This window comes from Sphaerodactylus townsendi, linkage group LG10, assembly GCF_021028975.2.
Source record: "Sphaerodactylus townsendi isolate TG3544 linkage group LG10, MPM_Stown_v2.3, whole genome shotgun sequence".
Lineage (NCBI taxonomy): Eukaryota > Metazoa > Chordata > Lepidosauria > Squamata > Sphaerodactylidae > Sphaerodactylus > Sphaerodactylus townsendi.
Window position 1 is genome coordinate 6,816,167 of NC_059434.1, and position 116,909 is coordinate 6,933,075.

The 116,909-nt window shown below is 55.6% G+C and overlaps 2 protein-coding genes across 2 annotated transcripts; one reads left to right on the top strand and one right to left on the bottom strand.

Moving 5' to 3' along the window:
- The first annotated feature begins 343 nt into the window (after window positions 1-343).
- On the top strand, window positions 344-2,456 carry LAP3 (leucine aminopeptidase 3). The gene is made up of 2 exons (XM_048509694.1): window positions 344-469; window positions 1,920-2,456. Exons 1-2 carry the CDS (start codon window positions 345-347, stop codon window positions 2,113-2,115), a joined length of 321 nt encoding a protein of 106 aa, XP_048365651.1. The 5' UTR covers window position 344; the 3' UTR covers window positions 2,116-2,456.
- A 29,299-nt stretch (window positions 2,457-31,755) lies between these two features.
- Window positions 31,756-115,953, bottom strand: FAM184B (family with sequence similarity 184 member B). Its single transcript, XM_048508706.1, has 12 exons — window positions 115,741-115,953; window positions 90,098-90,847; window positions 83,040-83,175; window positions 82,113-82,240; window positions 78,763-78,969; window positions 70,906-71,016; window positions 67,774-67,875; window positions 50,307-50,419; window positions 50,021-50,150; window positions 44,458-44,670; window positions 32,355-32,441; window positions 31,756-31,830 (listed from the first exon to the last, which is right to left on the bottom strand). The coding sequence occupies exons 1-12, from the start codon at window positions 115,861-115,863 to the stop codon at window positions 31,756-31,758; spliced, it is 2,175 nt and encodes a 724-aa protein (XP_048364663.1). The 5' UTR covers window positions 115,864-115,953.
- Between the last annotated feature and the right edge of the window lie 956 nt (window positions 115,954-116,909).

Here is a 116,909-nt window from a genome sequence, read left to right on the forward strand (position 1 = left end):
AGAATTAGGACTAATAAAAGGAAACACTTCTTCACGCAACGTGTGATTGGTGTTTGGAATATGCTGCCACAGGAGGTGGTGATGGCCACTAACCTGGATAGCTTTAAAAGGGGCTTGGACAGATTTATGGAGGAGAAGTCGATCTATGGCTACCAATCTTGATCCTCCTTGATCTGAGATTGCAAAGGCCTTAGCAGACCAGGTGCTCAGGAGCAGCAGCAGCAGAAGGCCATTGCTTTCACATCCTGCACGTGATCTCCCAAAGGCTCCCAAAGTGTCATTCAGTAGAGTGGTAGGCATCGGATCCTCCCTGTTGACTTCCCTTAGCTGACAATTCAATACCCATGGTTCCTCTGCAGGCTAGCATCGTGACTGGAGACCGCGTTTGGAGAATGCCTCTTTACGAGCATTACACAAAGCAGGTCACGGACACTCAGCTGGCCGACGTCAACAACATTGGAAAATACAGGTATGTTCCTCAACTGAAACACAGAGCCCGTAGTTTGGCTGCTGCTGCACGAAACTGCCGAGTCAAGTCCTTGTGTCAAGCAGGAATAAGGAGAATGGGAGGACACCGTACGTGAGGAAAGAACTCGGCGAGGCTCTTGTGCCGTGGGGGCAGGCGTAGCCTCAGGGGCCTGTTGCTTGGATTGGCATGTGAGCGGGACAGTGGCTGGAGGCCAGGCAGTTTAGTTCAAGGAATATTCTCCTGCAAATTGGGAGAAAACTATGGGTTGGTGCAAAGTCTGAATTGCCAGGCAGTGTTTGGGAGCACCCCTCTGCCCCCACAGGAGCAGCAGTGGCGTAGGAGGTTAAGAGCTCGTGTATCTAATCTGGAGGAACCGGGTTGGATTCCCCGCTCTGCCGCCTGAGCTGTGGAGGCTTATCTGGGGGATTCAGATTAGCCTGTGCACTCCCACACATGCCAGCTGGGTGACCTTGGGCTAGTCACAGCTTCTCGGAGCTCTCTCAGCCCCATCTACCTCACAGGGTGTTTGTTGTGAGGGGGGAAGGGCAAGGAGATTGTAAGCCCCTTTGAGTCTCCTGCAGGAGAGAAAGGGGGGATATAAATCCAAACTCCTCCTCCTCCTCCCACAGGCCGCTGATCCAAAGATGGGATTGAAGCTGAGAGCAGGGAAATCCAAAACAACCGTTATCCACATAACGCCGAAACCCTGATTTGGGTTCCAAAGACCTTCCTCCCAAGCCCTGCTGTTTTGTTTCCCTGTTATCAAAGGCGAGGTGATTAGAGACCAGAGACAGGGCTTTTTCAGCTGTGGCCCCTCACCTTCCCCCAAGAGCCTTACCTGGCATTTTCTCTGCCATCCGATTGGCCATGCTGGCAGGGGCTGATGGAATTTGTAGTCCGTGAACATCTGGAGAGCTGCAGGTTGCAGACCCCTGTGCTAGGCCTGTGGTGGCGAACCTTTGGCACTCCAGATGTTATTCATTTCATTATTTGATTTGGACTACAGTTCCCATCAGCCCCTGCCAGCATGCCCAATTGGCCATGCTGGCAGGGGCTGATGGGAATTGTAGTCCATAACATCTGGAGTGCCAAAGGTTCGCCACCACTGTGCTAGGCCAAAACATTTTGTTTTATCCATGATCTTGTAATCATGTTTATAGCCACCTTCTAGCTCCGGAACACTCACACACAACGCTTCAGTGCGTTCTATGTTTAATGTTTTTATGTCTTGGCTGGGTGTTTACTGCTGAGTTTAAATCAATAACTTAACAGTGCTCTGTATTTACTAAGTTTTATTGTGCAAGCCACAGTACTCCTGTTCCCTGGATAGGGGGCACAGAAATTTTTTATAAATTTGTCGACGTTTGATTTGAGCTTGCCTACTGTAAGATTCTTTGCTCCAAAGTAAATGAAGATGAACGATCACAATAATACTTCTCTTTCCTGTCAGATCTGGCGGCGCATGCACAGCCGCTGCCTTCTTGAAAGAATTCGTAACCAGCCCTAATTGGGCTCACTTGGATATAGCTGGTGTGATGGAGAATAAAGACGAGGTTCCGTACCTCCGCAAAGGCATGGCAGGACGGCCCACGCGGACCCTGGTGGAGTTTATTACTCGACTGAGCCAAGACAAGAAAAGCATCTAGAAGGTGACCAGACCTGCTCTTGTGTAGCCTCCAGCCTTAAAATCAGCTCTCCGGTTAATTTTGAAACTGGTACCAAAAAAACCGAGCTGATGTCCCAGGGAGTGTCTTTGATTATCGACTGAAATACTCAAAGGACCGCATAGTTTTCTGCACATTAAAAAAATACCAGAATGATGGACTACAAATTCATTTGTAAAAATCTGCCACTTTTTCTCTTGTGCCAATGAGACATCTCAGAGCTGTTTTTTATACAGTTAATATGGCGGGGGGAAGAGCAATCGCAGTCAGACTTTGTAACCAAAACTCTATCTCTGTCACAAGCAATAAACTGAACTTTGAAACCTCCTGAGTATTTATTCAGAACCCCAGCTTTGAGAGAGGTTGTGTGCAGCTACCCTAGCAAAATATTGAAAGGGACAGGAGCCAAGTTGGAATGGCAGCGTGCCCACATCTCTCTTCAGTCAGAGATGACTGACACGACGGCTGTTGTGGCTGGAGCACCATCCAAGTGCACGGTCCTTATGGGATATGACAGTGATGGCGAACCTTTTCGAGACCGAGTGCCCAAATTGCAACCCCAAACCCACTTATTTATTGCAAAGTGCCAACATGGCAATTTAACCTGAATACTAAGGTTTTCGTTTAGAAAAAATGGTTGGCTCAGAGGCGTGCATTACTCAGGAGTAAGCTTGGTGGTAGTTGGTGGCTTTGCTTTGAAGTAACCATGCATCGTTTCCAATGGGTGAATCACGACCCTAGGAGGGTTTACTCAGAAGCAAGCCCCATTGCCAGCAACTGAGCTTAGTGCCAGGTAAAGGATCGCACTTTAGTTCTTCACATGAAAATCAGTGGGGTTTAACAGCGCTTAACAGGGTTACCTACACTGCTTCCCCAAAATTAGGTCTTAGGTTTAATGCTAATAATCGAGCCCAGCGGCCCAGGCCAGCCTAGATGTGTGTGTGTGGGGGGGGGTGTGACTCTGTGCGTGCCTACAGAGAGGGCTCTGAGTGCCACCTCTGGCACCTGTGCCATAGGTTCGCCACCACTGGGATATGACATGAGATAGGGCCCTGCTCTTACAAGGTAAAATTTAACGGGGGGGGGGGGGGAACTGAGTGATGGCGAAAAATACGTAGTTCCCGATTCATTTCAATGGGGAAGCTGTGCCAAAGGCTTCATGGGAAAGATGGAGGTGGAAAGGGAGGTACCCCGTAGCATTTCTCAATGTCAGTTCAAGGCACAAGGGGCAATAAGGGGAAAAGGACAAAGTTATTTGATAAGGCAGCTGAAGGTGGTACAGCAGGGCTGGTGTCAGTGGACCATGACATGGGGCTTCTGGGGGCCCCCGTTGCTGCCCCCCCATCCCCATATCCCCTCCTGCCACTCACCCCACTCCAGTACTTGCTTGTAGGTGGTGCATAGCAGCAGCGCTTCTGGCAGCCATGGCAGCAGAACCGTTCTGCCCAGCACTATGAGGCAAAGAGCATCCAAGAATACACAAGCAGCAGTGAAGTTTAGGGGGGGGGGGGGGGGGGGGGGGCGAAAAGGGGAAGGGGGGGGGGGGGGGGGGGGGAGGAATGCCCCATGGCCACAGCCAGTGAGAGAGGCAAATGGTTTGGGCAGAAGAATGATGGGGCAGGGTTGAAGTATAAGAACCAGAATTAGATAGCAGCGACAACCAGGGCATGACACAGTTTTTGACGAGCAGGCAAAAAAGGTAAAATGACTTTTTTGGGATGCAATGACTTAAGTTGCCACAGATTTGAGTGCAGAACGCCAAAGTCTCTGACAAGATCCATGGTGAGGCTGTTCGTAAGGCTGTCCTTTCTCCGAAAGAGTCTCTTGGAGCTAAACGTGGAAAACAGACCAGATCAAACGAATGAATGACCAAAGGAACAAAGAGCTTTATGTTCAGAAAGAACAAATGAGCAGGGAGCGGAGAAGATGAAATATTGGGATAACTCTCGGGGTTTCAGACTGGGAGTGCAGCCCTGTTCCCTGGGTTGAGTTCCACCTGGTTCTCATCCTGCTACTACATGTGGTGCAACATCCTTCAGTGACAATCTTTCTGGGCTTGCGTTCCTCATTCAGTCCCAAGGTTGGCTGGGGATGCGCTGACCAGTCCTTGCTCTGCGCCCTCTATACCAGGGGTGTACAACTCTGATGCCCCAGATGTTCATGGACTACAATTCCCATCAGTTCCAGGGACACGTCAGGCTTGATTTGATCTAGAACCCAGTGATTGGTCTTTTGGGGGATCCACAGTAGCTGTAAAGCAGTTCTCCAACACCACGTCTTAAAGGAATCTACAGAGTCGATGTGGTGCAGTGGTTAAGAGTGGTGGACTGAACAAGAACCGGGTTAGCCAAACCCACAATTACTTGCCACAACACAAGGAAGCGTCACAACAAATATACTTGCATTAACTATTACTCATCTACTAGTAAGCAATCAATGAACAGAATTAATATCAAATGTCCGTGAAATACTTCTAACAGACAGTCTGTTTCTACTCATTCATAGTCCATTGAGAGAACAAGTCAAAGCACGATGGAACCACAGTCCACTCACCGCGCTACCAAATGTATGAATAGCCGGACGAACCAGCTGGGCAGGTTGAAGACGCGGAGCGGTGAAGATGGTCTCTTAATGCGATGTGCAAAGCAGCAAGCAGCAAAACGCCTACGTGCTAAAGTGCGTTTTTGCATGTCTTCTTCAGTGCAAATCTGCTGTAATAATACTAGTTTCCAACCAGTCATACATAATTGCTACTAGTTACCAGTCAGTGCTACAAATCCTTCACTGGATGTTACCTCTTGAATTCGTAGAGAACTTCATTGATTGCTTACTAGTAGATGAGTAATAGTTAATACATGTATATTTGTTGTGACGCTTCCTTGTGTTGTGGCAAGTAATTGTGGGTTTGGCTAACCCGGTTCTTGTTCAGTCCACCACTCTTAACCACTGCACCACATCGACTCTGTAGATTCCTTGTTCATTTCATTTCTTGCATCTTGCCTTTCTGCATTTATTAAGAGTGGTGGACTCCAGTCTGGAGAACTGGGTTTGATTCCCTACTCCGCCACGTGATCAGTGGACTTTTATTGGCGAACTGGATTTATTGACCTGCTCTTTCTGCTTGAAGCCTGCTGTGTGACCTTGGGCTAGTCCCAGTTCTCTCTCCAAACCTTTTCAGCCCCACCTGCCTCACAGGGTGTCTGTTGTGGGCAGGGGAAGGGAAGGTGATTGCATGCCATTCTGAGACTCCTGAAAGGTGGAGAAAAGCAGCTTATAAAAAAAAACAGCTCTTTTTTCTAATCTGGAGATCTGGGTTCAATTCCCCACTCCTCCACATGAAGCCTTGGGCCAGTCACAGTTCTCTCAGAACTCTCTCAGTCCCACCTACCTCACCGAGTGTCTGTTGAGGGGAGACAAAGGAAAGGCAGTTGGTAAGCCACTTTGAGAATCCTTACAAGAGAGAAAAGGTGGGGTATAAATACAAACGCTTTTCTTCTTCCTGTCAGTTTTCTCCATTGTCCCGGCTTTCACACCTATACATAGTAAAAGGGAATACTACGGCCCCAATTATCTCCAATTTGGTCATTTATGCTACATCCTTAACAGTGGCGTAGGAGGTTAAGAGCTCGTGTATCTAATCTGGAGGAACCGGGTTTGATTCCCCACTCTGCCGCCTGAGCTGTGGAGGCTTCTCTGGGGGATTCAGATTAGCCTGGGCACTCCCACACACGCCAGCTGGGTGACCTTGGGCTAGTCACAGCTTCTCGGAGCTCTCTCAGCCCCACCTACCTCACAGGGTGTTTGTTGTGAGGGGGAAAGGGCAAGGAGATTGTAAGCCCCTTTGAGTCTCCTGCAGGAGAGAAAGGGGGGATATAAATCCAAAACTCTTCTTCTTCTTCTAGAAATTTTTGCTGTTAGAAACAAATCCCAGCAGCTGAACAACATATTTTTTAATCATACTTGTAATCTATTCTAGGTTAGGTTTCAGTAACAAAAGCGAACCAACTGGAAATATTAACTAATATTAAACGGCAGCCATCAGCGCCAGCCTGCCTGTACGATACCGAAGTAGTGAGGCATTTACAGCGTTGCTTTTTAAACAGTTGAAACTACCTCGCAGGGTTGTTGTGAGGACAAAAGGGTGCAGAAAGCAATATAAACCTGCCCCCAGATCAGTGCCATTTCCCTGAAACTGAAAAGAGTTTCGAATTTCGTTTAATTCAAATTGTTTCTATCTTGGGGGTAGAGAAGGAGTTGCTGTCATCCAATCAGAAGGTGGGTGAAGTCTGACCAATCAGAAGCCTGGGCCAGCCCCTTGTCTCCCAGCAACGCCCTCCCACAAAATGGCGTCCCAACAAGCCCGCCCTCGACGACTCAAGAGACGCGCTGGGCCTCCCGTATTTGTCTCATGACGCACCACGCCTCCGTGGCGTCATCGCCTCGGCGTCGTGGGTTCGTAGGCCGCGCGCCTGCGCGGTAGTGCTGCCCAGTTGCCATGGCGGCCGGCTTGAGCGCGATGTTCGGGAACCAGGGCCCGGTCCCCCCTCCGCCGCCCCCGCTGCCTCCTCCTCCGCCTCCTCCCGTCGCCCCCGGCGGCCCAGGCCCTGCCGGCCTTCTGCCCCTGAACCCCGCCGGGCTGCGCAACCCCAACGGCACTCTGGTGGATGAGCTGGAGGCCTCTTTCGAGGTAGGCGGCGGGAGAGGGAAGGGGTCTGAAAAGAGACCCGCTCTGAGCCGCGGTGACGTCACGCAGTCGTCACTTCCGGTTTGTGCTGACCACAATATTTCGTAGAACTGAGTGGCCGTGCCCAACAGAGCTCTACAGCAGGTGTTCCAGCTGTGGCCACAGCTGGATGCCCTTGTTTTGGAGTCTTCTAGGGATGCCAGACTTGATGCTGCACCATATCCAGGTACCCTTGGTTGGACCGTGGAGGGACCCATTAAATGCCCCATCAGCCGCTGTTTATGCTGGCTCCGGCCGTTCACACGCCATTTGGTTATCCAGCCTGTTTCACGAGTCCACCTGACACCTGGATAGGAAGCAGGGTCAAATCTGGCATCACTAGAAAGCGTTAAACCAGGGGTGTCCAACTGTGGCCTTCCAGATGTTCATGGACTACAATTCCCATCAGACCTGCCAGCATAGCCAGTGGCTGGTGGTAGATTTGATGCTGCATCCTATCCAGGTCTCGGGCATCCTTGCCTGGACCATTGAGGGCCCCCTTAAGTGCCCTATGAGCAGCTGTTTGCTGCTTGTTCCTCAGTTCACAAGCCATCTGGAAGACTCTAAACTGGGTGTCCAACTCCAGATGTTCATCAACTACAACTCTCATCAGTTCCTGCCCAGCATGCCCAATTGGCAGGGGCTGATGGGAATCATAGTCCATGGACATCTGGAGGACCACAGTTGGACACCCCTGCTCTACAGGTTGTCCTCTTTGGCTTGTCTTAGGTCCGTGGTGGCGAACCTTTGGCACTCCAGATGTTATGGACTACAACTCCCATCAGCCCCTTCCAGCATGGCCAATTGGTCATGCTGACAGGGGCTGATGGGAATTGTAGTCCATAACATCTGGAGTGCCAAAAGTTCGCCACCACTGTCTTAGGTTGTTCAATCCGGAACTGGAAGTTGCGCCATGAAGTTGCATTCTGGGGCACTTGTCTGTACTGCTCTTATCTATCTAGACTCTGTATGGTCTTTCCTGAACGCCTTGCCTGCCTGTCCTCTCCTTTCCTCCTCTTTTCAAAGGAGGGTACCACATTGCAAACCAGTGTAACTGCCTGAAATTCATCGTTAAGTACAATCGGTCACCCCTGTCATTGCCATTGTGAAGGCAAGAAAAATGTATCCATGTCATGCTTGAGGCTTGGTCATCATTGGGATCACCTTGGAGTCCACAGTGGCTGGAGGAAGGTGGGCGAAAAAATGCTGCAGCCCTATACACCAATTCTAGGTGGGTGCAGTCTGGCCAAAACACTACAAAGATTTTGGGCTCAAGAATGACCAATTGCTTTATTTTGGCCCAAGTTCTGTTTATAGGGCTTGTGAAGTGTTCTTATTTGGAAGACATGTGCACCAGAAAAAGGGGAGGGAATACAAACCAAATCCCAAAACTGTACCAAGATGGTTGAGCAGAAGCAACGTTAAAATGAATGGACATAAGTCAGTTTCTTGCATAAGTCAATTTCTTGCTAGAAATGCAAATTAAAAACATAGGGCTTGAATTTAATCTCTAGACAGAAACCACCAAGCACAAGCAGTGCTTTGAGTAATACAAATAAATATCCACAGGTTGATGACGTACAAATAAGACCGCAATCACAGTAAACAGGACGAGGCTTATTTTGCCCCAATAGGCCTTCTTCAGTGATCACTAATTTTTAGATATTTGTTCATATTAAGAATTTCTTACTTTTGTGCTGTCGAGTATAAATCAGCCTGATTTCAGGCTTCATCTACATGTACAGCACATGATTTAGTAAGGGACCATGCAGAGTAGTTGTTTTGTGAGATTAACTTCCTGATCATAGATCAATCAAGTGGTTTCTATCTAAGAACATAAGAACAAGCGAGCTGGATCAGACCAGAGTCCATCTAGTCCAGCTCTCTGCTACTCACAGTGGCCCACCTGGTGCCTTTGGGAGCTCACATGCAGGATGTGAAAGCATGGCCTTCTGCGGCTGTTGCTCCCGAGAACCTGGACTGTTAAGGCATTTGCAATCTCAGATCAAAGAGGATCAAGATTGGTAGCCATAAATCTGTCCAAGCCCCTTTTAAAGCTATCCAGGTTAGTGGCCATCACCACCTCCTGTGGCAGCACATTCCAAACACCAATCACACGTTGTGTGAAGAAGTGTTTCCTTTTATTAGTCCTAATTCTTCCCCCCAGCATTTTCAATGTATGCCCCCTGGTTCTAGCATTAATATCATCCTTTGGTGATATTCTCAATGGATAAGAATAGTTTGGTAGAGTGGTACCCAATTCACTTTGTTGATTATTGCTGCAAAAAACTAATAAGTCTTTTCCTTGTGGTCATATCCATGTTGTATAAAAGTGGGTCGTGTGAGGTGATTCGATGACTTGTTGCTGGAGCTGTCACCCTGTTTGAGGAATCCCTGTTCATTAGTCATATGAATTTTGAGTTGATGAATTAATTGATGTATTGTCCACAGGAACAAAGCAATAATTCTGAAGAACGGAGCCCAACATTTTTATACGTGTTGCTGTGACCACTGTCAGAGAAGATATATTCTCTGCAGGAAAGGGTATCTGCTTACAGATACCAGTCCTGAAATAACATCCAATGCTGCCAGGTTTTGTGTCGCAGCCATTGCTGTTTCCTGTTGTAAGGATAGATTGCGTAATTTGTTAAAACTAAAGCAGAATTGTGTGCTACTAATGTAGAGTGCATGCCCTTTTATTTGTAGCGATTGCTATCATCTATTTTTCTGATTTGTGCAGGCTTGCTTTGCATCCCTTGTGAGTCAAGATTATGTGAATGGAACAGACCAGGAAGAAATTAGAACTGGTAAGCATGGATATCCATCTTTATGCGGCTGTGGAGATTGCAAGAACAGGAATGTTTTTAACTTTGGCTGCTTCATAGTATCCACAGGTTTTGAAATGATTTTGGAGCACTTTTTTCCTGGATGAAAATATACAGACTTATTTCGAGATCTCTACTTAGTCCATACGCACAGTGTTCTCAGTTTCTGGGCTATCCCCTGTAGCCACAAGTTCCGCTTCAGTTCCCTCATGTGCTTTCAGGCAGTGCCTTCAGGCAGAAGTGGACTTTATTGACTAGTCACCAGGTTGGATTCTCTCTTACGCACAGGATTCCTCCCAGACCTGCCTGCCCATTTCCCAGAGTCAGACTAGATGGTACCAGGTCTATTCCTTCCCACAGACAGGCCTAACAATGGAGCACTCTCTTCTTTCCCAGAGATGGAGCTCAACCACTCTGCCACACCACCAGGCTGAGCCACCCTTCCCTCGGTTCGCTCTTTTTTCCGAGCAAGCTGCCCTTGCTCTGTCCCTGAGGCAGAACTCAACTCACTCTTCTCTGTTCATCATCTCAAGCCCCGTCTTAAAGGTGGCTGGATGCTGGAGCAGCATTCTTAAAAGCTCTCCTGAGTGACTGATTTTCCTTTAGGGGCAGGACATCCTCTTGGCCATCACAATCATTTCATCTTCTCAACTGCATTTTTTGAGTGCTGTGACTTTTTTGTTGCCTCTGTCAAGGTCCTTCCTTCCTTCCTTCCTTCCTTCCTTCCTTCCTTCCTTCCTTCCTTCCTTCCTTCCTTCCTTCCTTCCTTCCTTCCTTCCTTCCTTCCTTCCTTCCTTCCTTCCTTCCTTCCTTCCTCCCCCCCCCCCCCCCCCCCCCCCCCCCCCCCCCCCCCCCCCCCCCCCCCCCCCCCCCCCCCCCCCCCCCCCCCCCCCCCCCCCCCCCCCCCCTCCCCCCCCCCCCCCCTCCCCCCCCCCCCCCCCCTTCCCCCTCCGCCCACCCCCCCCCTCCCCCTTCCACCCCCCCCCCCCCCCCCCCCCCCCTCCACCCCCCCCCCCCCCCACCCCCACCCGCACACCCCTTCCCCCCCCCCCCCCCCCCCCCCCCCCCCCCACCCCCCCCCCCCCCCACCCCCCCCCCCCCCCACCCCCCCCCCCCCCCACCCCCCCCCCCCCCCACCCCCCCCCCCCCCCACCCCCCCCCCCCCCCACCCCCCCCCCCCCCCACCCCCCCCCCCCCCCACCCCCCCCCCCCCCCACCCCCCCCCCCCCCCACCCCCCCCCCCCCCCACCCCCCCCCCCCCCCACCCCCCCCCCCCCCCACCCCCCCCCCCCCCCACCCCCCCCCCCCCCCACCCCCCCCCCCCCCCACCCCCCCCCCCCCCCACCCCCCCCCCCCCCCACCCCCCCCCCCCCCCACCCCCCCCCCCCCCCACCCCCCCCCCCCCCCACCCCCCCCCCCCCCCACCCCCCCCCCCCCCCACCCCCCCCCCCCCCCACCCCCCCCCCCCCCCACCCCCCCCCCCCCCCACCCCCCCCCCCCCCCACCCCCCCCCCCCCCCACCCCCCCCCCCCCCCACCCCCCCCCCCCCCCACCCCCCCCCCCCCCCACCCCCCCCCCCCCCCACCCCCCCCCCCCCCCACCCCCCCCCCCCCCCACCCCCCCCCCCCCCCACCCCCCCCCCCCCCCACCCCCCCCCCCCCCCACCCCCCCCCCCCCCCACCCCCCCCCCCCCCCACCCCCCCCCCCCCCCACCCCCCCCCCCCCCCACCCCCCCCCCCCCCCACCCCCCCCCCCCCCCACCCCCCCCCCCCCCCACCCCCCCCCCCCCCCACCCCCCCCCCCCCCCACCCCCCCCCCCCCCCACCCCCCCCCCCCCCCACCCCCCCCCCCCCCCACCCCCCCCCCCCCCCACCCCCCCCCCCCCCCACCCCCCCCCCCCCCCACCCCCCCCCCCCCCCACCCCCCCCCCCCCCCACCCCCCCCCCCCCCCACCCCCCCCCCCCCCCACCCCCCCCCCCCCCCACCCCCCCCCCCCCCCACCCCCCCCCCCCCCCACCCCCCCCCCCCCCCACCCCCCCCCCCCCCCACCCCCCCCCCCCCCCACCCCCCCCCCCCCCCACCCCCCCCCCCCCCCACCCCCCCCCCCCCCCACCCCCCCCCCCCCCCACCCCCCCCCCCCCCCACCCCCCCCCCCCCCCACCCCCCCCCCCCCCCACCCCCCCCCCCCCCCACCCCCCCCCCCCCCCACCCCCCCCCCCCCCCACCCCCCCCCCCCCCCACCCCCCCCCCCCCCCACCCCCCCCCCCCCCCACCCCCCCCCCCCCCCACCCCCCCCCCCCCCCACCCCCCCCCCCCCCCACCCCCCCCCCCCCCCACCCCCCCCCCCCCCCACCCCCCCCCCCCCCCACCCCCCCCCCCCCCCACCCCCCCCCCCCCCCACCCCCCCCCCCCCCCACCCCCCCCCCCCCCCACCCCCCCCCCCCCCCACCCCCCCCCCCCCCCACCCCCCCCCCCCCCCACCCCCCCCCCCCCCCACCCCCCCCCCCCCCCACCCCCCCCCCCCCCCACCCCCCCCCCCCCCCACCCCCCCCCCCCCCCACCCCCCCCCCCCCCCACCCCCCCCCCCCCCCACCCCCCCCCCCCCCCACCCCCCCCCCCCCCCACCCCCCCCCCCCCCCACCCCCCCCCCCCCCCACCCCCCCCCCCCCCCACCCCCCCCCCCCCCCACCCCCCCCCCCCCCCACCCCCCCCCCCCCCCACCCCCCCCCCCCCCCACCCCCCCCCCCCCCCACCCCCCCCCCCCCCCACCCCCCCCCCCCCCCACCCCCCCCCCCCCCCACCCCCCCCCCCCCCCACCCCCCCCCCCCCCCACCCCCCCCCCCCCCCACCCCCCCCCCCCCCCACCCCCCCCCCCCCCCACCCCCCCCCCCCCCCACCCCCCCCCCCCCCCACCCCCCCCCCCCCCCACCCCCCCCCCCCCCCACCCCCCCCCCCCCCCACCCCCCCCCCCCCCCACCCCCCCCCCCCCCCACCCCCCCCCCCCCCCACCCCCCCCCCCCCCCACCCCCCCCCCCCCCCACCCCCCCCCCCCCCCACCCCCCCCCCCCCCCACCCCCCCCCCCCCCCACCCCCCCCCCCCCCCACCCCCCCCCCCCCCCACCCCCCCCCCCCCCCACCCCCCCCCCCCCCCACCCCCCCCCCCCCCCACCCCCCCCCCCCCCCACCCCCCCCCCCCCCCACCCCCCCCCCCCCCCACCCCCCCCCCCCCCCACCCCCCCCCCCCCCCACCCCCCCCCCCCCCCACCCCCCCCCCCCCCCACCCCCCCCCCCCCCCACCCCCCCCCCCCCCCACCCCCCCCCCCCCCCACCCCCCCCCCCCCCCACCCCCCCCCCCCCCCACCCCCCCCCCCCCCCACCCCCCCCCCCCCCCACCCCCCCCCCCCCCCACCCCCCCCCCCCCCCACCCCCCCCCCCCCCCACCCCCCCCCCCCCCCACCCCCCCCCCCCCCCACCCCCCCCCCCCCCCACCCCCCCCCCCCCCCACCCCCCCCCCCCCCCACCCCCCCCCCCCCCCACCCCCCCCCCCCCCCACCCCCCCCCCCCCCCACCCCCCCCCCCCCCCACCCCCCCCCCCCCCCACCCCCCCCCCCCCCCACCCCCCCCCCCCCCCACCCCCCCCCCCCCCCACCCCCCCCCCCCCCCACCCCCCCCCCCCCCCACCCCCCCCCCCCCCCACCCCCCCCCCCCCCCACCCCCCCCCCCCCCCACCCCCCCCCCCCCCCACCCCCCCCCCCCCCCACCCCCCCCCCCCCCCACCCCCCCCCCCCCCCACCCCCCCCCCCCCCCACCCCCCCCCCCCCCCACCCCCCCCCCCCCCCACCCCCCCCCCCCCCCACCCCCCCCCCCCCCCACCCCCCCCCCCCCCCACCCCCCCCCCCCCCCACCCCCCCCCCCCCCCACCCCCCCCCCCCCCCACCCCCCCCCCCCCCCACCCCCCCCCCCCCCCACCCCCCCCCCCCCCCACCCCCCCCCCCCCCCACCCCCCCCCCCCCCCACCCCCCCCCCCCCCCACCCCCCCCCCCCCCCACCCCCCCCCCCCCCCACCCCCCCCCCCCCCCACCCCCCCCCCCCCCCACCCCCCCCCCCCCCCACCCCCCCCCCCCCCCACCCCCCCCCCCCCCCACCCCCCCCCCCCCCCACCCCCCCCCCCCCCCACCCCCCCCCCCCCCCACCCCCCCCCCCCCCCACCCCCCCCCCCCCCCACCCCCCCCCCCCCCCACCCCCCCCCCCCCCCACCCCCCCCCCCCCCCACCCCCCCCCCCCCCCACCCCCCCCCCCCCCCACCCCCCCCCCCCCCCACCCCCCCCCCCCCCCACCCCCCCCCCCCCCCACCCCCCCCCCCCCCCACCCCCCCCCCCCCCCACCCCCCCCCCCCCCCACCCCCCCCCCCCCCCACCCCCCCCCCCCCCCACCCCCCCCCCCCCCCACCCCCCCCCCCCCCCACCCCCCCCCCCCCCCACCCCCCCCCCCCCCCACCCCCCCCCCCCCCCACCCCCCCCCCCCCCCACCCCCCCCCCCCCCCACCCCCCCCCCCCCCCACCCCCCCCCCCCCCCACCCCCCCCCCCCCCCACCCCCCCCCCCCCCCACCCCCCCCCCCCCCCACCCCCCCCCCCCCCCACCCCCCCCCCCCCCCACCCCCCCCCCCCCCCACCCCCCCCCCCCCCCACCCCCCCCCCCCCCCACCCCCCCCCCCCCCCACCCCCCCCCCCCCCCACCCCCCCCCCCCCCCACCCCCCCCCCCCCCCACCCCCCCCCCCCCCCACCCCCCCCCCCCCCCACCCCCCCCCCCCCCCACCCCCCCCCCCCCCCACCCCCCCCCCCCCCCACCCCCCCCCCCCCCCACCCCCCCCCCCCCCCACCCCCCCCCCCCCCCACCCCCCCCCCCCCCCACCCCCCCCCCCCCCCACCCCCCCCCCCCCCCACCCCCCCCCCCCCCCACCCCCCCCCCCCCCCACCCCCCCCCCCCCCCACCCCCCCCCCCCCCCACCCCCCCCCCCCCCCACCCCCCCCCCCCCCCACCCCCCCCCCCCCCCACCCCCCCCCCCCCCCACCCCCCCCCCCCCCCACCCCCCCCCCCCCCCACCCCCCCCCCCCCCCACCCCCCCCCCCCCCCACCCCCCCCCCCCCCCACCCCCCCCCCCCCCCACCCCCCCCCCCCCCCACCCCCCCCCCCCCCCACCCCCCCCCCCCCCCACCCCCCCCCCCCCCCACCCCCCCCCCCCCCCACCCCCCCCCCCCCCCACCCCCCCCCCCCCCCACCCCCCCCCCCCCCCACCCCCCCCCCCCCCCACCCCCCCCCCCCCCCACCCCCCCCCCCCCCCACCCCCCCCCCCCCCCACCCCCCCCCCCCCCCACCCCCCCCCCCCCCCACCCCCCCCCCCCCCCACCCCCCCCCCCCCCCACCCCCCCCCCCCCCCACCCCCCCCCCCCCCCACCCCCCCCCCCCCCCACCCCCCCCCCCCCCCACCCCCCCCCCCCCCCACCCCCCCCCCCCCCCACCCCCCCCCCCCCCCACCCCCCCCCCCCCCCACCCCCCCCCCCCCCCACCCCCCCCCCCCCCCACCCCCCCCCCCCCCCACCCCCCCCCCCCCCCACCCCCCCCCCCCCCCACCCCCCCCCCCCCCCACCCCCCCCCCCCCCCACCCCCCCCCCCCCCCACCCCCCCCCCCCCCCACCCCCCCCCCCCCCCACCCCCCCCCCCCCCCACCCCCCCCCCCCCCCACCCCCCCCCCCCCCCACCCCCCCCCCCCCCCACCCCCCCCCCCCCCCACCCCCCCCCCCCCCCACCCCCCCCCCCCCCCACCCCCCCCCCCCCCCACCCCCCCCCCCCCCCACCCCCCCCCCCCCCCACCCCCCCCCCCCCCCACCCCCCCCCCCCCCCACCCCCCCCCCCCCCCACCCCCCCCCCCCCCCACCCCCCCCCCCCCCCACCCCCCCCCCCCCCCACCCCCCCCCCCCCCCACCCCCCCCCCCCCCCACCCCCCCCCCCCCCCACCCCCCCCCCCCCCCACCCCCCCCCCCCCCCACCCCCCCCCCCCCCCACCCCCCCCCCCCCCCACCCCCCCCCCCCCCCACCCCCCCCCCCCCCCACCCCCCCCCCCCCCCACCCCCCCCCCCCCCCACCCCCCCCCCCCCCCACCCCCCCCCCCCCCCACCCCCCCCCCCCCCCACCCCCCCCCCCCCCCACCCCCCCCCCCCCCCACCCCCCCCCCCCCCCACCCCCCCCCCCCCCCACCCCCCCCCCCCCCCACCCCCCCCCCCCCCCACCCCCCCCCCCCCCCACCCCCCCCCCCCCCCACCCCCCCCCCCCCCCACCCCCCCCCCCCCCCACCCCCCCCCCCCCCCACCCCCCCCCCCCCCCACCCCCCCCCCCCCCCACCCCCCCCCCCCCCCACCCCCCCCCCCCCCCACCCCCCCCCCCCCCCACCCCCCCCCCCCCCCACCCCCCCCCCCCCCCACCCCCCCCCCCCCCCACCCCCCCCCCCCCCCACCCCCCCCCCCCCCCACCCCCCCCCCCCCCCACCCCCCCCCCCCCCCACCCCCCCCCCCCCCCACCCCCCCCCCCCCCCACCCCCCCCCCCCCCCACCCCCCCCCCCCCCCACCCCCCCCCCCCCCCACCCCCCCCCCCCCCCACCCCCCCCCCCCCCCACCCCCCCCCCCCCCCACCCCCCCCCCCCCCCACCCCCCCCCCCCCCCACCCCCCCCCCCCCCCACCCCCCCCCCCCCCCACCCCCCCCCCCCCCCACCCCCCCCCCCCCCCACCCCCCCCCCCCCCCACCCCCCCCCCCCCCCACCCCCCCCCCCCCCCACCCCCCCCCCCCCCCACCCCCCCCCCCCCCCACCCCCCCCCCCCCCCACCCCCCCCCCCCCCCACCCCCCCCCCCCCCCACCCCCCCCCCCCCCCACCCCCCCCCCCCCCCACCCCCCCCCCCCCCCACCCCCCCCCCCCCCCACCCCCCCCCCCCCCCACCCCCCCCCCCCCCCACCCCCCCCCCCCCCCACCCCCCCCCCCCCCCACCCCCCCCCCCCCCCACCCCCCCCCCCCCCCACCCCCCCCCCCCCCCACCCCCCCCCCCCCCCACCCCCCCCCCCCCCCACCCCCCCCCCCCCCCACCCCCCCCCCCCCCCACCCCCCCCCCCCCCCACCCCCCCCCCCCCCCACCCCCCCCCCCCCCCACCCCCCCCCCCCCCCACCCCCCCCCCCCCCCACCCCCCCCCCCCCCCACCCCCCCCCCCCCCCACCCCCCCCCCCCCCCACCCCCCCCCCCCCCCACCCCCCCCCCCCCCCACCCCCCCCCCCCCCCACCCCCCCCCCCCCCCACCCCCCCCCCCCCCCACCCCCCCCCCCCCCCACCCCCCCCCCCCCCCACCCCCCCCCCCCCCCACCCCCCCCCCCCCCCACCCCCCCCCCCCCCCACCCCCCCCCCCCCCCACCCCCCCCCCCCCCCACCCCCCCCCCCCCCCACCCCCCCCCCCCCCCACCCCCCCCCCCCCCCACCCCCCCCCCCCCCCACCCCCCCCCCCCCCCACCCCCCCCCCCCCCCACCCCCCCCCCCCCCCACCCCCCCCCCCCCCCACCCCCCCCCCCCCCCACCCCCCCCCCCCCCCACCCCCCCCCCCCCCCACCCCCCCCCCCCCCCACCCCCCCCCCCCCCCACCCCCCCCCCCCCCCACCCCCCCCCCCCCCCACCCCCCCCCCCCCCCACCCCCCCCCCCCCCCACCCCCCCCCCCCCCCACCCCCCCCCCCCCCCACCCCCCCCCCCCCCCACCCCCCCCCCCCCCCACCCCCCCCCCCCCCCACCCCCCCCCCCCCCCACCCCCCCCCCCCCCCACCCCCCCCCCCCCCCACCCCCCCCCCCCCCCACCCCCCCCCCCCCCCACCCCCCCCCCCCCCCACCCCCCCCCCCCCCCACCCCCCCCCCCCCCCACCCCCCCCCCCCCCCACCCCCCCCCCCCCCCACCCCCCCCCCCCCCCACCCCCCCCCCCCCCCACCCCCCCCCCCCCCCACCCCCCCCCCCCCCCACCCCCCCCCCCCCCCACCCCCCCCCCCCCCCACCCCCCCCCCCCCCCACCCCCCCCCCCCCCCACCCCCCCCCCCCCCCACCCCCCCCCCCCCCCACCCCCCCCCCCCCCCACCCCCCCCCCCCCCCACCCCCCCCCCCCCCCACCCCCCCCCCCCCCCACCCCCCCCCCCCCCCACCCCCCCCCCCCCCCACCCCCCCCCCCCCCCACCCCCCCCCCCCCCCACCCCCCCCCCCCCCCACCCCCCCCCCCCCCCACCCCCCCCCCCCCCCACCCCCCCCCCCCCCCACCCCCCCCCCCCCCCACCCCCCCCCCCCCCCACCCCCCCCCCCCCCCACCCCCCCCCCCCCCCACCCCCCCCCCCCCCCACCCCCCCCCCCCCCCACCCCCCCCCCCCCCCACCCCCCCCCCCCCCCACCCCCCCCCCCCCCCACCCCCCCCCCCCCCCACCCCCCCCCCCCCCCACCCCCCCCCCCCCCCACCCCCCCCCCCCCCCACCCCCCCCCCCCCCCACCCCCCCCCCCCCCCACCCCCCCCCCCCCCCACCCCCCCCCCCCCCCACCCCCCCCCCCCCCCACCCCCCCCCCCCCCCACCCCCCCCCCCCCCCACCCCCCCCCCCCCCCACCCCCCCCCCCCCCCACCCCCCCCCCCCCCCACCCCCCCCCCCCCCCACCCCCCCCCCCCCCCACCCCCCCCCCCCCCCACCCCCCCCCCCCCCCACCCCCCCCCCCCCCCACCCCCCCCCCCCCCCACCCCCCCCCCCCCCCACCCCCCCCCCCCCCCACCCCCCCCCCCCCCCACCCCCCCCCCCCCCCACCCCCCCCCCCCCCCACCCCCCCCCCCCCCCACCCCCCCCCCCCCCCACCCCCCCCCCCCCCCACCCCCCCCCCCCCCCACCCCCCCCCCCCCCCACCCCCCCCCCCCCCCACCCCCCCCCCCCCCCACCCCCCCCCCCCCCCACCCCCCCCCCCCCCCACCCCCCCCCCCCCCCACCCCCCCCCCCCCCCACCCCCCCCCCCCCCCACCCCCCCCCCCCCCCACCCCCCCCCCCCCCCACCCCCCCCCCCCCCCACCCCCCCCCCCCCCCACCCCCCCCCCCCCCCACCCCCCCCCCCCCCCACCCCCCCCCCCCCCCACCCCCCCCCCCCCCCACCCCCCCCCCCCCCCACCCCCCCCCCCCCCCACCCCCCCCCCCCCCCACCCCCCCCCCCCCCCACCCCCCCCCCCCCCCACCCCCCCCCCCCCCCACCCCCCCCCCCCCCCACCCCCCCCCCCCCCCACCCCCCCCCCCCCCCACCCCCCCCCCCCCCCACCCCCCCCCCCCCCCACCCCCCCCCCCCCCCACCCCCCCCCCCCCCCACCCCCCCCCCCCCCCACCCCCCCCCCCCCCCACCCCCCCCCCCCCCCACCCCCCCCCCCCCCCACCCCCCCCCCCCCCCACCCCCCCCCCCCCCCACCCCCCCCCCCCCCCACCCCCCCCCCCCCCCACCCCCCCCCCCCCCCACCCCCCCCCCCCCCCACCCCCCCCCCCCCCCACCCCCCCCCCCCCCCACCCCCCCCCCCCCCCACCCCCCCCCCCCCCCACCCCCCCCCCCCCCCACCCCCCCCCCCCCCCACCCCCCCCCCCCCCCACCCCCCCCCCCCCCCACCCCCCCCCCCCCCCACCCCCCCCCCCCCCCACCCCCCCCCCCCCCCACCCCCCCCCCCCCCCACCCCCCCCCCCCCCCACCCCCCCCCCCCCCCACCCCCCCCCCCCCCCACCCCCCCCCCCCCCCACCCCCCCCCCCCCCCACCCCCCCCCCCCCCCACCCCCCCCCCCCCCCACCCCCCCCCCCCCCCACCCCCCCCCCCCCCCACCCCCCCCCCCCCCCACCCCCCCCCCCCCCCACCCCCCCCCCCCCCCACCCCCCCCCCCCCCCACCCCCCCCCCCCCCCACCCCCCCCCCCCCCCACCCCCCCCCCCCCCCACCCCCCCCCCCCCCCACCCCCCCCCCCCCCCACCCCCCCCCCCCCCCACCCCCCCCCCCCCCCACCCCCCCCCCCCCCCACCCCCCCCCCCCCCCACCCCCCCCCCCCCCCACCCCCCCCCCCCCCCACCCCCCCCCCCCCCCACCCCCCCCCCCCCCCACCCCCCCCCCCCCCCACCCCCCCCCCCCCCCACCCCCCCCCCCCCCCACCCCCCCCCCCCCCCACCCCCCCCCCCCCCCACCCCCCCCCCCCCCCACCCCCCCCCCCCCCCACCCCCCCCCCCCCCCACCCCCCCCCCCCCCCACCCCCCCCCCCCCCCACCCCCCCCCCCCCCCACCCCCCCCCCCCCCCACCCCCCCCCCCCCCCACCCCCCCCCCCCCCCACCCCCCCCCCCCCCCACCCCCCCCCCCCCCCACCCCCCCCCCCCCCCACCCCCCCCCCCCCCCACCCCCCCCCCCCCCCACCCCCCCCCCCCCCCACCCCCCCCCCCCCCCACCCCCCCCCCCCCCCACCCCCCCCCCCCCCCACCCCCCCCCCCCCCCACCCCCCCCCCCCCCCACCCCCCCCCCCCCCCACCCCCCCCCCCCCCCACCCCCCCCCCCCCCCACCCCCCCCCCCCCCCACCCCCCCCCCCCCCCACCCCCCCCCCCCCCCACCCCCCCCCCCCCCCACCCCCCCCCCCCCCCACCCCCCCCCCCCCCCACCCCCCCCCCCCCCCACCCCCCCCCCCCCCCACCCCCCCCCCCCCCCACCCCCCCCCCCCCCCACCCCCCCCCCCCCCCACCCCCCCCCCCCCCCACCCCCCCCCCCCCCCACCCCCCCCCCCCCCCACCCCCCCCCCCCCCCACCCCCCCCCCCCCCCACCCCCCCCCCCCCCCACCCCCCCCCCCCCCCACCCCCCCCCCCCCCCACCCCCCCCCCCCCCCACCCCCCCCCCCCCCCACCCCCCCCCCCCCCCACCCCCCCCCCCCCCCACCCCCCCCCCCCCCCACCCCCCCCCCCCCCCACCCCCCCCCCCCCCCACCCCCCCCCCCCCCCACCCCCCCCCCCCCCCACCCCCCCCCCCCCCCACCCCCCCCCCCCCCCACCCCCCCCCCCCCCCACCCCCCCCCCCCCCCACCCCCCCCCCCCCCCACCCCCCCCCCCCCCCACCCCCCCCCCCCCCCACCCCCCCCCCCCCCCACCCCCCCCCCCCCCCACCCCCCCCCCCCCCCACCCCCCCCCCCCCCCACCCCCCCCCCCCCCCACCCCCCCCCCCCCCCACCCCCCCCCCCCCCCACCCCCCCCCCCCCCCACCCCCCCCCCCCCCCACCCCCCCCCCCCCCCACCCCCCCCCCCCCCCACCCCCCCCCCCCCCCACCCCCCCCCCCCCCCACCCCCCCCCCCCCCCACCCCCCCCCCCCCCCACCCCCCCCCCCCCCCACCCCCCCCCCCCCCCACCCCCCCCCCCCCCCACCCCCCCCCCCCCCCACCCCCCCCCCCCCCCACCCCCCCCCCCCCCCACCCCCCCCCCCCCCCACCCCCCCCCCCCCCCACCCCCCCCCCCCCCCACCCCCCCCCCCCCCCACCCCCCCCCCCCCCCACCCCCCCCCCCCCCCACCCCCCCCCCCCCCCACCCCCCCCCCCCCCCACCCCCCCCCCCCCCCACCCCCCCCCCCCCCCACCCCCCCCCCCCCCCACCCCCCCCCCCCCCCACCCCCCCCCCCCCCCACCCCCCCCCCCCCCCACCCCCCCCCCCCCCCACCCCCCCCCCCCCCCACCCCCCCCCCCCCCCACCCCCCCCCCCCCCCACCCCCCCCCCCCCCCACCCCCCCCCCCCCCCACCCCCCCCCCCCCCCACCCCCCCCCCCCCCCACCCCCCCCCCCCCCCACCCCCCCCCCCCCCCACCCCCCCCCCCCCCCACCCCCCCCCCCCCCCACCCCCCCCCCCCCCCACCCCCCCCCCCCCCCACCCCCCCCCCCCCCCACCCCCCCCCCCCCCCACCCCCCCCCCCCCCCACCCCCCCCCCCCCCCACCCCCCCCCCCCCCCACCCCCCCCCCCCCCCACCCCCCCCCCCCCCCACCCCCCCCCCCCCCCACCCCCCCCCCCCCCCACCCCCCCCCCCCCCCACCCCCCCCCCCCCCCACCCCCCCCCCCCCCCACCCCCCCCCCCCCCCACCCCCCCCCCCCCCCACCCCCCCCCCCCCCCACCCCCCCCCCCCCCCACCCCCCCCCCCCCCCACCCCCCCCCCCCCCCACCCCCCCCCCCCCCCACCCCCCCCCCCCCCCACCCCCCCCCCCCCCCACCCCCCCCCCCCCCCACCCCCCCCCCCCCCCACCCCCCCCCCCCCCCACCCCCCCCCCCCCCCACCCCCCCCCCCCCCCACCCCCCCCCCCCCCCACCCCCCCCCCCCCCCACCCCCCCCCCCCCCCACCCCCCCCCCCCCCCACCCCCCCCCCCCCCCACCCCCCCCCCCCCCCACCCCCCCCCCCCCCCACCCCCCCCCCCCCCCACCCCCCCCCCCCCCCACCCCCCCCCCCCCCCACCCCCCCCCCCCCCCACCCCCCCCCCCCCCCACCCCCCCCCCCCCCCACCCCCCCCCCCCCCCACCCCCCCCCCCCCCCACCCCCCCCCCCCCCCACCCCCCCCCCCCCCCACCCCCCCCCCCCCCCACCCCCCCCCCCCCCCACCCCCCCCCCCCCCCACCCCCCCCCCCCCCCACCCCCCCCCCCCCCCACCCCCCCCCCCCCCCACCCCCCCCCCCCCCCACCCCCCCCCCCCCCCACCCCCCCCCCCCCCCACCCCCCCCCCCCCCCACCCCCCCCCCCCCCCACCCCCCCCCCCCCCCACCCCCCCCCCCCCCCACCCCCCCCCCCCCCCACCCCCCCCCCCCCCCACCCCCCCCCCCCCCCACCCCCCCCCCCCCCCACCCCCCCCCCCCCCCACCCCCCCCCCCCCCCACCCCCCCCCCCCCCCACCCCCCCCCCCCCCCACCCCCCCCCCCCCCCACCCCCCCCCCCCCCCACCCCCCCCCCCCCCCACCCCCCCCCCCCCCCACCCCCCCCCCCCCCCACCCCCCCCCCCCCCCACCCCCCCCCCCCCCCACCCCCCCCCCCCCCCACCCCCCCCCCCCCCCACCCCCCCCCCCCCCCACCCCCCCCCCCCCCCACCCCCCCCCCCCCCCACCCCCCCCCCCCCCCACCCCCCCCCCCCCCCACCCCCCCCCCCCCCCACCCCCCCCCCCCCCCACCCCCCCCCCCCCCCACCCCCCCCCCCCCCCACCCCCCCCCCCCCCCACCCCCCCCCCCCCCCACCCCCCCCCCCCCCCACCCCCCCCCCCCCCCACCCCCCCCCCCCCCCACCCCCCCCCCCCCCCACCCCCCCCCCCCCCCACCCCCCCCCCCCCCCACCCCCCCCCCCCCCCACCCCCCCCCCCCCCCACCCCCCCCCCCCCCCACCCCCCCCCCCCCCCACCCCCCCCCCCCCCCACCCCCCCCCCCCCCCACCCCCCCCCCCCCCCACCCCCCCCCCCCCCCACCCCCCCCCCCCCCCACCCCCCCCCCCCCCCACCCCCCCCCCCCCCCACCCCCCCCCCCCCCCACCCCCCCCCCCCCCCACCCCCCCCCCCCCCCACCCCCCCCCCCCCCCACCCCCCCCCCCCCCCACCCCCCCCCCCCCCCACCCCCCCCCCCCCCCACCCCCCCCCCCCCCCACCCCCCCCCCCCCCCACCCCCCCCCCCCCCCACCCCCCCCCCCCCCCACCCCCCCCCCCCCCCACCCCCCCCCCCCCCCACCCCCCCCCCCCCCCACCCCCCCCCCCCCCCACCCCCCCCCCCCCCCACCCCCCCCCCCCCCCACCCCCCCCCCCCCCCACCCCCCCCCCCCCCCACCCCCCCCCCCCCCCACCCCCCCCCCCCCCCACCCCCCCCCCCCCCCACCCCCCCCCCCCCCCACCCCCCCCCCCCCCCACCCCCCCCCCCCCCCACCCCCCCCCCCCCCCACCCCCCCCCCCCCCCACCCCCCCCCCCCCCCACCCCCCCCCCCCCCCACCCCCCCCCCCCCCCACCCCCCCCCCCCCCCACCCCCCCCCCCCCCCACCCCCCCCCCCCCCCACCCCCCCCCCCCCCCACCCCCCCCCCCCCCCACCCCCCCCCCCCCCCACCCCCCCCCCCCCCCACCCCCCCCCCCCCCCACCCCCCCCCCCCCCCACCCCCCCCCCCCCCCACCCCCCCCCCCCCCCACCCCCCCCCCCCCCCACCCCCCCCCCCCCCCACCCCCCCCCCCCCCCACCCCCCCCCCCCCCCACCCCCCCCCCCCCCCACCCCCCCCCCCCCCCACCCCCCCCCCCCCCCACCCCCCCCCCCCCCCACCCCCCCCCCCCCCCACCCCCCCCCCCCCCCACCCCCCCCCCCCCCCACCCCCCCCCCCCCCCACCCCCCCCCCCCCCCACCCCCCCCCCCCCCCACCCCCCCCCCCCCCCACCCCCCCCCCCCCCCACCCCCCCCCCCCCCCACCCCCCCCCCCCCCCACCCCCCCCCCCCCCCACCCCCCCCCCCCCCCACCCCCCCCCCCCCCCACCCCCCCCCCCCCCCACCCCCCCCCCCCCCCACCCCCCCCCCCCCCCACCCCCCCCCCCCCCCACCCCCCCCCCCCCCCACCCCCCCCCCCCCCCACCCCCCCCCCCCCCCACCCCCCCCCCCCCCCACCCCCCCCCCCCCCCACCCCCCCCCCCCCCCACCCCCCCCCCCCCCCACCCCCCCCCCCCCCCACCCCCCCCCCCCCCCACCCCCCCCCCCCCCCACCCCCCCCCCCCCCCACCCCCCCCCCCCCCCACCCCCCCCCCCCCCCACCCCCCCCCCCCCCCACCCCCCCCCCCCCCCACCCCCCCCCCCCCCCACCCCCCCCCCCCCCCACCCCCCCCCCCCCCCACCCCCCCCCCCCCCCACCCCCCCCCCCCCCCACCCCCCCCCCCCCCCACCCCCCCCCCCCCCCACCCCCCCCCCCCCCCACCCCCCCCCCCCCCCACCCCCCCCCCCCCCCACCCCCCCCCCCCCCCACCCCCCCCCCCCCCCACCCCCCCCCCCCCCCACCCCCCCCCCCCCCCACCCCCCCCCCCCCCCACCCCCCCCCCCCCCCACCCCCCCCCCCCCCCACCCCCCCCCCCCCCCACCCCCCCCCCCCCCCACCCCCCCCCCCCCCCACCCCCCCCCCCCCCCACCCCCCCCCCCCCCCACCCCCCCCCCCCCCCACCCCCCCCCCCCCCCACCCCCCCCCCCCCCCACCCCCCCCCCCCCCCACCCCCCCCCCCCCCCACCCCCCCCCCCCCCCACCCCCCCCCCCCCCCACCCCCCCCCCCCCCCACCCCCCCCCCCCCCCACCCCCCCCCCCCCCCACCCCCCCCCCCCCCCACCCCCCCCCCCCCCCACCCCCCCCCCCCCCCACCCCCCCCCCCCCCCACCCCCCCCCCCCCCCACCCCCCCCCCCCCCCACCCCCCCCCCCCCCCACCCCCCCCCCCCCCCACCCCCCCCCCCCCCCACCCCCCCCCCCCCCCACCCCCCCCCCCCCCCACCCCCCCCCCCCCCCACCCCCCCCCCCCCCCACCCCCCCCCCCCCCCACCCCCCCCCCCCCCCACCCCCCCCCCCCCCCACCCCCCCCCCCCCCCACCCCCCCCCCCCCCCACCCCCCCCCCCCCCCACCCCCCCCCCCCCCCACCCCCCCCCCCCCCCACCCCCCCCCCCCCCCACCCCCCCCCCCCCCCACCCCCCCCCCCCCCCACCCCCCCCCCCCCCCACCCCCCCCCCCCCCCACCCCCCCCCCAAATTGTTGTCTTAGTTGAAAGCGCTTTCTGGGTTTCTCCCGCAACTCAATTTTCAACTGAAACTCAGCTTGGTGGTCGTGTGATGCACGTGGCTTTCAGAATGATAACCTCAATTTCAATTTCAATAAGCCTTTATTGGCATACAGAACATACAATATAAATACAATTAAAATTACTAGATAAAACTTCACACTGGATCATAAGTTCAGTTCGCAAACCTCAGCCAGAAACTTTGCCACTGCGAGACAACAGTCAAGGTCATTACAGTTTAAGAGCATATTTACTTTATCAAGCTCTGTCAGGGTTTTCATAGAGTCAATGATTTGTAATAATAAGCTGGATCTTGGATTCTGGTAAAGTGGGCAGTGGAGGAGGATGTGCGCAATGGAATCCAGCTGCCCTGGGCTGCAGGGGCAAAGCCTCTTATCGTTTGGTAGACCCTCGAGTCTTCCTCTATGGAGCGGGGATGGCATGATGTTAAATCTAGCCAGCATGTAGGCTCTCCTATATATAGGGTTGGTAAGCGCTGCAATATAGTAGGCTGGGTTTCCCTGCACCAATGGAATTGCCACGTTCGCTTCTGGTGATCCTGTAGGGTTTTCCAGGCAAGAGACATCCCGAAGCCGTTGCCTGCCCGGGTGTTCTGCCTCTGGTGTTCCTTGGAGGTCTCCCATCCAAGCACTTACCAGAGCTGACCTTGCTTAGATTTGAGACCGGACGAGAGCCAGCTCGCCCAGGGCTGGTGGCTTGTTGTTGTTGTTGTAAATCTCATGTAAACTTTGGGAGTTGGTGAACAGCCTTTGATTAATTCTCGCATTGAAAATACAAGGAAGTCCTACACATGTTTTTCTTTGATTCAGGAGGCCGAAGAGCACTGGAAGAAGGAAATGCACGAAAGCTTCAAGATCCAGCAGGAGTCTTACTGGCAGGAAGTGCAGACATTGGAAGAGAAAGCAAAAGAAGGCCTGCAGGGCGAACGGGAGAAGATGCGGCAGCGACAGTCTGTGTTGATAGGTACGGTCAGCTCAACTGGGACATAGTTTTGTTGTTTGGCAGTGAAGAGGGAATTTGACACTTGAACGCTGAGCCCTGTGTTGCCTCCCATTCTCTGTCCTCTGGGATGGCAGCTGCTTTCCTGCTATCTGTTACGTTGCTGAGTCATGGGACTGTTGCATTAGTTGCTGAGGCGCTTCATTGACAGCCTGTCCAGCAAAAGGGTCTGCTGGAACATAAGAATGTTTGCTGGGATTCTGGTTGTTCTCTGTTGCTGTGAGTTAAGCACGGCAGCAGTGGCATGCCTCACCTCGCAAACAGCTGGAGAAACAGGTGCTGTGTGGTTTCCGGGCTGTATGGCCGTGTTCTAGCAGCATTCTCTCCTGACGTTTCGCCTGCATCTGTGGCTGAAATCTTGGGGGGTCAGTAAAGTAGGAATGGAAGCCAGAGTGGAATATATATACCAGCGAGGTCAAAAGGTGAAGCCCTCTGAATAGAGTAGCCTGGCATGTGAGTCACAAAGAAGTCTGTAGCATGGGAGTAACAATGAAGATAGCAAGGTCAATAGGTGGGAATGGATCTGAATCGAAGTATCGCAGTGTTTTGTTCCGCTGAGTGCGCTATAGTCTGTAGTTATCCCCGCATGTTTATTAATGGAGCTGGTTTGTCACTGTCTTGATTCTAGAGTTTTTCAACACTGTAATAGAGTCATTCATTTTCATAGTTTCTTAGCTGAGTTAAAGGATTTATCCCGTATGTTTGCTGAATTTCAATGTGTAGTCTGGCCCGTAATTGGATTTATCAAATTAGTCCAGAATTTCTGTGTTTTCAAATAATATTCTGTGTCCAGGTTAGTTTATCAAATGTTCTGCTATTGCTTATTTTTTCACAGGCACAGAACAGTCTGCACATGCCTTTGCATTCTGATTCTTTGGAGTTTCATATCTGGTAGCTGGAGAAACATTTGTCCTCTATGGAAGATTTGGCTGCATAGCGTTCTGGAAACTTTTCGCGGAGTGCAGATACCTTCTTTCAAGAGGTTGTGTGGGATCAACCGCCCGCTCCGGAATGGATTCTGCGCCGAGCTATGCGACAAAGCGTCTTTAGGGCATTTCTACAAAAGGTCTGTTTATCAGATTTTGGCGAACCACAGCTGGGGAAAACCCACAAATTGCTCTATCAGCCAAAACTGATCTTTTTTCTTGCCTGCTGCAAGGAGCTCTTCAGTAGTTTTCACTGTGGCGCCCGCCATTTTGGCGCTACAGCAGTTTCTCCGTGGAGATTCCCCATGTATGTTTCCTCTGCTTGCAGCTCATCCCGTCGCTATTTTGCTGTAAAAAGTGGATGAATAAAGGCTGTTTAGCCTAGCAATCCCATGGACATGTTGTTTTTCCTTTTTTTGTTGTTTTGAGGGGATTGTCTGCGAAGATGTGCACATGTATGCAAGAGACTTTTAGCCTCTTTGGAAATCACCACACTCTCAGATCAGGGAAGCTCTGTGGTTTCCAAAATCAGGCAAAGCACAACTTTCCCTTCCCTTCAAAGGGAAGACAAAGGGAATTAGGATGCATTGCACTTCCTTTGGGTTTTCCGGGTCCTCACTACCTTCCCCCTGTCCACACAACAATTCTTCCAACCAGGAATGAAATAGAAGAAGAAGAAGAAGAAGAAGAGTTTGGATTTATATCCCCCCCTTTCTCTCCTGCAGGAGACTCAAAGGGGCTTACAATCTCCTTGTCCTTCCCCACTCACAACAAACACCCTGTGAGGTAGGTGGGGCTGAGAGAGCTCCAAGAAACTGTGACTAGCCCAAGGTCACCCAGCTGGCGTGTGTGGGAGTACACAGGCTAATCTGAATTCCCCAGATAAGCCTCCACAGCTCAGGCGGCAGAGCTGGGAATCAAACCCGGTTCCTCCAGATTAGATACACGAGCTCTTAACCTCCTACGCCACTGCTGTTTTTTTTTTTTTAATCCCTCCTGGTCTATCACTAATTTAACAGACCCATGATGTTTTGTGGCCTATTGAACTATTGATAGATTCAAGCTGGCACCACAAAAAATAAAAACAAAAGGGCGGCAGGCAACCTCTCCTTGTCATTGTTTCTAGAATCTCTGAGAACGGAGCTGGCTGAGCAACAGGCGTCCTGCCTCATTCACCAGAAAGAAAGAGATGAATTCCAGGAGGAACTGAGGAAGATGATGGTGCTGAAGAGGCAACAGGCAAGCGTCTGACTCTTTCTTCACTGGAATGGGCCACTGAGGAGCAGGTGGTCCAAATTCTGCTTTCGATATTAGATGACCTTTTGTTTCTTTTTTAGGTACAGCCAGGCCTTTTTGCTTGGATTTTTGTGAAAAAGACAACCAGTGCACTCATTTGTAGTTGCATATGCAATTGCAAGTATTTCACTACTATTCATGTGTGCGTCAAGTGCCACAAAGTCTCTTCTGACTTGCGCAACCCTATGAATGAATGACCTCCAAAACGTCCAGACATTAACTCCTATTCATATACAGGCCTATATATATTTATATCCCCCCTTTCTCTCCTGCAGGAGACTCAAAGGGGCTTACAATCTCCTTGCCCTTCCCCCCTCACAGCAGAAGCACCCTGTGAAGTGGAGTGGGGCTGACAGAGCCTCCGAGAAGCTGTGATTAGCCCAAAGGTCACCCCAGCTGGTGTGTGTAGAATTAATGCAGAGTACAATCTAGATTCCCACAGATAAGCCTCCACAGCTCAGAGGCAGCCAAGCTAGGGAATCAAACCTCCCCTCCTTTTCTCCTCCATTGCTTACAAGATCAGTTACTTACTTGGCCTACTAAAGATTTACTCCCGAAAAAAATTGGAAATAATTGTACTACGTTCTTTCAAATTATGCTATCAATGGAATTCTGTTACTTATATGAATCATGCAAATGAAAACAGATTTGCACCACCTTGGGCTGATTATACACATTTGGTCTCCTTCGCGTAGAGTGCACATTCGCTTTGAGTTGGATTCTCAGTTACGTTCATTTATTTATTTATTTATTTATTTATTTATTTATTTATTTATTTATTTATTGTTTCGTCTTATATACCGCCTGATCCCCGAAGGGCTCCGGGCGGTGAACAACAAAAGTTCAGAGACAAGCAGGAGCAAATCCCTTTTCTAATGTGTGTCTCTCAAATACACCAGGGCTCCATCTCATTATCAATGCCTGCTTCCTAAGCTGCTACCTGTGCTGTCAGGTCAGCCCCTCCCTGTGTTTTTTGGGATTAGGTAAAATTATCTTTTCGAGGACAAACCAGGGAGAGTAGAGGGGCTCAAGCATGTATCATTTCCAAAAGCTGCTTTTCCGGGTTTCCTTGCTCCTCAAGACACCCCAACTGCACAGCCTTGATTCTCCTATCTCCATCGGACTGGAAGAAGGAATTAGAATCAACCAAATAGTGGATCAGAATTCACAGTGGGGGAATCCTGTTGAAACAAAAAACCATGGGACAAACCCACTGTGAAGCACACAGCCGCAAGATAAGCCCAGCGTGCATAGAAGCCCCCTTTTTTGTCTCAATGGCTCATTCCGCACATGCAGAATAATGCACTTTCAAACTGCTTTCAGTGCTCTTTGAAGCTGTGTGGAATGGCAAAATCCACTTGCAAACAGTTGTGAAAGTGGTTTGAAAATGCATTATTTTGTGTGTGCGGAAGGGGCCAATGTTTCTGCTGTTTTTACCTTTTTTATTGCAGTTTTATTCTACTTTCACTGATTTGCAGAAGCAAATTGAACAGAGCATCAAAGCTCTGCCCTCGGACCTTTAGCAGTCTCATTCAGCAGTCCCTTTAGCTTCCAAGATTTCACTAGATGTTCCCCACAAACTTTCATGCATACCTTTGCACCCGTGAGGATAGAAATGTGCTTTTTTCCCCTCTGAAATGAAAGCTGAGAGTCTCGGAAAGAGGACTCACTGTGCTTGTTGTGACATTCCTTTGAGGAGTGCCACCATGGCATAGCTGCAGCCCTGCTGCTACTTAATAATTTAAATACAGCAGAGCACTTGAGACATCTGGAGATTGATTCACAGGGAAAAGGATTCTTTCCCGGTCAATCCCATCGTCTAGCAAACGGCCCAGAAACTGGGAGGCGTAATTTAACTGTCTATTTTGCGGAGTGACAGAGTGATTACCACAGCTCTATCCTGTGAAAGCATGGCCCTGACTCCGCTGGCTTTTATTACCAGCACGTCCTCAATGGCAGCCAAATTAACAGCAGGAAATTACTGGATTCTTCTTCTTTCTCCTTCTTGGGCTATATTCTTCTTCCTTGAAGGGTTCCGCCCCAACATTTTCTTACCGCTTCAAATAGGCTCAATTTTAGGCATTTTCAAGGTAAGATTGACCATACCTTCAGCAATGCACAATCCACCATTCCGTTGGTCTTCCAGTAGTGGCCTCTAGAGATCAAAGGTTAGGAGCCGTTTACCCAGCAGAAGTCTCCTCCCGAGTGGCGCAGCATGCCCGTACCGCGGTTAAAGCCATGCTTCCCTCCGTTTCTTTGTCATCGCCAGGCCAATTCCCAGTTACACCCTCTCTTTTTTTTACACTGATTTTTCAAAACTGAATAACTGAATTCTTCCTCCTAGGAAGAAGATCACCAGGAGCAGACACGGTCTCTTAGAGGTGAACTGGTGAAATGTCAGAATGAAATTGGTGGGCTCAAGAAGGAGAATTCCCTATTGAAGGACACGGGTGATCTACTGAGGACAGATGCAGCACCAGAGATACAAGCGTCTGCACAGTTTCAAGAACCAGAGGGCCAACACAGAAGGTAGACCTCTGGGGGTGGGGGGGGTAGGGTTTGCCTCTCATGTATCAAGCCTGCTCAGTGGTGGAGCGACAAGGGGGAAGGGGTGTGTGCCATGCACCCGGCGCATGGCTGGGGGGCGCAGAAAATTGCCCCAGACCCCTCCCCTTCTCCCTGACCTGGCCCCACCCCCATCCCACACTTTTGTAGTTCCTTTCCTTTTCTTAGAACTTTTTCAGGCTGTTCACAGTAAAGGCTAAAAATGGCCTGAGGAACTACAGTTCCCAGGAGACCTTGGGGCTCACAAGGTCTTCTGGGAAGTATAGTTCCCATCAGGCTGTTTTTCAGCCTATATAAGAAAAAAGTTAATAGGAAAAGGAAAGAAGCTAAAATGAGTGTAGGAAGGAAGAATGAAAGCTTGTGAAGGACAGGGGAGGCGGAAAAATATAGACTGCACATCAGGTGCACTTTGGCCCAGCTACACCTCTGCGCCTGCTGATTCTGGGGATAATTCCAGCCCCCTGAAGTGTACCACCTGGCTCCCACTTGCCATCTGAAAGGCGAGAGGAGAGACGTCATGGGTTCAGCTGAGGACGGCCCCACCAGCCTCCGCCTTCTTCTCATAGTGGTCCTCTTTGAATAACATCAATACAAAATTCTTACTTTTGCACATCTTCAGATGTAGTGACCGTGCAGAAGGGAGTGTGAGAGAACACGAACGACTGCCTGCCCCACAATGGCTGAATTTTCACATCTTCCTTGTCTCGTAGATCCACAGGTTCTTGATGCAGGGAAAGGCTGACTATTTCTTGGATGGGTTAAATGACTGAATTCTTTAATTTAAAAAGCTGAGAGGCGGCGGCGGCGGGGGGGGGGGGAGGAAACGGCATTTTGCATTGATTGATTGATTCCTGCTTTCCCCCTCAGTTGGGACTCAAGACAACTCACAGTGCAATCCAAAGGCAGGGAGGTGGGGAGGGGATAGAAGCCACATTGGAAGCGGCAGGAACCCTATACCGATATGCTTGCCTACTGTGCTGAGCAAAGTGGCATGAATGCCCGTGCTGGGCAACTTACCTCGACGGCCGGCAAACCCAAAAGCTGACCCCTGCAGCGGCAGGTGTGCGCTGCAAATGCCTGCACCACTGTTAATGAGGAGCATTTCTGGTGGCGTACCGGAAAACTCCCAAGTGCATCTTCGGGCTTACAGAAACACCCCCTCGTTGCAACGAAGTACGGGAATATGCCGGTAAAGAAAGGAATAGCAATTATAGAATCATTCTATGCTTGCGCGAACCTTTGGTACGCAGCATCGTTATGGACTACAATTTCCATCAGCCCCTGCCAGCATGGTCAATTGGCCACGCTGGCAGGGGCTGATGGGAACTGTAGTCCATAACTTCTAGAGTGCCACCACTGCTCTATGCTGTGGGCTTTCCCAAGTGAGTCAAGGTTTTCCTTTGCTTCCTTGGCCTCCTCCTCTTTGGATTGGGCTGTTAGAGCATCATTCTCCCCTCCCCCATTTTTAGTGCAATTGCCCTGAGAGGTAGGCGACACTAAGTAGATACGACTGGGCTCGGGTCACCCAGCTAGCTTCTGTGGTAGGGTAGGCATTTGGAACAGGGTCTCCAGGAACCTTGTTGGACACAATTAGGAAAGGAATCGAGAATAAAACTGCAAATATTGTCATGCCCTTGCTAAAGCGTAGGTAGTGCGACCGCGCCAGGAGTCCTGCGCATTTGGATTCTAGTTGCCGCTACTCAAAAAGAATATTGAAGAGATAGAAAAAGTGCAGAGAAGGGCAACAAGGATGATTGAAGGATTGGAGCACCTTCCCTATGAGGAGAGGCTGCAGCGTTTGGGACTCTTTAGTTTGGAGAGGAGGCGGCTGAGGGGGGATATGATTGAAGTCTATAAAATTATGCACGGGGTAGGAAATGTTGACAGAGAGAAATTTTTCTCTCTTTCTCACAATACTAGAACCAGGGGGCATTCATTGAAAATGCTGGGGGGAAGAATTAGGACTAATAAAAGGAAACACTTCTTCACACAGCATTATGATTTGGGTGTTTTGGAATATGCTACCACAGGAATTGTGTGGCCACTAACCTGGATGAAAAGCACAAAAGGGGGCAAGACAGAATTGGGAGGAGAAGTCGATTTATGGCTACCAATCTTGATCCCCTTTGATCTGAGATTGCAAATGCCTTAACAGTCCAGGAGCAACAGCCGCAGAAGGCCCTTGCTTTCACATCCTGTACGTGAGCTCCCAAAGGCACCTGGTGGGCCACTGCGAGTAGCAGAGAACTGGACTAGATGGACTCTGGTCTGATCCAGCTGGCTTGTTCTTATGTTCTTATGACACTTAATGCTCTACACCACACTGGTTCTCAAGTGTGGAGCAAATGTGTGTGTTTTTTCCCCCTGGATGACAGAATTGCTAGGAAAAGCAGGTTCTATCTGGACAGCCGACTTCATTTTGATTGTCGGCATGACTGCAGCAATAACAGGGATGTGCCTCTATCCATGAACCGAGGCAACTGCAGAGCCCCCGCTCAGTCTCCATCTGCCTCCTTAAAATGCAGAAATGTTTGCTTCTCACAATAGGTGTCGACGCTCTTTTTCAGTTACATGAAAACTGTGATATCAGCGGAGCCACATTTTATGCGTGAATGTTGGGGGTGTGCAAAAAATAATAATTGGCTAATTTAGATTCTGGTATATTGGGCCTTAAAATTGGATTCCTGAATTTTCTTAAATAACCATATCAGTAGGAGGGTTTTTGGGGGGTCAGGAGGTTGGGGTCTGGAAAAAACATTAACTCCATTATAGCCTCTTGGGAATCTTTCCGGGGCTTGGGTGATGACAACTGTTTATTATTATTATTTTTATTATTGTTGTTTGATGTATGTATGTACGTACGTACGTACTTATTTATTTATTTATTTATTATTTATTTATTTATTTAATAAATATAATATACCGCCCCATCCCCGAAGGGCTCTGGGCAGTGTACAACATAAGACCAAAATTGCAGCATTGCTGTTCATGACTATCCTTACAAGAACTCCCAAGTTTGGTAAAGATTGGATCAGGGGATCTAAGTATATGGACCCCCCAAATGGAGGAAAAATGGGGGCTCGTAAAATTTGACCCCCTGACCCAATTTTTACCAAACGTGGAAATAGGTGATTTGGTCCAAAGAAAAGATTTTTCATGTCTCTGTGGATTCTATTCTAATTGAACAGCAAGTTCCTTTGACCAGAGTTCTGGTTTGCACAGTTGAAAGGGACGCTGATCAACGAGATCAAAGAGATCAAGGTGTGTGTGTGTGGGGGGGGGGTCGTGTAGTTCTCTCCCAGGGTCTGCAGTGCTGTACTTGACCATCCAGCTGAGATCCTCCTCTGTTACTCAGCTCCTGATAAAACAATTCAAGATGACTTTACAGGTGTTCACCTTTTGCACTATGCTGTCAAGCTGGATCTTGGCAACCTGCAAAAAAGCATCAGGTGGGAGGGGAGCTCCACGGAGTTAACCAAGTAACTTTCGTTTTCCCCAAGAAGAGACTCACAGCTAAATGGCGTAGGAGGTTAAGAGCAGGTGCACTCTGATCTGGAGGAACCAGGTTTGATTCCCCGCTCTGCCGCCTGAGCTGTGGAGGCTTATCTGGGGAACCAGATTTGCTTGTGCACTCCAACACATGCCAGCTGGGTGACCTGGGGCTAGTCACAGCTTCTCGGAGCTCTCTCAGCCCCACCTACCTCACAGGGTGTTTGTTGTGAGGGGGGAAGGGCAAGGAGATTGTCAGCCCCTTTGAGTCTCCTACAGGAGAGAAAGGGGTGGGGGATATAAATCCAAACTCCTCCTCCTCCTCCTCCTCCTCCTCCTCTTCTTCTTCTTCTTCTTCATTATTCTGCTGACCTTGGGTTCATCTTACATTCCTGCTCTTTGAGCCTTCTGTCGCGTTCTGGCAGAACCATCTTTTCCCCTCTTCCTCATGTATCTTCCAATAAAGGCTTCTTAACCATCAAGTCACAGAGTCTGGTTTGGATCGTAGATTTAGGGTTTGACGTTAAGCTGGTTTGAGTACAGAGTTTATAAAAGTACAGAATTATAAAATATAAACCTGTTCCATCACTTTGTTTTTACCAACTTTTTTGTTTAAGGGCCCCATCCAGGCCAACTGAAGCATGTCTGAGTCCCATTAATATAAGGGGAGAATTTTTAAGTAGGTGGAACTTTAAAGTGCTGAACTTCAGTGGGATCACGCCCTTAGCCACTCATTTGACAGACTTTAAAAGGACAGTTGTAGATTTCCTTAATCAGACTGACATTTGAAAAATGCCCTTTGATCAGTTGTCTTTTAAATTCTGGGCACTTGACAAGTAGCTAATGTTACTGCAACCTCTCCAAGACTATAAAAATGTTTTTTATCCTGTAACCGACACAGATTTAAAGAACTAGAAGAGACACCAAGGAAGAGGGAGTCTCGGCCCGAAGATCTACACCTTATAAGCTGTTTGCAAGAGAAGCTAAATGAAAAAGAGGGGATGATCAAGGAATTAATGGTGAGGTTATGGAATGCCAAAGTTAATGCAGAAATGAGAAAAAGAATGTAGCTGGGGATCAATGCTACCTTTGGGGTGCTGGGTGGTTTCCGGGCTGCATGGCCGTGTTCTAGCAGCACTCTCTCCTGACGTTTCGCCTGCATCTGTGGCTGGCATCTTCAGAGGATCTGATGGTAGGAATGGAAAGCAAGTGGAGTATATATACTGTGAGGTCAAACGGTGAGGCCATCTGAATAGTATGTGAGTCACAAAGAAGTCTGTAGCATGGGAGTAACAATGAAGATAGCAAGGTCAATAGGTGAATGGATCTGAATAGAAGTATCCTGGAGCTGATCAGTCACTGTCTTGATTCAACACTGGCAACAAAAACTCTAGAATCAAGACAGTGACTGATCAGCTCCACACAAACACAGGACAACTATTGACTATAGCACTCAAAGGGAACAAAAACCAGGATACTGCTAGTCAGATCCATTCACCTATTGACCTTGCTATCTTCATTGTTACTCCCAAGCTACAGACTTCTCTGTGACTCACATGCCAGGCCACTCTATTCAGATGGCCTCACCTTTTGACCTCACAGTATATATACTCCATTTGCTTTCCATTCCTACCATCAGATCCCCTGAAGATGCCAGCCACAGATGCAGGCGAAACGTCAGGAGAGAATGCTGCTAGAACACGGCCATACAGCTCGGAAACCACATAGCACCCCAGTGATTCCGGCCATGAAAGCCTTCGACAATACAATGCTACCTTTCTTTTTATGTGACGTTTTCAGAGCTATTGATTTTCATTATTTACAATCTGCCTTTCACATTGAGGCTCAAGGTGGATTACATGGTTTACATCAGCATAATCAACAGGATGGGACATCTAGAAAGCGACATAAAAGGATTGGGGTGGCAAAAATCTGAGACAGCATAAACATTAACATGACATATTAAACAATGCAAGAATTAAGGCAACCGTGTTATTTTTAGTGCCACTCCATGGTGCAACAATAGCATTTGCTTGGATTTTAGGATTAGAGCATGTAAAACAAAGACTCTTCCCTGACTGTCTTTGAAAATGAAAAATGAACCAGCTGCATCACTTCTTCATAATTCAATTTGGATAAAGGCCCTCGGAAATGCATAATAGGTCCGGTCCAGCCAAGGGAAGCTAATCTTTCAGTCCCTCTAATTTCATTGGGAGGACTGAACATGTGCTTAAAACGGTATCACTGAAATCGAACAGACTTGGGCTGGGTTGCGTCTCCCATCATTTCAAAACCGAGCTTGTTGATGTGTCCATAGTGAATAAAAGCAACATCTCAGTGGTATTCTGAGAAGATTTTTCAGTGTAGTGCATGTGTCTCTCTCCCCGCCCCCCCCCCCATTCCCGCCCCCCTCCCCTAATGTTCTATTCTTTCAGGCTTGATCCATCCCCAGTGGCGTAGCACCAAGGGGACAGGGGTGGGGTGTGCAATGCACTGGGGGTGTGCCCCTGTGGGGCGTGGCAGGGGCCTTCTGGGGACATTCCAGGGTGAGGGCATGGCAGGGGCACGGGCCCCAGGCATAGTTCCTCCTCCCCCCCCCCCCCCCCCGTCCATCTCTTTGTGGGAGGAATCAACATGTCGCCCTCTCTTCCCATGAAGTGCCACAATGGGCTGATGCATACCTCCTGCAAACATGTCAGCCATCTGTCCCCAGCCCAGGGCTCCTATCTGCTACTCCTGCCTCAAACAACTGTTGAGAGATAGTGGAGGAAGATTTCTCCAGAAAAAATCAACCGGGCATAAATATAATAAACTGGAAAGCTGCCGGTTTAGCAACAACCCAATTCTAAGTCACAACTAGATGTCCAGTTGTTGTTGTTGTTGTTGCTGTTGTTGTTGTCAATTAATTAATTAATTAATTAATTACATTTATTATACCGCCCTATCCCCGAAGGGCTATATCCGGCTGATATAGATGAATGTCCTTACCTGTATATTTATATGTTGTAAAGTTATAAGGATATTTACAGTTGTGACTTAGAATATAGCTATCACGAATTGATTTGCACTATTCCTTGCATTGGGCTATTATTTTTGGGGTTGTTGCCAAACCTGCAGCTTTCCAGTTTATTGGAAGATTTCTCCAGCCATGCCACAAGTGTAGCGGCACATCTAGTGGGGATGTTTTTATTAACCATGCAGGGCCCAGCTCTAGATATCTTCTCTGTAATATGTCCCGTTCTCGTTCATGATATCAGACTGCACCTTCTTTTCCGTTCTCAAAGCGTCTTCAAGGTTCTGCCTTTGACATCTGTAAAATAAAGCTCAGGGCAACCTGGGACAATCTCTGCATGTTTTTCCTTGACAGGACAGAAAACTTCCACCTTCCTTTATCCCCAGTGCCGAACCGCATCGCAACCGATCCTTCTCATTTAACACAAATCCTGCAACGTGTTTGGCTCCCATTGCAAAGGTAACACAAATCAATTAATAGAGTAGTAGAAACCTGTGGATAGCTAAGTCATGATACAGGTGGGGAACATATTCCCACTGATCGAGTATAAGATTTTAAGAAGCTCAGGGAGACTCACATGACATGACAGGAATGTCTCCCTTCTCCATTTTTATCCATATCAAACATTATGAGACAAAGTCGGCTTAAAGGAAGTAACTGACACGGGGGCGTCCAGTGATAAGAACAAACCAGCCCTGCTGGATCAGACCAGCGATCCACTTCGTCCAGCATCCTGTTTGGTGCAGTCTGATCTTCTTGGCTGAGAGCCAGGGTCTGCCCAGTCCAGCAGTTCACCACTACGCCACATCCCATTTCCTGTGAGACCTTTTCAGTGTCAGACAATAAGAACGACACGCAGGCGTTCTCAACATTGCTGTCTCCAAGGAACATTTTCCAGGCTGCTTCAGAACCCCTTGGCAGACTGCACAAGATTCTGATGCGGATTCTGGGGAGTGCAGAGGGCTGCTAGACTTTTGGGTTGTTTTGGGGTTTTTGTCTTATGAGTCTCCGCTGGGGAACCAAGAACCCTCTCCTGAAATATGGCTGGCACTCCTTTGTGACTTGCAAAGCAAGATGGGGGGGGGGGGGGGGGGGAGCAACTCATCTGTCCAAAAAGCTTGTCTGCCTTTACTGATTGTCTACTTTAGGGGTTAGGTTACTATAGATTTTAGCAAGACTGCACAGGCACTTTACAAGTTTAGCTATATTAACTTTTAAATCTTTTGTCATAATCAAATGTATTTTACCTACTACTTGCTTTTTCGCGAGTTGACCTTTTAGTAAACAGTCACCGACTGTGTATAAGTACAATAATAATTATGTTAGTGTCGCAAAAATTCCTTCTTGTAAATACCATAGACTATGTAATATTTCATATAGTGCTTTTAGTACTCTTATTATAGATTATGTAACATTTGAATAGTGCTTCTAGTACTCTTTTGTCTATATACATATACTATGGTCGTGGTGGCGAACCTTTGGCACTCCAGATGTTATGGACTCCCCCCCACCCCCCCCTCCCCCCTACCCCCTGCAGCCCCCACCCCCCCCCCCCCACACCCCCCCCCCCCCACCCGCCCCCCCCCCCCCCCGCCCCCCCCCCCCCCCACCCCCCCCCCCCCCCACCCCCCCCCCCCCCCACCCCCCCCCCCCCCCACCCCCCCCCCCCCCCACCCCCCCCCCCCCCCACCCCCCCCCCCCCCCACCCCCCCCCCCCCCCACCCCCCCCCCCCCCCACCCCCCCCCCCCCCCACCCCCCCCCCCCCCCACCCCCCCCCCCCCCCACCCCCCCCCCCCCCCACCCCCCCCCCCCCCCACCCCCCCCCCCCCCCACCCCCCCCCCCCCCCACCCCCCCCCCCCCCCACCCCCCCCCCCCCCCACCCCCCCCCCCCCCCACCCCCCCCCCCCCCCACCCCCCCCCCCCCCCACCCCCCCCCCCCCCCACCCCCCCCCCCCCCCACCCCCCCCCCCCCCCACCCCCCCCCCCCCCCACCCCCCCCCCCCCCCACCCCCCCCCCCCCCCACCCCCCCCCCCCCCCACCCCCCCCCCCCCCCACCCCCCCCCCCCCCCACCCCCCCCCCCCCCCACCCCCCCCCCCCCCCACCCCCCCCCCCCCCCACCCCCCCCCCCCCCCACCCCCCCCCCCCCCCACCCCCCCCCCCCCCCACCCCCCCCCCCCCCCACCCCCCCCCCCCCCCACCCCCCCCCCCCCCCACCCCCCCCCCCCCCCACCCCCCCCCCCCCCCACCCCCCCCCCCCCCCACCCCCCCCCCCCCCCACCCCCCCCCCCCCCCACCCCCCCCCCCCCCCACCCCCCCCCCCCCCCACCCCCCCCCCCCCCCACCCCCCCCCCCCCCCACCCCCCCCCCCCCCCACCCCCCCCCCCCCCCACCCCCCCCCCCCCCCACCCCCCCCCCCCCCCACCCCCCCCCCCCCCCACCCCCCCCCCCCCCCACCCCCCCCCCCCCCCACCCCCCCCCCCCCCCACCCCCCCCCCCCCCCACCCCCCCCCCCCCCCACCCCCCCCCCCCCCCACCCCCCCCCCCCCCCACCCCCCCCCCCCCCCACCCCCCCCCCCCCCCACCCCCCCCCCCCCCCACCCCCCCCCCCCCCCACCCCCCCCCCCCCCCACCCCCCCCCCCCCCCACCCCCCCCCCCCCCCACCCCCCCCCCCCCCCACCCCCCCCCCCCCCCACCCCCCCCCCCCCCCACCCCCCCCCCCCCCCACCCCCCCCCCCCCCCACCCCCCCCCCCCCCCACCCCCCCCCCCCCCCACCCCCCCCCCCCCCCACCCCCCCCCCCCCCCACCCCCCCCCCCCCCCACCCCCCCCCCCCCCCACCCCCCCCCCCCCCCACCCCCCCCCCCCCCCACCCCCCCCCCCCCCCACCCCCCCCCCCCCCCACCCCCCCCCCCCCCCACCCCCCCCCCCCCCCACCCCCCCCCCCCCCCACCCCCCCCCCCCCCCACCCCCCCCCCCCCCCACCCCCCCCCCCCCCCACCCCCCCCCCCCCCCACCCCCCCCCCCCCCCACCCCCCCCCCCCCCCACCCCCCCCCCCCCCCACCCCCCCCCCCCCCCACCCCCCCCCCCCCCCACCCCCCCCCCCCCCCACCCCCCCCCCCCCCCACCCCCCCCCCCCCCCACCCCCCCCCCCCCCCACCCCCCCCCCCCCCCACCCCCCCCCCCCCCCACCCCCCCCCCCCCCCACCCCCCCCCCCCCCCACCCCCCCCCCCCCCCACCCCCCCCCCCCCCCACCCCCCCCCCCCCCCACCCCCCCCCCCCCCCACCCCCCCCCCCCCCCACCCCCCCCCCCCCCCACCCCCCCCCCCCCCCACCCCCCCCCCCCCCCACCCCCCCCCCCCCCCACCCCCCCCCCCCCCCACCCCCCCCCCCCCCCACCCCCCCCCCCCCCCACCCCCCCCCCCCCCCACCCCCCCCCCCCCCCACCCCCCCCCCCCCCCACCCCCCCCCCCCCCCACCCCCCCCCCCCCCCACCCCCCCCCCCCCCCACCCCCCCCCCCCCCCACCCCCCCCCCCCCCCACCCCCCCCCCCCCCCACCCCCCCCCCCCCCCACCCCCCCCCCCCCCCACCCCCCCCCCCCCCCACCCCCCCCCCCCCCCACCCCCCCCCCCCCCCACCCCCCCCCCCCCCCACCCCCCCCCCCCCCCACCCCCCCCCCCCCCCACCCCCCCCCCCCCCCACCCCCCCCCCCCCCCACCCCCCCCCCCCCCCACCCCCCCCCCCCCCCACCCCCCCCCCCCCCCACCCCCCCCCCCCCCCACCCCCCCCCCCCCCCACCCCCCCCCCCCCCCACCCCCCCCCCCCCCCACCCCCCCCCCCCCCCACCCCCCCCCCCCCCCACCCCCCCCCCCCCCCACCCCCCCCCCCCCCCACCCCCCCCCCCCCCCACCCCCCCCCCCCCCCACCCCCCCCCCCCCCCACCCCCCCCCCCCCCCACCCCCCCCCCCCCCCACCCCCCCCCCCCCCCACCCCCCCCCCCCCCCACCCCCCCCCCCCCCCACCCCCCCCCCCCCCCACCCCCCCCCCCCCCCACCCCCCCCCCCCCCCACCCCCCCCCCCCCCCACCCCCCCCCCCCCCCACCCCCCCCCCCCCCCACCCCCCCCCCCCCCCACCCCCCCCCCCCCCCACCCCCCCCCCCCCCCACCCCCCCCCCCCCCCACCCCCCCCCCCCCCCACCCCCCCCCCCCCCCACCCCCCCCCCCCCCCACCCCCCCCCCCCCCCACCCCCCCCCCCCCCCACCCCCCCCCCCCCCCACCCCCCCCCCCCCCCACCCCCCCCCCCCCCCACCCCCCCCCCCCCCCACCCCCCCCCCCCCCCACCCCCCCCCCCCCCCACCCCCCCCCCCCCCCACCCCCCCCCCCCCCCACCCCCCCCCCCCCCCACCCCCCCCCCCCCCCACCCCCCCCCCCCCCCACCCCCCCCCCCCCCCACCCCCCCCCCCCCCCACCCCCCCCCCCCCCCACCCCCCCCCCCCCCCACCCCCCCCCCCCCCCACCCCCCCCCCCCCCCACCCCCCCCCCCCCCCACCCCCCCCCCCCCCCACCCCCCCCCCCCCCCACCCCCCCCCCCCCCCACCCCCCCCCCCCCCCACCCCCCCCCCCCCCCACCCCCCCCCCCCCCCACCCCCCCCCCCCCCCACCCCCCCCCCCCCCCACCCCCCCCCCCCCCCACCCCCCCCCCCCCCCACCCCCCCCCCCCCCCACCCCCCCCCCCCCCCACCCCCCCCCCCCCCCACCCCCCCCCCCCCCCACCCCCCCCCCCCCCCACCCCCCCCCCCCCCCACCCCCCCCCCCCCCCACCCCCCCCCCCCCCCACCCCCCCCCCCCCCCACCCCCCCCCCCCCCCACCCCCCCCCCCCCCCACCCCCCCCCCCCCCCACCCCCCCCCCCCCCCACCCCCCCCCCCCCCCACCCCCCCCCCCCCCCACCCCCCCCCCCCCCCACCCCCCCCCCCCCCCACCCCCCCCCCCCCCCACCCCCCCCCCCCCCCACCCCCCCCCCCCCCCACCCCCCCCCCCCCCCACCCCCCCCCCCCCCCACCCCCCCCCCCCCCCACCCCCCCCCCCCCCCACCCCCCCCCCCCCCCACCCCCCCCCCCCCCCACCCCCCCCCCCCCCCACCCCCCCCCCCCCCCACCCCCCCCCCCCCCCACCCCCCCCCCCCCCCACCCCCCCCCCCCCCCACCCCCCCCCCCCCCCACCCCCCCCCCCCCCCACCCCCCCCCCCCCCCACCCCCCCCCCCCCCCACCCCCCCCCCCCCCCACCCCCCCCCCCCCCCACCCCCCCCCCCCCCCACCCCCCCCCCCCCCCACCCCCCCCCCCCCCCACCCCCCCCCCCCCCCACCCCCCCCCCCCCCCACCCCCCCCCCCCCCCACCCCCCCCCCCCCCCACCCCCCCCCCCCCCCACCCCCCCCCCCCCCCACCCCCCCCCCCCCCCACCCCCCCCCCCCCCCACCCCCCCCCCCCCCCACCCCCCCCCCCCCCCACCCCCCCCCCCCCCCACCCCCCCCCCCCCCCACCCCCCCCCCCCCCCACCCCCCCCCCCCCCCACCCCCCCCCCCCCCCACCCCCCCCCCCCCCCACCCCCCCCCCCCCCCACCCCCCCCCCCCCCCACCCCCCCCCCCCCCCACCCCCCCCCCCCCCCACCCCCCCCCCCCCCCACCCCCCCCCCCCCCCACCCCCCCCCCCCCCCACCCCCCCCCCCCCCCACCCCCCCCCCCCCCCACCCCCCCCCCCCCCCACCCCCCCCCCCCCCCACCCCCCCCCCCCCCCACCCCCCCCCCCCCCCACCCCCCCCCCCCCCCACCCCCCCCCCCCCCCACCCCCCCCCCCCCCCACCCCCCCCCCCCCCCACCCCCCCCCCCCCCCACCCCCCCCCCCCCCCACCCCCCCCCCCCCCCACCCCCCCCCCCCCCCACCCCCCCCCCCCCCCACCCCCCCCCCCCCCCACCCCCCCCCCCCCCCACCCCCCCCCCCCCCCACCCCCCCCCCCCCCCACCCCCCCCCCCCCCCACCCCCCCCCCCCCCCACCCCCCCCCCCCCCCACCCCCCCCCCCCCCCACCCCCCCCCCCCCCCACCCCCCCCCCCCCCCACCCCCCCCCCCCCCCACCCCCCCCCCCCCCCACCCCCCCCCCCCCCCACCCCCCCCCCCCCCCACCCCCCCCCCCCCCCACCCCCCCCCCCCCCCACCCCCCCCCCCCCCCACCCCCCCCCCCCCCCACCCCCCCCCCCCCCCACCCCCCCCCCCCCCCACCCCCCCCCCCCCCCACCCCCCCCCCCCCCCACCCCCCCCCCCCCCCACCCCCCCCCCCCCCCACCCCCCCCCCCCCCCACCCCCCCCCCCCCCCACCCCCCCCCCCCCCCACCCCCCCCCCCCCCCACCCCCCCCCCCCCCCACCCCCCCCCCCCCCCACCCCCCCCCCCCCCCACCCCCCCCCCCCCCCACCCCCCCCCCCCCCCACCCCCCCCCCCCCCCAAGGAGTGCCAAAGGTTCGCCACCACTGCTCTAGGCATAGAATTTATGGGAGCTTTACACTGAAATCATTAAGCCCAGATTTAAAAAAAATCAGCACTGTCCCACAAATCTAACCTTGAGCTCCTGGTTTTTGCTTTTCTCCAGGAGATTTATGGCTGTCTGGTGAGACGCTTCCAGCTGCGCTTTCATTCCTTGACTTTGCTTGACCGTGTCCTGAAGATTTTGCAAGAGCGTTTCTTTCTCTTGGCCAGACTGTAGGTTCTGCTCTTGGAGGGCTTCTTGGAAAGTCTTCGCTTGCTGTTCTAGAGCCTGCTTCAACTGTGCAACCTTCACAGGCCAAATTTCAACGGGACAGTTATTAAGAGCTTCATTTAATCGAAACAGCCGTAACATTAAAAGGGCAGCTTATCAAAAGGACACTACAGTTTATCACTGGGAGTGTTGAAAGTGTATTTGCCGAGAAGCTAGGCTCGGATCTTAACCAGATGTGGTAAGCCACATGGAAAGGCGTATCAGGGGAAATGGCGCCCAGAGACAACCCCTACTCCCGCTGAAGATCTCCTGGGATTATAAATGATTTCTAGGCAACAGAGATCAGTTTCTATGGAAAAGGTGGACTCCTCGGCATTCTACCCATTGAAATTCCTACTATCCCCAAGCCCCACCCTCTTCAGGCCACACCCCCAAAATCTCCAGGGATTTCTGAGCTGGAAGCTGGCACCCTAACAATGACCGTAGCTCCTTTTTCCATGTCTTCAAAACAGCCATGGGGTACAGCTCGCTATTTATTTTAAGTGGGTCACCCATGTCCCCGGGCACATGCCTTTTGCATGCCACAGAGCCCCCCCTTTGAAACAAAGTTTTTTTGTTTCAAAAATCTCTCAACTAGTGATCTTTTTGCAAAATTCCACCTTGAAGAGACTCCCACACAAACACAACAGGCAAGAGACTTTGTAGGTTGATTCTCTCAGTGCTCCATATTGCACAAGTCCCTCAATCACGTTTTCTCCCCGTGGCAAGCACGACCGCCATTTCATTTATCGATCTACTGTAACACGGTCATTATTGCCTGGCCACTGCAAGAAAGTCCCTTTTTCTTTCTTTTTAACATTGTCTGTTGAACATGTGAAGCTACGCAGGTGCAGCTAATCAGATTGTGGGAAAACTGGCATGGCTGCGAGGGTGCTTTTCTGTATGCCTGTGCAGCTACGCATGTGCTGTAAAAACAAATACTGTATATACTGGTGTATAAGTCGACCCGCATATAAGTCGAGGCACCTAATTTTACCACAAAAAACTGGGGAAACGTATTGACTCGCGTATAAGTCGAGGGTGGGAAATGCAGCAGCTACTGGTAAATTTCAAAAATAAAAACAGATACCAATAAAATTACATTAATTGAGGCATCAGTAGGTTATATGTTTTTGAATATTTATTTCAAAGAAAAACAGTAAACTAGCTCTGCAAGTGGAAAAGGGAGTCAACAAAAACAATATGGTCTCAACAATAACTTTAAAAGTACAAAAACCTTAGCTCAACCAGCAACCAAGCTAAAACACAAGAGTTAAAAATCCTTCAAAACTGGATTTTTGGTCAGGGGAGGAATGTTTATGTTAGCAGTACCAACATTTCAGAGTATCTTTAGGAGACCCTCCTGATGATACCACCCAGGTTTGGTGAAGTTTGGTTCAGGGGGTCCAAAGTTATGGACCCTCAAAATGTAGCCCCATCTACTATTAGCTCCTATTAGAAACAATGAAGGATGGGGACACTCCCTTTGGGGGTACATACCTTTGGACCCGCTAAACCAAACATCACCGAACCTGGCTGGTATCAGAAAGAGATTATCCTGATGATACCACCCAGGTTTGGTGAAGTTAGGTTGAAGGGGTCCAAAGTTATGGACCCTAAAAATGTAGCCCCATCTACTATTAGCTCCCATTGAAAACAATGGGGGAGGGGGCACCCTCTTTGGGGGTCCATAACTTTGGACCCCTTGAACCAAACTTTACCAAACTTGAGTGGTATCATCAGGAGTGTCACCTGATGATATCCTGAAATTTTGGTGCCGCTATCCTAAAAACTGCGCCTCCTGGCGACCGGCAAAGTAAAAACCCTAAAATATGTTTTAAAATACAGTTGACTCATGTATAAGTCGAGGGGGGCTTTTTCAGCACAAAAAATGTGCTGAAAAACTCAACTTATACACGAGTATATACGGTAATAAAAAAAGAAGCATTTTCACATGGAGGCACGAAAACAACCTGAATTATTTCCATGGCCTCCAATTATTTCCTGACACATAAATGCCACACATGTGAACAGAAGAAAGGAAAACAGATTCAATCGTGGCAATTGCCACTTGTTATAGATATGCTGCGTGGAATCCATCCGTGAGGGGCACCTTCTTTACCCACGGCAGACAGAGTTCTCTTCCTCAAGTTATGACAGAACCCTGTGCGGGCGGAAAAACTGCAGAGCAGGGGTTTCCAACTGGTAGCTCACAACCAGAGGTGGGATCCAGCAGGTTCTCACAGGTTCCCGAGAGTAGGTTACTAATTATTTGTGTATGCCGAGAGGGGGTTACTAATGGGTGATTTTGCAATGTGATTTTTGCCTTAGTTACGCCCCTCCTCTCAGCAGTAGCGCGCAGAACTTGAAGCAGTCTAGCAGGAGGTGCACCAGCATGCGTAGGTGCCTGGGCGCCAGTGTGCATCTGCTTCACTTCAAGGACCGGTGCAGCGGCTGCATCCCTTTGCCACAGCCTCGCCACCTAGGAATGCCCTTCCGCCACTGAATGCCCGGAATGTTCGCCACGCCCGCCACGCCCTCGGCTGCAGCCTCACCAGCCCCATTGGCGCTACGCCACAGTTTGAATCCCACCACCATGGGAACCTGTTACTAAAATTTTTGGATCCCACCCCTGCTCACGACCCAACGTAGGACTGGCTGCTGTAAGTTAGCTTGTACTTTCCCGAGAAAATCCAGGGGATTTGTTTCGAGTCCTAGGCTTTAAACAAAGTTTTTATTCATAGAAACTTCCTCTCAGCTGCTGAGCTGATAACTTCATCCCTGGTGCTCTTTTTAGTCCTGGCTGTTGCCGGGACAGGAGAAAACTTGGTGACATTCTTGGATTTGGGGTGGGCAGGAGTTGGGGAAACAGAAGTGGACGTATTCCATTATTCACAAGTCGCTCTCATGACAGAAATGGCTGGTGACCCCTGCCCTATCGAGACACGTCTTTAATAGCTCTGTTTAATTGAAGCGTGTTTTTGTACCATATCAAGTTGACCTACTGCCTGGCCTGGTTTCAGTTCAACATAAGCTGCAGCCTATTTTAGGTGAGTGAAACCCAGCTGCTTGAAAGGAATCCAGAATGCACGAAGAGGAATCACTCCCTCGGCACAAAGCATTTGTAGCGTTGCCGGGTGTAAACAGGTGGAGTTGTACGAACAGCCCACAGATCACCACAGAGCGGCTGCTTCGCGGTTGAAGGCCCATGAAGCCAACTGCTGTGCGACTGGAAAAGCTGATTTTTGTTGTAGCGTAAGAAGAAGAAGAGTTTGGATTTATATCCCCCCATTCTCTCCTGCAGGAGACTCAAAGGGGCTTACAATCTCCTTGCCCTTCCCCCCTCACAACAAACACCCTGTGAGGTGGGTGGGGCTGGGAGAGCTCCGAGAAGCTGTGACTAGCCCAAGGTCACCCAGCTGGCGTGTGTGGGAGTGCACAGGCTAATCTGAATTCCCCAGATAAGCCTCCACAGCTCAGGCGGCAGAGCTGGGAATCAAACCCGGTTCCTCCAGATTAGATACACAAGCTCTGCAATTCCGAGAGGTCTCCCAGGTCCCACCTAGAAGCTAGCATCCCTATCCTCCTCTAAGGACTAAAAGAATGTGCTGGAACAGCAGTGGCGTAGGAGGTTAAGAGCTCGTGTATCTAACCTGGAGGAACCTGTTGTGAGGGGGGAAGGGCAAGGAGATTGTAAGCCCCTTTGAGTCTCCTGCAGGAGAGAAAGGGGGGATATAAATCCAAACTCCTCCTCCTCCTCCTCCTCCTCCTCCTCCTCCTCCTTCTTCTTCTTCTTCTCCTCCTCCTCCCAGCAAGCCCTGCCTTTAAATTCCCCCCTCCCCCAAGCCATGTAGGGGAGTTCCCAGAGAGCGCTCCTCTCCATCCGCCAACGGAGTCTTCCGCCTGGAGCAACTTCTCACATCCTAACAGAAGGGTCTTCACCAAATTCTCCTTGACCACATTGCCCTTCCCAAGCCCAAACAGATCCGGGTCATGTACAGGGAGGGGCTTATCCTATTTTATCCCCACAACAATACTGTAGAGTAAATTCCTCCAAAACCTCAGAACAGGCCCAAGGTCTTTGCTGCTCAGGGCCAACTACACGAGAGAAGAAGAAGAAGAGTTTTGGATTTATATCCCCCCTTTCTCTCCTGCAGGAGACTCAAAGGGGCTTACAATCTCCTTGCCCTTCCCCCCTCACAACAAACACCCTGTGAGGTAGGTGGGGCTGAGAGAGCTCCGAGAAGCTGTGACTAGCCCAAGGTCACCCAGCTGGTATGTGTGGGAGTGCACAGGCTAATCTGAATTCCCCAGATAAGCCTCCACAGCTCAGGCGGCAGAGCTGGGAATCCAACCCGGTTCCTCCAGATTAGATACACGACCTCTTCACCTCCTACGCCACTGCTGCTCCCAGTTGGGTCTGGGCTCTCTTGCTGTCATGACAGCAGCTGCAGGGAACATGTTTCTTTTAAGTCAGTGGGGGCCCAATTTGGGAGGAGTGTGAAGGGAGGTGAAACTCCTGCCCCCCCTCCCTATTTTCTTGAGCCAAAATGGAGCTGGTAAGGAGTTATTTGATCCACTTTAGAGATGCCCATGAAATATTCCAGGGAATGGGAACCCGACTCATTTTTAAAAATACCTCACGTAATTTGGCCCTGAGTTGGTATTGGAATAAAACCCAAACCTACGTTTCTGTTCCAAAGAACACAATTGTCACAAAGCGGGGGTCCCCAATATGAAGCCCGCCAACACCTTTTCTGATGCCCGCCAAGTGTTTTTAGGATGTGGGTGGGAATGGAGGGTGAGGGGTTTTTTTACCCAGAAAGGCTTTTGACTGAGCAAGGGAGATACGGTTGGCTCCGCACATTTTTAAAAGCATAGCTTTGGCAGCAGCTGCCACCCAACCCACGAGTCTGCACCAGTGTTTCCCAACCTTTTCGAGGTCAGGGTACCCTTGACCTCCCTCTTCATATCTCACGGTATCCCTGCCGCCACCCTCTACCTTCCCCTCCCATTGCCCCTGCTTGCCACACCCCCCACCTTCCCCTCCCAGGGTGAAGGGAAGCACTGGGGGTGGGGGTGGCTGCTGACCTTGTGGCAGGCCCTGCCCCATGGGTCAGCTCCATGTCCTTGCTGGCGCCGGTGGGAGACACCACAAAAATGAGGGGGGGCGGTAGTGTTGCCACGGTGCCCCTGGGACATGCTCACGGCACCCCAGGGTACCACGGAACCCTGGTTGAGAATGGCTGGTCTGCACTGTGCGAATGGAAGTAAGCCACGGCACCACACTTTGTGGCTAGCCCCACCTCCAGCGTCATTTTATGCCAGCTCAAAAGAATTCAGGGACCCCTGTCGTAAAGTATCAACACAGAACTTGCCACTATACCTGAGCTTGCAAATCTGCTTTTTGGTAAGACCATTCCTCTCGCGACGCCTGAATTTCTTTAGCTTTCTCCTTCTGGAAACTTGCAAGAGACCGCTCGCCTTCCCTTTTCGATGGACCGCCGGAGTCTGACCTAGAAGGAGCAGCATTCATTTCACTGGGAAAAAAAGAATACTAATCTATTTTGATAGAATATTTTTTTCTGAAGTATTAGGCATGTTTACGAAGGCCTCGGGGACAGATTAAAATAGCACACACACACACACACACACACACACACACACGGTACCTTCTTTTCTCTTCACTTCCGGTACTCGACGGCGCTGCTAAGTGGTCTCTGCCTTTTGTTCTGCCTTTAGACTGTTTGGAAACGTTTTTCGGCTGCACAGATGCGTCTTGCGACTAAAGACAAAAAGAAAGCTGAGAACCTACCACAGTTCAGGCAAACCTGACTTGCAGCAAACCGGATTGGGTTCAGTTATGACAGTGGTGGCGAACCTATGGCATGGGTGCCAGAGGTGGCACTCAGAGCCCTCTCTGTGGGCACGTGCGCACAGAGTTTGTCGTGGGGGGGGGGGGAATCGGCCCCCACACATACATCTAGGCTGGCCTGGGTCGCTGGACTTGATGTGAGTGCACCTCAGCAAGCAGGGAGGGTGGCAGGCCTGGTGCCTGTGCTCCAGGTGGCTGCTGCCCGGGGGTGGGGGGGGTGGGGCAGAGGCAGCAGAGATGCTAGAGAGGCACAGAGCGGCGCATGTGGGACTTGCTGGAGGCTACAGCAGGCTGGCCCTTGCTTGAGGAGGTTATTCAGGTTAAATTGCCGCGTTGGCACTTTGCGACAAATAAGTGGGTTTGGGGTTGCAATCTGGGCACTCGGCCTCGAAAAGGTTCGCCATCACTGAGTTATGAGGATTAGATGTGGTCTACGTTCCTTGTCTGATGGGCTTGTCGGTTTCTCATTTCTCACAACTGACAAACAAAACAACAACCTGCTTTCAATGAAATACCTGCACACCAATTCATCCATTCGTATTATAAATGTGTGCACAGCTTATTCAAACTAATTATATCTATTTACCTCACACACACATCTGCGTGTTTAATTTGTACAAAACAATAATAGTATAATTTAAGAGCCCGAAGCCCCATCCCTTAGATCAGTTAAGAAATAGGAAGCAAGGTTACCAACTTTCAAAGGGTAGCTGGAGTTCTCCTGGAATGACAACTGACCGCCAAACCAGAGACGTATAGCAACATGGGGTCACCCATGTTCCCGGGTGCGTGCCTTTTGGTCACGTGGAGAGAGCAGGGCGTTGGAGCCCCCACACTAAAGGGTGTGCACCCCAGCTGCACGCCCCCCAGCCCCACCTCCCTGCAGGCCAGCTCAGGAGCCGGCCCGCAGAAAGGCAAGGGGGCGGAGCTGAGCAACGGGCGGCTGCGGTGCCCAATCCGCCGAGCCCTGACCCCTGGCCTCCGTGCAAGCCCGCTTTTGGGACAAAAGCCAGCCTGCACGGAGGCTGGGGGTGGGACTCTGGCGCAGGGTCCCACCCCCCCAGCCCCCCCCCCGTGTCTGCACAGAGGCTGGGCATGGGCTCTAGAAAAGGATAGGCAAGCAAGCATCTTCCACCACAATGGACTTTACTGGTGCCTTACCTGTCCCCTTCACGGATCCACCCTGGCCACTTCCTGCCTACCTGGTGATGATTGTGCGTTCCAAAGAGGTTGGTAAGTGTGGAAGTCTGGGGGGGGGGGAGGGACTGTTTGGGCTCGTGGGAGGGCAGGTGAAAATGGGGTTCTTTGGGGTGGGGGAGGGTGGAATGGGAAGGCTTGGGCCTGGTGGGGGAGCAGTGAGCTCTGTTTGGGGATTGGGAGAGGGTGCGGAGGAATGTGGGGAGGCTCAGGCAGGGGGGCAGCGGATGGGAAGGCCCCCTCACTGTTTGGGGGTGGGGAAATAGAGGGTTCTGCCAGGCCATGTGGTGCATCAGCAGCTCACGGTTGGTGATCCGCAGGGCCCAGCGTGGTGGCGGCAGGGGATAGGAGTGGGCAGGTGGGGAACAGGGGGCTTTGGCTGGGCTCTGCAGAGTATTGGTGGCCCACCTTGATGGTTGGGGGATGGGGGCAGGGCTAGTGGGGCAGTGGGCACCAGGGCACCATTGGCCCAGCAGGTCACCTTGGCTTTCTGGGGGGGGGAAGGCATGGGTGAGGGTAACTGTGAGGCTGGTGGCAGGCCCGGTGGAGTAGAATCCAAGGTGCCACTGTCCTGGTGGTGCAACTTGGTGTTTGGGGGGTGGGGGATGGCCGTGGGCCACACACAGTGGTGGGATTCAGCCCATTCACACCTATTCGATAGAACCCGTAGCTAATTTTTTGTCTCGTTCAGAGAATGGCTGTAATCCCACCACTGAGTCCTTTCGGAACCTGTAGTCTTACAGCAAGGAGACAGCATGTCGTTTCGACCAGTGAGAGATGCAGGGGCCAACTCTGCCGTCCCGTTTCTCCCCAAGCCCTTTTATTGACAGTTTACAAGAGGAAAAACAAACAAGGCAGGCAGGGGTTGGCAGCACCTGGATATAAGACAATGAACAGAGCAAAGGGCGCAGGGGGATTTGGGCCGGGGATTTGGAAGTTGCACGTACACATTGGAGCCAGGAGGTCTTCCAACCTCAGCGGTTTCTCCGAATCCACATTTTGGAAGGAGAGGTCAGTTGGGGGAGTGTGGAATACCCTTTTCCGGGGATGTGCCCCCGTACTCTAGCGTCTCCCAGGCACTCATGCCCTCCAACAGGAACCGGTTGTTAAATTATTTGAATCCTACCACTGGCCACACGGGCAGCTTTGGAAAACATCAGGCAGCGAGGGGAAGCATTAACGTGGCCCACAAGAGTTGGCCAATCACTGAGCAGGACTCAAAGGGCTTGGCTGCAACTGAGTCCTGAGCGGCGATTTGCTAAGGGCTCGTCATCGAACATTCCAAATCCTTAGACAATTATATGTTAGGACTTCTCTACCTCTATCTTATTTAGTTTTAGCCAAGACCCCTTAAAACCTTGGTCTTGTCATGTCTCCAGGGGAGCATGGGAGGAAGTGGCACTCTGGCTGTTGCTGCTCGTGGTCTGGGATAGAGCGTTGCTGTGTAGGAATGTGTAGGCTTAACTGGAATGACTTCTCAAGGCAGGGGTGCACCTGGTTCTTATCTGAACCGTGGCCTTGGAGAAGTGCTAGGTTTGAGAACAGCCTGAGGGAGATGAAAAGGGGGAGTTGCCTAGCATTGGAGCAGAGGGAGGAATTAAGCGATGTGGGAATTAAGGGGATGGGCAGCTGGGAAAGGTTTAATTCTGGCAAAGACCTTTGAAATGTAACCTGTTTGAGCTCCAATCAATAAATTGATTTTGTATCCACCGAGTCTGCTTATTGGGGAGGTCCACGGAACCCGACACCTTTATACCTCTAAGGGCGCACTCCAAGACATCGAAGGTAAAATAGGGTTCTGACTCCAGTTCCCTGAGAGAAGGGTACCAACTCTAGGGTCGGGCTTCATTGTTGTTCCCCACTGCAACCAGCTTGATCCCAGCTCGGAGGGCGGAATCATCCTGTGCCTCTTCTCACGCTTCCATCTCCGATTGGCTGTACATTGTTCCCACGGCCATGTTCTGTCTATCCCCATACACATTATAAAAAAAACTGCCACAGGAATGGAGGGACGAAGGTGGCGTTTTTTGAATGGCCAGCTGTACGCATGCCCGAAACAACTCAGCTGTGATTGGCTGAATGGGGGACTCCTGGCACCAGAGATTCCGCGACTTCTACTTGAATCGTGAGCTTGGAGTTCCTCCGGAAAGCGTAGTTTTTTCCCTTGAAAAGTAGTGAAGTTCCCAAACCCTGTGGAGCTCGGAAATTTTGACCAAGTTACATGGGGCGAAGCTGGTACAAAACCACGTCGATCCCAGTGGTTGTGCGGAGCACTTAGGTCGAACGCAGCTCGAACTTAGGTTGATAATGCAAGTGCGGAATCGACCCAAGTTAGTTGCAGCCAATTCTCTTTTTAAAGATTCAGGCAATACTTTTTTTCTTGGTTCTCTCAGCTTTGATGCACAAGTTGGCAATGGAAGGATTGTTCTGAGGCGATACCAATTAGAGGTTGCTCACAATATAAAATCTGTCTCATTGCTCTGGGCAGATATTCCTCAATCCTCCGAGACAAAATTCTTCAGGTAAATCACACCCCCCCACACACACTGAAAATCTGTGACTTGAACATTCAACATTCTCGCTTTCTTTCCCTTCTGGAGAAAACTTAATCCAGCTGCTTTCAATGCCTGTGCAAAGCAAAGCCTTTGCTCAAGAGAATTGTCCAGAACAAACGTTAATGTACCATCAATACTCTAAGAGTGGGAGTGGAATTCTACTACTTTGCATCCACTTGTATCTTCTCTGCTACCATACATGCACTTTGCGACGGAGTCTATGCGGAGATAGCGCCAAATTTGCATATGTTTTGCATGGGTGTGCATTTTTTCCTCAAGTTATGCTGAGCATGGAGAAGTGGAGAAGGGACCAGTGCGTGTAGACCATATGACAAGCGTAACATGTGTACAGCCTTTAAATTAGTCTGACACAGAGAAAAAAAGTCACTTCCCTCCCTCTCGCGCCATCCCCCACGCCAAATCCTCATAATATTCTTTGTTACCATTTTCTTTCCAGGAACAAATTTGGAGGAAATTATTCACCAGTTGGCCTTCCAAGGCCTGACCTGTTCTTCCCTGGCCTGTCCTGCTGGGATGCTGTGAGTGATCTTTGGGCGTTTCCCCACTCACAGGGATCCCCCCTATGCCGCGCGCTGCTCTCAGCGTGCAGCATCCCTGACGCGCGCCTGGGCGTCCCCACACTGTGCACGGGGTCATCAAAAGGTGCCATTTTCTCCAGCGCCAGGGATGCCACGCACTGAGGGGGCGTGACAGCGGCAGCGTTGGGGCGGCTTCGCTGTTGCCGCCCCTGTCGTGGGGAGTGCAGGGGGACCCCGCGCTACTTGAGGAGAGTAGCGCGGGGCTTAAGGTAAGTGGGGAAAGGCCCTATGTTTGCTCTGTGACAAATACAGACAAATTTTGCAGATTTGATCCTGGACCCACAAGGACTGGGGGTCTTCCACTTCTCCTCATAATTCCTTTGGACGCTTGAGTGTTCGGGGAAACAGATCTGCATAGTCAGCAAAAAAAAAAATCCTCTATGGGTAATAAACGAAGCCACAACCAAATCCTATCATTACACCACAAAGAAAAACAACGAAGCGTTTGCTTCTTTTGCTTCTTCAAGCTGGTCTGGAAGGCTGCTAATGGCTTCTAATCTCTTCTCAGAGTACAGGTCTGAAGCACATAAATGTTAATGCACCACCTGGGGGCTACTCTTTCATCTAAAGCCCTAATAACAAAGTGAGTGGAAGTTACGCAGAATAACTTATAAACCAAAACATTAGCAGGGATTCATATTTCCCCAGTTAACGGGGAAAGACACACTTTTCCTGTTCTTTGTGAACCAAACATTAATGAAGAAATTGAGTTGAGTATCAGAGCCCCAGTTGTGCTTATTAGGTTATAAAACTACCCGGGGGAAGAATGACTGACTCAGCATCCTGTGAACATCAAAAGTAGACTCAAATTCAACAGGAACGGAGTGAGTGAGTCATACAGAAGATGGAAGCTGCCAACGTTTTTTTGTTCTGTGTGTCATCCCCTCCCCTGCCCCCAAGAACGGCTGTCAGATGTACATTCAGCCTACTTTTTCCTGAGGTATAATACTTTCTTCGGCTTTAGTGTTCGTGTCAAAACTCCGCAAAAATCTGTTTGCCCAGAACAGGGGTCTCCAAACTACGGCCCTCCAGATGTTCAGAGACTACAATTCCCATGAGCCCTACCACTTGGCCATGCTGGCAGGGGTTGATGGGCATTGTACTCCATGAACATCTGGAGGGCCATAGTTTGAAGATCCCTGGTCCAGAAGAAGCAGTGGGAGAAAAGAAATGTGGTGTACGCCAGATGTGGGTGAAGATGGGCCGGCAGAGGACCACTGGTCAATTGCCAGGAGACTCAATTGTCATCTGCTGGTTCTGGGATTCTTGCAAAGAACATCTCCCAGGTTGAATCTCACAGCTCGTCTGGACAACCCTTGATATTGTGCTAACATTGACCTACTACAACTGTCCTCTGCAATTGGGTCGCCCTGTGTTGACAACTCAGCCTGGCTGCAAGTGACATAAGAACATAAGAACTAGCCTGCTGGATCAGACCAGAGTCCATCTAGTCCAGCACTCTGCTACTCACAGTGGCCCACCAGGTGCCTTTGGGAGCTCACATGCAGGATGTGAAAGCAATGGCCTTCTGCGGCTGTTGCTCCCAAACACCTGGTCTGTTAAGGCATTTGCAATCTCAGATCAAGGAGGATCAAGATTGGTAGCCATAGATCGACTTCTCCTCCATAAATCTGCCCAAGCCCCTTTTAAAGCTATCCAGGTTAGTGGCCATCACCACCTTTTTATGCTGCGAAAATTATAGCTCCAAACAGAACGTACGTCCACATTGGCAGAATGTCTTTGCTCTGCGCAGGACATCAATCCACGGATCTTTCAACCTGTGCCCGCTTCCCTAAGAATACTTTCCTGGGAGTAAAAAGGGAACTTACTAGAAAAAAGGGAACTGACTTCTGAGTAGACATGGTGAGGCTTGCTCCCCGTGAATCTTGTGTAGGTTTGTTCTGCGACAACAAATAACTGTGTTGTGTTGGATTCACCTGATGCACACAAAGCCTTCAGCGTAGTGAGGGTTAAGTTTCCCAACAGCTGATCAGAATGAGGAGGAAGAGGGGGAGGAATTGACTATTATGGGTTAGAAGGAAGCTAGCAGCCAAAGGGCTGGGGGACAAGGAGTACCCAGATAGCTACCTGCAGGCGGGAGGGGAGCAGAAAAGGATCTCTATCAGATGCAGCTTTAATCAAATACAAAGGAAGCCATTCAACACATATACACATGCCTGCCCAGTCCAAACACAAGTGTCAAACTCGCGGCCCTCCAGATGCTATGGACTACAGTTCCCATCATCCACTGCCAGCATGATGCTGGCAGGGGATGATGGGAACTGTAGTCCATAACATCTGGAGAGCTGCGAGTTTGACACCTAGTTTAACGATTAATGTACATGTTACACCTTCTAATAATATCAGGGCAGGGGCGTAGCTAGGAAAAATGGAGCCCGGGACAAAATCTGAGTTTTGCGCCCCCCCACCCCCCGTCCATGTAGACGACCACCCTCCCCAACCACAACCAAACAACAATTTTTTGCACCAGGTCATTTCAGTCACCATCACATTGTAGAACATGCCCCAACTCACAAATCTGAACACAGCAATGGTTCATGCCACACAGTGGAAATATTTTTTTGACATTTTCAAAATGTTTTATTACTGCTGAGAAAAAATATATAAAAATAAAACAAAAGGGCCCAAAAAGGAACTTCTAAATGGCTTTCATTTGTTTTCTCTCTTGTAATGACACTAACCCTAACTCCTGTGGATCCATGGGCAGGGAGGTGTGTTGGGATGGGGCTGGGAGAGGCTGGCAAAACTTGCAATTTGTGGGATGTGGTTGTATTCAAAGCTGTGCTGGAGGACCCAGATGGTCAAAAAGATGGCAGTACAATATTTTAACAGTACAAATCAATGTATAAATATTATATGTAACACTTAATCAGAAGCAGATAAACACAACCATACACTCATCACCATCAGGATCAGACAAAAAATCTTGATTCTTCAATATACTCAATGTCTTTAACACAGTCTCCACTCTTTTCTTGATGACATTTCTTGAACACTGGTTAACCTCTAAAGCGCTACAAAATATGGGGTATAAATACTCTTCCACAAAACAACCCTGGGCAAGTAAATACAGCACCTTCACTCACAAGGTAAGGGGTGCTGTCTTTCCGAAAAGTGTGTCCATCACCCTTCAGTATCCCTCTTAAGATCAGCATATGTTAAAGTTAATTGTAGACTTTCCTTCTTTTATCACCTCTTTTCTAGGAGCAGCAGGTCTTCACAATGATGCTTTACTGAACTGGATGCAAAATCACCCTTCTAGCAAGGTGTTTCTGGAAGTGAGGCTAAGGGCACTATCACACATGAGAATAATGCATTTTCAATCCACTTTCAATGCACTTCTTGCAGCTGGATTTTACTGTGCGAAAGAGAGCAAAAATCCACTTGCAAACAATTGTGAAAGTGGGATTGAAAAATGCATTATTCTGGAAATGCCAAAGTGCCCCAAGAACAGTTCATACACTCTCCAACTAAACCAACAGGGATAGGGTGGCATTTCATTAGCCACAAACACAACACATACGCTGACACAATGGATTGGACCCAAATTGCCACAATTTATCAGCACATCACAAAAAAGAGAAAGACTGGAAACCAACTTTTAAAAAATACAGATAAAAAACTCTCCTGGAGACACACACAGCACCATGAAAAACCACATGGGACTCTGAACACAGGAAGCAGCCTCCTATACCAAGCCAGACCCTTTGGTCTGTTGGGGTCAGCACTGCCCACTCTCACTGGACACACAGCTCCTGCTGGGTCTCAGTTGGAAAGTCTTCTACATAACCTCCTCCACTTTGATTTTTTTTAAACTGAGATGCCAGGCAATTGAACTGGGGACCCTTCTGAATGCCAACTAGGATGTTCTTCCACTTGAGTCATGCCCCCCAAACTTCTCTCCCTTCCTCTCCCCTTCCATAAAGGCAGAGGGACTCCTACAGAATCCTGACTTCTGCACACTTCTGATTGGGGGGCAGGGTGTGTGGCTTTTCTGAATGTGCAAAACACCTTCCTTGAGGGGAAAGTGGAAATATTTTATATTACTAAACCAATTGGAACAGTGTGTTTCTTTTTTAACTTACATTTTCCCCTTCTTTTTAAGGGAAACACTGCTCTATTTATTTGAACCCTTATTTATGTTGCTTACAAAGTGTAGCCTTGTGCCGAATGGGGAGAGAATGAAAGGAGAAAAGCTGGACCCTCCTTTAACAGCCCAGCTCAATCTTAAACACACTTCTACTTGAGAGTAACTGCTACTGAATCTCAATGGGATTTAATTCAGAGTATACCGCTTCCTAGGTTTCCAGCAACTTCAAGAGGTTCTCTTTTAGTTGACTAGAAGAGGGATTTTTGGGAGGCAACTGTTTAATTGCAGTGGTTGAGTTTTCTACCTTTGATGGGGATGCTGTGGTGAGTTCTGAGATAAAAACTCGAAATCCCAATTCCAGGAAAGTCCTTGCTGCCCCAAACAATCCAGGAGTCCCTTTTACTCACAAGTTTCTCAGTCCTGCTGGAGCTCAGTCGAGGCAAGCCCCCCCCCCCCCCCAGTCCCTCCCTTTGTCTGAGCAGCTCCATGCACCTCGAGCAAGCTCAGGGAGGTGAGAGGGAAGAAGAGGATCAAGTTCAAAAAAAAAGTTTAAACAAAAAAAAAGGCCAAAACAAAAGCAGAGGGCAGCTCTGGGAAAGGACAGGAAAGGGGAGTTTCTTTCTCCCCCGCCCCCAAGATCTACCATGAAAGGCGAAGGCGCAGGGAAGGGGGGAGAAGTCCAAAAGCCCCTATGCCTCCCAGTAACGTCCACAACAGCCAAGACACAAAACAAGGCACCAACTTCTGCAAGTAGCAGCAGGGAAACTGCGCGGAGGGAGGCTCGTGGGTCCCGGCAAATGGAGGGAAGCCTGGACGCCCCCCCCCCCTGCATTCTCACACACGCTCACACACACACCCTCCTCCGGCTGAATCTCGCCCCCAACCAGATCCAGATGCATCTCTGGCGCAAAATTGAAAGGGCTCCTTCCCCACTTTGGTCAGCCCCCCCCGCCCCCCGGCGCCCAGCACAACCCGGGAGACCCCCCCCGCCTGGCCAGCACCCCCCCTTCTCCCCATTGTTCCTGTCTGGACGCCCCCTCACCGTGTGCTGCGCTCCTCTCAGCCCTTGATGGGGGCGGCAGCGGCAGGGCTGGCAAACAAGTCGGTGCTTTGGCCGTTGGAGGGTCTGAGCCATTAAAAGTGCTGGGAGGCGGCGGCAGCGGACACAGAAGGAGAAGGGAGGCGGTGGGAGCAGAGGGGGAGCAGCGGAGAAGGGTTGCCATGGCTAGGGCGAGCTCGCTGGCTCCCATAGGGAAAGTGGAGCCCAGGCGAGAAATGCGGGGCGGGGACGAGAGGACAGCCTCGCTGGTGAGAGAAGCAGGAAGTGGTCACTGCTGCTGCTCGTTGGCTGTGTCCCTCTTCCGCCCATCCCCAGCTGGCTGCCTGGAGGGGAGGCGGGGAGAGCACTCGCTCGGCTGGAAGCCAAAAGGCGCAGGCCTCCTCTCCGGCATCGGCATCGTGCAGTCAAACCGAGCCACGGCCCTCCTCCTTCCCGGAAGTGTGCAGGGAATTTTTCCGCCCCCCACGTGACCTTGCAAGCCTGCGCCCGGGACAAGCCGCCCCGGATGTCCCCGTTGGCGCTTCGCCACTGTATCGGGGCCATGCAGCAGAGGGAGGGACTCAGAGGTGGGATCCAGCAGGTTCTCACCAGTTCCCGAGAGTGGGTTACTAATTATTTGTGTGTGCCAAGAGGGGGTTACTAATTGGGTCTGCTTTTCCGTTAGAAATTCCATTAGGTCCAAAAATCATAAAGTCCTGTTGTTTCCTACATGGATGGTTAGTGAAGGTAGAAAACGGGATAATTCTCCCTGTTGGGCTGTTTTAAAAACATGTTTTAGAAATATGGTAAAGTTCTTTGTTTAAGGGAAGTATCCTTCTTTTGATTTCTAGAAACAAAATTAAGTATTTGAAAGCATTAAGTATTTGACAGGCAGTCAATTAGAGGAGAAGTAGTTGTTTCTGTTGGTAGTAGATGATAGGACTTGCTATAATTTGTTCAAGTTATGGACAGAAAGATACTAGCTGGAAATTAGGAACTTTTTTTTACAGTAAGAGTTTTTTACAGTAATAGAGAAATTATTAATGCCCCGCCCCCGGAATGGCCGGCCACGCCCCCATCGTGCCCCACCCAGCCCCATTGGCGCTACGCCACTGTTTGAATCCCACCACCATGGGAACCTGTTACTAAAATGTTTGGATCCCACCACTGGAGGGACTGTGTCTCAGTGGTTCAATTCCTGGGATCTCCATTAAAAGGGATCAGGTAGTACCATCATATGGTGTAACAAACATCTTCCCGAGATGCGTCTCACCCCCTGAGGTGGAGAAAACATATTCCCTATCACATGATCACTCCACACTGTGCAATGGAGAGAAACTCATAGTGATGTACCTCTGAAGATGCCAGCCACAGATGCGGGCGGAACATTAGGAGCAAAAACGACCAGATCACAGCTGCACAACCCAGAAAACCCACAACGGTCCAGCTGTGAAACCCTTCTCCACAGCAGTGGCATAGGAGGTTAAGAGCTCGTGTATCTAATCTGGAGGAACCGGGTTTGATTCTCAGCTCTGCCGCCTGAGCTGTGGAGGCTTATCTGGGGAATTCAGATTAGCCTGTGCACTCCCACAGATGCCAGCTGGGTGACCTTGGGCTAGTCACAGCTTCTCAGAGCTCTCTCAGCCCCACCTACCTCACAGGGTGTTTGTTGTGAGGGGGGAAGGGCAAGGATATTGTAAGCCCCCTGCAGGAGAGAAAGGGGGGATATAAATCCAAACTACTCCTCCTCCTCCTCCTCCTCCTCCTCCTCTTCCTCTTCCTCTTCTTCTTCTTCTTCTTCTTCTTCTTCTTCTTCTTCTTCTTCTTCTTCTTCAATCAACGCATCTGCCAGAGACCCTGGGGAGCCATAACCAACCTGAGCAGACAATACTGCCTTTGGAAGCTTTTTAATTATGCCTGTTTCCAAGTGGCATTTGCATTGTGCGAATGTTGTGATATTTTGCTGTCGACTTGTAAAAGTTCCTTTATCACATGGACACGTGAAGCTGCAATTCAACAGCAAAATATCACAACATTCGCACAACACAAATGCCAGTCGGACGCAGGCAAAATTAAAAAGTCATATGGTTTACTTGCTTTTTGATGGATTGAAACGGGAACGAAAACGTGTGGCCGAAATTTGCATCGTTTTTCCCAATTAGGCATCACTATCTATCTGGTCCATGCCTGCTTTTTACACTTTGCAGGAAGGTTTTCAGCATGCAGCCCGCAAGATAAGGATGCTTTATTCCCTGAACGTGCCAGAGTAAAATAGGGCTTCGCCTAATGGATGCCTCTCATTTTACGGGACAACTACAGTGACCCCAGAGTGAGCTCACAAATCTTTGGAGCTCCCCCGCTTTCTAACACAAATGGCCCTATTTATTGCCGGGAACGACCGGGTGACATCTTCTAATCCAATAAGAGGCATTCAAGCATATGCAGAAGTGCCATAAAAGCCAACTCCTAAAGGCAACATTTAGTTCTATTAGACAGCCCCGATCTCTGCTCTCTCTTCTTTCCCTACATACAAAGGGTTTAGGTGAATCGAAAATGCCTGGAAGGGAATACTTAGGAAGGAAAATCAATGGTGAACAGATGTAAGGCAGCTCAGACTTTTTTTCTTTTCCTTAACCTTTCAAGAATAAGGAATCTAGAGAGTTCTGGCATAGATCACGACAGCTTCCGAACTGGGAGAAACCACTTGGTTGAAACCAGGGGGTGTGCCCTACGCTCCGCTTGCGGGGGTGGGGGGCATTCACCACCCCGGACCCATTCCCCTCCCCACCAAGAACTCTGCTCTAGGGGTGTAGTGAGGGAGAACTGTGCCCGGGGCACGTGTGCGCCCTTAGCCCCTGCCACGTTTCGGAATGCCGTGCCCCCGCTATGCCCATGAACTGGCACACGCATGGGGAAAGACGCCCCATCCCACCCCCTGGTAGCTCCGCCTCCAAAGCCACATGGATTTCTGAGGTGGTGCCCACAGTTGAAGGATGCAGGAGATGGAGAGGAGTTTTCAGTGCTTGCCCTAGGTGATGGCGAACCTTTTCAAGACCGAGTGCCCAAATTGCAACCCAAAACCCACTTATTTCTCGCAAAGTGCCAACACGGCAATTTAACCTGAATTCTGAGGCTTTAGTTAAGAAAAAAATGGTTGGCTCTGAGGCGTGCGTTACTCGGGAGTAAGCTTGGTGGTAGTCGGTGGCTTTGCTTTGAAGCAACCATGCAACTCTTTCAACGGGTGAATCACGACTCTAGGAGGGTTTACTCAGAAGCAAGCCCCATTGCCAGCAACCGAGCTTACTCCCAGGTAAAGGATCACGTTTTAGTTCTTCGCATGAAAATCAGTGGGTTTAACAGTGCTTAACAGGGTTACCTACACTGCTTCCCCAAAACTAGGTCTTAGGTTTAATGCTAATAATCGAGCCCAGCGGCCCAGGCCAGCCTAGATGTGTGTGTGGGGGGGATTCCCCCCCCACATGATGAACTCTGTGTGCATGTGCCCACAGAGAGGGCTCTGAGTACCACATCTGGCACCCGTGCCATAGGTTCACCACCACTGCCCTAGGTGCTGCTTTCCACAGATACACCCTGCCTTCACACTAGAGCAGTGGTGGTGAACCTATGGCACTCCAGATGTTCATGAACTACAATTCCCATCAGCCCCTACCAGCATGGCCAATTGGTCACACTGGCAGGGGCTGATGGGAATTGTAGTCCATGAACATTTGGAGCGCCATAAGTTCACCACCACGGCACTAGAGTCTATCCTCCAATGCATCAATTTTCTTTCTTTCTTTCTTTCTTTCTTTCTTTCTTTCTTTCTTTCTTTCTTTCTTTCTTTCTTTCTTTCTTTCTTTCTTTCTTTCTTTCTTTCTTAAACTTGATAGACTGCCCAGCCCTGAAGGGCTCTGGGCGGTATACAACTAGTGGTGGGATTCAAATAATTTAACAACTGGTTGTTTACAAGCGCCATTTTAACAACCGGTTCTGCCGAAGTGGCGCGAACCAGCTGAATCCCACCACTGTATGCAACCCAATCCAGTGAAAACATTAACATTCAAATCCAGTTACAACCATAGAACAATATTCAACCCTGAACCCAGATCAAGTTGACAACTGTAGTAAACAAAACTAACAGAGGGCGGTCAACTAGATGGAATATCAGATAGAACATAAATTACAGTACAAAATATGACATACAGGGAATGGCTGGAAGGTTAGTGGAAATCCCTGGAGATCTCTAGGGCCCCATTGGAGCTGTGCAACCCCAGAAGGAGCCCCCTGTCAGGACCACGCCAGGATCATATTCAAACAGCTTCAGAGGGGGTGTTGCTCAGCTCATGGTCTCAAAGGTTAATGGCTCCAGCTCTAGTCGCCAGGCAAGGTACAACCAGGGAGGATGCCCACTTAAGTTCTGCTACACTGAAAATAGGCTTTTTTTGTAATTAAGCTGGCAAAGTATCAACAAACTGGCGGGGGGCGGAACCCAGGACCTTAAGTAGAAAGCTTTAATTATATAATTTCCATCCATTCCACGTAGCCCACCCTCGGTGTCGGGCCAACCCCAAATGTGCTTTACGTGGCCAGGGAGGCTATATTTAGTCTGAAGTCGTGCCCGATGCATTAGTGACAGAACACCGCTTCATCTGCCAGGCAGAAACTAAAGCCTGCTCCATTTCAGTGTCTTCGGCTGGAGATCCCACACTCAGCAAAATGCAGCCTTTTCCATATGGTTGATGGTGGCCTCCTACCCTGTTTCCCCTAATATAAGACATCCCCGTAAAATAAGACATGGTAGAGGTTTTGCTGAAGTGCGAAATATAAGGCATCCCCCGAAAATAACACATAGCAAAGTTTTTGTTTGGAAGCATGCCCGACGAACAGAACAAAAATAAAAATAAGACATCCCCTGAAAATAAGACATCGCACATCTTTGGGAGCAAAAATTAATATAAGACACTGTCTTATATTCGGGGAAACACGGTAGCAGTGAATATTTTCACCCACCTGAACTCCGCCCCCCTTCTCCCAGTCCCAGAAAATTCACACTGCTTGGGCTATTCCCTACGATTACTTCCTGTGGACAGAAACAACCAGAATGCAAATCTTGCTTCTCCCAAGACCTTCCTCCAGAGGCGATTTAACAGGCTAGCAGAAGGAGCTGTTTTATACACTTGTTCACACTTAAAATGTGACAGGAAACGAAATGAGCTAAGATGGGGCCAACCGTTGACATGGTATAAATTCATCTTCAGTTGTTGATAGAGCAGATTTCCAGATTTCAGCTTCGGTCGTCCTATTCTCAGGGGCCATGTCTGTCTCAGAGAAGGCAATGAGATAATGTCCCTGTTTCCAGTGATGCTGTTTGAGATTTGGCCTTGGGCAGTGGTAACAGTGGTTCTTAACAAGATATACCTATCTCCACACATTGTCCAGAAGTGAAAAGAAGCAACATCTTTTAATCCAGAGCTGTAGCAAGGGGGAACTATGCCCGGGGCACGTGTGTGCCTTGCGCCCCTGCCACGACCCAGATGCCCTCCTTGCCCCCTGGGCGCTACACCACTGTTTTAATCATATTTGCTGGAATAATTTCTGTTCAAATAACTGTATCATTATTATTTTTAAAAGGTAAAGGTAGCCCCTTGTGCAAGCACTGGGGTGGTGTCCCTTCTGCACCACAAGGGGTAAAGGTAGCCCCTTGTGCACCCCATAGGGTGATATCACATCATGACATTTAATAGGCAGACTGTTTACGGCTTGCCATTGTCTTCCCCAGTCATCTACCCTTTACCCCCAGCAAGCTGGGTACTCATTTTACCGACCTCAGAAGGATGGAAGGCTGAGTCAATCTTGAGTCGGCTATCTGAAACCGACTTCCGTCGGGATTGAACTCGGGTCGTGAGCAGAGCGTAGACTGCAGATTACCACTTTGTGCCACAAGGCTCCTATCAAATATTTCTGGTTACACTGGATCATGGTTTATGAAGTACACATGAACTTCAGTTCCGTTGTGACAAATGAAAGATTGAGGGACTGGAGCACCTTCCTTATGAAGAGAGAGGCTGTACAGCCGCTTGGGGACTCCCTTTAGTTTTGGGAGAGGAAGGACGCCTGAGGGGGGGGGGATACATGGACTTGAAGTCTATAAAATTATGTGTGGGGTAGAAAATGTTGACAGAGAGAAATTTTTCTCTCTTTCTCACAATACTAGAACCAGGGGGCACTCATTGAAAATGCTGGGGGGAAGAACTAGGACTAATAAAAGGAAACGCTTCTTCACGCAACGTGTGATTGGTGTTTGGAATATGCTGCCACAGGAGGTGGTGATGACCACTAACCTGGATAGCTTTAAAAAGGGCCTGGACAGATTTATGGAGGAGAAGTCGATCTATGGCTACCAATCTTGATCCTCTTTGATCTGAGATTGCAAATGCCTTAGCAGACCAGGTGCTCGGGAGCAGCAGCAGCAGCAGCAGCAGCAGAAGGCTATTGCTTTCACATCCTGCATGGGAGCTCCCAAAGGCACCTGGTGGGCCACTGACAGTAGCAGAGAGCTGGACTAGATGGACTCTGGTCTGATCCAGCTGGCTTGTTCTTATGTTCTTAGTGGATTTTTACTATGGCAATAGTTTACATATGCAGGAGGCACTGGGGGGTGGGGGCAAGTGGCAGGTCTTCCTCTGAGATCTCACACATAATTAGGTTCGCTCAAAAATGGATTTTGTTTCAACCACCTGGAATCTGTAAAATCCTGACATGAGACATTTAATTTGGGGAAGAAGCGGAAGAGTTGGTTTTTATACCCTGCTTTTCTCTACCGAAAGAAGCCTTGAGGTGACTTATAATCACCTCCCGTTCCCCTCCCCACATCAGGCATCTTCTGAGGCAGGTTGGGCTGAGAGACTTTGGAGAGAACTGTGGCGAGACTAAGGTCAGCCAGCAGGCTTCATGTGTAGCAGCCGGGAAACAAATCCAGTTCACCAGATTCGAGTCCACCGCTCACATGGAGGAGTGAGGAATCATAAGAACATAAGAACAAGCCAGCTGGATCAGACCAGAGTCCATCTAGTCCAGCTCTCTGCTAATCGCAGTGGCCCACCAGGTGCCATTGGGAGCTCGCATGCAGGATGTGAAAGCAAGGGCCTTCTGTGGCTGCTGCTCCCAAGCACCTGGTCTGTTAAGTCATTTGCAATCTCAGATCAAGGAGGATCAAGATTGGGAGCCATAGATCGACTTCTCCTCCATAAATCTGTCCAAGCCCCTTTTAAAGCTATCCAGGTTAGTGGCCATCACCACCTCCTGTAGCAGCATATTCCAAACACCAATCACACGTTGCATGAAGAAGCGTTTCCTTTTATTAGTCCTAATTCTTCCCCCCAGCATTTTCAATGGATGCCCCCTGGTTCTAGTATTGTGAGAAAGAGAGAGAAATTTTATAGACTTCAATCATATCCCCCCTCAGACGTCTCCTCTCCAAACTAAAGAGTCCCAAACGCTGCAGCCTCTCCTCATAAGAAAGGTGCTCCAGTCCCTCAATCATCCTCATTGCCCTTCTCTGCACTTTTTCTATCTCTTCGATATCCTTTTGAGATGTGGTGACCAGAACCGAACACTCAAACTCAGTTCTCTACTCTTAACTGCCCCATCATGCTGGCTACTTTAAATGCTTGTGTTGATAGAAGCTTGGACAGTGAGAACATTTAAATTACAACCTGAGTCAGAGATAGCGGCACTAGCCTTTTAGCGCATGTGCGCCTTACCTCCTGTTGCTGCTCGCAAGGTTTTCTGGCGAGATACTTCAAAAATTCTGCATATCTGTCAATGTCCCGGTTTTGTTTGATGAAATCCTCCAGCCTTAAAACCTACGACGACAAAGTTTCAAAAAGTTTTTTTGGAAACAAAATTCTACACATCATGGAAAACATACACGGATGGACATAATCTCAAATGTCCCCCGTCTGAGGCAGCCAGATGACAGGGCATTTGCGGGCAGAATTCCACAGCACCTTAACCATGAGATTGTCTTTCAAATGCAGCTGTTGGGGCCTATTTTCTTCCCCTGTCCTTTCCCTGTGGGTAAAAACCCATCCCTGCCCAAGCTGTTTTCACCCACGGTGGGAACAAAATATGGAAACCCACAAAGAGGCGTTTCAAAATGCTCATGAAAGTAAACATAGGCCCTTTCCACACACAAATCTTTTAAAATGTTGTGAGGCAGGAAATAAAACATTCCCTCCATGGATTTCCTCACCGTTTTTACCCCCAAACATTTTATTTCCGACCTGAAAACTTTTTAAATGAATCCCTTTTAAAACAATTGCCTGGCTAAAACATTTTGAAAAAGTCTTCAGTTGCTGTGTGATCTACTGTCTAACTTTCCCATGCTTCTCTGTTTCCCTGAACATCCTCCTCGTTGCCATTTTAGGAAATACTTGTAAGGTAAGTGAATGTAAGTTCTATATTTTAACCGGACTAACAGCTCAATTCTCTGCTAACCTGCTCAGAAATAATTCCCACTGGATTCAGTAAGTAAATGTGGGCAGGATTTCACCCTAGGCCAGGGGCTCAAATGGGCAAGAAAAATTTATGTTTCTTAGTCTGCCTAGAAAATACAAATTGCAGACTCATTCGTCTTCAATTTGCCTTGGGGGCCGTGTTAGGAAAGAGGTTTTAACCCTTCAGTCTCCACTTGGTTTAGCAATTCAAAACTGGTTCTCCAGAAAGCTATGAGTATTTTTTAATGGAAAACATAGGTGCCCTTAAAAAAATCTTTTCTTTTGAGGTGCTAGTAGCAGAGCAGGGACGGTGGTTTCGATAAGCAAAACCAAGCGGAAGACAGATTAGCCCTTCCCTACTGCACATTTCTTGAATGGCCCTACGGCAAACTGAGGCCGCCTGAGCACTTTGTATTTTATGGATGAAAGCAGATGCATGACCTTCATCTTGTCTGTTCGAGCCCCAAGGCGACCTAGTGAGCTTATAGCCAAGATCTGAACTAGGTCTTAGCATGTCAAGGAGAGTGATCGTGGCATAATAGCTACAGTTTTTTCAACAGGGAACTACCGCTGCAGGTAAACCGCACCGTTTTTTCCAAATTCGCTGCATTCTCCTGGAGAAATCCTCCGGCCAATGCGTTTAGCGGTATGATGGAAATGCGCATAGTCCTAAGTAATACAAAGTAGCTACTGCATTGGGAAAAGACAGTTTTCTACCAAATCCTCATTTCTCGGAGGATTCTGTGCTCGTCATGCTCTTTTACATAAAGATACAACCTTGGCTTTAAATAGCTAGTAAATATTAACTAGATTAACTAATTAGACTAAATGAGGAGCAGCAGTGGCGTAGGAGGTTAAGAGCTCATGTATCTAATCTGGAGGAACCGGGTTTGATTCCGCCTGAGCTGTGGAGGCTTCTCTGGGGAATTCAGATTAGTCTGTGCACTCCCACACACGCCAGCTGGGGGACCTTGGGCTAGTCACAGCTTCTCGGAGCTCTCTCAGCCCCACCTACCTCACAGGGTGTTTGTTGTGAGGGGGGAAGGGCAAGGAGATTGTAAGCCCCTTTGAGTCTCCTGCAGGAGAGAAAGGGGGGAGATAAATCTAAACTCTTCTTCTTCTTCTAGATGGGATGCTTCACACAAAAAAATCACTCCGATGATCAGCGGGGCCTCTTGTGCTCGCATCAATTATCCAGTGAGAATCCAACACATATTCACATGTCACAGGTGAAGGATTCAAGAGGACCATCTGATGACAAGGAAGGAGTTTTCTTCCTGCCATTTTCCCTGCTTCTGACGGTCTCTTTTAGATCTACTGGCAAGAAGCGTGCACACCTTGACCATCTTTAGTCGTGGATGGTTAGACGGTCAACTGATTTATACTGTCGCCATTCAGGAGCACTGAACTGCTCTATTAAGTCTAGCGCTAGAGCACATAAATTAGAACATTTAAAAAAACTAAAAAGAACGCGCTGTGAAAGGGGGCAGGGGGGAAAAGCGACATGGTTTGAAATGGGCAGAGAGCCAGCTTTGTGTAGCGGTTAAGAGCAGGTGGATTCTAATCTGGAGAACCAGGTTTGATTCCCCACTCCTCCACCTGAGTGGCAGAGGCTTACCTGGTGAACCAGATGTGTTTCCTCACTCCTACCATGTTTCCCCGAAAATAAGACAGTGTCTTATATTAATTTTTGCTCCCTAAGATGCACTATGTCTTATTTTCAGGGGATGTCTTATTTTTCCGTGTTCTGTTCGTCGGGCATGCTTCCAAACAAAAACTTTGCTATGTCTTACTTTTGGGGGATGTCTTATATTTCGCACTTCAGCAAAACCTCTACTACGTCTTATTTTACGGGGATGTCTTATATTTGGGGAAACAGGGTACATTTCTGCTGGGTGGCCTTGGGCTAGTCACAGTTCTTTTGGAGCTCTCTCAGTCCCACCTACCTCACAAGGTGTCTGTTGTGAGGAGAGGAAGGGAATGGAGTTTGTAAGCTGCCCTGAGTCTCCTTACAGGATTGAAAAATGGGGTATAAATCCAAACTCTTCTTTTTCTTCAGATAGAACTCATAAATGGGCTTTAAAAATGCTGTATGAAATACCTGTCCCTATCTCGCTTTATCTGGAATTGGGCCAACAACAGATAACAACCATTTAAGAATGGCAATAGGAAAGGGGCTATGTGGAAGTAACGATGCCAGGAAACAATGCAGGGCGTGCGCGCGGACCTCTTTTACCCGTGAAATGATCTGCACGTTATCCCCGTTCAGCCCTGTGAGATTTCCTCCACGAATACTTTACAGATGATGCTTACGAATCTCATCAAAAGCAGTTCAGGTGCGAGAAAAAATATTAAAATTCCCATTTATCATCACAGAAAGGTTTCTGCTTCGCATACCTCCCGAGAACAGTCCTGAAGTTTTCCGTGCAGAGCATCCTTCTCTCTCCGTAGCTGCCTCATTTCATTCTCGTGTTTCTTTTTTAATTCCTCCAGCTGCTCCTGAACCTCCTGAAATCAGGAAATTAAGCAGATGTCATTATGGATTGTTCTACAAAAAAAGCCATGACCACATAGACGATGGTGCTGCATTTTTTAGCACACTGCCGCCATCTGAGGCCATGCACTCCATTTCCCAGTGGGTCCGTGAGCAGACATTGGTCAGTTATTAATTAGGATATAAACCTCCGACAGCTAAATCTTCAGTCTGCAAAAGACAGAACCTGCTAACCCCGAAGAATGCTTCAAAGTGAAGGGATTGTATAATGCTTTGCGCAAAGCATCGTATGCCAAGTACAAACTACAGGAGAAACATGAAATTTTGATGAGTACAGAAGCAACTTTTAAAAGATGTGGAGCATTTTAATATAAACAAATTCTGCACAGTGTCAAATGAACATGACTTCATCTTTACTAAGCTACACTTCAGTTTTTGACACCAGATTTGGAGCTATTACACTTGTAGCTTGTGACTATGTCGATCTTACTTCCCCCACTTCTGATCTGGCAGATACAGCCTCCTTCCCACCATCGAGTAAGCACTCCATGCTCCAGTTCTGTCTTTCTCTAATCTGACTTATGCATTTCCTTTTCGGATCATCTTTTCTCCAGGCATCCTGAGTCTTTAGAATCTTGTTCAAACCAACAAAACTCACCTCACTAGCCCTGGAATACATCAGGCTTTTAACCTAGAAAATCAATCAATCAATCCCCAGAAAAGACAAATCACCACCAATCACATGGAAGTGCTGCCTTTCCTCCAACCAATAGGAACCGACCATTTTGAGGTCCCCTCTTTTCTGCTGAGGTTCAACCTCCTACACCAGACCTGGGCATTATACGGCCCGCGGGCCACACCCGGCCTGCCGGATGACCCTGACTGGCCCCCTTGTCTTGCTGGGGAGCGAGGCGCCTTTGAAAGCCCCGCAGAAGCCGGCAACCAAGGCAACCGGCTTCTGTGGGGCTTTCAAAAGCACCAGTCGATGAAAAGGGACTTAAGTCTCCCCACTTGCTTGATTGTCACAGTGGACAACTATGCAGGTAGGTTAAGCCTGTGATTCTTTGTGCCAAATAGTGTTGTATGCAGAACTGTTGCCACTGATTCCAAGTTGATCTGTGCACCTGTCTGTCACTTATCAGCCCCTGTTATGCAGAATTGAGTTCAGCCTTTTGGCCCGGCCCTCCACAATATTTTCTGTTTCTTATACGGCCCCCATGGAAAAAAATAATTGCCCACCTCTGTCCTACACTGTTTTTAATCGTTTCAGCATTCAACAGGAACATAGTGGGTTAGATCCAAGCAAGCTTTTTGCTCAGTCCTGCCCACTTCATCTCTGTACTACAAGCTCCGCCTCTCATGGCTATTGTCCATGCAGCTCCCATAATCCCTGGCATAGCCTTTTTAGTGGCCGAAGAGCACCCTTCCTCCCTTCTTTACCAACAGAAAAGCAAGTTGGAATCGACCCAGCGGCTTGGATCCAGCCATGCGCAAGCAGAAACACGGGCTCAACACAGTTCTGCTTGGCTTGGGCAACATCAAAAGCTTTCCCTCCAATACACTATCATGCCTCGAAATTGGCTGCACAAGATCATGCTACGTGGAAACGCAAGAGGGGTTGAAATATGTCTGAATCTGTACAAGTGGCTACTGTAGTCTTTTCCCCACATGTCTTCTTGACAGCAGAAAAAAAATGTGGGCAATGGGTTGGATCCAGCACAAAATCCTTGCTGGGTCTCTAGCAGGGGCGTAACAAGGCAAACTGTAGCCCTGGGCAAAACCTGAGTTGGATGCCCTCCCCCCATGGGCGGCCACTCCACCACGACCAATTTTTTTTTCACCAGGAATTGGTGCCTGCAGGGGGTGCATTTTTAGACATATCAGCACCAAAATTTCAGCGTATCATCAGAAGACTGTCCTTATGCTACCCCCCAGGTTTGGTGCAATTTGGTTCAGGGGGGCCAAAGTTATGGACCCTCAAAACTGTAGCCTCCATCTTCTATTAGATCCCATTGGAACAATGGGGGATGGGGCACCCCCTTTGGGAGTCCATAACTTTGGACTCCCTGAACCAAACCTCACCAAACTTGGGGGGTAGCATAAGGACAGTCTCCTGATGATACGCTGAAATTTCGGTGCCACTAGCCTAAAAGCTGCACCCCCCTGCAGGCCAAAAATGGAAAACCACTAAAAATACCCAAAAACGAACCCTGCATTTTGATGCCCCCCACAAGAAGGTGCCCTGGGCAGCAGCCCACCTTGCCCAATGGGCATTACGCCCCTGGGCTCTAGAGGCATTGGCAAACCACACCTGAACATCTCTTGCCTTGAAAGCTCCACCATAAACTGATTATGGTGACCCCTGGTGGGGTTTTCAAGGCAAGGGATGTTCAGGGGTGGTTGCCATTGGCTGCCTCTGTATCCTGTCCCTACCATTCTTTGGAGGTTTCCCATCCAAATACGAACCAGGGCCAACCCTGCTTAGCTGTCAAGATCTGATGATTTCAGGCCAGCCCTGGGCCATCCAGTTCAGACTTTGTTATGGACATTTTTTTTTCCCGCCACGAAATCACACCCGACTTACAGCAAAAGATGTCCGGAGCTGGTTGGCTACTGCCTGCCACGGTGCCATAACCTTGGTGTTCCTTGAAGGTCTACCATCTAAATACTAGTCAGAGTCGACCCGGCTTAGTTTCTGAGATCTGACGAGATCAGGCCATCGAGCCCAGGGCTAGTGCATACCGCAAACTAGCATTTTGATGTGAAAAGACAGCGGCGTGGATCCTGTGCTAAAGGATAACAGCTGGGCTCGTAGAAGGAAATTTTCTGACCTTTGCCTTCCAGCCATGCCTTCCAAAAACCTGCCCTGAGATTATAGACTAGTACAGTGTTTCCCAACCTTTTCAAGGTCAGGGTACCCTTGACCTCACTCTTCATATCTCACGGTACCCCTGCTTGCCACACACCCCACCTTCCCCTCCCAAGGTGAAGGGAAGCACTGGGGGTGGGGGTGGCTGCTGACCTTGTGGCAGGCCCTGCCCCATGGGCCAGCTCCATGTCCTTGCTGGCGCCGGTGGGAGACACCACAAAATGAGGGGGGGCGGTAGTGTTGCCGCGGTACCCCTGGGACATGCTCACGGCACCCAGGTTGAGAATGGCTGCACTAGTGTCAGGCCTGCACCATTCTGGGCCTGGCAGTTCTCAGCTGCTGATGGCCAAGCCGTTATCATCCCCCGAGGCTAAGGAGGCCTCCCCCTGCTCGCATGTAACTAGTCAATAGAGCTTACCTGCTCATTCTTATCTGCCTTTCTCCGAGGGAGAGAACTGCCTGTCCTAAACAATGCCTCTGTTCCCACCAACCTTTCAAATGCTGATATTATGGGGATGCAAGGGTGGGGGGGATTATGGGTTGAACCTTTTTGTATTGTATTGTATTATTTGATTTGTATACCGCCCTCCCCCGAAGGGCTCAGGGCGGTGAACAACAACAGCAAACATCAGTAACCATAACATCAAGCAACGAAACATTCAATAAACATGGTATTAATTAAACCAACATTATAAACATAGAATTATAAACAAGAACATCACTAATCATAACGTCATAAGCTATAAGGCAACAATAATCATAGCAGCATATATAATCAACAGAGATAGTCATAATAAGCATAGATGGTGACTTGTAACTTACAGATATATACCGAGGCCAGAGAGCCAAACTTTAGTTTTGGCTATCTGAGCTTTGGACTGACACGGTTCCAATAAAGGTCTTGAAATCTTCTTGAGTCTTGTTTGATGACTGGAGTAATAGACCCTAACAACTAGTCTGGGTAATTCAGGTCAGGGGGTCTACATTCTACCTTACCATTCCATATTTTTTCCTCTATATTTGGCACTCTATAGTTGGCACTTATTTTTTAAAAACAATTTTTATTAGTTTTCAGCGTATATTAAACACTCTATTTCTTTTACTCTATATGTGGCACTCTATATTTTTGTCGCTATATGTGGTACTTCCCTGGAGCCATTTAATCCACCTATTAGCATGCACCATCTACCACACCCCCACAGTGCGGGAACAGTGCTAGTCTCCTACACAGTCCCCAGGAGGAAAGGCGAATTGTAGGGACGGGGGAGGGATCGTCTCCAAGGCAAAAGATTATAAACCCTGCAAGCGCTATTTGCTATTTTTAAATTCCTCTTCAGTTCTCCAGCCGACAACCACCCAGCACTTCAAAAGGAGAAGGTGGGCAGCCAGACAGACAGCACTGAAGAGACGTGGGGTTGATGCAAGATGACCATAAAGTAGCGGAAGCAAAATATTTTAAGGGTGCTGAGAAACTCTCCTCTGTACTTCCCTTGGAAATGAAAGGGGACTCTCTGGCTTCTGGGCAGCTCCCGTTCATCTCAACAGGGCTTCAGCTGAGCCGTTTCTTCCTGGACACGACCCTTAAGAAGTCCGCTTTCCTATGATTTTCATCCTATAAAACAGAACATGCTGTATTTCCTATATAGATGACTATATAGAAAACATTTGTGAGAAGCATGCCTGAAAATGATGTGGGGTGGGAGAGCCAGTGGCCTATAGCTCTGTTCAGCTAGGGGTCTGCAACCTGTGGCTCTCCAGATGTTAATAGATTACAAATCCCATCAGCCCCTGCCAGCATGGCCAACTGGTTGCAGACCCCTGAGCTAGCCTGCTTTCTCTTAAAAGGCAAAACCCCTCAGGGGTTTTCTAGGCAAGAAACAAACACAGGTGGTTTTCATTGATGGTCTCCTATCCAAGGTCCCTTCCGCACATGCAGAATAAAGCACTTTCAATCCATTTTCAATGCACTTTGCAGCTGGATTTTACAGTGCAGAATAGCACAATCTACTTTCAAACGATTGTGAAAGTGGATTGAAAGCGTGTTATTCTGCATGTGCGGAAGGGGCCCAAGTGTGAACCAAGGTTGATTCAGCTGAATTTCCAAATTCTGATGAGATCAGGCAGCCTGTGTCGTCTGGATCAGAGCAGAAGGTGGAGCATCCAAGCCAAATTTCGTGCGTGTGTAAAGCGTTTCAAGTTGCAACTGACTTATGGTGACTCGGGGCGGTCCGAATCTGCCAGGTTCGGGATTCGGCCAATCCGAGCCCAATGACCCGAATCTGGTCCGAATCCGAATCGGGCCGAATCTGGCTGGTATCGACCAACTCTAATGGTGACCACAGCAAGGAGCATTGAAGATAAGTACGAAGCAGAGTTCCTATAAAATAGAACGTCCTGCATCACCTATATAGAAAACATTTGTGAGAAGCGTGCCCAAAAATGATGTTTACCTTCACACTCTGACTGCTATGAATGAACAGGCTCAAATATTATCTACAACAAATTCAAATCCTCCTCTAAAAAATGTTGACTGTTGGTTGCCATCAAAGAACATATGAAAGGCTTAGACAACAGAAGGATCTGGGGTGTTGTGTGGTTTACGGGCTGTATGGCTGTGTTCTAGTAGCATTTTCTCCTGATGTTTTGCCTGCATCTGTGGCTGGCATCTTCAGAAGGATCTGTTCGTAGATCAGTGGTACAGCACAGGCTAATATTCAAAAGGTTCTGGTGTCCACCTGGGCATCTCCAATAGAGCATCTTAGCTCCCTGCCCTACCCCAGTCATACCTGGGGCCTAAATGTGGCTTTAGAGCATGGCATGGGGGTGTTCAAGCCTTCCTTACTTGCCATTTTCCCAATCTGAAATTGCCCCAAGGAGTGCCTATTTACAAGAAGAAGAAGAAGAGTTTGGATTTATATCCCCCTTTCTCTCCTGCAGGAGACTCAAAGGGGCTTACAATCTCCTTGCCCTTCCCCCCTCACAACAAACACCCTGTGAGGTGGGTGGGGCTCAGAGAGCTCCGAGAAGCTGTGACTAGCCCAAGGTCACCTAGCTGGCGTGTGTGGGAGTGCACAGGCTAATCTGAATTCCCCAGATAAACCTCCACAACTCAAGCAGCAGAGCTAGGAATCAAACCCGGTTCCTCCAGATCAGAGTGCACCTGCTCTTAACCTCCTACGCCACTGCTGCTCCATACAGCATTTACCATTTTGCAGGAACATATGGATATTGATATTATGGGTATTGGTATTTTTACTCCAGCAGAGCAAATAACAGGTCACTGGAAACTTTTTCAGGTCAGGAAAATGGCTTAGAGCCCCGTCCATGTTCAGCTCAATATTAACTGCTATGATTAAATTTCTCAGCCATTTTTCATTCTGCCGCTGGAAAACATAGTGATTTATTCAGAATCATTTGCCATTCCTTTAGCACTTGCTGATTAAAATGGCCACTAGGAAACCTGGTAACCTTAAAATGCACAGTGGATTTCCTGCCAACCACATGCATACCAAGTCCCTAGAGAGTACTTTACTTTTTATTAAATGTAAGCCAGCAAAAGGAGAAATCACACGCTGCACTGTAAAAAATTGGTCAAAAATGACGAAACTGTTGACTTCTATGCAGGTACTGGAAGCTACCACAGCTTGGCTGTATTTTATTGGACTTTTTCTGAGAACTGGCCAGGTTGCCCTGCCTACCAAGTAGAGTGGTTGTGAAAATGGAAACAGGAGTGGAATTCAGCCAGCCTGGCTTCTCACTAAAGACAAAAACCCTGCAGGGTTTTCAAGGCACGAAACGAACATATGTGGTTTACCATTGCTGGCCTCTATGTAGAAATCCTGGACCTCCATGGTGGTCTCCCATCCAAGTATGAACCAGGGTTGACTTGGCTGAATTTCTAAGCTCTGATGAGATCGGGCTACCCTGGATAGTCCAGGTGAGAGCAGCAGGTACAGAGCATCCAGACCAAATTTCACGTGTGTGCAAAGAGCATGTCAAGTTGACACTGACTTATGGTGACCACAAGAAGGGGCTTCCAAGGCAACTAAGAAGCAGAGGCGGTTTGCCATTGCCTTTTTCTGAGAGTCTTGTTTGATGGTCTCCCTTCCAAAAACCGACTTTGCTTAGCACCTGAGACGACACCATGCCACCTTCCCTCCTCCCAAATCCGAGAAGCTGTGACTAGCCCAAGGTCACCCAGCTGGCGTGTGTGGGAGTGCACAGGCTAATCTGAATCCCCCAGTTAAGCCTCCACAGCTCAGGCGGCAGAGCTGGGAATCAAACTCTTCTTCTTCTTCTTCTTCTTCTTCTCCTCCTCCTCCTCCTCCTCCTCCTCCTCCTCCTCCTCCTCCTCCTCCTCTTCCTCCTCCTCCCCCCCCCATCTCATCATGAACCGGGACAGATCCCGCTGAACTTCTGAGATCTGACAAGAGTGGGCTTCAGATCTGGCTCGATCCAAAATACAGCCAACCAAGTATAAAAACATTGCCAACGAGGGAATTATATCAATCTGACCGAAGCTTTAAAAAGGAAAGGACAACCATCCATGGGAACAGGTAGGCCCCCTCCATAATTCTTTGGGACAGCCACTACATCTGTTAGAGCTATTACGTCTGTCACCAGCTGGGCGGGCAGGCAAGAGCTCTGCCAGGGAAAGAGGAATTATGTCAAGGGTAAGCTAACCTTCCAGTCTCTTGGGAAGCTTTTTATTTAATAGGAAGACATCCGCTTAGCTCTTTTTTTTAATTTTGGAAAGGAAAACGCCGCCATAAAACCCTCGCTGTGATTGAAAGCCCCCCGTCGGCTGAGAATAATTTGAATGATGTCACCGTGACTTAAGAGATTTAGAGGAACTAATGAATCACGCTGCCTACGAATAGGACAAGCCCACCTTTTGCGGTTCTTTCCTGTGGGCGTCCATGGCGGCTTGGGCAGCTTTGAGTTCAAGAGCATGCTTCTTCGCCAGGTCTTCCAGGCCTTTCGCCAGCTGCTCTTTCAAAAGTATTTTCTCCTCGTCCGATGCTTGCTTGGTTTTGCAGAGCTCTTCCCTGTGCTGCGCCGTAAGAGCTTCCGTTTCCCGACTTGCGCTTCCTCTGGGCTACAAGACACAATCCAGATCCGACGGTCATTCAAAACAGACGACGCAGCAGAAAGGGTTAATGAAAGGGTCAACGAAAATGCTACAGCTATCGGATACGTGGGAATAGATTTCCCATAATTGCTGAGCTGAAAGCAAGGGTCTGCAATGGCTCCAGAGCCAGAAGTGACTCGGTACAGAAAGCAAATAGGGCTGTTTACAAAAGAAAAGGCCACTGCGAGTAGCAGAGTGCTGGACTAGATGGACTCTGGTCTGATCCAGCAGGCTTGTTCTTATGTTCTTAAAAAGCAACACTTTACGTTAAGGTTTACTGGATTTAGTAAGATGGGCAAAACACACTCAAAATGAATAACGTACCTAGAATGATTTATATTTTACATGCAGTTCTGTTCTGTATACCTTGCAGATATATTCATAAAATGAAATACTTTGTTTTGGAAATTTTTGTGGGGTTCTTCACCACTTTGGATTTCTTTAAAGAAGATGCAGCTTCCATTTAAATGAATGAGGATTTGGTTTCTCTGATCTTACTTTATATAATTGGACACACTTGTTAACTTGTAATAATTATTTGGATCTCTCTTTGGTGCCATTTGGGGTTATTTGGATCACTAGTGGTGCGGTGGTTAAGAGCAGGTGTTATATGGAGCAGCAGTGGCATAGTGGTTAAGAGCAGGCTTTCTCAAATCTGGAGGAGCTGGGTTTGATTCCCTGCTCTGCCGCCTGAGCAGTGGAGGCTTATCTGGGGAATTCAGATTAGCCTGTATACTCCCACACACGCCAGCTGGGTGACCTTGGGCTAGTCACAGCTTCTCGGAGCTCTCTCAGCCCCACCTACCTCACAGGGTGTTTGTTGTGGGGGGGGAAGGCGGAAGGGAAAGGAGAGTGTCAGCCCCTTTGAGTCTCCTACAGGAGAGAAAGGGAGGATATAAATCCAACTCTTCTTCTTCTTCTATCCATCTTCGGGTCTTTTGGAGGCTTCTGGTCTGACACCCCCCTCTTAAGTAGAATGCATTAGGGCAGGGGTGTCCAACTCTGGTGCCCCAGATGTCCATGGACTACAATTCCCATCAGCCCCTGCCAGCATTGGACTGATGGGAATTGTAGTCCATGAACATCTGGGGCACCAGAGTTGGACACCTGCATTAGGGTCTACTTATGCTAGAGTGGATCCCATTCACCCTGCAGTTTCTGCAACTAGAGAACAATGCTGAATAATGGCCCGACAGCATCAATGTGATCCATTTCAACATGCTAAATTAAAATGATGGGCTGACCCAGATCTAAAAATTGGGAAGAATTCTACATGGAAGGCTTGGACCGGTAGGGGTTTTTTTTACATCGGACCAATTTACAATTGTGAGTTTTTGCCATTTTCTGAGCTGAGGTCTAGATATGCCTTGCCGCTTTACGTAGAATGGCTGTACAGTTCAGCTCAGCCTTTGTTATGGTCAGAGATTAGAAAACAAAATAGCAGATCAATCGGACCGGATTAGAAAGGCCGTACTTAACAGCTGCAACATCTGTTGGCAACTAAATATGACCCTGCAGCATTAGCTTTGGGTTGAGAAATACCTGGAGATTTTGGGATTGGAACCTGAGAAGGGCGGGGTTTGAGAAAAGGATGGATTTCAGAGGAGCAGAACACCATAGATCTACCTGGACATCTGCTGTCATAGTGGAAGATTTCCAGCTACCAGCTGGAGGTCGGCAACCCCGAATGTGTCAGAGTTCCCTTTGCTCCTGGAAGCTGTAATTGAATTGATGCAGAAGGCAAAACCAATAATTTTTGCTTATAAATATTTGAGGTTGATCAATAAATATGATATGCATGGTCTCAGAAACGAATGGAATAAGGAGCTACTGTGTTTCCCCGAAAATAAGACAGTGTCTTATATTAATTTTTGCTCCCAAAGATGCGCTATGTCTTATTTTCAGGGGATGTCTTATTTTTATGGGTTCTGTTCGTCGGGCATGCTTCCAAACAAAAACTTTGCTACGTCTTACTTTCGGAGGATGCCTTATATTTCACACTTCAGCAAAACCTCTACTACGTCTTATTTTCTGGGGATGTCTTATTTTCGGGGAAACAGGGTAGATTGCCCTGTTTTGCCAAAGCAATGGGATAGGGCCCTAAAGTTTACACCTCCATAAATCTTAAGTTGAGACTTATTCAGCAAAAAATTATGTTTAACATATACAAAGGAATCAGTACAATCCCTTAAACGTATATTTTTTCAGTGTGTCCAGTCATTTCTGGAAAGATGTTATTACTATTATCAATTTTATATAAGAATTTCTTTTTTGGGGGGTAGTTTTAACCTGTCTGCCTCATGGAGGCTAACCGATAGTTAACAAAAATGGACCCTTTGTGCCCTTGCTATGGTTAAAATACGTGTATTACGAAACTGGAAAGATAAAACCCAACCTCTGGTGAATCAGTAAATTGAGGAGTTTAGAGCTCTCTCAGTATTTGAATGCAGGGCACATAGAAGGTAATAGTGCTTGGACCATTTCTGAGCTTGGTATTTGGTCAACATTACATCACCAAATCTTAGAACGGCCTTTATATCTATTCGCTTTCAGACTATGCCAGTGATGACAAACCTATGGCACGGGTGTCAGCGGTGGTACTCAGAGCCCTCTCTGTGGGCACGCGCAAATAGAGTGCCCCCTCCACACATCTAGGCTGGCCTGGGTCGCTGGGCTCGATTATTAGCATTAAACCTAAGACCTAGTATTGAGGAAGCAGTGTAGGTAACCCTGTTAAGCGCTGTTAAACTAAAGCGCAATCCTTTATCTAGGAATAAGCTTGGTTGCTGGCAATGGGGCTTGCTTCTGAGTAAACCCTCCTAGGGTTGTGATTCACCTGTTGGAAGAGTTGCATGGTTGCTTCAAAGCAAAGCCACCGACTACCACCAAGCTTACTCCCGAGTAACGCACACCTCGGAGTCAACCATGTTTTCTAAACTAAAACCTCAGTATTCAGGTTAAATTGCCGTGTTGGCACTTTGCGATAAATAAGTGGGTTTTGGGTTGCAATTTGGGCACTCGGTCTTGAAAAGGTTCGCCATCACTGAACTAAGTGGCTCATCTCAATCGGATCGTCTCGCACATCTGGGAGAAAAGCAACGCTTACGCACGTTCAAGTCTTTGCCCCAAGGGCTCTGCTTGGAGGGCAGCGGTTGCCGAAGATGCAAAATCTGCTTCCTCGAGTCTCCTGCTTCATCCCTGGTTTTGCTTTGGGAATTCAGTGCTGTCTCCATTGCCTCTGCAAATTTCACAAAATACACATTACACAATACTTCTCATGTATTGGATTCACAAAACAAATTACCCAATAATGCACATGTTTTGCAATTAAACAGCATGTTTCAGGTGGTCAAGGCACCACCCAGAACTCATCGCAAAATCGGGCTGGATCCTGCTAATCCAGTGGTGGCGAACCTTTGGCACTCCAGATGTTATGGACTACAATTCCCATCAGCCCCTGCCAGCATGGCCAATTGGGGCTGATGGGAATTGTAGTCCATGACATCTGGAGTGCCAAAGGTTCGCCACCACGGTGCTAATCTGTTCTGCCAATAGTGGTGCTTCTGATGCAAGCAGCTTTCCCTGACGCAAGAGGATCTAGCAGATCGGTGGTATCCAACCCATGTTTCCAACAGCCCTGCTAGGTTGGCCAAATGCGCCTTTGTGCCCACATTATACAAGGAGCGCAGTGACTTGCATAAAGCCAACCAGTGAGTTTATGATGAATGGGAGGTTTTGATCTGTTTCTGCATTTTGGCCCACCCTTCTTCCAAGGGTGTCAAGAGTGCTACCTGTGATGCTTCCCCCTCTCCACATCTGTCCTGGCAAAATCCCTGCACAGGTGAGTTAGGCTGAGATAGAGGCACTGAACCTGACTCACCTGGACAGCTTCATGGCTGAGTTGGAATTTGAACCAGAGTCTCTGCATTCCTTTTCCGACATTCTATGCTGGTTTTTCAGAGCCGACCTGGGGACATCCCTGCTCACCAACACAATGCCTCTCCAATTTTCCAGAACTGCACTCTGTTACTTCCTACCTGTTTTCTGCAGAAGTCCATTTTCTTGTATCAGGAGTCTTTCTTTGACAAAACTCAACTCCTCCTCAAGTGTCTTCATGGTCCTCTTTGACTCTGCATTTGCTTGTCGAGCTTCCTTGAGCTGCAGTTCCAGGTCCTGCAAGTGCAGACTACATTAAACACTTCTGACATTGTTTTCACGGTCCTGGCTGTGTGGAAATCTCCGATTCATAGAATCATAGAGTTGGAAGAGACCACAAGGGCCATCAAGTCCAACCCCCTGCCATGCAGGAACCCACAATCAAAGCACTTCCGACATATGCTGATCCAGCCTTTGTTTAAAAACCTCCAAAGAGGGTTTCACTCCGAGGCAGTGATTTCCACTGTCGAACAGCCCTGACGGTCAGGGAGTTCTTCCTAATGTTTAGGTGGGATCTCTTTTCCTTCACCTTGAATCCGTTACTCCGTGTCCTAGTCTCTGAGGCGGCAGAAAACAAGCTTGCTCCCTCTTCGACATGACATCCCTTCAAATACATAAACATGGTTATCATGTCACCCCTTAATCTTCGCTTCTCCAGACTAAACATCCCCAGCTCCCAAAGCCTCTCTTCATAGGGCATGGACTCCAGACCCTTTACCGTTTTGGTTGCCCTCCTCTGGACCTGCTCCAGCCGGTCAATATCCCTCCTGAACGGCGGTGCCCAAGATTCCAGGTGAGCTCTAACCAATGTCCTTTATTCCATCATCCAAGTCAATACTTAACATTTAGTCCTGGAGTTGGAAGGGTTTTATAGGCCACCCAATCCAACCCCACGGACAAGGTCAGAAATCCCAAACGAGAATATTATCAACAGATGACTGTGTCTGGAGTCTTCTAGTGAGGGAGAATCCACCTACCTCAAGCAACTGGTCCATTTCATAGTAGTTGTTGTTTTTTTTTCATTTGGCCATTTCTCCCAACATTCAATTGAAATCTGCAATCCACTAACATAAACCCATAAAACTTAATCTTGCCTTCCGCCTTTACAGAGGTATTTTAAGATCACAATCATGTCTCTCCCCAGCCTAAATGTTCCCCGTTTCTTTCCCCTTTCTTTACAGGATTTGTTTTCCAGGCCTCTGTGCATCTTCATTACTCTCCTCGGAACCTCTTCTAGTTTGGTTCTGGAGGGTTTTCCGGGCTGTGTGGCCGTGGTCTGGTGGATTTTGTTCCTAACGTTTCGCCTGCATCTGTGGCTGGCATCTTCAGAGGTGTATCACAGAGAAAAGTCTGTCTAAGTGATGCCAGCCACAGATGCCAGCCACAGATGCAGGCGATACGTTAGGAACAAAATCCACCAGACCACGACCACACAACCCGGAAAACTCTCCAGAACCAGTTGAATCCGGCCATGAAAGCTTGAAAGTTTGTCTACATCTTCCTTAAAACTGGATGCAACATTCCAGGTGAAGTCAGACTAGAATGGAATAGAGCAGAGCCATTACTTCTTAAGACTTGAATACTAGGCCTCTGATAATGCAGCCTAAAATTGTGTATGCCTTTTTTGCAGCCACATCACACTCTTGGCTCATGTTCAACTGTGATCAACTGCCAAGCCAGGAACCTCCCATCCTGCACCTGTGCACCTGATTCTTGCATTTGCCTCTTCCGAGCATCCTATTTTAGAGCTCAGACAGAGAGCTTCACACATGTTATCTTGTTATTCCTTAGTTACTACAAACTTGCAAGCTCGGTGAGTTTTATTTCAGGGAGGGGTAGCCTCAATACGCCTACAGCAGCCAAGTAAGTGAGATCTGAATCACAATCTTCCCAGCTGATTCTCTTGGCAACCTTTTTACACCAGCTTTACAATTAGCAATACTTAATAATTTACATCAGTCACATGCCTCAGGTTGCTTCATGCCCAAGAAAGGGGGAAACCCACTGATAAACGCTGGTCGTTTTATCTTTGATCTCTAATGTATGCTTCATAACTTTGCCGTAAGAATTAATTAATGGGCAGAGTTATCTGTCGCTGGATAGCAGCTGCTTCAGCTTTTCATCCTACATGCACTTCTGGAGAATAAAATCTCCCAGGACTAAAGGAAGGTTTCTGCTAAATCTATGACAAGCAAAACAAGATATTCACAAGGAATGCATAAAGTCTAGCAATTATTAAGTCTAGCAATCAAAGCCTTCGACAATACTTCTAACAATCAGCGTTCCATAGAGCCCTTCTGTTCTGGTTGCTCTGTTCTGTTTGGTTGGGGAATTACTGTTTCCTTTTGCACCATCTAAGAACATAAGAATATAAGAACTAGCCAGCTGGATCAGACCAGAGTCCATCTAGTCCAGCACTCTGCTACTCGCAGTGGTCCACCAGGTGCCTTTGGGAGCTCACGTGCAGGAGGTGAAAGCAAAGGCCTTCTGCTGCTCCCGAGCACCTGGTCTGCTAAGGCATTTGCAATCTCAGATCAAGGAGGATCAAGATTGGGAGCCATGGATCGACTTCTCCTCCATAAATCTGTCCAAGCCCTTTTTAAAGCTATCCAGGTTAGTGGCCATCACCACCTCCTGTGGCAGCATATTCCAAACACCAATCACACGTTGCGTGAAGAAATGTTTCCTTTTATTAGTCCTAATTCTTCCCCCCAGCATTTTCAATGGATGCCCCCTGGTTCTAGTATTGTGAGAAAGAGAGAGAAATTTCTCTCTGTCAACATTTTCTACCCCATGCATAATTTTATAGACTTCAATCATATCCCCGCTCAGACGTCTCCTCTCCAAACTAAAGAGTCCCAAATGCTGCAGCCTCTCCTCATAAGGAAGGTGCTCCAGTCCTTCAATCCTCCTCGTTGCCCTTCTCTGCACTTTTTCTATCTCTTCGATATCCTTTTTGAGATGTGCATACCCAGAACCAAACACAGGCATCAAGCGCGGTCGTGACTACTTAAGCCATTCATTGGCGGGTGCAAGATGGTTCCCCAGACACCCAACAAGCCTTTAACATTTAACTCATTGTGGATGGGTTTTTTTGTTCGGGAGCAGAACTCCCGCTTACCACTCTGCACCAGGGGCTGCTAACTTATGTGATTTTAAAGGGAAATTGGACAGAACCAGTGGAGGGATTCAGCCGGTTCGCACCACTTTGGCAGAGTGGTTGTTGTTAAAATGGTGCTTGTAAACAACCAGTTGTTAAATTATTTCGATTTCGAATACCTTTCATGGCATATAAATAGTTTCACATCAACACTGCAAGATAATAACAGCCTTTACAACTTCTGACGAGTTAAAATAACACCATTAAAAAATTTAGCCGCCGCTTCCAACAGCTCATAGTTGTGGCTGTTTAAAAGATATATAACCTTCTGTTTCTCTGTAATGCCTTCACTTCCATGCAGGAAGGGAATTATGTGCTTCTTCCTACCTATCTCATAAAAAGGACAATCCAACAGCCTATGAGATACTGTTTCCACAGAACCCATGCCACACGGGCATTTCCTTTCTTTATGTGGAATTCCAAGGTGGCGTCCAAGGCTAAAGGAAGAAGGCAGGGCATCACACCTAGCAAGAAGAAGAAGAAGAAGAAGAAGAAGAAGAAGAAGAAGAAGAAGAAGAAGAAGAAGAAGAAGAAGAAGAAGAAGAAGAAGAAGAAGAAGAAGAAGAAGAAGAAGAAGAAGAAGAAGAAGAAGAAGAAGAAGAAGAGGAGGAGGAGGAGGAGGAGGAGGAGGAGGAGGAGGAGGAGGAGGAGGAGGAGGAGGAGTTTGGATTTATATCCCCCCTTTCTCTCCTGTAGGAGACTCAAAGGAGTTTACAATCTCCTTGCCCTTCCCCCCTCACAACAAACACCCTGTGAGGTAGGTGGGGCTGAGAGAGCTCCGAGAAGCTGTGACTAGCCCAAGGTCACCCAGCTGGCGTGTGTGGGAGTGCACAGGCTAATCTGAATTCCCCAGATAAGCCTCCACAACTCAAGTGGCAGAGCAGGGAATCAAACCCGGTTCCTCCAGATCAGAGTGCACCTGCTCTTAGCCACTCCACCACTGCTGCTCCAGCTAAGGTGATTGCTCTATCAGCTAAGGTGATTGCTCTACACCACCGGGCCTCAACCAGGAGATAAAGGTACCAGGCTACAATTAATCTATTCACAGGTATTCCTGTTAAATTATTTGAATCCCACCACTAGACAGAACCACAGGGGAGAGGCCTATTGACAGCTAATTCCAAGCCGAACATCAGTGCACCTCTCAAGACCAGATGCTGGGGACCGACAGCAGAGCAATAGTGTCATATTTAGCATTCATGGAAAGCTATCAGAGCTATCAACGTTCTTCTTCATCCTGAGTTTGGCACCACATTTGCTTGCCGCAATCCTTAAAACAGCTCTACAAAACAGACAGATATCATGACTGCCATATGGCAGGCTGGGAACTGAGACTGAAAAGCTTCTCCAAGGCCCCTTCCGCACACGCAAAATAATGCATTTTCAAACCACTTTCACAACTGTTTGCAAGTGGATTTTGCTATTCCGCACAGCTCCAAAGAGCACTGAAAGCAGTTTGAAAGTGTATTATTCTGCATGTGCGGAAGGAGCCCAAGTCTACTTTAAGGCGTGCGCAGCAGGAGCAAAATCTGAATTGGAAACCTCCAGAATCATTGCTCAGCCACTATGACACCTCGTGCCCTTCTCCCAAGACAGGCCATAACCCCCCCACCCCCACCCCCACCCCCACCCCCACTCTGTTCAGGAGCTTCTCAGAGGCCGTTGACTGGCTGCTCAGGGAAACCAAAGGCTGGTTCAAAAGGATTGTGGCATGAGGCAGTGAGTCAATTTTTTATCCAGAACGCCCAGGACCAATGGTCCCTCAAAGGCAGGGGTATCCAACTCTGGTGCTTCAGATGTTCACGGACTACAATTTCCATCATCTCCTGCTGGCATGGCCATGCCATACGGGATGATGGGAATTGTAGTCTATGAACATCTGAAGCGCCAGTGTTGAACACCCCTGATCTAAGATGTTGCCTGAAAGGGGGAAATAAGGCTAGGCCCTCCCCCCTCACCCCGCCGTGTCCGCATACCACAGGCTCCATACCCAGCTCTGTTTGTAGGGCCGTTTGCCGGAATCCTGGGTCATCTCAGTCAGGGATTTGAAAAAAAGTACCACATATTATTTCCTAAACATCTGAACAGGCTCTAAATCAGTGGTGGCGAACCTATGGCACGGGCGCCAGAGGTGGCACTCAGAGCCCTCTCTGTGGGCACGCGCAAACAGAGTTCATCATGTGGGGGGGAATGCCCCCCCCCATCTAGGCTGGCCTGGGCCGCTGGGCTCAATTATTAGCATTAAACCCAAGACCTAGTTTTGGGGAAGCAGTGTAGGTAACCCTGTTCAGCGCTATTAAACCCCACTGATTTTCACGCAAAGAACTAAAGCGTGATCCTTTACCTGGGAGTAAGCTTGGTTGCTGACAATGGGGCTTGCTTCTGAGTAAATCCTCCTGGTGTCGTGATTCACCCGTTGGAAGAATTGCACGGTTGCTTCAAAGCAAAGCCACCCACTACCACCAAGCTTACTCCCGAGTAGCGCACGCCTCAGAGCCAACCATTTTTTCTAAACTAAAACCTCAGTATTCAGGTTAAATTGCCGTGTTGGCACTTTGTGATAAATAAGTGGGTTTGGGGTTGCAATTTGGGCACTCGGTCTCGAAAAGGTTCGCCATCACTGCTCTAAATTGACAACAGACTACATGAAATTCCAGAGGGTCGTCACGTTCCAGAGGGGTACCTCTGTGGAGCAACTCTGGACTTCTTTAGCGATCTCCCATCCAAATACTAACTCAGTTCTTATCCCCAAGAGCAGCACCATATTTCCTCTTTAGAAAACAACAGTAAAAGCAACAGCCAGTTCTTGCCTGGAACATAAAATAAACCAAACTGAATGAAAATTGCCTGGGGCATTAAAATAACCCTGCAGCAAGTCAAGCCGAAGGGTCCCTGCGGGCAACACTGCAGCATATACCTGTCATGAGGGGTGCTGCAGTACGAATTGGAAGCAATCCTGGAGCCACTGTCTAAGAGGACAACTTGATTCAGCTTGATCCTGGACACCAGCAGTCCTTCAGAGCAGCGGCCCACCAGGAACGTTCACAGTAAACTCAAAGGCCAATCCATCTCTGGGTGCATCAAGGACTTAGACCATTAACTTAAGAGCAGGGGTGACTAACTCTGGCTTTCAGATGTTCATGGACTACAATTCCCCTCAGCCCCTGCTGGCTGAGCATCTGAAGGCTAATTAGAGTTGGACACCTTCGACCTCTAGGGTCGACTCCGCACTTGCATAAGCATCGACCTAAGTTCGAGCTAAGTGTCAATTTGGCAAGTGCTGCGCACAGCCACTGGGATCGATGTGGTTTTGTACCAGCTTCGCCCCGTGTAATGGTCCAATTACCGACTCCAGTTGGGAACGACTACTTTTTCAGGGAACCCCGCTCGAACTCAGCTCGATTCCAGTAAAGTGCGGAATCTCTGGTGCCAGGAGTCCCCCATTCAGCCAATCACAGCTGAGTGTTTCGGGCATGCGTATTAGCTATTAATCAAAAAACGTTCCTCGGCCCCTCCCATTCCTGTGGCAGTTTTTTTTAGTAACGCGGTGTGGGGATAGACGGAACATGGTCGTAGAACAGTAGCCAATCGGAACGGAGCGGCGAAGATAGCATAGGATGATCCCTCCTCGAAGCTGGGATCTGTTGGTTGCAGTGGGGAATAGTCAATGGCTTCGACCCGAAGCTCAGTGTAATTCTTCTCAGGGAACTGGGTCGAACCTATTTTACTCATGTGCAGAATCGCCCTTAGAGAGTCAATTAGTTCTTTGTTTTGTGTGAGCATACCTAGTCCTAATTGCTCTGCCCGAGCCTAGATTTCTGGGGGTTTTTTATTGTCCTGGCGGGTGACAGAATTTAGGAAGAGCAGAACGAAAAGCCAGGAACTGATTTTGCACACTGGGACGCTGCCAGATGATTGGGTGAGTCAAGGGACTGAATGCTTCATAATTGACTCACTTGCTCACTTTACAAGCACATGGCCAGGAATGTCATGCTCTACCTGCATTGCCGCCTTCAGCTTCTGGGAATGTTTCGTCAGCTCAAAGATGCGCTGGCCTTTTGTCTCCAAGTCAGCCTCCATCTTCCTCCTCTGTTGCTGTGACGCAGCTTCACAGTCGTCCCTTTGCGGCCACCCTTGGCACGAATCGGCCCCGGACTGTTGTGTGGCCTTCCTCTGGGTTTCTTTGTCTATCTCGTGAGAAGCTTGCAGCTGGCTTGCTTTCTTGGCATATTCTTCAGCTAATTTCCGGTTCTCCCGCTTGAGGGTTTCCAACTCCCTCATCAGTGTCTGCATTTCCACGCTGCTCTTGTCATCAAAGTTCCCCTTGATAGTCCGCATCTCTCCTTCAGATCTCTCCTGTTCGTTCAAGAAACTGCCTGACTCCTGGTTGGAAGTCCGGGCTCCCTTTTCAGGGTCCAATTTCACGTGTGGCATCTTCGGGGGGAGCAAAATCCCCTCCTTGGCACAAACTCCACGCTCAGTTTGTGGCTCCATCATATCTTCCCACTTCCTGAAAGGGGTGAACTCTGTCGAGGTCTCTTCTTTCAACTGCCTGTGTTGCTCCAAAGCTTCTTCGAGGGTCCGGATCCACTGCCGGAGGCCCTGCTCCTCCTCCACTTTCCTCTTATAGTGGAGGACAGCTTCCCGCATCTCAGCGAGGATGTGCTGAATCTCTTCTTGATGGGCCTCCTTGAGAGCCTGGATACTGGCCTCGTGCTCATCATTCTTCATATTCAGAGCATATATCACCTGTACCCCGAAGAGAAGCAGAAAATACTGTCAATATAGGGCAGGGCAGTTATTTATTTATTTAAAAGGCGCGCCCTGCCTGCCTCTCGACTTTCAGAAGGCCTTTATTTAGGAAATCAATAAGGATAAAAATACTTTGCACACACTATATATAAATAGTAGGCACACCAAGGCCACAGACAAGGAGCGTTCAAAGGGACAGACGACTAAATCTATTTGGCTTAGGCATTCGACAGAGAGTACAGTCAGAAGAGCTTTCTCAGACGAAGTCCCATCCCTGATGCCCACTGGCCTGACCTCCAAATGGGAAGGGGGCAGAGCCGGACCTCAAAAGAGGTCCCTCTGTATGGGAATGTTGTGCCCAGAAACAGGAGGGTCTGCCCGACTCCTAAGGGAGGTGGGGTGGCAAAGAACGGCAGACAGGAGGCTTTGGAAATAATTAATTAATTTTATTCCGACAGGGCGACCAGCAGCCTGGCAAGGAACCCAACCAAATGACAAAAAGGGCCCTTTTTACAGGCAAAAGCCTGAGGAAGGAAATTCAACTGACACTGTTCAAAGATGTTCAAAGATTTACATACTGCAAATAACACACTGTAATTAAACATCCTTCATTATCTCTTGAGTATCAGGATGCTTGATGGTGAAACTGTGCAATAACAAAGGGTAAGGAGGACCCAGTCACAAAGTTGGGGTCTGCTCTGAAATCTAGCAATGCTTGTTTTCTCTGAAGGGCTAATAGTCTTGATCCATTGCATTTCACCATTGCATTTCACCATAATCTACTACAAGTTTATAAACTTTCCAGGCCATTCTAATATAAGAGGAAGAGGAGGAAGAGGAAGAGGAAGAGGAAGAGGAAGAGGAAGAGGAAGAGGAAGAAGAAGAAGAAGAAGAAGAAGAAGAAGAAGAGTTTCGATTTAGGGGACTCAAAGGGGCTTACAAACTCCTTTCCCTTCCCCCCTCACAACAAACACCCTGTGAGGTAGGTGTGGCTGAGAGAGCTCAGAAGTACTGTGACTAGCCCACGGACACTCAGCTGTCGTGTGTGGGAGTGCACAGGCTAATCTGAATTCTCCAGATAAGCCTCCACAGCTCAAGTGGCAGAGCAGGGAATCAAACCCGGTTCCTCCAGATTAGAGTACACCTACTCTTAACCACTACGCCACTGCTGCCCCAGCAAGATGGAGATAACAACCCATAGGCTGGGGACTGGAATAGCTTTTGAAGGGTTTGCTAATTCTCCTCCTGAGCAATTTACCCAAACACAACTGCCCTGGATCTTTCCCCGCACACTATATACACACAGGCTCATGCAAAGTTGACAATAGGCCCAGCCAGAGTAACAAAGAAAGCTGAATCTAACCCCCCCATTTGACCCACACCAAATGTGCTTTACAAATTGTATAACATTTGCACTACAGAGTTTCAAGAAACCTGGGAATGTTTGCACATTCCCGCAGGAGGGCTGGCGCCAGGGAATTGCCAGGGAGGGGAGAGGGAAACAGGAAAGCATTTACAGGAAACATTTGCAATTCTTACACAGCAAGACATCTGGGCACTGACAGGCTTGGTCCTGACACTGTGGTGGTATCCCATCCAAGTAGTAACCAGGTCTGGCCCTGCTTAGCCTCTGAGATATGGTACTCCCATTTACACAGTCTAATTTTGCTGTGGGACCTCTCGAGGATGCTTCTGTGTATGTGGACATTCACAGCCAAGCTATCTTTGGAGCTTGTAATACGATAGGATACAACTGAAATAAACATGCAGTAAATGAAATTACAGAGCACAAAGTGCTTTGAAACAGCCAGTATTTCAGAGTACCACACAGTTTAAGCTTTCACAGTGATCCAGTCGCGCAACCAGTAAGCGTTGTGTAGGAGTAGACAGACTCCCCCAAAACAGAACAGAGTGGATTATTTATTTATTTATTTATTACTTAGATTTTTATACCGCCCTATCCAGTGGTGGCATCCAAAAATTTTAGTAACAGGTTCCCTCGCCAGCCCCCCCTCAGCAAGGGGGGCAGAGGCGTACCTAGGCAAACCTGAGCCCTGGGCAAAACCTGAATTGGATGCCCCCCCCCATGGGCAGCCACCCCACCACCACCACCCCCAATTTTTTTGCACCAGGTCATTTCTAAATCATCATCACATTATAGAAAATGCCCCAACTCACAAATCTGAACACAGCAATGGTGAAGCACACAGGTTCTTTGATAAAGACTGGTGAGATAAAAGGTACGAAAGGCTGAGAATCAATGAATTGCAGTACATGAAAGGGATTAACCCAGTTCAGGGAGTTACATTATGAGTCGCAATTGCTATATGGAACCTTCACGTTCAAAGGCAGGAGGCCTCTCGGGCAGGCGAGGGCGTGGAGGTGGAAAAGCGGACCCAATTAGTAACCCCCTCTCGGCACACACAAATAATTAGTAACCCACTCTCGGGAACTGGTGAGAACCTGCTGGATCCCACCTCTGACCCTATCCCTGAGGGACTCCGGGCGGTGTACAACATTAAGGGGGTGAACAGATCTCATGGCATTCAGGAGGCCCCTGAGGACAGGTGATCGTGGAAGAACCCCACCTGCCTCCCAAACATTTGTTATAATATAGACAGAAGTGAAGAGAGTATTGCGAAACTTAAGTTCAGTGTGGAAATCCAACCGTAGATTCTTGGCATTGCCCGTCAAGTGTGACGAAGGACTTGGGGGTGTGCCCAGTGGTGGGATTCAAATAATTTAACAACCGGTCGTGCCCCCTGAGGAAGTGGGGTATCCTGGGATTCCTTTCTAACTCACACCCAAGCGTCGTTCGTTGTTGTGTTACAGTTATGGGATTTCTTACGTTTGCCATCCATTATGCAAAAGGAACAGATGTGAAAACAGCCATATGGGTTAGGTTCACGGCCTAGTGATATTTAAAGCCAGGAGACTTAGTATAAATAACTGTGGCTGGGTCCACAAACATTCCAGATAAATTAACTGCAAGGAAACAGAGATCACAACATATTCCAAGAGCAGAGAAACAAATATTTCAAACCGTGAGCGGGCGTGAATTCGCCCCTTGTGAATTCTCCGTACCAACATTCCCTCTCCCCTCCCCTTTTTTATGGTAGCCAAAGTAAATTGACTGCCTGGCTCTTCCACCCTGAGGGAGCAATAACTAACCAGGGTATGTGAATATTACTTAATTATTCAACGACGGCTGGGAAATGGCAGGAAATTGGATTAAATAATTCTGCACTCCACCAACTGTGAGTAATGGTTCAGGTAATTTATCCCTTAATTGCTGGCCCCTGATAGCAGGACAGTTTGAGATCATTTCAGAAACCTAAGCATTTCCCTTTGTGATGGGCAACCCTCTGCCCGTTTAACTTGCCTCTGTCATGAATGCCGCAGAGACTATGCTGCTTTATTGAGTCAGCCTTTTCTAGAACTATGACGACTGAGGCTGAGATTAAGCTTGGGAGAGCCACTCTTGTCTCACCTCGGTCTTGGGTTCTTTTCCCTCCTAATGACTCCAGACCAGCTGATTGTTCAAGGATTTATTGTAAAAGTTCAAAACAAAGAAATAAAACATAAATGCAATAAGAGATTGCTCAACTGGTCACATTCCTTTTGGTTCCTTGTCCCCATTCCGGGAACCCATGGCCCAGAGATGCTTCTCTGACCACGTCTCAAGATGGAATTCAAAAACCTTTGTTTTCCCCTTCTCAGGAAAACTCTGTTCAGGCCATGAGGTAACTTAGGCCTTTGAAGTTTCATCCTAGCACCTCTGCATAGTTTCCTGTCCTCCCTCCAGGAGATCAAAAGGCAAAGATGCTTTTCACAGTCATATGTGACTTCCCTTTACTGTAGCGATAGCATCATTCCATGACACGCCCCTTTTTGAGATGAAGTCTGTAAACTCCATGTTCACATACTTCAGCTTCCTAATAATACTGGTTGCATAATATCACATGTTTCTAGCTAATACATAGTTCAGCTAACTATTTTCCATCACAAGAACAATGCTGAAGGTGCACCTTTTTAACATGCAAGTGTTCCTGCCAAACATTATTTTTTGTTAACTTAATTTATACCCCGCCTCTTTCCAATAGGAACCTACAGCAGTGTCCATTGTTCACCTCTCCTCTCCACGATGCTCTCAACACTGTCAGTTAGGTTAGGCTGAGAGCATGCGATTGGCCCACGGTCACCCAGGAGGCTTCCAGAAAGGAAAGAGGATTTCAATCAGTGGCCATTTGCTCACATGTGGTCTCCTTCACACTGGGGCTTTCCCCACTGACAGAGTTGAACTGGTTTCCACCTAGGTTCGCCTCAGTGAATCCCCACTGCCACCGAGCTCAACATTGTTTTGTCTCAGTTCCACCACCCCCCCCCCCAGAACTGCGACATCCTTGTCGCAGTTATGAACTACACTTTTCTGCCGGAACAAGGTCGATACCGCTTCGAGCCTTCGAAGTGGGGAAGCATCGAAACGACACCTCGTCCGTTCAACCAATCACGAGCTGCTTTTGTGGCATGCGCAGAACGGGAGAGTCGTGGCGGGCAGAAAGCACATGTAACTGTAAACTGTAAACTGTTAAAAAAAGAACGCTCCCGTTTCCCACCGTAACACAAGCACCAATCACGATCGAGGAGCGAAACAGGCACCAAGATGATCCCGCCCACTTAGCTCAGTTCCAGGAGGCCAACTCAGTTGCTGTGGGGACAGCCTGGAATCGCCCTCCACTGAAGGGAACCGAGTCGACCTTAGCTCCCTTCTGTAGTGGGGAAAGCCCCTTTGTGTGTGCATTTCCTTTGGGTTGGATTCCTGTTTATGCACAGATATTCCCCTCTTAGGCATTTACCCCACTCTCAGATCTGAGAATCCCCACATTTTCCAAATGCTCAGTAAACATGACATTTTTTTTCTCCCTTTGCAGGGAAAGTGAAGCAGATTCCCTTGGGGTACGATTCCCTTGGGTTTTCTCCTCCCAGTCTTTCCCCGCCCACTGCACAGCAGTTTCTCCTACTCCACTGCTCACCACCCTCCCATGCCTCCTCCATGTTGGGACTATCGGAAATTTTTTGAGGGATTGCTTTAAAAAAAATTCAGTGCTGTCTATCAATGGTGCAGTGAACCAAGTAAAACTGACAAGACTCAGGGGGAACATTTTATGCCAAATGTAAGGGCTATTATTATTATTGTTGTTGTTGTTAATTCGATTTGATAAACTGCCCTACCCCAGAAGGGCTCAGGGCGGTATGCAACAAAACAACAAACACAATAAAACAAATCAAATAATCCCAGTTAAAAATAATACAAAACCTTAAAACTATAGCAGCAGTAACCTTAAGAACATAAGAACATAAGAACATGCCAGCTGGATCAGACCAGAGTCCATCTAGTCCAGCTTTCTGCTACTCGCAGTGGCCCACCAGGTGCCTTTGGGAGCTCACATGCAGGATGTGAAAGCAATGGCCTTCTGCTGCTGCTGCTGCTGCTCCTGAGCACCTGGACTGTTAAGGCATTTGCAATCTCAGATCAAGGAGGATCAAGAGATTGGTAGCCATAGATTGACTTCTCCTCCATAAATCTGTCCAAGCCCTTTTTAAAGCTATCCAGGTTAGTGGCCATCACCACCTCCTGTGGCAGCATATTCCAAACACCAATCATGCGTTGTGTGAAAAAGTGTTTCCTTTTATTAGTCCTAATTCTTCCCCCCAGCATTTTCCTTCAATAAATAATTAATAACAAGAGACGTCTGGCATCACATCCCAGTGATCAAACCCTGGGAGGGGTTTGGCAAGATGGTTGAATACACAGCCAGTGCACAGGGCAATAAGAGGGGCGGGCTCAGTGGCCGCCCCCCCAAAAATGTTGCTATCAACCCCCCCCCCCAAACACACACACTAATTTAGTTATGGCACAAGAAGTATTAATCAATTTTTAAAAATTCTGTTGGAACTGTGAAACAGGAAGAATACCTGAACACCCCATCCTAATATTCACACTTGAAGGATTCACAGTAGAGAACTTTCCTGTCATTCACTACACTTACCTACATTGAACTGCATCATGTATATTGCGCTGATATTTATGCTTGAAGTATTCTGTCATAGTGGAGAACCTTGTGGTCATTACGTTCATTTATATTGTCTCCATTACATTTGGGATTATTGGTTTCCCTGTTGCGGAATTGCATTGGTCCTTTTCCAGCCCAGTTTGTTGTGAATGTTCTTTTTGCTCTCTGTGTACTATCTCCTTATTGCGCTCTTATTGACATATCTTTTTACATCCATAAGGAGCAGCAGTAACGTAGTTAAGAGAAGGTGTACTGGATTTGATTCCCATCTGGCTGGGCCTATTGATTTGATTTGATTCCCATCTGGCTGGGCCTTCATTTCCCATCTGAAACGGACCTGTTATTGTCCACTTTGCTGGAGCCTATTATTGTGCATGAATTGATGGGAAAGATCCAGAGACAGTTGTAGCCCGGGTAAATTGCTCAGGAGGAGAATTAGCAAACCCTTCAAAAGCTATCTCCTCCTCCTCCTCCTCCTCCTCCTCCTCCTCCTCCTCTTCTTCTTCTTCTTCTTCTTCTTCTTCTTCTTCTTCTTCTTCTTCGCTAATACAGCACCTTCTTCCTTCTTGTACCTTCTTCTTCTTCTTCTTCTTCTTCTTCTTCTTCCTCTTCCTCTACCCCCCCCACCCCCCCCCCCCCCCCCCCCCCCCCCCCCACCCCCCCCCCCCCCCCCCCCCCCCCCACCCCCCCCCCCCCCCCCCCCACCCCCCCCCCCCCCCCCCCCCCCCCCCCCCCCCCCCCCTCCCCCCACCCCCACCACCGCCACCCCCCCCCCCCCCCCCCCCCCCCCCCCCCCACCCCCCCCCCCCCCCACCCCCCCCCCCCCCCACCCCCCCCCCCCCCCACACCCCCCGCCCCCCCACCCCCCCCCCCCCCCACCGCCACCCCCCCCCTCTCTACCCCCCCCCCCCCCCGCCCCCCCCCCTCCCGTCCTCCCCCCCCCCCCACCCTCCCCCCCCCTCCCCCCCCCCCCCCTCTAAAAACCCCCCCCCCCCCCCACCCCCCCCCCCCCCCCACCCCCCCATCTGTATTTTGTTTTACCATGTTGGCTATTTCCATGTATATACTCTGGTTTTAATCTGCAGTAATAAAATGTCTTTCCTGTTCAGGGAAGCAGACTGTGTCTGAAATCCCACCCACACGCTAAGAATGCTGTTACATGTTAAAGGACATCCACTCAAGGGGAGAGCTAAGGTAATTGGAAGTTCTGCCCTTTGTGCGTGCTCAGAGGCACTGGTTAATGCAAGGCTGGGTTTTATATCTTGGGGTGGTGGCACGAAGGGAGAACACACTTTTACACGCAAGTGAACATGGTACATACATATGAGAACACACAAATCCAGGGCAGGAATGTGACAGGTACACCAGCAAATGGCTGTTATAGGGGATGGAGGGTCTAGCCCAACACTGGTGGGAGGGTCGCCCAACATCCTCTTACAATGGAGGAAGATATTTCCTAGAGGGTACTCCTTGTAAATCCAGTTATGTCTTTTGGGATTTTCAGAAGCACTTCCTGGTTCAACGAGATGGAGAAAAGCTCTTTGCTTTAGGGCAGTGACGGCGAACCTTTTCGAGACCGAGTGCCCAACTTGCAACCCAAAACCCACTTATTTATCGCAAAGTGCCAACATGGCAATTTAACCTGAATACTTAGGTTTTAGTTTAGAAAAAAACGGTTGACTCAGAGGTGTGCGTTACTCGGGAGTAAGCTTGGTGGTAGTTAGTGGTTTTGCTTTGAAGCAACCATGCAACTCTTCCAACGGGTGAATCATGACCCTAGGAGGATTTACTTAGAAGCAAGCCCCATTGCCAGCAACCAAGCTTACTCCCAGGTAAAGGATCGTGCTTTAGTTCTTCACGTGAAAATCAGTGGGGTTTAACAGCGCTTAACAGGGTTACCTACACTGCTACCCCAAAACTAGGTCTTAGGTTTAATGCTAATAATCTATCCCAGTGGCTCAGGCCAGCCTTCCTGTGTGTGTGGGGGGGTGGGGGCTCTGTTTGCGCGTGCCCACAGAGAGGGCTCTGAGTGCCACCTCTGGCACCTGTGCCATAGGTTCGCCACCACTGCTTTAGGGAAAAGACGATTTTGTGAGAAGGCAGTGAGGACCAGGGAACAGGCTGGCAGGTATTACAGTCAAGGACTCCTCGGCAGGTCTGTGTATGAAATCTGGGCTCCTTTAGGTCAAAAGACGTAACACCTTCATGTAAAGAATTCCCACACTGCTATGAGCACATCCACAAAGTTGTTGGAGTGGTTAGGTCACTTCCTGTTGCTGAATCACCAACTAGCTCTGCTTTTTTTTCTTAGCAATAAAAAACACGGAATGGAATGGAAGTGATTCTTGGGAGAAACGTCCTGTTCTGATTTATCCGCACCCAGCTTGTCACATAAGTCTTGCGGGAACCGACCTGTCAGCACTAAAAAGAGCTGTTCCAGCAGCAGACCTCATTAGCCGAGTAAAAGGTGTCTTGAGAAGGTGTGGGGAGAAATAAAAAAGATAAAGGGAAAACGCTGAAGAATCGGAAGACTGTCCTACTTTTGATGGGCAAGAGACAACACGCGCTGATATATCAAACAGCCTTCTGCCAATACCTGGCAAGAAACAGGAACAGTTTGAACCAGAGGAGAAAACCTGTGAACCAAACGCAGCCGATCAGCCGCATATACTGTGTTTCCCGGAATATAAGACAGTGTCTTATATTAATTTTTGCTCCCAAAGATGCGCTATGTCTTATTTTCAGGGGATGTCTTATTTTTCCTGTGTTCTGTTCGTCGGGCATGCTTCCAAACAAAAACTTTGCTACGTCTTACTTTCGGGGGATGCCTTATATTTTGCACTTCAGCAAACCCTCTACTATGTCTTATTTTTGGGGGGATGTCTTATATTTGGGGAAACAGGGTAGGAGCTCAGGACATTCCCGGCTCTTGCTCTCACTTTAAGATTGCAATAACCTGGCAGGCTACGATCCTTGGTTTTTCCTGAGACTTCAAAGAAATAACATGGGGGAAAAAAACTTTTCCTCTTCTAGACTGTGGTAATCTTGACAGGAACTGGCGAGTCAGTAAGCAATTAAGCAATTGCTCATGAAAGCCATATAAATCATCCAACGCTAATTCCGGACAGGTCTTGAGATCCGCCCTGCTCCATCCAACCTTCATTACTGTGCTACATATTGCTTACCAATGCAAAATATCACAAAGAGAGATGCATTAAAAAGGTCTCGACCTCGGTTACTTTGCGAGACGTTATCGGCCTCTTGAAGCTCTTATTATTTAGTGCCTGAATTATTCCCAAATTATGTTCAGAGGAGGAAGAACAAAATGGTCAAATCCTTTTCTGTGCGACAGAAGTGATCGTACATAATTAAATGAGTCAAACATTGCTGCTTCGATCTCCCTTGGCCATTACTTTCGATCTGGATCCTCTCCCCACTGGTGTTGTATTCCCTCCCCCCCCTCTCCTCAAATACTTCCTGCACTTATCTAAGATTACATTGTCTGGCGTTCCAGAGACAAGACACAGAAAGCCTGGCTTGTTTACTAGGCAGCTCTGCTAATCACCCAAGGGACTAATCACACAAGGAATAAGAAAGTAGGGCATCACGTTTGGGCAACCAGTTTGAGAAACAGAGAAGTAAAAAATATGATCTTTTGCCACGTTGCTTACGATATTAACAGCCCACGAATACCTCGATTTTTCCGTGGACTTCCAACCAACCAACCAACCAACCCCCCCCCCCCCCCCCCCGGTTTGATTCTGAACATGTTTCCAAAAACCTTTTGCTTCATTGTTTTTTAAAACACTTTTGCCACGACGTTTCCCCCCAAATGCTTCCAAGTTAGCTCCCCTTATAGTGCGATCATACTGATTCGAACATTTATCTCTCACCAAAACTCCATTTCATTATCCACCCCATCTGTGTGGTCACTGTTTACACACACACACACACACACACACACACACACACACACACACACACACACACACACACACACACACTCCGACTCTCACTTTTTACCATTTCTTGCAGTCTCCTGCTCCCCCATTTTTTAGCGAAACTATGAATTATCGCTACAGAGCATGTGTGGAAAACAGCACAAAACAAAGGCGGCCGGGAAACAACGTTCCAAGGAAGGGAGTGCGGACAAACGTAGTAGAAAACGATGGGATTAAAAACACCTTTGAAATGGGGTAAGTGGAGTGTGCGGAAAAGGCCCATGTTGAACAGGAAGCAAATGAAAAGGAGCATGCCTGCTAAAGGTGGAATGTCCCGATACAAACCTTCAACCAATGGGCACGCAGGACTCACCCCCAGGCTAGCCACCACCCTCCCACTGCCGTAAACAAATCGCAGCGCCTACCTGGCAAGGGTGAGGAGCAGAGGCCTCGGGTAAGCCTGGCTGGGGCAGGGGGAGGCTGGTTTTGGGGCACTCTCCTAGGGGGAGGGGGATCCCCCTGCCTGCCCTCCCCCATGTCTGGAGCCCATTTTATTTCATTTTAGGATGGGCTTTACTGCTAGTTCGCATATAATAGGTAACGTAAGGACTGGGAAATAAACCTACCGGTTGCAATTTATTAAAACTTGAACACCAATTTGCGCAAAACCGATCACTATTCTCAAACACTAATAACATTTAGTGGTAAAACATATGATTTTAAAAGTTATAAAATGGGATTTCCATCTGAAATCAGCATCGCCTGGCGACCTTCAGGCGGGTAGCCATGTTGGTTTGCAGAGGAAGGGCGAGATTTGAGTTCCAGAGCAGGTTAACAACCAAGATTTTCAGGGTGTGAAGGGAGATTGGACTCTCAAATTCTGCACAGGCCCAAATCCCCACTGTCGGCCCAGTGACAACACCATTCGGAGGGGGAACTTTCCACGGCTGTTGCCTCCAAATTGAGGCAACGCCGCTCTTCAGCCACCCCACCCCCGATAATGGGTGTTTTGTTGACTCGCTAAATGAGTGAGTCTTTTGGAAAGCAGCGGCGTCCACCCAGTGCCGAGCAAATGGCACCAGGTGGAAGGCTCCATTTTCTGGCACACTTGGGTTTTTTTGTAGCTTACCTCCTCCTCCCTGCATAGCACTGTTGGGATGAGGGGACACGCCCCCTGCCTCCCCGGGCTGTTGCCAGACTACGGGGGCGTTTCCAGTGGTGGGATTCAAATAATTTAACAATTGGTTGTTTGCAAGCACCATTTTAACAGCCGGTTCTGCCGAAGTGGTGCAAACCTGCTGAATCCCACCACTGGGCGTTTCCCCTCGTCCCGATGGAGGCACCGCTGGGGGCCGCAGCACAGAGGTGGGATCCAGCAGGTTCTTACAGGTTCCCGAGAGTAGGTTACTAATTATTTGTGTGTGCCAAGAGGGGGTTACTAATTGGTGGTTTTGCCACGTGGTTTTTGCCTTAGTTACGCCCCTCCTCTCAGCAGTAGCGCGCAGAACTTGAAGCAGTCTAGCGGGAGGTGCACCGGCGTGCGTGGCAGCCTGCGCCTGCGTGCATTCGTTTCCCGCCCAAGGACCAGCGCAGTGGCTGCGTCTTTGCTACAGCCCCGCCCAGGAATGCCCGGCCCTGGAATGCCCGGCCATGCCCCCGTTGTGCCCCGCCCAGCCCCATTGGCGCTACGCCACAGTTTGAATCCCACCACCATGGGAACCTGTTACTAAAAATTTTGGATCCCACCACTGCTGCAGCAGCATCGAAGGTGCCGGCACATAAGTGTGCGAATGGCCCCAGATCGATGCCAATGTCATGTACACCGGCGCCCCTGCCGCTCCCGTGGCCCGTGCAGAATCTGCCCAAATCTTGCTGGGTTTTTGCTACTGGAGTGGAATCCCGCTCTAGTGAGGGTTCAGTAAAAAACCAGGAGGGAATTGCCACCTCCCACAATCCATGTTGGACAGAGATGTCACTCAGTTCTTCCAAACGCAATCATACAATTGTCGCCCCCACGGCGAAACAGAGCCCTGCTGTCTGCTGCCAAAACCTCTACTTAGTATATTAATGAAACAGCAGCATCCTGTGAAACGGAACAAAAATCTATCAGAACATCGTAAACGGCAGCTTTATAGCAAATGCCGGAAATCGTGAATACGTTTTCAAGAAACTTTCAAATATAAATATCCTGCTATATGGGAAAAGGTTCAACAGTACTTTCAAACAGTCCCAGGAGAACTCATGCCCAATAATTTAGCACATGTTCTTGTAAATCCCATTTGGCAGAATAACGTAACGTGTGTGCTACGATGTTCCTAGCACCCTCCTTTTTCATATTTTGAGCTGCAGATGCATTTAAAGTCCAGGGTCATTATAATATTGATGCAGCAGCATAAATATGTAACAATATCAGTTTGGAGAGATGGAGGATTCCACAGGAATTGCCTTCCAAGAGGGAAATGCTTCAAAATTCCGCTGCAAATATTTATGTTTATTTATCTGGAGGGAAAGCAATTCTATCCCATGGGATCAGGGCACGTACCAGTGCAAGGCACACAAAAGCAACCATTAATGCTAGTCTAAGAGAGGGTTGGCAAAAATATAATCAGACTCCAGGGAAGGAGTACCCGTTACCGGCGGCACGGCTGCTGCTTTCTTGGACTGCCTGTGCAGACTACCAGGACTGGGCTACTGTTGTGCTCCAGCACTTCTTTGCATTGACTGAAGAAGAGAATTCACTTGTGAACGACTGATAGAGCACAAAGCTAACATAGTATTCTGCTATGTTACCAAAAAGCTACGTGACCAAAAGGCATGTGCTCCAGCCGCATGCCACCGAGCCCCACCCCCACCCCCCTGCAGGCCAGCTCAGGTGCCCACCTGGGCCTGCCTGCTGTGGTGCCTGCCGCTGAGCCCCACCCCCAGCCTCCGTGCAAGCTGGCTTTTGCCCTCCCCAGGCCCTGCTGGCCTGCACGGAGGGCCGGGGGCGATGCTTGGCCTGCATGGAGGCAGGCACCCCCGCCCCCGAGCCCCACCACCTGGCTTCCGCATAGGCCGGGGCAGGCTTGGCGCTGCCAAGTCACATCCTCGAGCATGGGGGGCTTGGGGGCACCCGGAGAAGGGGTTGTCTCTGGGCACCATTTCCCCCCCAATATGCTCTGGATATCAGAGCCAAGTGACAGGAAGCGGAAGGGGCAGAGTTATGACCTGACAGGTGGGGAGGGGGCTTCACATAACAAGTGTTCACGGTGCACGGAAAGGCTGCATGGTGGCGAGGAGATGGCCTGGGGAGGGAACAGAGCAAAATTTCACTCAGAGGTCACAGCTAGGGCTGGCCGTGAACCTGCCTACACTAAAATGAAACCTCTCGAGTGTTGAGTGATCTCTCATACTTGTCCCGCAGCTTCAGCCCGTGTGCTCAGGGAACATAAGAACATAAGAACAAGCCAGCTGGATCAGACCAGAGTCCATCTAGCCCAGCACTCTGCTACTCGCAGTGGCCCACGAGGTGCCTTTGGGAGCTCACATGCAGGAGGTGAAAGCAATGGCCTTAAGAACATAAGGAAGAGCCTGCTGGATCAGACCAGAGTCCATCTAGTCCAGCTCTGCTACTCGCAGTGGCCCACCAGGTGCCTTTGGGAGCTCACATGCAGGAGGTGAAAGCAATGGCCTTCTGCGACTGTTGCTCCCGAGCACCTGGACTGTTAAGGCATTTGCAATTTGAGATCAAGGAGGATCAAGATTGGTAGCCATAGATCGACTTCTCCTCCATAAATCTGTCCAAGCCTCTTTTAAAGCTATCCAGGTTAGTAGCCATCACCACCTCCTGTGGCAGCATATTCCAAACACCAATCACACGTTGCGTGAAGAAGTGTTTCCTTTTATTAGTCCTAACTCTTCCCCCCAGCATTTTCAATGAATGCCCCCTGGTTCTAGTATTGTGAGAACGAGAGAAAAATTTCTCTCTGTCAACATTTTTTACCCCATGCATAATTTTATAGACTTCAATCATATCCCCCCTCAGACGTCTCCTCTCCAAACTGAAGAGTCCCAAACGCTGCAGCGGAAAAGGCAGGGCATCGTGGCATCGACACTAATAGCAGATCCTTCCAAAAAGTAGCAGACAACTCTTGCGCTAAAAGCTATCATGACCCAGTAAATCTGGGCCACATTGATCCATGCCACAGACACCTCCATATTCGTCCACTATGATATGCTCTATGTAGGTTACCCGAGAAAAAGCTTTGAAGGTTACAAAGGGCCCAGAACATAGCGTCACAGTCAGCTTACACACCTTCAATTCTGCTGCATCTGCACTGGCTACTAATTAGTCCCAAGTCCAATTCAAGGCATTGGTGTTAACTTTTAAACTTCATGGTCTGGGACCCTCATACCTACAGGACCACCTTCCCCATTACAGCCCCCATACTCCCTTTGGCCATCATCTAGGGCAGGGGTAGGTAACCTACGGCTCTCCAGATGTTCATGGACTACAAATCCCATGGACAATGCTGGCAGGGGCTGATGGGACTTGTAGTCCATGAACATCTGGAGAGCCGCAGGTTGCAGACCACTGATCTAGGGGGAGCTTGCAAGTGCCCAGCCTCAATACGGCCCAGTGAACCGTCATCAGGGAAAGAGCCTTCTCAGCTTTGGCCCCTACCCTATGGAGCAGTGTTTCCCAACCTTTTCGAGGTCAGGGTACCCTTGACCTCACTCTTCATATCTCACGGTACCCCTGCCGCCACCCCCCACCTTCCCCTCCCATTGCTCCTGCTTGCCACCCCCCACACCTTCCCCTCCCAGGGTGAAGGGTAGCACTGGGGGTGGTGGTGGCTGTTGACCTTGTGGCAGGCCCTGCCCCATGGGCCAGCTCCATGTCCTTGTTGGCACCGGTGGGAGACACCACAAAAATGAGAGGGGGGCCGGTAGTGTTGCCGCGGTACCCTTGGGACATTCTCACGGCACCTCAGGGTACCACGGAACCCTGGTTGAGAATGGCTGCTATGGAGTGACACTTGTGCCCTACTGGACTTGCTCAGTTTCTTTAGGGCGTGTGAATCCACTAGCAGTGGCGTAGCAGTGGCGTAGGAGGTTAAGAGCTTGTGTATCTAATCTGGAGGAACCGGGTTTGATTCCCCGCTCTGCCGCCTGAGCTGTGGAGGCTTGTCTGGGGAATTCAGATTAGCCTGTGCACTCCCACACACGCCAGCTGGGTGACCCTGGGCTAGTCACAGTTCTTCGGAACTCTCTCAGCCCCACCCACCTCACAGGGTGTTTGTTGTGAGAGGGGAAGGGCAAGGAGATTGTAAGCCCCTTTGAGTCTCCTGCAGGAGAGAAGGGGGGGATAGAAATCCAAACTCCTCCTCCTCCTCCTCCTCCTCCTCCTCCTCCTCCTCTTCTTCTTCTTCTTCTTCTTCTTCTTCTTCTTCTTCTTCTTCTTCTTCTTCTTCTTCTTCTTCTTCATATTTTATGTTATCTACTTTTAGGTTGTTTTTAACTCATCTGTGCTGTTTTAGTTGGAAGTCATCATGAGACCCTTTAGGATGAGTACATAGTAAATAGATAGTAAATAGATAAGAAGTGATGTTGTATATGAGCTTCTGAAGGGTCCAGGCCTGTGGGCTGAGGGTCACAGGATTAGAACTGCAGTAACTTTTTTTTTTGGTTGCTCAATAAATTTGGCTGATTTTCTACAAAGAAGCCCAGAAAAAGAAAGCTAGGCTGCCACACGAATGCAATCAAACTGTTATCGTCCTCTGTCCCCACCCCTGCTGTCTGGTTCACAAGCATCAATCATCAGAATAACAGATAAAATTAAAAAACAGATACTGGCTTTATCTCTGCAAAATACAACATCATTTTACGGCTATGTTGGCAAAAAGATTTTTATCACATCATAAAGCACAGAGAGGAAAGGGATCCAAAGAAATGAAGCAATAAAGCCGGCCCATTACTCTTGGAATTGAATAGAATCCCTCCAAGCCATCTCTCTCTCTATTCCCCCCCCCTATATATATAAATATATATAGAAAAAGAAATATATATAGAAAAAGAAATCGCAGCCATTCCTTTTTACTACATCGCACCACCAGTCTTGGTGACACCTCTTACTTAGGACTTCCAACTTGGCTTAACTGCTGATGAATCAGACCTCGTTATGCTGGATTTATAATGAAATTAGTCATTTTCACAGAGCCAATCCGACATTCTTCAATATAGTCTCCAGGTAGTTATTAATAGCTGGGTCTGATCTTATGTGACATTTTACGCAGCTGCTTTCATCCGGAAGAACCTCAAAGGCTTTTATGTAACTAATTAACATATCACTAATTAATACTAATTATGTAATCGGTAGCAAAATGCCCATCGCTGTAATGGATGGAGAGTGCGTAAACATTGGGTCTGTACAGCAAAAGAGGCCTGTTTGCACATGTGCAATACACATATGTAGCAAGCTCTTGTGATTATATTATCGATGGCTTTTGTGGCCGGAATCAACTAATTGTTGTGGGTTTATCTGGGCTGCGTGGCCATGGTCTGGTCATTTTTGCTCCTAATGTTTTGCCGGCATCGATGGCTGCCTCTGAAGTTACCGGCCATAGATGCAGGAGAAACGTTAGGAGCAAAAACTACCAGACCACGGCCACACAGCCTGGAAAACCCACGACAGCCAGCTCTTGTGATTGTTGCTGAAGGAAAAACAAGAGAAAGATGCTTAAGGACAGCAATAAAACTCTTACAGGTTGCAAATACCTGGCTGTAAGGGGAAGGAGGAAATAAGAGTGAAAGGGAGGTTAAAACTAGAGGAAAGGAGTTGTAGATAAGTCAGCCCATGTGGTACAGTGATGAAAGTATTGGACTAAGATCTAGGATTGGAAATCATGTTTTGTTCACGCAGGGAAAAAAACGCATCCATGCATGTTGATACTCTTACAAAAAAAATACTTATGCATTTGTAGAAGCACACAAGTATATAAAAGAATACTGTCATTATTCAGGGATGAACAGCGAACTCACAAGAAATAGGTCCCAGTAGTCTGCGATGCTCAGGAAACATATAAATAATGTTCCGCTTTTTTGTATAAGACTCTCTCTAAGGTGAAGAACATATTTTTAAAAGAGAGAGGTTTGTATTAAGAGGAAGTAAGTGGAGAACAGAAGGTATATTCTCATGTGGCGAGGATGTGGACCACAGCCTGTGGTAAAATATAGAAATTATGGGCCATATCTTGACTACGGACCTCCAATTAATTCTGCTAGATCAGTGGTTCTCAACCCTCCTATTGCCGTGACCCTTTAATACAGTTCCTCATGTTGTGGTGACCCCCAACCCTAACATTTATCCATTTTACAGATGGAGAACACTGATGCAGAGAGTCTTAGGAGACCCCTCTGCGAAAGGCTCGTTCGACCCCCAAAGGGGTCATGACCCACAGGTTGAGAACCGCTGTGCTAGATGGAGGCTGGACAAAAAAAGTTTCTTTTGTGTCACACCCACAAGTGATTATAAGCACATAAAGGATGTATGGCACAGACAGAACTGAAGAACTCCAGATGCCCCACTGACTGAGAGCGCCTGCCAATCAGGGTCAGATATTGCTGGCCTTGAGGGACAAATGACCTGACTCAGAATACAGCAGCTGCAGAGTATTTGAACACTCTGCAGAAATGCATGCATGCATGCAAGTTCTTACTGTTACCAACATAGCTCACGGCTGGGCTGGATAGAGATGCCCACATTCCCGGATTTTAGAATCATTTTTAAGGGGAGCATTGATTGGCTTTTCCCATACAAATCTGCTAAAACATTTCTAAAACGTTTGTAAAAGTTGTCAATCCCTCCCCTTTTCGTTCACACTCCCCTCCTTGAAACAATTCCCAGCCACCATTTTTTTTTATTTTTCCCTTTTTTAAAGTTCTGTGTTGAATTGATGCTTCCACATTTCACAACCTCCTGTTGCATTCTACACTCCCTATATCTTTGATGCTTCAAAGACTGCCTCCCCCAAATAAAAGTAACACAGAAATGCGGCACATAAACAGGCGAGTGGGAACCGAGTGAGCTCAGAAAATGGCACCAAGGAGGAAATTCAGGGAAACACAGAAGCGTGGGAAAAACGAGTCAATAGATCACACCCCAACTGAAGATGTTTTCAAAACAGTGCAGCCAGAGAATCCTTTTAAAAGGGGATTCATTTAAAACATTTTGAGGCAGGAAATAAAACATTTTGGGGTAAAAACAATGTGGAACCCCGTGGAGGAATTTTGGGGGGGGGGGGTTTGTGGGTTTTCCGGGCTGTGTGGCCGTGGTCTGGTAGATCTTGTTCCTAACGTTTCACCTGCATCTGTGGCTGGCATCTTCAGAGGTGTATCACAGAGGAAAGTCTGTTACACACTGTGTCCAGTGAGAAGGGAATGTTTTAGCATGGTTTATATTGTCCATGTCCCAGGGTGGGGAACCAATCAGTAAGTGTTTGGGTAGAACTTGCTATGCAAAGGTGTGGTTGATAGTATTGTATTGCGGGTGGGATTTTTTCAGTCCAGGGTTCACATGTGCATTCCCTGCAACAGCAACAGTCTTAGTGGATGTAAACTCTGTGTCTGTGTGGAGTCCACTGTCCATGAACCTAGCATGCCCTTGGCCTTTGATTCTGGCATTTTTAGTTACTGGTAGCCAAGCTTTGTTAATTCTCAGAGTCTCTTCCTTCTTGTCGAAGTTTTCCTGGTGTTTGTGGATTTCAATGGCCTCCCTGTGTAGTCTGACATAGTAACCTTTCAAGTTGTCCAGAATGTCAGTATTTTCAAATAGAATGTTATGTCCAGTTTTGTTTAGAGCACGTTTTGCTACTGCAGATTTTTCAGGATGGTTAAGCCGACAGTGTCTTTCGTGCTCCTTAATACGTGTCTGAATGCTGAGTTTTGTAGTTCCAATGTAGACCTTTCCACAGCTGCAGGGTTTGCGACAGACTTCTGCAGAAGTGAAGGGGTCTCTCTTGTCCTTTGCTGAGCGTAGCATCTGCTGTGTTTTTCTGGTAGGTTTGAAGATTGTAGGTTATGTTTTTCCATCAGTTTCCCTATTTGATCTGTGATTCCCTTGAGGTATAGTAGAAATATGTTTTTCCGGTGGGGGGCTGTTTCTCCTCAGGCCTCTGGGTTTCTCTTGGTCTTAAATCTCTTCTGATTTCTGTTGTGGAGTAGCCATTAGCCTGCAGAGCCCAGTCTAGATGATTGATTTCATCAGGGAGGAGGTGAGGTTCACAAATTCGTTTTGCACAATCTGTCAAAGTTTTGATTATACCCCCTTTTTTGTTGTGGGTGGTGGTTGGAGTTTTTATGTAGATACCAGTCTCTGTGTGTAGGTTTTCTGTATACTGTGTGCCTCAATTGATGGTTGGGTTTGTGAAAGACCAAGACATCTTAAAAAAGGGGAGTCTTCCTTCTTTTTCAGTTTCCATGGTAAATTGGATGTTTGGGTAGTTGCTGTTAAGGTGGTCCAGAAAATTCAGCAGTTCTTCCTCGCCATGACTCCAGATTGTAAAGGTGTCATCCACAAATCGGAACCAAGCATAGAACCAGGGGGCATGCATTGAAAATGCTGGGGGGAAGAATTAGGACTAATAAAAGGAAACACTTCTTCACGCAACGTGTGATTGGTGTTTAGAATACGCTGCCACAGGAGGTGGTGGTGGCCACTAACCTGGATAGCTTTAAAAAGGGCTTGGACAGATTTATGGAGGAGAAGTCGATCTATGGCTACCAATCTTGATCCTCCTTGATCTGAGATTGCAAATGCCTTAGCAGACCAGGTGCTCAGGAGCAGCAGCAGCAGAAGGCCCTTGCTTTCACCTCCTGCATGTGAGCTCCCAATGGCACCTGGTGGGCCACTGCGAGTAGCAGAGAGCTGGACTAGATGGACTCTGGTCTGATCCAGCAGGCTAGTTCTTATGTTCTTAAGCTGTGGCGTTTCTGGGTGCTGTTTCGAGGCCTTGTTTCTCGAAATGTTACATGTAAAAATTGGCTATCACCGGGCGGAGGGGGCTTCCCATGGCTTCCCCCACTGTCTGCTCATAGTAATCATTGTCCCATTGGAAGTAGCCTGTTGTTAGGCAGTGTTGAAACAAAGCTGTGATATCGTTTGGAAAAACCTGGCCTTTGACAATACACTGAACTTTTAAAAAATTTCTTGCCTCGAGACGTTTTAAATGAATCGTGCAGAAAAGCACATTGAGAGTCAGGAGTAAGAGAAGTCCATGTAGAAGACTCCAACCTCCCCACCCCCAGGCATGTGGGAAGCGGATCTGTCATATACCCCCCCCCCGCCCCCCCGGTTATATCTTTGCATTTTAATAAATTTATTTTTAAAAATTATTGAAAATTTTTATTTACTGAGTAACAGAAGTGATTCGCTTGAATGTCCCACTGGAGTGCAGTTTTTTTGTGGGGGGGGGGAGGGGTCGCCACATGATGTCATCCTTTGATGATCCACTTTCCAGGTTTTCTTCATCTTCAGCACACTCTATCTCAAAGCTATTTTACCATGGTCTTCTCAGAGGAAACAAAATCACATCACAGCTGCACTTGCGCTGTCTGGAAGGGAAAGTTTACCTCTCCAAAGGGGCTGCCCAAAGAAGTCCCCTATTCCTTCTTTCAGTCCCTTGTGGCTGCCGTTTCCCCCCGTTTTGCACCTAGAGGTTAAAAAGAACTAGGCAGTTGCTATGCAGCAATACAACAACCTTTATTAGGCATATTAAAATAGGCTCCAGAGCGTTACAGACATTTCTGATGTACAAATCAAAGGTACATTCAAAACACAGACAGATAAACTGTATCTAGCATTGGACATTACTTAGAAAGTTCTGTCACTTGTAAAAGAAATTTTGCTACTTTTTCCAAAAAGCACGGCCTCTGTGTTATTTAACAAAAGCTCCACAACAGAGTTGTCAGAGTCTCCTTCAGGTTTGTCTAAGACCAGCCCAGGAGAGAAATTCCTAATACCCACATATCTCGGACAGTTAAGGATAATGTGAGCAAGAGTCTCCACTTGGTTTTTACGGTGTGGACAGACCCGATCCTGGAGAGGGATAGATAGGTAGCGACCCTTTGTAATGGCTGATGGGAAAGTATTGCATCTGGGCCTTGTAATAATCCATCTCTGTTGGGGTTCAGTTAATAGTTCAAGATATTTGGCTATGTGCCCCTATTCTGGTACTATTCCAAAAGAAAGGGGTGAACATGATTTATTTGCTTGCCCCAATGAGATATGGCAGTGGTGGCGAACCTATGGCATGGGTGCCAGAGGTGGCACTCAGAGCCCTCTCTGTGGGCACACACAAATAGAGTTCATCATGTGGGGGGTGGAAAATCACTCCCCCACACATACACACATCTCGGCTGCCCTCGGCTGCTGGGCTCGATTATTAGCATTAAACCCAAGACCTAGTTTTGGGGAAGCAGTGTAGGTAACCCTGTTAAGCGCTGTTAAACCCCACTGATTTTCATGCAAAGAACTAAAGCGTGATCCTTTACCTGGGAGTAATCTCGGTTGCTGGCAATGGGGCTTGCTTCTGAGTAAACCCTCCTAGGGTCGTGATTCACCCGTTTGAAGAGTTGCATGGTTGCTTCAAAGCAAAGCCAACAACTACCACCAAGCTTACTCCTGAGTAACGCATGCCTCGGAGCCAACCATTTTTTCTAAACTAAAACCTCAGTATTCAGGTTAAATTGCCGTGTTGGCACTTTGCAATAAATAAGTGGGTTTTGGGTTGCAGTTTGGGCACTCGGTCTCAAAAAGGTTTGCCATCACTGAGATATGGTATTCCTGTTCTAAAAGTCTGCTTTTTAAGGTTTGCAGAATCTCTCTGGGTGACAGCATACAGAGATCTTCAATTATTAAACCTAGAGAGTAGATTTTTGATTTAAGAAATTGATACCATTCGGAGGCAAATGGGTCGCTATGCAGCTATAACACTATAGCAATTGCTCATTTAAACAGCCTTCTGGTGAAACCGCGGGGGGAAATGCCGGGCCATGTGAGAAGGTCATTGCGAAAACCTCCGCTTTTGCTGCAGCAGGGGCAAAACTGAGAATCTTCGCAACATAGCTGCAGCCATGTTCCATTTTTCATTTCACACTTTGGAGTCAGAAGAAGGCTGGTAAAATACTTGGATTTTGCCGATTGAAACCAGCTGCATAGGAAGGAAGGCCTACAAGCCCAACTCAGACGAAGTGGTCTAATGAATAAAAGTGCACGAGTCCAGCACAGGGAACCAAAGGCCGGCAGAGTGGAGACATCACGCCATTTCCCATGGCACCATTTTCACAGCCGGGATATCAATTACGTTCTGCATCCAGCTTGCAGAAGCGAGGCCAATAAAATCGTGACCGGCCTTCCCCCCCTCCCTCCCCTTGGCGCAAGTTTCACTGTGCGAAGATCTTAGAATAAGCTAAAAAGTTAACAGCTGAGCCATAATACACTGCATTTATTGCATTTCCAATGCAGTAAAACTGTGGACTAGCTGCTAGGCTACAGTTCAAGATTTATGGAGGAGTCCTTGTAAGAGGATAATCTCTCTTTCAGATCACAGCCTGGCCTCGAGCATCCTTCCCTGACCCGGTACTACAGCAATATTATATTTCATTCATATTCACATCACGGTGGGAGGGGAGGAAATTCCATAACCTGTCGCTGTTGTGCTCGTTGCTGGACTCCTGGTCCCTCCCCCAATCCCGACCCCGGCCCCGAGACACTGGCCCTTCTGCACACGCAAAATAATGCGTTTTCAAACCACTTTCACAACTGTTTGCAAGTGGGTTTTGCCATTCCGCACAGCTTCAAAGAGCACTGAAAGCAGTTTGAAAGCGCATTATTCTGCTTGTGCGGAATGAGCCCAGGTTTGGGGGGAATTAAAAAGGTCTGCAGAGTTCCAGGTTGCCATATCTGGGTGGGGAAATACCTGAGTGGAGTTGGGGGGAAGGGAGGGTTTAAGGAGGTGAATGGATCCCTGACACCTGGAGACCAGCTGCAATCCCAGGAGATCTCCTGGCACCATCTGATGCTGCTGCTGGAAAGGCAACATTTGACAGGTCAGTGCTGCTCAAAAGTTGGCACATTTTTTTCCCTCCTTAAAGTTTGTTTAGGGGTGTCCGATTCTGGCGCTTCAGATGTTCATGGACTACAATTCCCAACAGTCCCTGCTGGCATGGCAGGGGCTGTTGGGAACTGTAGTCTATGAACATCTGTAGAGCCAGAGTTGGACACCCTGAACTGGCTATTGTGGGTTTTGTAGTCCATGAACATCTGAAGCGCCAGAGTTGGACACCCTGAACTGGCTATTGTGGGTTTTGTAGTCCATGAACATCTGAAGCGCCAGAGTTGGACACCCTGAACTGGCTATTGTGGGTTTTGTAGTCCATGAACATCTGAAGCGCCAGAGTTGGACACCCTGAACTGGCTATTGTGGGAGTTTGTAGTCCATGAACATCTGAAGCGCCAGAGTTGGACACCCTGAACTGGCTATTGTGGGTTTTGTAGTCCATGAACATCTGAAGCGCCAGAGTTGGACACCCTGAACTGACTATTGTGGGTTTTCCAGGCAGTCTGGTAGTTTTCAATCCTAACATTTCCCCTCATCTGTGGCTGGCATCATCAGAGGCATGACACACCTCACAGCGACCTGCCTTGGAAGAGGCCACTCACAAATGCTGGCAAAACTTTAGGAGCTAAAATTACCAGACCACAGCCATATAGCCCAGAAAAACCACGAAAGAAAGATGATTCTGGCCATGAAAGCATTGGACAATACTTTCAAGTATCACTATCATACAGAAGAAGAAGAAGAAGAAGAAGAAGAAGAAGAAGAAGAAGAAGAGGAGGAGGAGGAGGAGGAGGAGGAGTTTGGGTTTATATTCACTTTTGTCAACCATTAGTACCTGTTTCCCCGTATATAAGACATCCTCGGAAAATAAGACGTAGTAGAGGTTTTTCTGAAGTGCGAAATATAAGGCATCCCCCGAAAGTAAGACGTAGCAAAGTTTTTGTTTGGAAGCACGTCCGACGAACAGAGCACAGAAAAATAAGACATCCCTGAAAATAAGACTTAGCGCATCTTTGGGAGCAAAAATTAATATAAGACACTGTCTTATTTTCGGGGAAACACGGTAGTCTCAAAGCACCTTACAAACTCCCTTCTCTTCCTCTCCCCCCGCAACAGAAACCTAGTGAGGTGGGCGGGGCTGAGAGCTCAGAGAGAACTATGACTGGCCCAAGGTCATCCGGCAGGCTTCACGTGCAGGAGCCGGGGAAACAAAAACACGCTTCCCAGATAAGAGGAAGCCGCTCACGTGGAGAAGCGGGGAATCGAACGCGGTTCTCCAACTGAGCCTACTTTTCGTAACGCTCCCAGAGTTCCTGCGGCTGCTGCCCATTTCCCGCCCCACCCCCGGGCGCCTGGAGGGCAGGCGGGGGGGGGGGAAGGGGGGGCTTCCCAGTCCTGGGCAAGCAGGAGAGGGGCGCTCAGCCACAACTTTGTCATCTTGCAAACGGGGGACTACGCAGCGGCGTCGCGGGGCTGCCAACTTCCCCGGCGACCAGCCACAGCCGCCTCCCCCCCCCCAGCCCCCTTTTGCTTTTGCAACCGGCTTACGCAACAGCACCCCCCCCTCGCACGGATGCAAGCCCCCCCCCCCCCCATTGCAGGCAGAATTTGCAAGGCGCGATTCACAAGGTGGGCTTGCAGTTGCCCGGGGGGGCGGGGAGGCATTTGGAGGGGGGGGGGAAACTTGCCGGCGGAAGGGGGGGGGCTCCCGGTCTCGCGTGCAAACTTCTCCCTCTCCGCCCCCCACCCCCCACCCCCCACCCCCAAAGGCGCCTGACCTTGGTGAGCTGCGCGATCTTCTTGCACATCCTCACGTGCAGGGGCGGCTCGCCTTCCTCCGGGGGGGCGGCCGGAGGGGCCCCGTTGCAAGTGCCAGGCTGGCGGGGGGGCGCGCCGGCCATCGGGCACCCGGGCACCGCCGCCTGCTCGGCTCCCTGCCTGCCCGCCTGCCTTCTCCCCCGATGGCTCCGCTTCCGCCGCCGGGGGGGGGGGGGGGCCGCCGGCTGGATGCCGCTCGCTCCCCGCCCCTCGCCCCCCCCACCCCACCCCCGCCAAGCGCTCCGAGCGCCTTTGGGGTTTCTCCTTTCTGGAAAGAGGAGCGCGGGGGGGGGCGGGGGCGAAGTCGCATCCCAAGATTTTACAGCCCTCCCCCCTCCGCCAGCAGCCCGTTGCCCAGGAGAAACCCGCCCGGTTGGCAGCAGTCGTTCCAAGGTAGACTGCTGCCGGACGTGGAGGCTCCACCGGGGCGGCAAGGCGAACACGGTGGCTCCTTGGAGGACCGGGGAAGAGGGGTTTTCGAAATCGGATGAGATCAATCAAACGTTGTTTGTGTGCTGGGTGAAGAAGGAAATGGGGAAGGATATGGGGAAGGAAAAAAATCTCCACTTTCTTCTCCCCATTCACAATTTTCTTTGTTTACTTAGAAAGCTCTGCTTTTGCTGCAGTGAAAGTCCTTCATGCACACGGGTAAAGTATCCTCCAGTTGCAGCCGGCTCATGGCGACCCTGTATTTATTTACTTTATTGATATGGTGCCTTCCTCCCCTAATGGGGACCCAGAGCGGCTTACATAGGTCTCCCTTCTGTTGTATGCTCGCTCACAACTGCCCTGTGAGGTAGGTTAGGCAGAGCCAGCAGGCTTCCGGGGCAGGGTGAGAATTCGAACCCGGGTCTCTGACCCTAGCCTGACAACCAGCACTGCCCGGCTGGATTGGTGTTATTCTAAAAGCCACCCCAACAGGTGCTCTGTGTGGGTTTCTGGGTGTGCCCCTGAAGAGACAGCCGCAAGAGACCTTGGGGATGTCCTGAATCGAAAAGGGGGCGCAGGGAGGGCCCGGCTGGGTCAGAACTCCGGCTTCCTGGGGCAGCCGGGCCGTGAAAACCCCACAGCCATAAGCCACGTATGACTCGAGGAGGGCAAAAGCAGAAAGCACCGCTCCGCCTACAAA

Excerpts from the sequence above, each read along its gene's own strand:
- LAP3 (XM_048509694.1), top strand. The coding sequence starts at position 345 with ATGGTTCCTCTGCAGGCTAGCATCGTGACTGGAGACCGCGTTTGGAGA. Across the intron at positions 470-1,919 it reads AACAACATTGGAAAATACAG|ATCTGGCGGCGCATGCACAG; the intron begins GTATGTTCCTCA and ends CTTTCCTGTCAG.
- FAM184B (XM_048508706.1), bottom strand. The coding sequence starts at position 115,863 with ATGGCCGGCGCGCCCCCCCGCCAGCCTGGCACTTGCAACGGGGCCCCT. Across the intron at positions 50,420-67,773 it reads CTTGCGAGCAGCAACAGGAG|TCGCAAGACGCATCTGTGCA; the intron begins GTAAGGCGCACA and ends TTTTGTCTTTAG. Across the intron at positions 50,151-50,306 it reads GGAAGTGAAGAGAAAAGAAG|GTCAGACTCCGGCGGTCCAT; the intron begins GTACCGTGTGTG and ends TGCTCCTTCTAG.